This window comes from Perca flavescens, chromosome 2 (genome assembly GCF_004354835.1).
Source record: "Perca flavescens isolate YP-PL-M2 chromosome 2, PFLA_1.0, whole genome shotgun sequence".
Taxonomy (NCBI): Eukaryota; Metazoa; Chordata; class Actinopteri; order Perciformes; family Percidae; genus Perca; species Perca flavescens.
The window spans coordinates 26,222,349-26,334,792 of record NC_041332.1 but is presented as its reverse complement, the minus strand read 5'-3'; the positions used below and the strand labels follow the sequence as shown (position 1 = coordinate 26,334,792).

The 112,444-nt window shown below is 38.2% G+C and overlaps 8 protein-coding genes and 1 pseudogene across 16 annotated transcripts; 5 read left to right on the top strand and 4 right to left on the bottom strand.

The window, feature by feature from the left end:
* Nucleotides 1–1,855: 1,855 nt before the first annotated feature.
* Nucleotides 1,856–12,365, bottom strand: LOC114562772 (arachidonate 12-lipoxygenase, 12R-type-like; annotated as a pseudogene).
* A 5,630-nt stretch (nt 12,366–17,995) lies between these two features.
* glb1 (galactosidase, beta 1) lies at nt 17,996–26,322 on the top strand. Its single transcript, XM_028598932.1, has 16 exons — nt 17,996–18,228; nt 18,812–18,981; nt 20,502–20,652; nt 21,145–21,205; nt 21,543–21,637; nt 21,933–22,113; nt 22,347–22,405; nt 22,496–22,617; nt 22,879–22,919; nt 23,021–23,133; nt 23,301–23,375; nt 23,471–23,560; nt 23,699–23,812; nt 24,466–24,597; nt 24,862–25,095; nt 25,525–26,322. The coding sequence occupies exons 1-16, from the start codon at nt 18,175–18,177 to the stop codon at nt 25,792–25,794; spliced, it is 1,962 nt and encodes a 653-aa protein (XP_028454733.1). The 5' UTR covers nt 17,996–18,174; the 3' UTR covers nt 25,795–26,322.
* A 1,388-nt stretch (nt 26,323–27,710) lies between these two features.
* cldnd1b (claudin domain containing 1b) lies at nt 27,711–32,709 on the top strand. The gene is made up of 5 exons (XM_028598184.1): nt 27,711–27,880; nt 28,192–28,746; nt 29,690–29,794; nt 30,393–30,530; nt 32,030–32,709. The coding sequence occupies exons 2-5, from the start codon at nt 28,461–28,463 to the stop codon at nt 32,248–32,250; spliced, it is 750 nt and encodes a 249-aa protein (XP_028453985.1). The 5' UTR covers nt 27,711–27,880; nt 28,192–28,460; the 3' UTR covers nt 32,251–32,709.
* A 3,137-nt stretch (nt 32,710–35,846) lies between these two features.
* Nucleotides 35,847–48,296, bottom strand: LOC114568528 (N-acyl-aromatic-L-amino acid amidohydrolase (carboxylate-forming) B). 5 transcript variants are annotated; one of them, XM_028598163.1, is made up of 8 exons: nt 43,268–43,671; nt 43,078–43,188; nt 41,639–41,865; nt 41,283–41,475; nt 38,711–38,810; nt 38,521–38,628; nt 37,823–37,935; nt 35,847–37,115 (listed from the first exon to the last, which is right to left on the bottom strand). In XM_028598163.1, the coding sequence occupies exons 3-8, from the start codon at nt 41,863–41,865 to the stop codon at nt 36,918–36,920; spliced, it is 939 nt and encodes a 312-aa protein (XP_028453964.1). In that variant the 5' UTR covers nt 43,078–43,188; nt 43,268–43,671; the 3' UTR covers nt 35,847–36,917. The 5 variants fall into 5 exon arrangements, with proteins under 5 accessions (XP_028453964.1, XP_028453947.1, XP_028453978.1 ...); XM_028598146.1 differs by lacking the exons at nt 43,078–43,188; nt 43,268–43,671 and adding an exon at nt 48,268–48,296; XM_028598177.1 differs by lacking the exons at nt 43,078–43,188; nt 43,268–43,671 and adding an exon at nt 48,268–48,296 and having other exon boundaries at nt 38,717–38,810.
* Nucleotides 48,297–51,678: 3,382 nt separating this feature from the next.
* On the top strand, nt 51,679–57,584 carry tacr3l (tachykinin receptor 3-like). The gene is made up of 5 exons (XM_028603536.1): nt 51,679–52,091; nt 53,387–53,575; nt 53,799–53,949; nt 56,966–57,162; nt 57,266–57,584. The coding sequence occupies exons 1-5, from the start codon at nt 51,724–51,726 to the stop codon at nt 57,486–57,488; spliced, it is 1,128 nt and encodes a 375-aa protein (XP_028459337.1). The 5' UTR covers nt 51,679–51,723; the 3' UTR covers nt 57,489–57,584.
* Nucleotides 57,585–61,459: 3,875 nt separating this feature from the next.
* Nucleotides 61,460–64,076, bottom strand: si:ch211-145b13.6 (ecto-ADP-ribosyltransferase 5). 2 transcript variants are annotated; one of them, XM_028604910.1, is made up of 4 exons: nt 63,940–64,076; nt 63,626–63,722; nt 62,826–63,532; nt 61,460–61,838 (listed from the first exon to the last, which is right to left on the bottom strand). In XM_028604910.1, the coding sequence occupies exons 2-4, from the start codon at nt 63,683–63,685 to the stop codon at nt 61,760–61,762; spliced, it is 846 nt and encodes a 281-aa protein (XP_028460711.1). In that variant the 5' UTR covers nt 63,686–63,722; nt 63,940–64,076; the 3' UTR covers nt 61,460–61,759. The 2 variants fall into 2 exon arrangements, with proteins under 2 accessions (XP_028460711.1, XP_028460720.1); XM_028604919.1 differs by lacking the exon at nt 61,460–61,838 and having other exon boundaries at nt 62,842–62,994; nt 63,113–63,532.
* A 1,391-nt stretch (nt 64,077–65,467) lies between these two features.
* On the top strand, nt 65,468–74,892 carry primpol (primase and polymerase (DNA-directed)). Of its 2 annotated transcripts, none has more exons than XM_028592691.1 (15): nt 65,468–65,556; nt 67,407–67,785; nt 67,897–67,991; nt 68,090–68,228; nt 68,949–69,096; nt 69,566–69,662; nt 69,750–69,901; nt 70,013–70,175; nt 70,287–70,384; nt 70,524–70,610; nt 70,780–70,888; nt 70,969–71,045; nt 71,184–71,230; nt 71,357–71,596; nt 73,782–74,892. In XM_028592691.1, exons 2-14 carry the CDS (start codon nt 67,612–67,614, stop codon nt 71,591–71,593), a joined length of 1,623 nt encoding a protein of 540 aa, XP_028448492.1. In that variant the 5' UTR covers nt 65,468–65,556; nt 67,407–67,611; the 3' UTR covers nt 71,594–71,596; nt 73,782–74,892. The 2 variants fall into 2 exon arrangements, with proteins under 2 accessions (XP_028448492.1, XP_028448484.1); XM_028592683.1 differs by having other exon boundaries at nt 65,484–65,556; nt 67,395–67,785.
* On the bottom strand, nt 72,036–96,610 carry acsl1a (acyl-CoA synthetase long chain family member 1a). 3 transcript variants are annotated; one of them, XM_028592660.1, is made up of 21 exons: nt 96,539–96,610; nt 85,645–85,859; nt 84,424–84,538; nt 84,269–84,333; nt 84,057–84,158; nt 83,089–83,188; nt 82,781–82,956; nt 82,516–82,548; nt 82,244–82,295; nt 82,067–82,140; nt 80,973–81,050; nt 80,202–80,336; nt 76,271–76,405; nt 75,925–76,020; nt 75,752–75,824; nt 75,560–75,648; nt 74,468–74,584; nt 73,933–74,076; nt 73,723–73,824; nt 73,568–73,639; nt 72,036–73,244 (listed from the first exon to the last, which is right to left on the bottom strand). In XM_028592660.1, the coding sequence occupies exons 2-21, from the start codon at nt 85,837–85,839 to the stop codon at nt 73,104–73,106; spliced, it is 2,094 nt and encodes a 697-aa protein (XP_028448461.1). In that variant the 5' UTR covers nt 85,840–85,859; nt 96,539–96,610; the 3' UTR covers nt 72,036–73,103. The 3 variants fall into 3 exon arrangements, with proteins under 3 accessions (XP_028448461.1, XP_028448469.1, XP_028448451.1); XM_028592668.1 differs by lacking the exons at nt 80,973–81,050; nt 96,539–96,610 and adding exons at nt 81,103–81,180; nt 89,269–89,445; XM_028592650.1 differs by lacking the exon at nt 96,539–96,610 and adding an exon at nt 89,269–89,443.
* Nucleotides 96,611–106,781: 10,171 nt separating this feature from the next.
* On the top strand, nt 106,782–108,501 carry helt (helt bHLH transcription factor). Its single transcript, XM_028589362.1, has 4 exons — nt 106,782–106,808; nt 107,394–107,498; nt 107,667–107,763; nt 108,026–108,501. Exons 1-4 carry the CDS (start codon nt 106,782–106,784, stop codon nt 108,499–108,501), a joined length of 705 nt encoding a protein of 234 aa, XP_028445163.1.
* Nucleotides 108,502–112,444: the final 3,943 nt, after the last annotated feature.

Here is a 112,444-nt window from a genome sequence, read left to right as displayed (position 1 = left end):
AGAGGACACCTTAATGGTTTTTGACCTTATATTTTGCCTCGGGGGGAAATAACTGATGAATATACTCTGTTCCATTCATGTTTATAGTGTGCATGGAATTTATCACTTTATTATCTTTATAGTTTCTAGATTTTACAGTGCAATTTCTTCAGTGTTTTTATTTTCTATGTCCATATATACCAGGGAGCAAGGAATATAATATGTAGAGAAGGAAACTCGTCCTCTAGAAAAAATAAAAAAACGCGACAAAGCGTGACAGATAATAGCGGACAGACTAAATGATAGTCTAAAAATATACATTTATGAACTACTGCTCTTAAATGAAACAATTCAATGTGTCACTTGTCATTTGCAAAAACGAACACCTGTACACTTTGCATTAAAAGCGAGTAGTGGAAGTTAATATGACTTAGGAAATTAATATTTTAGCCAATGAGAGAGAGGGAGGAACAGAGTGAAAGAGATATACGCTTCATATTCTAGCGTTATAGAAAATGGATCTTCATGGTAAATTTCCTGAGATAACATTATCTTCTGCTTACTTTTAAGGCAAAGCGTACAATTGTTAATTTGTGCAAATGATTAGTAGCCTAATCATTGAATGGTAGGATTATGACGGTTTCCATTCAGAGCAGAGGTCAGTTAATGTTTATATTTAGGCTGCTTACACATTCAGTCGGTCCGTGGTCGTCTGCTGCTTTCTCTCGCTGTTTCAGTACAGCGGCCGTGTTATTTTCTTTTTATTCAAATAATGTGTTTCAAGTCATCATACTTCAACAAGAAGCTGCTGCTCACTCTGTATAAAGTAGCCTATCTACAATGCGTATTCTCCATTTTGGCATCAGTAAATCTGTGATCGACCTTGCGGTCTTTTGTGGAAATCCGTGGACGCGCATCTATCTGAATTAGTTCAGCCTGGCTCGACCTAGTCGCTCCTCCTCAGCCTGGCTTGGCCTTCGTGAAACGCACCAAGCCAGGATGCACAGATTAGACTAGGTCAAGCCTCACTTTATCAGTTATCCTGGATTTATATATTCTGCTTTTGTGAAACAGGCCCCTGGTCTCTGAACGCCAGACAACAACTTAAAGGACTCAAATCACTCATCATTATGTAGGCTTAGCGATACTTTATTTTGGTGAGGGAATTGGTCACAGTTTACAGTACACAGTATGTAAGTGACTGTTACACTATAGATAACAGTCACAGTCAGATAATAACCACACGGACAAGTATTAAATGCAGAAATCCACACACAAATTAACACAACAACATAAGATTCAAGTAAATTTCTATAATATGAAGAATGTGTAGAATATAGAGACAAATCGTTAAGATGTTTAATTTAAACATGCTAAATCAAATTTGTTTGGCAGTGTTTAATCAGGGCTTTGCTGTGATTATTAAATGACAAATCAGCCACATTACATTTATATTCACATGCACCATGTTTGTTGCAACTGCAAATTGACACATTTTGTTCACAAAAGATACATGTTTTTATATAGTAAGAAACTTTTCAATGCAGCAGCTTCACATTGTGGGGGGAATTCCTCTTTTATAGAGAGAGAAAAACACTCCTTTCCAATCATTTTTATTGCATGCAGCATGGGAGGAACAAACAATTCCTTCATGCAACACAAGACCATTGAAGCAATACCTCTTGCTCTGGTGACAGAAACCTCCTTTAATCTACAAAATTAAGCATATTACGTTCTGTGTGATAAGTAGGCTACTTGTTTTTTACATTACATTTAAATGTAAATCAAATACACTATTGTCAATGTTATGTAAAGTTGTAGGAAGTAAGCAGTTTTTTAGCAGGGTATTTTGTTCTAATGAATACATGATTGTGATTTATGTAATTTTCATGAGGTTTTTGGCACCTACAAAGTCAGAGGGCTCCTTGCTAAGTAGCCACAAGCTGGCCATTGCCTTAGCTGTTGTGCCCTTGTTAGGCAATGTCTGCAGCATCGTGGCCTCGCTTGTCATCCCCTTTGTCGTTGGTGGAGGAAGTTGCATGGTGGAGGGAGTGTTGGGCATCCAGCCACCATAGTCATACTGCAATGAATTAATGATTGACAGATGACTGCTTAATACTCTTTGAAGCCAAGCTGTATCATTCAGTGAACTGGGATCACTTTGGTGATGCTCTGACTTCTCATCCAGCGCCATCATCAGGTCACAATTTTATTTGTCCTTTACTTTGGAATAACTAAAAACCTTCCTATCAGCCTTAGCTGTTCTTTGTGTTTTGTGTTAATTACTAAATGTTGGCATGTTAACAAGTTAAACTAAGATTGTGATCTTGGTAACCATTATAAATACTAAAAGTCATGTAAGCGTTGCCACTAAAAAAGGCAAATAGCATTGTGAGTAATCAGAGACACCCCCTTGCCCCCTCATTTGAACTGCTGCCGTCAGGACAACGATACTGTGCTCCTCTGTTTACAAAAAACAGATCCAAGTTCTCCTTTGTTCCACAGGCCATCAAACTCCTTAATCACTCCAAAAGTTAATGAAGGTCCTGTACGGTAATAAGATTTTTATTAATTTATCTATATTATTTTTATTTATTTTTTTATCGTTTATCCAGCTGGTCTGGAACCATACTCAACCCACACACCCCCTTTCCCCTCCCCATATGCATCAGTGCCCTGGTCTATGCGTAATGTTTATATGTTACGGTCTTTTAGTGTTTGTTTTTGTCTTTTCTTTTTTCTTAATGTTGTTTAAGTGCCTTGTGATGTGATTTCTGCTTCAACTTAATTTCCCCACGGGGACAATAAACATAAACATAACATAAGCATTGTCATTGTGAGCATTTGTTGCATTTAGCTTAAAGCATTACTGTGCCTTCGTGCAGCCTCACAGACCTGTTAGCATGCCTGTAGAGTCTGTGGCCCTCATTTATCAACCTAACGTAGAAACCAGCGCAGATATGAGCGCAGAAATCATCTTACGACAGGCTTCACGTGGGATTCATGAAAAGTTCGTATCACACCAATCCGAGCGTAAGAATGGTCGTACATTGATAAATGCGGCGGCTGGAAACGATCGTCATTTAAATATCACGCCCCAATATATTCTGGGTTTTGAGGCCTCGCCCCTACAATTTACGACATGGCGAGACGTAATCCGGCTGACAAGCGGAATTTTTCAGAGGTGGAGATTGAAACCCTGATATCTCTGGTTCATTTGCACTAACGTGTGTACTATTTGGCAGCCTGAAAACTGGTATTAAAGGCTGTAGAAAGAATGCGGGATGAAAAGAGATCACTGATGCGGTCAACAGTGTTGCCGTAGTAAATCGGACTCCAGCTGAAGTTTAGCCTATTTAATTTATACATCCTTGACACATTTTCTATAGTCCTAATAGTAATATACAGGCTTCTATTGCAATCTATTAGGCCTACATGTAGGTGTACCTATAATTAAATAAACACACGATAGCGGAGTTTATAAATGCAGTGTCTTTTATTTTACTCGTGTTCGTCGGAACAAGGCAACAGCTGAGGGAGAGCGCTTGTCCTCCGCCCCCCCCCGTGCTGGACCCTGTCTCCTCACAGCAGAGGGGCTGGAAAAACAAGCCAAAATAACTTGGTCAATGGCAGAAATAAATCATTCACTTGAAAGAGAAACAAAAACCTGAAGAATAAATAAAAAAGGTTGTGCATCGTCATGTTTCCTGTATTGAATATCATTGCCAAACATAACACTATAGGCTACCTTTTAAAAGTGAGGAATAATATCCTGTCTCCTTCGTATAGCCCTCAGTTGATGGCTGTTCTGGACACTGCTCTCTGGGCATCGGGTCATCTGGCTCCATCGCTACATTTATGGCACAGTGTCTTCCTGTGCGATGTTGTGCAGAACCCCACAGGCTAAAACAATGTTGCAGACCGGCGCATAGAGGTCTTCTAAAAGAGCCAGATCTGCCATTGCTGATACGTAATCAACTGATGACTTCTCCTTCTCCTGTTAAACTGATTATATGCTGCACCGCAAGTCCACACTGACTCGAAAACTTGCGCACACGAGTTCACACCAGACGTGAGATTTGATTGCAGCTTACGCTCATGTCCAAATTGATAAATGCCGAGCTTTGCGTAGGAATCGGCGTACGCCCGTCGTACGCCTGTTTTAGGTCGTACACACGTTTCATAAATGAGGGCCTGTATGTTTATGTCTCTTTCTCAACACCTCATGAATCCATTCCACAAAAATAGCAACATTATAATTGATCATCCAGGTAAATTAAATGGCTTCATCTGTCCAGAATTCACAGCTGAGTGCTGTCCTGAGCAAGTGAAGATCACCATGGTGACAAACTTGATCAAATCAGCCACGGTGGTAAAGCTCTGTGGAATTCCTGAGAAGTTTGTAGAAGGTATAAACTGCATTACTCAAAGACTTCCAGATGACTAAAGTTTCATTTGTGTTTGCATTATGATAATATAATGGTACATTTATGTACACATTTATAATGATTAAGATTAAACGTTTCATTAAAGTTTACCTGTGCCTGCTTGGGAAAGGAATCCATGTTCAAAAATGTCCAAAATCCACTTCTGCTGTTCGGAGTCTGTCTGGACCTCAGTGTCATTCCTGTGGTAGTAGCTGAGCACTGCCTGCACAAACCTTTGACAACCATGGATATGTAAAATGTAAAACACATTCCTAGTTGAATTATACATTTGATATACACACTGCAGTTGTGAGACCATTGAAATAAAATGGATAGAATGGGCATTCCCAGTCGAATGGTCAGAGTGGCGGCCATTGAGTGAAGGACTAACTTCCATAAAAATTGACATGCGGAAAGTTGCAAAGGTGAGGTTTTGCCGTACAGCCAAATTAGTAGTGGAGTATTAAAGTAACATAGAGATAGAGGCATAGAGAGCCAGCTGCTAAATGAGTCAAATTTAACAACTTAATGTTTTTTCCACACTGTGTAGGAAAACACATTGCTATCGCCAGATGAGAGACAACTTTGTTTGGAATGTTTTCTTTGACCGGTGTGGTATTGGGGCATGGCAGAGTTAGCAAGCTGGCTAACTAGCCAGCCATCAGCTCGCTGGCTGGTTCCGCTGTGCTTTTGTGCTGCCTTGGTTACAGAAAAACAACGGGCTGGGTCTCAATATGGTCCGCTGACCCGCTGCTGCTGAGTCGAACTGTACCTCCTCTTCACATGTCTCCCGAGCTGCGCCGGCCTGACTCCTCCCATTACGCTGCAAAAGACTTTACAGCCTGACTGACGTGTCTTGGCACCATGAGAACTAACAACAATCTGCATTTTGTTTTGTACTAGTCCAATAACAAGTGCAAACTGTCCTTTCCAACCATTTTATTTCTATGATTGAGACCCTCTTTTGTAAGACGATTTAAATGAGGATTAAATTGTATTCTACCAGAAAGAGAGATGTTAACAAGACATATGTCAAAAATGTATGGATGGTGACCTTCAACCTTTGTTGACCTTTGTCCTGTCCTTACTCCCGTTGTCCTCTACCAGGACAACCGGGCTGTACCTTTGGATGATATCCCAAAGCTTGAGTCCATCATCCCTGTAGTAGAAGTTCGGCACAGCCTCCACACCACGCTCTGCAATGTCGTCTGGTATGCAGAGGGAGCTGTAGGTCATTGAGGACAGTGATCTCTTCAGGATTGTCATCATACCCTCTACACCAGCAGCTGCAATCTAGAAAGGAGTCAAATACTGTATATGATATTAAAAAATATATTATTTAGCGAATGGTCTTCTGAGCATGTTGGTGGCTTTGTACCTTTGGGTAAATTCCAGTCTTAGATATAAGAAAATAAGCAAAGAAGTTGATTTCAAGAGTGTCGCGGGTGTAAGGTATGAGGAGATGAGGAAAAGAGGGAACTCTGTTAGGAACATTATTACATGTAACAAAGTCAGAAATCTTGATGCTTCTATATTAAGCACAATGATATACCAAACATTACAATTAATAAACTAGTTTGGTAGTTGAAAAAACTACAACTACAGTAAGTTTAGTATTATCCCTTCAGTTACCTTTTACAGTGGATGCACCATGGGCATGTTGCGCAGAAGTGACACTGCAAACACTTCAGCCAGCAGATGAGTGCGCAGCAGGTGAGTTGAGTTGATGCTCACGGAAATCTGCACTTCTCACAAAATTCATCAACCAGTCATACTCAGAATCAGTAGGAAAGAAGATGCGGTTGTCATCTGCTGGAGTCTGCTTCAGCTGCAGGAGAAGGAAGGGGGATGGGATTCAAACCGTGTTCATGAGTCTTAACAGCTTGGGGGTTTTTCATCTTGTGCGTGACTGAATCGTCCTTTATTGTCTGCCAGAGGGGACTGCCTATTTACTATAGGTTTTATCTGCTTTTCAGTCAGAAAATAAACTGATTTCTGACGGGGAAGTTAATATTTTCATTGAATCCAAGGTCAACATATTACCCAACCAGAGATGGGGACTCGAGTCTGAGACTCAGACTTGAGTCGCACTTAAGTCGCACAAACAGCTGACTTCAGACTTGACTTGCGACTCGACCCAAAAGACTTCAGACTTGACTCGGACTCAAGACTCGTCAACAACCTGTTTTCATGCAATTATTGATTTTTAAATCTAAATTCATTCATGTATTTCTATTTTTTTTTATTGGCGCATATACGTTGGGGAAACGTATGACGAGCTGCATGTCCCCTGCCCTTTGTCATAATGTGCAACAAAATGCATGCGCTATGCCTATGTGCGCACATTCACATATCAAAAAATGCATTGACGATGACAACACCAAGTCCTGCTGGAGTTGTGCCTTTTGTCATTAGTTTTGCTTAATTACAACGTCGAACTTCATCAGGCATCTCAAAACGCTACCAGGTCAGTCACTTGCTAATGTGAAAGAGACGTTAAATTTAGCATATATCGTCACAGGTAATAAGCTAACCATCGCAAAGTGTTGTGCTAATGCTGGAAAAGGCAAATTGTATCTTTATAGATGTACCCATATGATGTGACAGACTTAGGTAAATATTTCACCAAGTTGTTGTTGAATAGCAATACGGAAAGTATCAGTTCTCACATGTTTGCACCATGGTTGGTGTATTAACTTTCAATACGGATGCTTCCCTCAAACTTTGAACACTGAAAAATGTAATGCATGATGAGGTTGGGCTTTACAGCCAGTTAGTAACACAGACAAACATGTATTATTTGGTGCACATACCAAAATGTTGAAAAATACAGTTATGAAATTGAAACAGTTCTTAATTTGTGTTTCTTCAGATTGCATTGCAGTAGACCTCATAAAGTTATCCTAAAACTGATTTAGATACTGTACTGTATGGATGGTAGCTACAGGACAGGAAACACTGAATTCATAAGATTTAATAATACAGTGTTAGGGACAGATCAGATGGCCAGAGACTTGAGACTTGACTTGGACTAGAGCTCAAAGACTTCAGACTCACTATGAGTGGGAACTTGACTCTGTTGATAACAAATGCAAAATAAATAAATTGTCTTTGATTTGAAAACATGGACATTTGATAATCTATTGCACGCGTCTAAAACAAATAGGCTATCAATAAGCAACCGTGGTGGCCGCTTTTGATAGGCAAAGGGGTCAATACAGTAGGTTTCATCTTTACTGCAAGCTATATTTGAGTAATAATCTCACCTGGATAGCAATTGGCATCAGTTTATCATCAGGTGTTTTGTGGAGCAGGACGAGTGGAGCCATCAAGTACTGCTGTTTTCCATCGATGAGGTTTGCTTTCACTCCATCCAAAATCTTGTAGTCACACAAGAATATGTTGCCCTTCTGTTTCAAATTTTAGTGAGGATGAGAAATTATTTGTTTCACATGCATATAGTGTGTGTATATCACATACACTAAATAAACATGAATCTTTTGAATAAAGGTCAAGATAATCACCTTCATTTCATTTCGCAAGCTACCCTGACCACGGAGGAAGACCATGTCGTCAGTGACAGGAAAGTTATCAGGCAGAGCTGAGCAACGTTGGATCAACATGGGGTTGGTACCATTTAGATACTGGTAGCCAAAAAACATGTCCTCCTTCCAATGTTCCTGGACATAGTCTTGAAAAAAAACCCGAGTTATACTTAATTAAATTTCAAACTCTGGTATAAAAAATCTTACTCTGCCACTGTTCTCAGCTTAACTGCACCCTGCATGTGAAACAGGAAAATGGCAATGTGTTACAAAGAATGCAGAGTCAAAGACATGATTGGACACTGAATTAAATTGTATGTGTTTTGATCTACAGACCCCCTATAAGGGATTTACTTGACCAAAAAACAACAACCTACAAGCCACTGAGGTGCTCCTATAGGCCTACCTGTACTTGCCTAATATACGACTCAAAGTACATGGCGTGACACAATGTGACAATCCAGTCCTGTGCAAAACTCAACTTGTATGCTAATAGTCCTAATGGTGGTGCTACAACAGCCATCTAAAATCCTAAACTTTAAAAATTCATAAGAAATCATCCATATCGTGTTAGTGTCCTCATCTATGCCATTGCAGCCAATGCTAAATAGATCTTTAAACATCAGTTTGTCATTTATTGATCTTTGTGAAAATTACAGGCATCTCTATGTAGTCTTAACAAAGTACACAAATTCTCATAATTTTCTAGTGAGAAATGAATTTTATTAGTAGATTTTTGTAGTTTAAAATTCTGCATTTTCAGCACCTGTCTAGGGTGTAAAAGGTTCTGAGTTCGAGACCCTCGTGTTGCAAGATGATCATACATATATCTAATCAGGCATTGTGCTGTAGACAACTGCCCTGCATATTTTAAATGTGTCTGCATTAACACACCTGTTTCAGGTGAACAATCAGTCAACCCAACCCAGGCTATTGAGTCAACCCAGGCTGACTCAATAAAATATAGCCCCAATAGCTAAAGATGCTGTTACCTGGACAATAGCTTACTGAGATCAGCACCTTCCTTCAAACCCAAAGATTGTGAGTTCAGTCCCCTATAGCATCAACACACCTGTCTGAAATGGGGTCCGTTCCAGGTAGAAGGTTTAACAAACTCTGAGTCTAACCCTGATGTCTGAGTTGATTTACCCTGAGATGGGAAACTCAGTTTTTGGTTCCAGAACAGCTGATATGAATTGGTTCAATCAACTCGGAGTATGTTCACTTAGGGTTACGCGCGTGCACAAAAGGCAGTATGAATGGAGCCATGATTCTACTATTCACCATGGTAACAACCACAAACAAACGGGTCGGCGGAAATACAGCAAGTTTGAACATGTATTTCGTTAAAAAAGCAAGACAGTGGCTATGTCAATGGGCTGATGCTGCAAAAGAGAGAGAATTTGTGTGGGAGAAAATTGCTGCTTGAGTCAATGCGTACGCATTAACAGTGTATTAATTTCATATTTAATCACAGTAAACTTATAATATTACTGGTGAAAACTGGAATTGTATTATAATTTCATTCAGGTGCAATCCTGTGGGCGAAAACGTAAACTACTAATCCCATTCTGAGGTTGCAGCACCATGATCATTAACAGAACTATAATGTATAATCATTTATTTCTTTTTAATGGCTCTCACTGGTTTGTCACACTTTTCTGATGGCTCTACAGTGGCTTTACTATTAGGCTACAGTATGATTGGCTACACTGTTATAAAGAAAACTGCCGTTTGCAAAAAACGTAATGGACACAAAGAATCTGCTGGGATGTTAAAGCCTGTCCACGATGGTGGATGTTAGTGGACGGATCTTCATATCTAATGGACTGTGATAAAAAATACCTCTCAAATCGGTTATTTGGAAATGAAAATACATCTAGGCCTATAGTCGACACTCAATACCCACGTAAACTCTCTGTGAATTATTAGCCTACAGCTTTTTCATCAACGGGATCGTCAACAAAAGGACATGACACGTTTTATAGTCTGCCTAACATAAACCAGTTCAATGAATGAATGAGGATATGAATTCCTCTGAGAGGGAGGAGAATGAGAGAAACTCAAGTTTTTTTTTTCCTCTCAGTCTCGGAGGAGACTGAGAGAAACTTGAGGTTTCTTGAAGAAAACCTGCTCCCGACCAGGTTAAGTTCACAGGCTCAGTTACCATAGTAACTGACTCTGAGGTTAAGTTACCTCTCTTTCTAAAAAACCCAGAGTTTTCCTCATCTCAGGGTTAACGAACTCAGAGTTTTCACTAAACCTGCTTTCTGGAACGGGCCTCAGCTCATTAGTTTGTGTCCTAGATTAACATGCATCTGTGTACTCTGGCATGTTGCTTTGCAGATTGGAGACATAGGTTTCTTGGAGGAGATTTAGCTCAACAGGTTGATACTAGTTTTCAGCGCGAGAGGAGTGAGTAGGAGTTCAAATTTCCTAAGCACCAATCACCAATCCATAGGCCTGTTCCTTGGACATACTCCTAAAGAGCAGCAGGAATGTCTCTGTTTTGGCACTTCTGCTGACAGAATCGTACTTAGTTTTAAAGGTGCTATAAATAAAAGTTACAATAATAAGTGTTATTATTATTATTATCATCATCATCATCATCATCATCGTGTATACAGTACAAGTATTCCAATAAATTACTATGATAGTACCTGATATGTGAGTTTGTTTGCAACAAAACACCCCCTTGATAGCATCAATATCAGGCCAGTTCTTTTTGGAATTAGACAGTCTCTTCAGTTGCAGCTCAACAAACCTAGAAAATAAGAGCAAATAGTACATTTATATGAGCCTATAAAGCAGATAGATAGATAGATTGATAGATAGATAGATAGATAGAACAGAATTTAGGACTGTACTCTTTCGCTAGAGTTGAGATGAGCTCTATGTCCTTGGTGAAGGAGAAACGGTCCTTAGAAGGCAGAGAAAAAAAGCACACCTTCATGCAGTGGGGTATTCCCTCTGCATACACTTCCCAGCTGGGAAAAAAAGAGAGACAAGCAGGTGATGAACTTTGGACAGTCTAGATTCCAGTGTGTGCAATTTTAATTTTAATTCAATGTTACAATTTTGCAACATATGTTGTACTATAATACATTTTAATAAACGTTGGCAGGTGTAACAATGTCATATGGTGGCTAATTTATCATTATATATGATTAATTTATTCAACCAAAGGCAGAGGAGGTTTAAATGCATGTTAGTGTTGAGGTGCATAAAATTGAAATGTGTTTAAACTCTGAGCTCTCACCGATAGTCTTTCTTTTGCTGAATCAGATCCTGCTCCCTACTGGCAATGCCAAGATGATGGTTCTCTTCAAAGACTGTCAGAGCTTGAAGAAAGAATGACAACAAGGTTTAAAATTATTGATGTATATAGTGTAGTATATAGTATGGTCAGTGAACAGCCTACAGGATGTCGGACACTTCGGTAAAGTTGGAAAGATATTCACAGATTATCCGATTATTATACTTTTTTTTTTTTAAAAGGTAAGTGTTGTAGTACAACCAGCAGGGGACAAGTTATGTCTGAAGTAAGTTTGGAGACAGATTTGTTGTATCTTTCTTTGTGTTGTAAGCTGCTTATAGAGACCAATGTTATTTGTCCAGGTCGGAAGACAGCTCGTTTTGATGGAAATGAGGTTGTAGCTCGTTGTCTACCTTACTACCATAAGAAAGCGGTGTCGTTTGTGATTAAATAACATTTCACAGATCCAAGTTTGGATCTGTGAATATCATTCCCAGTATGTCACACAAGCTAACTTCCGCAAACCTGTTCCCTCTCTGAAACGGTGCACCTTGCTGTCATTGATCCAACGATAGATGGGAAAATTGTAGGTGTCTTCCTCAGGAGATTTCACTTCAATTTTGGCAGGAAACCAAAGGTTTTCAAAAAGGAAACGCGGTTTGTCCAGCTCTATCAGGACCAGCTTTCCAATGGACACAGGGCAGGACACAGTAAAACTAGACACCTGGAGTTATGACAGAAATAGTTTAAAATGAAGATAAAGGGTATTTAGAACTGAGCTGTATCATCCCACATTAGCTTCTCTAAATTGATATAGAATGTGCCTCTCATATACGGAAGAGGATTAGGGCCACAGGTGAAAAAATTATTTGAATTCTGAGTTTAAAGTCAGCTAAGTTTAAAGTCAGAAGTCTGACTTTTTCTCAGATTCAAATGCAGTTTTCACATGTGGCCCTAATCCTCTTCTGTACATATAGGAAAAGTTGAGGCAGCGTGTTAGACATTTAGAGGCCTATTACTTACTGTTCCTCGTCTGCTATATGATGAAGCCTTGAGTCTGCTCTCCCCATCTGTTCCCACAAGCTTAATGCGGGCTCTGTTAAAAGTGCCGGCATTGGCAAGATTGCCAGTGGAAACGGTCACTTTATAATTCACCATTTTCACTCTGGAAAGCAAAACAATTCTGATGGGCAGAGAGTAATATTAACCATTCTCAGTACTGATAGGCCACTGTCACTAGATGAACTTTTAAAAAACTACTTTAAATACTGATATCACAATTACCATGGCATTATAACAACTGATATTAAACTTTTCTTTAATAAAGCATCTCTCTTACCTGTTTCTGAGACCAAGAGGTTCTTTTCATGAAGTGCCCTCTTGATAAAAATAATCACCACTGATTCCTCTTTTTATACATACAGTTTTGTGGGAGTGTATGGTCAGCTATCCAATCGCCAATGGATTAGACATGCATTAAGTTTCTACTACTGCAAAATCACAGCAAGCATGAGATAATCATTAAACATAAACCAGCTATTTCCTCCTGTGAGGGAAATTCCCAACTATTACGCTTACTCATTTTGATCTTGCTTTTAATTTATATAGCTTATTCACAAGATGTTTAATGGGTAAGTTGTTAGGTAACTGCAAATTTAACTCATAACAGAGTTGTTATGAGACCTTGGGGTCCTCCCCCAGGAAATGTTGAGGGTCAAACACTTCATTTCCTGCATTCTGATAGATTTTTATGCACCAATTTATGGTGGAAACATCTTTTTTTATGTGAGGTAAAATACAGATGACAATTCTAAATATAATGCAGTAAGGGGGCTTTTACATCAGGGACCTGGGCCCGGATCCGAGTGCACTTGACCCCAAGTCCAGTTTATTTGATTAGTGTGAACAGGATCCATGCCCAAGTCAACTTAGAAAGGTGTCTCGAGTAGAGTTCATGTGTACAGTACACCCATTCGGTTCGCATCAGAAATGAAGAGGTGGGGGTTTGTGCATTTATGTCAACAAAACGTGGTGCACAGACACCACCATCACGAGAGTCACTGCGCAGCTTACCGAGAGTATCTCATGGTTAAGTGTAGACCTTTCTATCTGCCCAGAGAGTTTACATCAACTGTAGTAACAGCAGCTAATGCTAAGATTGCCATTAAAGAACTGCATTCTGCTATCAGTAAACAACTAACTCTACATCCTGAGGCAGCCTACTCAGGCCACCCATGACTCCCACACGGACATTGATTCATATGACTCTCTTCTGTTCTGGACTGTATCAACTCAAACATCAACAGTGTCACCACCCTCAAACGGATTACCACTTCCCTAATCAGAAGCCATGGATGAACAGTGAGGTCAGACTCCTGCTGAAGGCACGAGACACCGCATTCAGATCAGGTGATGCCCAAACAATCAATAGATGGTGTACAAAATGGAGAGTCTGAAATAGACATGATGCGTCTACTGTTCTGAAAATAAAACATTACTGATATCATCATCATCATCATCAACCTAGGTTCTAAGCAAAAAAAGGGGGGAAAGGGCTCATCCAGGGCTAACCTGAAAAGGGGCATCAAAAAGGCCAAGCACAACCACAAGCTAAGGATTGAGGATGACTTCAAGAACAACTCTGACTCCTGACGCATGTGGCAAGGCATCCAGGCCATCACAGACTACAAAACTATTAACTCCACACCCCCCCTGTCACCGACACCTCCTTGCCTGATGAGCTGAACCACTTCTATGGCCACTTTGATAGGGACAACAAGGAGGTGTCCATCAAGGCTGTGTGTGTGTGGCACTGGGCAGGACTAATGCACGTAAGGCTGTTGGTCCTGATGGTATCCCCGGACGCATACTCAGGGCCTGTGCTGTGCAGTTGACTGAGGTTTGGAATGACATATTTAATCGGTCACTAGCACAGGCAGCTGCCCTGTGTGCTTTAAAACCACCTCCATTGTGCCGGTGCCAAAACACTCCACTGCAACAAGCCTTAATGACTTCCATCCAGTTGCACTCACCCCCATCATTATGGAGTGCTTCGAGAGGCTGGTCCTGCCCCATCTCAAGACCTGCTTACCACCCTCACTGGACCCCTTCTAATTCGCCTACCGTCAGAACAGGAGCACAGAGGATGCCAACTCTACAGGATTCACTCTGCCCTGTCCCACTGTGACAATAGCAACACCTATGTGAGAATGCTGTTCATTTTTCTTTAGTTCAGCATTCAACACCATCATCCCCTCCAAACTGATCACCAAACTCAGTGAACTGGACATCAATACCTCCCTCTGTAACTGGATTCTGGACTTCTTAACCAACAGACCTCAGTCTGATAGGTTACACACACACCCCCATTCTCATCAACAGGACTGAGGTGGAGCGTGTCACTAGCTTCAAGTTTCTGGGTGTCCACATCTCTGAGGACCTCTCTTGGACCATCAACACCTCTACCCTGATCAAGAAGGCTCACCAGCGTCTCTTCTTTCTGAGGAGACTTAAGAAGGTCCACCTGTCTCCTCAGATCCTGGTGAACTTCTACCGCTGCACCATCGAGAGCATCCTCACCAACTGTGTCACAGTTTGACCGAATGACCATGACCGAAAAGCACTGCAGAGGGTGGTGAAAACTCCCCAACATATCATTGGTTCCTCACTCCCCTCCATCGAGGCCATCCAGGGCAAGCGATGCTTGCGTAAGTCATAGTTGCGCAGCATAATCAAAGACTGTTCTAACCCCAACCACGAACTGTTCACCCCACTCCTCTCCGGGAGGCGTTGCAGGTCTCTCCACACCCAAACCAGCAGGTTCAGAGGAAGTTTTTTCCTGCGGCTGTCACCCTACTGAACCTGGGGACATCCACATAACTGATCCACATCACTAACTAGACCACAATTCAATTTGCACTAACTGTATTCTGACTCTTTACTACATCTCAGCAGTGTTATAGACTGTCTATTCATGTATATTGTGTTATCACCATACATACATATATCACATATCCATCGACTTACGTACACCTCACTTTGCGCCGACTTTGAAATTCCTACTTAATCTGTACTTATATAGCCTATTGTATTCTGTTTTCTTGCACTATACTGAATGTGAAACTGTATGTTGTCTTGTACGCTTATGCTTTTCTTGGCCAGGTCGCGGTTGCAAATGAGAACCTGTTCTCAACGGCCTACCTGGTTAAATAAATAAATAAATAGTGTTCTATTTATTTATAAATGTACATACTGTAACTACACTTATACATAACCATATTATACTGCTCTTCATACTATTCATCATGCACATACACTTATTCTTACTACTCTTATAATGTTACTGTTTCTGCACTACAATGGTACTGTTAACACACTGCACATAGCTGTACATAGTGTACATATCTGTCTATATGGCTCATACTGAATATCCATACTTATTCTGTTTTTCTTATAATATTCTGTTAATATACTGCATGTATCTATATTATTCATACTACTATTATAACATTACTGCTAATTGCACATATCTGTACATGTTGTTCATACATTGTTCATATTACATAGCCATATTTATTCTGCTCTTATAAGGTAACCGCTAATACACTGCACATATTTATGCAAAATTTATATTACTCTAAACCACCATCTGTAAACCAACTGTATACTACTGTCTACACTTGACTATATTTATTGTCCTGTCTATGCACCACCTGTCTATACTTTGTATATTGCATTGCACTTTTCTGCTCTTTTTGCACTTCTGGTTGGATGCAAACTGCATTTCATTGTATTTGTACTTGTTCTCTGCACGACAATCTGAATCTAATCTAATCTAATCATCTAATCTAAATTAGTGCAATGTCACCCAGGTGGGTGGGTGTGTGTGTGTTCTGCTTGTTTTTCTAAATCCACTCTTCCTAATAGTTCTGCCACTGTTATTCTATTGCAGGGCTTCCAGAACTGAAATAAACATGGAAACACATAGTGTGCTTATTTCTCTATCAGTGAAATTAAATGTGATGTAAGGACATATATTAACAAAGCACTGAGTTTTATTGAATTACTGTTTTGGAAGGCAAGACCCCATTCATTATGATTTATGAATAAATGAATAACTTGAATAGCTTCAACCTTTTTCCACTGGTTGAAGAACAACCTTTCTCATTTAATGTTATCTCTGCTGAGCCAACACATACAGTATATCAATCAATGATACATTTTTTATTGTTTTAATTCATTTATAAACCCCTGTAATAGCTCAGATGTTTTTCAGGAAGAGTTCTTCTCATGTTCAAAGCTTTCTGCAAATTTAAAATATAACTCATCCCATCTGTGTTCTCTGAGATTTGCAAAGTTGTAATTTAATGAGAATAAAGTGCAGTTAAAATGCAAATCTATTCATTAAGTTGTCATTTATATTTTGTGTCCTACATGTTTCCCTAAAAACATGTTAGTGTAGCCAATTAGGGCTGGGCGATATGGAGAAAATCAAATATCACAATATTTTTGACCAAATACCTCGATATCGATACTACAACGATATTGTAGTGTTGACTATTCGGGCTTTCACTAAATATTTACACAATGAGATTTTTGATAAATAATCATCAGTAATGTGGATATAATGACTAAGTGGGTAAAGGTAAATAATAGAACAGTTACAACAGTCTGGTAAGTTCAGAAAATGACGTCACTTTACTGTAATGCAGCCTTTAAAACCAGGAAAAGACAAGACTTAAGCCATATTATGATATCCAAAATCTAAGACGATATCTAGTCTCATATCACGATATCGATATAATATCGATATATTGCCCAGCTCTATAGCCATTGCGATATAAAAATCTTATCTGAACATTTCCACCTTTTCTCTCTCTGATCCATCTTCTGTTTATGTTTTTAGACCAAATCTTTATTTATTATTTTTAACGTTGGTTTTGCAGGTTCATCTGCTCCCTCATAGAATACGAGTTCTGCTAAAGATTTGTTTTTTTATTGATCATGTTTCACATATTACAAAAAACATGTGCATAGAGGTAGGCTAAAACTATCAATGACCATTATAACATCTTGTAATTTAACATGAAAAAAACAAATATGACACAAAAAAAAAACAAATAACAAAAATACGTACATTTAACAGCAAGATGTACAAAGGGATGTAACTTAAACATATTATACAACTTAAATATTTTTATTACAGCGTATTTTACCAATTATGTGAGAGGTATTAATAGCCTATTTAATAGTCTTTATTTGTTACTATCATAAAAACAGAGTCAAAGACATGTAGTTTAATACGGAATATACGGACATTAGGTGTGATCTGAAGCACTCTAGCCGTAGGCCTATGTGCCAGACATATCAGTAAAATGGGAGTCTGTAATACAATTCACAAATAAGTCCATATCTTCTTATATTGGTGTTAATCCATTACAACTTTTGTTAAAGCAACTGAGCAACATCAACCCAGAACTCTTTGAGTACACTGACAGAGAATGTGAGACGTGATTCAGTTTCAATTTGTTTTACAGAAACAACATACTGGAGAAATTATCTGCTTTAAATGTATGTACTACTTTATTACAAGGGTAGTATCTATGTATGTTATATTTTCATGTGGACTTTATTAGGGAATTGTGCTAATGCTGATGCCCTCTCACATTTGGATGTGTAGATCTCACATCATTTCGCCTCAAGCCTCATAAATAAAACGCGCGACACTGCTGCCACCTACCGATTAAAAAGCGTTTTTACACATAGACTTTTTACACCACAACAATACAGCATCACATGATTTTATTTCCGCAACTCATGATGTCTCACTCATTCAAAATAGCACAGCGTATACTCAGGGAAGTAAGATCTGGAGCTGGATGTGTCGAAGTACCCTACACACTGCATGAAAAGGTGCATTCATTTAATGTACTTAAACCAGACAACACGCCTCGTGTGAGGACTACTCATGTCTCTGCTCAGATTTGGCAGCATACTGCTGCTGCTGCTGTTTGGACAAACAGTAAGTTACTTCTGAGTTTTTAAAGGTTTTTATAGTCTCGATTCTCGATATTAAAGGAGCTATACCTGCAGCCTCATTCCAATAACATTAAAACTGATTGATTTTATCTGGTTTTATAATTCAAAACAGGGCTGGAACTTCCGGTCAATTTGATTGCATTTCTTGAAATACACAGACATACTGTACGCTACACAACAATCTTAATAGAAGTTATCAAAGGCATGTTAACATCAGTTTTGTGTGAAAAACAAATATGTTTGTTTTTTAATCCAGGAGTCGTGTTCGTGTTCGTGTGTGTGTGTGTCTGTCTGTCTGTCTGTACAGGCCTATATATTACTAAAACACTTTCCACACGAAAATATTTTTTAGATATGTGGACTGGAAGGTATGGTATCTTACACTCTTCCACATTATTCGCAACCTTTAGTTTACATTCAAGGACAGGTTACCATGTCTAAATGACACATTCCTAAAGTCAGCCCTGTACTATAAAAACATGAAACTTTAACCTCATCATGTAACACAACATAAACTGATTTATGATGAACATTTATGAGTCATATTATGATGTGTTGACCTGCAGCTTGGGGCACCTCGTTCATTCAGTGTGGATTACCAGAACAACTGCTTTCGGAGAGATGGCCAAGAGTTTCGTTACATATCAGGAAGCATCCATTACAGCCGGATCCCCAGAGTCTACTGGAAGGATCGACTGCTCAAGATGTACATGGCAGGCCTGAATGCCATCCAGACGTAGGTTTACCTTAATGCTCTCTTTATGCTTTACTCTGACTTTGGTTTATTGTTTTAATTGCAGAATGTTGTTGGGACTGTGTGGGACTTGTTTCAACTGGCTTCAATACAACAGAAACTAAGGGGGGAGGTTATTGCATGTCAAAAGACATTTGAAGATGTCACTTTGGGATTTCAGAAGTTATGATGGACACAGCAGGTTGATTGATGATCCTCCTGCAAAAAATCCGCTGGGATGTGCGAGTGTATTAGGTGTTGAAATTAATCAAATAATTGATGCATCGAATCGTGGACATGGACGATGCTGCATCGATAATCGGCAGGCTCATAATCGATTATTTCTGTTTATAATTTAATGTAGGCCTAACAACATTTCTGTTGTTATGTTTTGCACATTCAGGAAGTGCCATATGCTCAGTGCTGTAGTTTTATGTATCCAATTTATTTAGTATTAGAGCACTGCAGAATGTTTTGTTTTTGAAGCTTGAAAAGCTATGAATTAAATATCCTACATGGCTTTAATAGAAAAATGTATTTAACGCAACGTGATGCATCAAGATATCGAATTGAATTGAATCGCTGACATGATAATCATAATCGAATCAGGAGATCAGTGAAGATTCACACCTCTAGAGTGTATTGTCTTTATCGTGTTTAGAGTTTCATATCAAATTTGTTAGTTTAACTTGATCATCAGTAACTTACAGTATACACCAGATTCAACGAGTGATCAATAGAGCTGGACATCTGTTGACAGGCCATTAGACCACATACAGATTAACAAACTTCCTCAGAATTGCTGGTAGTGACAGCATAGTGTACAGAATAAGTAACTGCACTGACAGTGGTCTTTAAATCTGTACGTCACACTTCCTCTCTACACCTGACATACCTGTTTAGGTGACAAATGGCAAATCTTGTTTTGTCTCATTAGTAGTTTTTAACGTATGTAAAATATTATACACATACAGCGAGAGAGACTTTCTTGTCTACGGCTGCACAATTAAATCGCAATTTTATCAGAATCGCAATATGGACAAGTGCAATATCCAAATCACAGGGGAATGCAATATTTGTTAAAGGCAAAATATGTGTCAAACCATTCTGAATTTAATATTGTGGTGTTGCAGAGACGTCCCGGCCTAAAAATCCCATCATACAGACTAAAGAAAAAAATCCTCAGATCCTCACAAAAATCACACTATAATCATTTTAATTTTAGAAATGTAATATTTTTTAATGAAAATGAGAATAATACAAAAATGATCATTTCCTCCAATATCATGAATCATATCGCAATATCAGTCAAAATAATTGCAATCAGATATTTCCCTCCTATCGTGCAACCCTAATACAGTGTATATAAAGTAATGCAATTGTGTAAAATGTATGTACCCAGGACTTCCTGATAGAGAGGGGACTATCCTGATCTCATGTGTATATTAGCTAGCCACAACCTACATTAATAACTTGAGTGTGTGTGTTGGGATTATATTCACACTTTTTTTTTTATGTTGAAGGTACATTCCCTGGAACTACCACGAGGAGTCTCCAGGCCGGTACAATTTTGGTGGAGACAGAGATGTGGAATATTTTCTTAAGCTGGCCCAAGACATTGGTTTAGTGGTGATCCTTCGGCCTGGACCCTACATATGTGGAGAGTGGGACATGGTGAGTGCGGGTTGTCAGTAAATGTACACATTTTGAGTTTTTTATAGAGTTTCAGAGACAATATTAAATAGAAAGAAATGCAGAACATATTAAACTCTTGAGTATTTTCGTCTCGTGCTACTTTTATTTCAACACATTTCAGGAAATATTGTTCTTTTTACACCACATTTATCTGACAGCTATAGTTAGTTGTTACTTTGGAGATCAAGATTATACAAACAATCATCTGATCAAATTATAGAATACGATGCATTTAAAGACTGAACCACCCAACAGTACATAAACTAGTCATATTTATCCCCACCAGATATATCTATGGAAGTTTGGTGTTTGTTTCCCAGTATGAGAACTGGAATCTATTGTAACGGGATTTTAAGAGGACCACGATCATCCTTGTTCATTAAGGACACAACTAGAAACTTTAAACTTTAATTTGAACTTGAACTTCCATTTAAAAACCTGCATCCATTACATTGTTCTGTGTGTATTCAGGGTGGGCTACCTGCCTGGCTTCTCAACAAGAAAGACATTGTGCTGCGGTCCTCAGATTCAGGTAAGAAGAAAAACAAGATGAACTAGAAGGGCGGACCTCCTCCAAGGCATACCCTATCTCACAATGTTAACACAAATAAAGAAAATAATTTGTGTATTCGACCCATGATTCCAAAATTGAATGGGTTCTGCCTTGGCCCATGAAACACCCTTCCATCAAATTTCATGAAAATCGGGTAGTTGTTTTTCCGTGATCCTGCTGACTGACAGACAAACCAACAAAAAAAACTCAAAACAAACCAAGCCAAAACCATGACCTCCTTGGGCGCAGGTAATAATGAAATATAGTCGTGGTTGCATGCTGCAGTGCATACAACACTGTACTTTGTGTATTTCAGATTACATCGCAGCAGTAGATAAGTGGATGGGGAAGTTACTGCCGATGATGAAGCCTTACCTCTACCAGAACGGTGGTCCTATCATCACTGTACAGGTGAGTCCTGTACTGATTTCTGCAGGTCTGTGTCTGTTGTTGTGCATTACATATCAGAATCAGAAAAGATTTATTGCCAAGTACGTTTTTTACACATACAAGGAATTTGTTTTGGTGTTGTAGGTGCATGTCACACTTTCTCTAAAATAAGAGGTTAAACAAAACAATATAAGTATAATATAAGAGAATACAAATTTGAATAAAAAAGAACAGCAGATAAACTACAGTGGCATGTAGAGCCAGAGGTTCAATAAGTAAAATAACATCTCCCTTCTGCTGTGCCTGTGTTTGGTAGGTGGAGAATGAATATGGCAGTTATTTTGCATGTGACTACAATTACATGCGCCACCTGAGCAAACTGTTCCGGTCTCACCTGGGTGAGGAGGTGGTGCTCTTCACCACAGATGGAGCAGGGCTCAGCTACCTCAAGTGTGGCTCAATACAAGGTCTCTATGCCACTGTGGACTTTGGGCCAGGTAGGTGCCAGTTGTCTAGTCAATGCAATGTAATGTAAGCAAATAATGATCGCTGATTAAAGGTCTGGTTATGTATTGTAGAGGCAACTTGAGATCAGACAAATACATGACATTTTACAGTAGTTGTGACATAAGTGGTCAGCTTCTGTTTTTCTTCACATTGACTTAGTCAGTAGTCATGAGGAAGTTGCACAAAAACACGTGAGCTTATCTTTGTGTTTTGATGCTGTTAGGTGGAAATGTAACAGCTGCCTTTGCTGCACAGAGACACATTGAACCTCATGGACCTTTGGCAAGTATTTCCTTCAATACGGTTTGTGATTTTTCGAACCACGCTACATTTTCTCTCAGACGCTCATAGGGTTTTGTCCTGTGTTAACAGGTGAACTCTGAATTTTACACTGGCTGGCTGGACCACTGGGGGGAACGTCACTCTGTCGTGTCATCCGCCATAGTGGCCAAGTCCCTCAACGAGATGTTGGCGGTGGGAGCAAACGTCAACCTGTGAGTCTACAGATTTCTATGACAGCTTTAGACACAGTAATGCATTGGAAGCTGATCAGCTGATGCCAGAAATGTAAACAAGTTGCTATGATGGTAACTCTCCAGCCAACAAATTAGTTGGTTAGTATGTTACATAATGTACATTTTCAGAATACACTCTCTCTTTAAGAGAGGGAAGAGCTTTCTAACTAGTTTAAAGTTGTTAGAATCTACGTTTGCTTCATTTCTGTCTACATTTCAGTTTGATTTTGCTCCTCCCAGGTACATGTTCATAGGAGGAACAAACTTTGGATACTGGAATGGTGAGTGCACTTTAACAGACTTACAGCAGAACCACTTCTTGTGTGTTGCAAAATTGAGAAGAAACTCAAACTCCCCCTCTGATTGCCTCCTGATATCTCAGGTGCCAACACGCCATACAGCCCGCAGCCCACGAGCTACGACTACGACGCCCCGCTCACGGAAGCAGGAGACCTCACCGAGAAGTACTTTGCTATTCGAGAGGTCATCCAAATGGTAAGAACACTAGTGCGGGCCCTCTAGTTTGGCTTTTAAATATCACTTCAGCTGTTTGTGTCAAATATAGAGGCGTTATTAATGTGCAACAACCACAATTATTACTTTCATATTTTTTAACTTATGTACATGTCATCTGAAAGAACTTGTGTATCCTTTCACAACAGTACCATAAGATACCAGAGGGACCAATACCACCCACAACTCCAAAGTATGCATATGGGACTGTTGGGATGAAAAAGGTGGACCCTGTGTTTCTATGAACTCACCATTAAAAGACTTTTTGTCACATGATTTAAAACCTGAAGTACTAAAAAGCAAACCTCTGCCACCACAGCTCCAGACGATATCAGATGCCTTAGAAACACTGTCTTTCTCTGGTCCCGTCAAAAGCATGTATCCTCAGACTTTCATTGAACTGAACCAGGTATGCTTTAATGTTTTTTTTTTCTGTTTTATGTAGTAAAAAACAAATGTTTTTCAAGTTCATTAGCAATATTTTGTCAAACTGTATGATTGATTTTTAATGTGTTCAAGATGTGCCTCTTTCCTATGTGTCCTGTAGGCCTTTGGTTATGTGCTCTACAGAACTACACTGCCTGTTAACTGCAGCACACCAACTCCTCTGTCATCTCCACTGAACGGGGTCCGTGACAGAGCCTATGTGTCAGTGGACGGGGTGAGTCTGATTTTCTTATCAAATATTACATGCATGTCCACGCACATGCCTTTTGTTGCTTTTATCCCCAGATAGCTAAACATAACGCTGGCCGTCAAAAGTCAAAAAACTTTATTGGTATAAATATGTCCTCAGCACTGTACCAATTTTAGATTAGCAGCAGTTCTTTTACGGTAAGCTCCTTTTTGTAGATTTGTTCATATTTTTTATTTAAAGATATATAAAAAAGGGCGCCCGGATAGCTCAGTTGGTAGAGCGGGCGTCCATGTATAGAGGTTTGCTCTTCGACGCGGCGGGTCTGGGTTCGACTCTGACCTACGGCCCTTTGCTGCATGTCATTACCCCTCTCTCTCCCCTTTCATTTCTTCAGCTGTCCTGTCAATAAAAGGCCTAAAAAAATGACCAAAAAATAATCTAAAAAAAAAATATATATATATATATATATATATATATATATATATATATATATATATATATATACATATACATACATACATAAAAAGTACTGTTTTTAATGTGTCTACTCTGCAATGGAACTCGGTAATGTATCCACACTAGTATAACGTTTTTTTTTTTTTTTTTATACATATTTCTCGTAAAAAGATTTAGCAAACTGATTATTTCTGATATAACATTGCTGATTTCTTCTCTAGGTGGCTATGGGGATTCTTGAAAGGAACAAAGCCATAACTGTCAACGTGACTGGGACAGCTGGCAGTCAGGTGGAGATACTGGTGGAGAATATGGGCCGAATCAACTACGGAAAAGACATCAACGACTTTAAGGTTATTTTTTTCCAGCTACATTTTAAAGTTACTGTGTGCTTTGACATAGGCTACAAGCGTCACAAGGCTTTACTGGGTTTCAGATTTCAGATTGCACAAGCCTAAAAACAGTTTAGATTACAGATTAGATTTAACTGCAACCAAATGATATGTTCTATTTCAATTTGAGAAAAGAAATTGTGAAGTAAGACTTTACAGTTTCCAACAATCTGGGATGTCGGTGTGAATTCTCTGGTCTTTCTGTCTGGTTTCTTTGCTGCACAGGGCCTAGTGTCCAGCCTGACTCTGGGGAAAGATATGCTAACCGGCTGGACCATGTACAGCCTCAGTATCGATGAGGCGGTCAGTCAGGGCCTTCTCGGTGAAACGAAACCAACAGACCCACCTCAGCCTGCTGCTCTCTCCCTTCCAGCCTTCTACGAGGGAAGTTTCATCATTCCTGGCGGCATCCCAGCCCTCCCCCAGGACACCTACATCCAACTGCCCAAATGGAGGAAGGTTTGTTGCCCATTCAAGACATTTAATACGAAGTAAAGCCATTTTCAGTAGTTTAGACCACAAAATAATAAATTGCATGTATGTACACATGTTGATGAGTTTAACTAGATGGAAAACGCAATGGGTCATAATTGAAAATATCAGCCTGATTTACTCACATTTTTAGATAATAACAAATAAGTTTAATAATTAAAAATAATATTTAGCTGCAGCCCTATTCTAAATGGGGTGAAAACAAAAAAAGTGCTAATAAAATACATGCTGTTTGATCATTTCAAGATATTTAGCATGGGCACAATCAGAGTATCTCATCTGTGAAGGTTTTAAAGCGTTGGTTGTGGTTTTGTAATTTCTTGAATGTATGTATTTCAAAACACAATGCAAATACAGAATACTAATAATCAATCAGTCCTTTGTCTTTTTTTTCAGGGGCAAGTTTGGATTAATGGCTTCAACTTGGGACGTTACTGGCCAACCCGAGGCCCGCAGGTGACACTTTTTGTCCCTGCCAACATCCTCAGCACAGCTGCACCCAACAATGTGACTGTTCTGGAGCTGGAAGGGGCTCCCTGCAGCTCAGGGCCATGTAGTGTAGAATTTACTGCCACCCCCATCCTGAATGCAACAGTCCAGTCAAACTACATACAGCACCGGCATAGGCAGGCTATGAGACAGTGGGAAGTAAAAGCCAATGACTAAATATACCTGTACCTCAACAGGATTTACAGCGCACATACACACGATTACTCAGCCCCTATAAAGTCCCGTAGATGAAGTCCTATAGATAAACTGAGGGGATAAACATTCAATTCAATTTAATAAAATTTTATTTATAGTATCAAATCATAACAAATGTTATCTCAAGACACTTTACAGAGTAGGTCTAGACTACACTCTATAATTTACAAAGACCCAACAATTCACTTAAAATATATTATGATGGCTTCTTTCTTGTGACATATTTAACGTAAGTGTTTAGGCTATTCCTTCAGTTTTTCAGTGGGACTTTTGGGGCTCTGTTATTGACATGAATGACTGTGCCCTTTGACTATACGACAGGAAATGCAAAGTTCATAACAGCGACTTCATGCAGCAGCTCTGGCTTAGGGGCCCCTGGGCCTGGTGGCCCATTTGGTCATCCACCCATGAGCACTAGGGTTGGGCATCGAGAACCGATTCCTAATCGGAATCGTTTAAAAAAATTTCGTTCTTCGTTTTTTCGTTTCTTTATTGGAATCGTTTTGGAATCGTTTGGAGGATTTGGTTTCAAATCTGATCATCACATCCCAATTTAACATGCGCAAATTTTGGTTTCTGTAGCAGCTAGGTGCTTGTTGCGTTTGAGCCATGGAGCACAGTAAGCAGTGCTCTAGTCTGACTTTATTTTACATTGAAAAAAAAAAAGCAAACCACCATTGAATTAAAATAAAACTTTCCTCTTATTTGTGAAATAAGCATGTGACCCATTTCAACTCCACCACTCAAAGAATCGGAATAGAGAATCGATAAGAACCGTAATCGAAAGGAAGAATCGGAATTGGAATCAGAATCGTTAAAATCCAAACGATGCCCAACCCTAATGAGCACAGGAGGCTCTTCACTAAAGATGATTTGTTGTGATAATAAGGGAACTCACTGCTCATCAAATCAATCAATTTGCACTATATTTGCTGATGTAGAAACTCAAATCAGCACTTGTTGCGTGAGCTCGATGTATGCTAGATTTTAAAAAGCTGTATTATGTGAAAGAAGGTTAATTTGGGACACAACAACAGTGATTGAATGTCTTTTTATAAAAAAAATGAAGAAATGTGTTTTTAGCCAAATATTGTATGTAACCATCACATTGGTGGGCATTTCTACCTCCTTAATTCTGCATAACATTTTCATTCAACGCCTTTTTTTCTCTTCACAAAGGGAATACTGCTAATTAAAGCACTGACAAAACATCATAGCAACCTGTGTTTTGGAGAATGTTCTATTTGTGAAAAACACATCTGGGAAATACTATATGTATTATCATACAACTACAGATACATTGTGAGGTTGCTGATATGTAGCTTATATTAACTTTAAAATGATATACCCATTATAATCTGAACCTTGATAATACTCCAATGATCCCCTTTCTTGTGTGACCACACTTTTTCCCCTAGAAACAGAATATAAACAAACACTTAGATAAGGATGTTCGAGACAGGAGCTGAACAGGACAATTTACTGTTGAAAATGTTATTACAAAGACAATAATGATCCCCTTAAGTAGTATGGCAGATTGTCTTTCTTCTTAAAAAATTTCTTTACTGTGGTAAAGTTGGTTTTATATTGGACGTTGGATATTTGACGTTCGAAAAATCTATTATGCAGCTTGCCCTTTTGACCTATTCATGTCAAACCACTTTTGGTGAGCTCCGATAACTCCCCTACACATTGCACAAAGCATATTTTCTCAAAAAACACACCCTTTGATGTTATTGTTTACTTTTGTCCAATACATGTGTGGGAGTTAGCTGAGTTCACCAAAAGTGGTTTGACATGAATCGGTCAAAAGGGCCAACGTCCAATATAAGACTAACTTTACCATGGTCACTTCTTTTCAGCAAGTTTTGTTGGTACACACTCCGAAGCACAAGGTGGCGCTAGTGGGCCGAACCACCGTCAAAAATCTGAAGGAAGAAGAAAACCTATCAACGTAGAAGAAGAGGGCAGAGGCCTGCTTGAAATCTTGAAATCCATGGAGCAGAAAAGATAACGCTAATATTAAGAAGTTTTGTCCATCGATGAGGTAAACCACGACCTTGAATTAAATCTTTAACGTTAAGTTGGATGTCTCGATACGTATGCAGCCAGCTGTGACTAGATAAGTACGTTAGCTAGCTAACGTTAGTAAGATGCTAACTTAGTTAGATTACATTTGTTATTATTAGCTGTATGAAACAGTTAATTAGCTGCAACATCCCTAACAAGCTGACAACACCTTTACTGTTGTCATTTGTAGCTTACCTGTTCGGTTAAGCAACTAGGTAAACCGGATAATACAGCACTTGACACTTCAAACATTACATTAACCTCTGTGTATCTTTGCTTCTTCGGCAGGTTGTGAACGCCTCATCTGTGTTTGGGACATTGCTCAAGATGCAGCACAGTAATATGATTAAATAGAGTATCATGTTGAGATACTCTTGACACTGGCACACTACCTGACAATACTTAACAGATATGCCGTGGTGCCTAAACACCAAGCGGAAATAATATAATTTTTAACCATCACACAGTGAAACTGAATTTTCATTGTTTTTATTATCATCAGAGAGCAGTTCCTTCTTGTAAACACAGCCTCAAATCAAGCTGTCTTCATCTAGACCATGGTAGACAATCGCTATGCCACAGCTCTGGTCATCGGCTCGGTGCTGAGCCTGCTGGCGACAGTATATCTCTCCGTGGCTGTGGGGACGCAGCACTGGTACCAGTACAGCTGTCCACCAGTCAAACGTGAGGGGAGCAACGCCTCCGAGCTCAGAGAGGAGTTTCTCAATGGAGAGTTTGATGAGAAGACTTACAGTGAAACCATGTTCCGCCTGAACGGCACCCTGGGACTGTGGTGGAGGTGCATCCTGGTGCCCAGCCAGTCCCACTGGTTCAAAGAGCCAGGTATGCCCCCCCCCCCTTCAAAATATTACATCTCTAGAGCTTTCCCAACGCTTCCTTAATCACACACTAATAGGTCCCATTTATTAACTCGTGTTATGCAGGCAGGCATCTACGTATGCCTGCATTGATTTATTTTAAATTGTAGTTAAGAACTTTTAAGCCTAAAATGTTTGAGGAAACATCAAGAATGTTTCATTTAATAAAAGGTGAAAGCAATAAATAATTATGTCTAGAGCATCAGATCAAGCAGATAATGATTTTAAAACCGTACAGAAACAAGTTTTGTCTATCTTTAAAAGTTACTTGAGGGTAGGGCTGGGCAATATATCGATATTAGATCGATATCGTGATATGAGGCTAGATATCGTCTTAGATTTTGGATATCGTAATATATTAAGTGTTGTCTTTTCCTGGTTTTGAAGGCTGCATTAGAGTAAAGTGATGTCATTTTCTGAACTCAACAGACTGTTCTAGCTGTTCTATTATTTGCCTTTACACACTTTGCCATTAAATCAACATTTCTGATGATTATTTATCAAAAATCTCATTGTGTAAATATTTTCTTAAAGCACCAATTGTCAATCCTACAATATCGTCGCAATATCGACATCAAGGTATTTGGTCAAGAATATCTTGATATTTGATTTTCTCCATATCGCTCAGCCCTACTTGAGGGTGATAGTTAAAAGGAAAAGTTTAATCGGTGTATCCCTACTTGTTAGTCCAACATTGTCATAAAACACTTTCCTCATCGATTTTGCAGCCATACAACCACTGACAATAAAGGGGATATCTAACTCAGTATAAATTATGAGGAATGACACATTTTTATTGTCTCTTGGTGTACTGTTTATCCTCATGCTGTCCAACCCTACATCACAGCCTGTGTATGGGTAAATGATGAAAGCTCTGTTGAATTTTTCCTCTGTGATTCTGACGTTAGAGCCGAAGATGGAGACGCAGTGTGTGAGCTTCACTCTTCCTCAGCAGTTTAGTCCAAAGTACAAATACCCTGGAATCCATAACGAAGAGGATCTGCTGAGAACATGTGAGTGTACCCTGTTCTCCCTGTGGCTGTAGCTTAGACAAGGTTGTGTTTAAGTTTTTTTGTTTAATCTGCCATTCCTTCCATACTTATTTTTGTAACAATCAAGTACCAAAAACTGAGGGATGTGGTCCTCCTCTCCTACTTCAATGCCTAACGAATCTCTCTTTCTCTCCCTGACCCTGTCTTTCACTGGTTGAAGCCTGAAAATATTGTAAACAAATTAATAACATAACTAATTACACTGGTCGGACTGTTGAGCTCTGTTTCAGGCTGGTCCTTATCCTCAACACGTGCCTTTTTTTCCGTCGTGGAAAATACTATTCAATACTCCTCTGGATTTAAGCAGCAAACATTCAGTTTAAGAGTAAAAAAAAAAATGATATAACATTATTTATATTAAGAAGAAGAAGAAAAGAGGTCTCAGAGACCAGGTGAACAGAGGATCTGCAGCAGTGAGAGAGAGCTGTGCAGTACAACAAAACTATGGTGTTTTTTGAAAATTAAACCATGTAAACCTATTCTGGTACAACCTTAAAATACAATTATAAACCTGAAAATGAGCATAATATGGGCGCTTTAATGATCTCTCTGTTTTCAGACTTGTGGAGGTGCCAGTTTCTCCTACCCTTGGTGTCTCTGGCTTTGGTGTTCCTCGGTGGCCTTGTTGGGGTCTGTGCCTGCCTGTGCCGAAGTTTCACCCCCACCTTGGGTGTGGGAGTGCTCCATCTACTCGCAGGTGAGAGAAATGCATGCATATTCCCCAATTCTTGCCATGGACTATGGAACAAAATGGCATAACATCTGTGATTTTCTAAAGAGACGTTGGGATTTAAGTTTGGGGGTTGGCAGGGGTGGTATAGAGTACTTTAGCAAGAGACCCCTGTTAGTCAAGCAAACATTCCTAAATGTATAATATCCAATTTACATGGTGAACTCCCCACAGTATGTTTTAGAGGAGTGTAGGAAAAGATGTGACCGATTCTACTCTGGCTCAAAAGGCCAGAGTCTTTTTGACTCCACCGGTCACTTCTCAAAGTTTCCCCTTTAATATTGTGTTCGTTGAAAGGCAAACCAGGAAATGAATACTCAGGATTTGTTCAGTTAACCTATAACAATCTTTAGTAAAATGATATTGCAAACAGGTATTTCATATGCATATGGATCAGCCGCTCCTTCAAGACTTTCTCTCCCTATTCTTTTATTCATCTTCAGGTTCCTCCTCCCGCCATTTTGCATCTGGGCCGCCAATTGGTTGGCTATCACTCAGACTTTCTGTCTCCGAGAAGATAGCGAAGTTGCACGCTAGCCTTGGGATCGCTCTCATTCTCTTCTTCTCTCGTGGCCTAAAGATTCTGTTACTTTAAGATATGTCATTGGGTGCATTCTGTTCCAATTGTTTATCAAACAAATCAGGAGCACTTTTGCTCCACTAAATTTGAACACATCTTATCTTAGACATGCCAGACAGGAGGAGACAGCGAGGCCATCCCAGGCTACAGGACATTCTTATTCTAAACCCAATATATTTCTACAGGAGCAGACAGAGGCAGAGCTGCTGCTGTGCTCTTCTTTAAACTAACAGTAATGGGAAAAAAATCTACTGACATTAAAATACATGTCCTACTGGTAATTCTCACACATAATACAAAATTCAACTCAATGCAGACTATTTTTTTATCGTATAACACAAACCATTTTACTTTCTCAGATGCAAAAACCTCTGAAGGTTTTCTTTTGCTTTGATTAATTATAGTAAAGCAAACCTATAATGTCATCAATCATCAGCTTAATCAGACAGATCCTGAGTCCTGTGTTCTCATTTTAGTTATTAGACGAGGGTCTAAACAATTGCCTCACTCATTAAATACATGTGCATAGTATGTGCCATTTCATGTTAGATGTAATAATAATTTCTTCTGATGGTAGCAGGGGTGGCCTTTATTTATGGCTCTGCTATATTGCGCTGTATAAACAAAATCAAATATTAAATACATTTGTATTTTCCGTGATTGTGATTGTCTTAGTGAACTGAATATTAGTGGAGTTTCTTTGGAGCCAGGATCCAGCTGCTGCAGTTTAGATTTTATTGGCTTCAGTATTAATCTGCTGTGGTTGTTTATAAATTCACTTTTCGTTTTCTTTTCTTCCTACTGCCTTCACACCTCTATGAACACAATGAGGTGCTTCAATTTTGCTGTTTTGTGGTGTTCATCTTTTACGTCTTTTACTCATCAGGTCTTTGCACTCTGGGCACTGTCTGCTGTTTCCTGGCCGGTGTGGATTTGCTCCAACAGTATTCGCCACCACCAGAAGGGGTAGAGGGCTCGCTGGGCTGGTCCCTCTACCTCGCCCTTATCTCCTTTCCTCTGCAGATAATGGCAGCTGCTTTGTTCCTGTGGGCAGCCAGGAGTCACCGCAAAAACTACACCCGCATGACTGCTTACAGGGTAGCCTAAAGAGAGACTACTACGACAACTTCCCTTAAAACAGCCTACTGGTCTGAGGACTTTCTTTAGAGAAAAAAGAGAAAAGGAAAAAAAACGTTTCTGGTTAAGGACTGTATTTGTTACCACTTTTCACTTATTCTGTAACAATCTTTAAATAGAAAAAGCTATGACATGAAATCACAGACCTAGGCAGGACTACACCAAACCATTTTGCAGCTAATCATCATAAGTGCTCATAATCAGGGGTTTAATACCTTTGGCTTATGTTATTTCACCTTTTTGTTTTCTAGCATCTCTAACATGCATCTTACCCAAAGCATGTTCTTTAACGTATTTTAACACCCAGATATTGCGGATCATTTGTTATTTCTGGTGTTAACTGTGTGGGTGTGCCATACTTAAAGTGATGGTTCGGAGTAATTTCACCCTAGGGTCCTTTGCACCATGACCTTGAGCCAAACAACCCCTGTTGGCTTCTCGTCTCTGCTGCTGCTGCTACCTCATGGGCAGTAAGAGTGCTTAGGGCTGTCTACAAATTACATTACAATTATTATATAATTGACACCAAAAAGAGATACAACAAAAATATTTATTAATTTAATGATTAAATAAGGTAATGTCTCCAAACTTACCTCAATTATAACTCCTGCTAGTTATACTACAGCACTTACTTAAAAAAAAAAGTTACATTTAATAAATATTTTTGTTGTATCTCTTTTCGGTGTTGTAATTTGTAGACGGCCATAAGCACTCTTACTGGCCGTTAGGTAGCAGCAGAGACGAGAAGCCAACAGGCAAGTGTTATTTACATACACATCTGGTGTACTTACAAACTTTCCAATCCATCGTTTTATGAGTGCATAACCTATTTGCACTAGTGTAGAAGTTTGGTATCATTTCGGGATTTATTAGTGGGGTAACTTACAAGATACAAGCCTGGATCCATTAGCCCCTGCGCTAAGCTATTCAGCTGATAATGCTAACTCGTCCAATGTTCAACCCAGGTGAAAAAAAGCTTCTGGGGGGGTGTTTGGCTCGAGGTCATGGTGCAAAGGACCCTAGGGTGAAATTACTCCGAACCATCACTTTAAATGCCTTCTTTTCGGTTACCATTGATTCTAAAGCTGCTCACCACATTGCCCTCAAATCCGTTATAGATTATAAACTTGCACAAAAGTTTCAGACATGCAGTTATGTAAGTCAAGGTAGCTTTCTAAAGTAGCGCATGAAAAATATTTTTTTTGTATGGTTTTACTTTTGCATAATCTTAATCTTCTTATTGAGCCTTTCCTGTGCATGCCTTTTTAAGATGACATTTCTGTCATCTGTGGTAATTGTTGATTTCAGTCTGTGGTATGTGTTGACTAAATGTAACCACTAATCTCCCATTGTCCCTTGTGTTTATAGATCTAATATTTATTAATGCGGTTAATTTGAATGTTAAACAGAAATTTGATTTGACGACCACTCACGCAAACCTGTGATCTCTTTGTAACATTTAAATTCTAATGTTTCAGCCCCAGATTATACTACTGCCATTTTAAATTTGTTAAGCTCCTTTTATTGTTTTCTAATTGTGTCTGCAATCTCTGTTCCTTATAGCTCAGTTTCATCAGTTACTTAACTGACTGGTTTGACAGCCAAATACAATTGTTGAAAAAATTAAAGCATTTTAAATGTTTGTTGGTGATACTCCAGAGTCAAAGACATTGACAGTTGAATTAGAAAAATCTTTTATTTGCAAGTGAAAATCCTCATGAATCTACGTCTTTACACTTACTGTGACATTTGTCTGGAAAGTTAATTAATTTGTTACTTTTTGTGTGTCCAAAACAACTAATTTCACAGCACCAGAATAGAAATAGTGTTTTTTTTTTTTTCTGTCACAATGTTTTGTTAATCGTCTGATGTGTATACACTCTGTTTTATAAAGGTTTTTATGTATACATTTGAAGCACACTGTACCTGCTTCTGTATCTACAGTGGTGTGAAAAAGTGTTTGCCCCCTTCCTCATTTCCTGTTCCTTTGCATGTGTGTCACACTTAAGTGTTTCGGAACATCAAACCAATTTAAACAAAAGTCAAGGACAACACAAGTAAACACAAAATGCAATTTGTAAATGAAGGTGTTTATTATTAAAGGAGAAAAAAAATCCAAACCATCATGGCCCTGTGTGAAAAAGTGATTGCCCCCCTTGTTAAAACATACTATAACTGTGGTTGTCCACACCTGAGTTCAATTTCTCTAGCCACACCCAGGCCTGATTATTGCCACACCTGTTCACAATCAAGGCATCACTTAAATAGGAGCTGCTTGACACAGTAAGGTCCACCAGAAGATCCTTAAAAGCTACACATCATGCCGAGACCCAAAGAAATTCAGGAACAATTGAGAAAGAAAGTAATTGAGATCTATCAGTCTGGAAAGGGTTATAAAGCCATTTCCAAAGCTTTGGGAATCCAGCGAACCACAGTGAGAGCCATTATCCACAAATGGCGAAGACATGGAACAGTGGTGAACCTTCCCAGGAGTGGCCGGCCGCCCAAAATTACCCCAAGAGCGCAGCGACGACTCATCAAGAGGTCACAAAAGACCCCACAACAACGTCCAAAGAACTGCAGGCCTCACTTGCCTCAGTTAAGGTCAGCGTTCATGCCTCCACCATCAGGAAAAGACTGGGCAAAAATGGCCTGCATGGCAGAGTTCAAGGAGAAAACCACTGCTGAGCAAAAAAGAACATCAAAGCTCGTCTCAATTTCTCCAGAACACATCTTGATGATCCCCAAGACTTTTGGGACAACATTCTGTGGACCGATGAGACAAAAAGTGGAACTCTTTGGAAGGTGTGTGTCCAAGTATATCTGGCGTAGAAGGAACACTGCATTTCATAAAAAGAACATTATACCAACTGTAAAATATGGTGGTGGCAGTGTGATGGTCTGGGGCTGTTTTGCTGCTTCAGGACCTGGAAGACTTGCCGTGATAAAAGGAACTATGAATTCTGCTGTCTACCAAGAGATCCTGAAGGAGAATGTCCGACCATCTGTTCGTGTACTCAAGCTGAAACGAACTTGGGTTCTGCAGCAGGACAATGATCCTAAACACACCAGCAAGTCCACCACCGAATGGCTGAAGAAAAACAAAATGAAGACTTTGGAGTGGCCTAGCCAAAGTCCTGACCTGAATCCTATTGAGATGTTGTGGTATGACCTTAAAAAGGCCGTTCATGCTCGAAAACCCTCTAATGTAACTGAATTAGGACAATTCTGCAAAGATGAGTGGGCCAAAATTCCTCCAGGACGCTGTAAAAGCCTCATTGCACGTTATCGCAAACGCTTGGTTGCAGTTGTTGCTGCTAAGGGTGGCCCAACCAGTTATTAGGTTTAGGGGGCAATCACTTTTTCACACAGGGCCATGATGGTTTGGATTTTTTTTCTCCTTTAATGATAAACACCTTCATTTTACAAATTGCATTTTGTGTTTACTTGTGTTGTCCTTGACTATTGTTTAAATTGGTTTGATGTTCCGAAACACTTAAGTGTGACAAACATGCAAAGGAACAGGAAATGAGGAAGGGGGCAAACACTTTTTCACACCACTGTATAAATTTGACATTTGCTGACATATTGTTTTTGTGTGATCTGTTGTAATAGAATTATTAAAATATCATCATTAATCCTTGCAATTATATAAAAATTACAGATGCTTTTTGATAGCTATTGCTTTATTCAGTAAGGCTGCAGGATAAGAGGAAAATATACAATATGCGATATGTTGTTGAATATCGCGATGATATTGCTTGCGATAAACAAAGTGTACTTGGTGTTATATATTTATGTTAAAATACAGCAAATTGATTTTTGAGTTACATTTTTTTTTTTACAAATTTCCAACATGTTATTAAACAAATTGAACACTGAATTGGACATAAAAGGCACCGTTTAAAAAAATATATATATGTTGATCGTTACACGAGTTTTCTACTGATACTCTCAAGTAACTAAAAAAAGTTAGAAAAAGTGTCTTTCGCGATATGTTGTAGCCTTTCTCGATTCGTGAGTGTGTATTTCGCAAGTTCATATCGCGATAATGATTAAAAAAATGATATATATTGTGCAGCCCTAATTTTCAGCCACATTAGTGACATGCCTCTGGGCATAGCAATGCTGTACTTTAGTTTATGACCAAATACCTGCAAAGCTAATGCCCATCAGCCTCAGCTGTACTTTGTGTTTAGTGATAATTAGCAAATGTTAGCATGCTAAACTAAGTTGGTGAACATTGTAAATATTAAAGCTGCTAAACATAAGCATGTTAGAAGTGAGCCATGTCGCCATGTATTCAAACATGTTTTGCATAATTGTCAAAAAAAATCAATGTCCAAGTACTCTAGTTCCTGTGCAATATCATTCAGTCAATTACAATAACAACTCTGGTATTACACATGAGTCTCTTCTTTAGGCCCTTACAGAGGTAATACTGTTGCAGAGCTGCTGTAATGCATTGCTAAACAGGATAACGAGGTAATCAATAGTGTCAGGCACCTGTAGAATATTAAATCATCATTGCATTTGTTTGTGCATTTGTGATTATTAAAAACATAATTTTATATATATATTTTTTCTGTGATTACAATTTAAAGTCTACATCTTGGTCTCATTCTGTCTCTGTACTCTCAGTCCTCTTTCCTCACACTTATAGACGGGAAGGTCAAGGTGACCTTCTTAGCTAAATGGAAAGCAATCTTCTTCTCATAGTAGGCACATTCATTTACAAATAAAGGGTAGAGTTCCTCCCCCTCATGCTTCACCGTCTCCCCAGAAAATGACAGGAAGATGGGGTCGCCTGGTTTGAGAAGCTTGAAGTCATTATCCTGGAGAAAGACAGAGAATGCTCACAGGTTAGTCATAATGCTTTAGGGCAGCCTTTGAATGCAAATATGGTATTAACTGTTACTGTAATTCACCAAATCAAGGCTTTATTAAATCATGCATTGTGCAAATGGGACTACCTTATGTAGCATTGTTTAAAGAACTAGTTTGACATTTGGGGAACAAGATTTTTTACTTGCAATAACTGGTTTTCTGGCCACTTGGTGGCACCAGAAACTAGTTGTTAGTACAAAGAACATTGACAAATATAGGGAACAAACTTGTCAGAAAAGAGTTGAGTATTTACACATCCAGCTGATACAGAGAAACACCAGCATTCATTTGAGGGCTTTAGCTGCTAAATGCTCCACTGTGTTCACCAGGTAACTGTCTTTAGGTAGTGTACCGTGAGTTTAAGAGCTTTTTTTGCAGAACACAGCCACCTGCTACAAAACCACACTGACAAAACAAGGAGAGTGAACTAAAACAGTAAAGTTGTGGGTTGAAAAGCTAATTAATGAGCCCAAATTTGTTTTAAAATTCCATAAAGCCAAGGGGAGCTGCAGATTCTAGGTAATTCTGTGCAGATTCATCACTATGAGTGACCCCTTTCACATTGTCATTTGATGCATTGTTATTCTAAAAAATTAGATTATAGTTGCTTTAAGTGAAGGCTTATATGTGCATGCATCTTGTCCTTGTCCTGTACCTGCAGCTGGGGGTGAATGGCAGCAGTAATGTCATTGGTTGTAGGATCCCTTGGGTAGTCTACACTCTTCACCAAAGTGTATGCTTCCACCTCACCTCCTTCAAAAGTACTTCCTGTTGGCAAAGTACAGTAATAAGTAGAAATGCTGGTGTACTCTAGGAGGCTCACAGTTACAGAGGTAGCGAGGTCATTTGAAAACTTTTGCTGCCAACTTTTTTACATTGCATCAATTATCCCCAGTGGTAAAGTTTTTATCAATGACTGTTTCTAGATACTTATAATGTTCTACATGTTCTACTCAATGCCAGTTCCTTTGATGAAGGTTTAAGATGGTGGGAGAGATGATTTCCTAAAATCAATGACCATATCCTTGGTCTTTGTGGCATTTAGTTGGAGAGGCTCATCACACCATTGGATACATTTGCCATACCGTACCATGCTGTCTTCAAATTGTTGCTGCTTAAGTTTTCCTCTATCTTATTTTTGTATTGTAATATAGCCCTCTTAATTAGCAATCTTACCTCTCTCCTTGCCTCCTTTTTTTCTGTCTAGCCTGTCACCTTTAAGCGAGGCACTTTGTTTTCTATTTGACACATTTTTCAGGGATTTAGTGACTCATGGCTTGTTATTAGGGCACACCTTAACATGCTTTTTAGGAATGACTGTATCCTCACAAAATACCAGAACTTGTTTCTTACCAGAATTCAATTTCTGAAGCCATTCTAATGTGAGATCCACTGCCTCTTTCATCATGTTAAAGATATCAGCTCTGGTCACGCCGGTGGGTTGAGGACCGACCTCTATCGCTGCAGAGAACAAGAGATACATTTTCAGTATCCTACACTTTAATCTGTTCAATTATTCAGATGCAGACAGACAGATACCCACACTTACCGATGCCATGTTTTCCCACTGACTCCAGGGAATAAGCCTCAGAAATGGGTAAATCCATCTGGATTGCTCTCACAGGTGCAGAGGTCATCTTGCTCTGAAAACCAGACAGGTCGGCTACTTACAACTAAACTTAGCAAAAAAAGAAAGGAAATTTGTGTTTGGTAGATTATTTCTCTGTGGTAACAATGCTTTTTGGCAACAAAACTTATACTGTTGGAAAGCCTGTTTAGTTCCCTTTCAAATGGTGCCCCATTTGTGAGGAGCATGCATTTGTGGGATGAGCAGCAGCACTGAGAATGTGGGTTGCGCCCATGAAAAATTTGCACCAGCGCAAACGGGCCTGACGGTGAAGGGCAGTCATGGGAGGACTCCTGGCAGCCCTTTGAGAGATTGGCTGCATGCAGTCTGTTGCTCACAGGTGCCAGAAGCTCAAAACAAGTGTCAATAGCAACAGCAAAATTTGTTTGGCAATGGCAGAGAAGATTTGGCAAATTTTTCCTTACAAATGGGGCACCATTTGAAAGGGAACTAAACACGCTTTCCAATGGTATAAGATGTATTGCCAAAAAGCTTTGTTACCACAGAGAAATAATCTACCAAACACAAATGTCCTTACTTTTTGTGCTAAGTTATTTAGTGCTTCAATTCAGCCGTTTGAGATTTGACATACAATACATGTACAGCTTTATCCTGTAATTTGACCATAGATTCCAATTTGTATTGACTGGAGAAGAAAAAGCCCAAACGTTTGGTCCAAAATAAAATATCAACAACTGGGTGGATTGCCATGACATTTTGTGCAGACATCTGTGGTCCCCAGATGATGAATCTCAGTGATGGACTTTCCTCTAATTAGCTAATCTTTGCAAGCTGATTCGCTAAACTATGATGGTGAGCATGGTTACCATTATATCTGGTTAACATCAGCATGTTAGCATTGTAATTGTAAGCATGTTAGCATGCAGATGTTAGCATTTAGCTCAAAGCACAGCTGTGCAGTATCACAGAGCCACTTCCATGGCTGTAGTCTTGTTTAACTGTAAAATGTCTTGCTAAGAATATTGGTCACAAATCTTAAAAGGAAGGTAGGGGATCCTTATCAAAAATGTTTGTTTGTGTTATGTGTTTATGTAAAACAAATGACTATTTGCAGATATATCCATATCACATTTAATCTCTCAAATAATGAGTATTGATATAATGAATGATATAAATGTAATGCTGGATATACCAAATATTTGACTATTTGTAGTTATAAAGAATGTTTGACTTGACGTAGTGGAATGATTTTAGCCCAGAGAGCAGCGTGAATGCAAGGAGCACTCACTGTGACTGACAAAAACAACTGCTCGACTGCCAGGAAAACCGGTCTTACTTTACTTTTAACCTTTCTCCAACTGTAAATGTTGGTATAGGCAGTGGTAGAAGAAGAAGGCCTGCTCAAAAGGTTGTTTGTTTTCTGAAGTAATAGTATTAATACCGCACAGTACAAGTCTTGCATTGGCATTATCAGCACAATGTACTTTTATTGAACATCTATCATTCATTTATTTTATTTATTTAACATCTGTTCAAGGTGTAACTTGTAACTCTAATTTAATTCTTAATAGTTTAATGAATAATAATGCATTATGTTTTAATGTTGTATGTAATCAATAATTCTCTGTCAGGTAAATGTAGTAGTTCAATGTTTTCCTCTGAAGCAGAAGTACACAGTAAGTCAGTACTATACGGTTGAGTTGCATATTTAGTAAGTGCTTTGGGGGCCTTCTGTAAGTTGTTTTGGGGTACAATGAGTTAGAAGAGTAAAATCCAATCCACTATTTTTCATACCTAAACATCATAATACATCTAAAGCTGTTTGGGGCCCTTTTACCCCGGGCCGCTAGGCAGTTGCCTACCTTGCCTAATGGTAAAGTCTGCTCTTCGTTATTTTTTTCCTGTGAACAAGAGTGTATTTCACCGGTGTTGCTAACTGCTAGTAGCGGTAGGTATGTGATGCAACGATGTCATGGCAGGTTTACTACTCAGGACCCAAGGAAGCTCAGTGTGAGTATGAAGTTGGTAAGATGAGCGGTTCTCGAGAAGGCTGCAAGCAGCAATACCGCATGCCAAGCAATCGGTTTGTTCCAAACAAGCATGTTTTGAACGGGCACTGCAGTTAAAGGTGCTCTAAGCGATGTCACGCGTTTTAGGCTACAACATTTTTTGTCATCTACAGCAAACATCTCCTCAATATCTGCTAGCTGCCTGTCCCCTGAACACACTGTAAAAAAAACGCGGTCTCTGTAGACAGCCCAGGCTCCACAAACGGCAACAAAAACCAACTGCGCCAACTTGCCCCACGAAACATAATAAACAGTGTTCCAGCCAATAACCGACAAAAGGGGGTTTGTTGAGCCATCACCGCAGCAGCGTTAGCACATAGGCTACTTCCACAATGTGTGTTCATGACTCTTTCAGGAAGCACGGAAGGGAGGGGGAGGGGACGGGATAAGGAAGAGGGAGGGGCAAGCTATTGTAATCCCTTCAAATATCTGTCTGGATGACTTTATGAAGCTCTTACCTGTATGTAATTGTAAATGTGCAGGGTGATCCAGTCTAAGGAGTAAAAGATGAGGCACACGCCCATGTTTGCAGTGGTGTTGTGGAGGTCGCAGAGCAGATCCACAGCCTCCGGGCTTCCTTTGGGCCCAAGCTGAGCATTCAGCTCTCGGGCTCGCCTCAACTCGTAGGGTGTAGAATCTGTTATGGGAGCACTGGAAGCCAGATAATGTAATGTATTCTCATACATACATGCATATTCTTGTCTAGCTGTTTTCAGTTTTATTTTGCTATTACAAGGCAGCTTTCAATTGTACATATTCTCTTTTAAACCATCTACGTTAAAGTTTTGATACAACTTTTCTTTTTCAACCTTACCTCAGCAAGGCATCTGTAAAACAGCGATTGAGATCTGTTTCCATGTATCTTCTGCAAGCATCCACAGCCCGTGGATTTGATAAGACGGTAGTAATAGAAACAGATTCAGTCCGATGTACCTTCTGTTTCTGCATTTCTCTCACCATGTACACCCCTGACATCTCATTTCCATGGGTGCCACCACAAATGGCAACACGGGACAGTGGCGGGAGAGAGACGGGCTCCATCTGTTGGCAGGGGAAAAGAGGTTGTTAGACAAGTGTTGTCCTGTCTATCTTTATCTAACTCTGCCTGACGTCTCAGCAAACCAAGCTGTTTTAAAGTGAAGGTAAACATTCAAGGAGTCTGTTAAAACCACACTGACCAGAGTAACCTGTGACCGGATGGTGAAATCAGGTTCTGTCAGAAACTGGGGTGAAAGTGCAAAAGTATTGCTGGATGACAGTCAGTAAGTCATTTAAATTAATAAGTGACTGGCCCCAGTCTTAGTCAGGAGATACCAGGTCTGTTAACATGTAGATAAACATTATATTCAGATGTAAATACAACACTAGAAGTTAGGCTCAGTTAATACAGTGTTTTAGTGTGTTGTTTAAACATTCTGTGATAGACTGGCTGTTGACTTTGTAAATTTGTTTAAGATTTAGGTGGTGCAATTCAAAGGAGAGACCAGATAACAACTATTCAGGTTTTAGTTGTTTGTTTGCCAGTGGAAGTCATAAACCAGTCATGAAGGGTTTCTTATGGTTGTTTAATTCACAAGAGAGTCACTGACAGGGATGGCCTTTAACTTATTGTCCTTCAATCACTGTAGCCTAATTTGTGAGGCAAGCATCCTTTAAAAGCTGCTGCATATAATGACAAGACTAAGACATGATTCATCATGCACACAAATGTGTGTGTGTGTGTGTGTGTGTTACAAATCGATTATAAATTATTCAACGTTACCTTAAAAAAAATCTGTCATTGAATTTTTACATAGCCTACTGCTTGCAAATGCTAAATAGGTTAGGTTACCAAATATGTGACATGGGTGGCTGACGGTCTGCGATAATTTTACTGATTTGTGATACGTAGCGCTGACAATGTGTAATAATGACTTTCTATTGCATGATTTAATTTCTCTATGCTGCATCTCTCTGCTTCACTGAGTACAATATCAGCAGTAAAACAGACCTTCAAAAAGAGAAACGCCTCATGGCATCCTTATCAAAAGTCATGCCAAACGAGCACATTTGTGAAAGCAACAACAAAGAACAAAGTACAAATTTTTAATAACCAGCAGCCTGTTCATATTTTGCTCTGGAGCAAAGTGCTAATCTGCACTGTTCAAGTTACACGATCATCACACAAAGAAAACATAAACACGTAAATCAATTTCACCAACAAAATTTGCATTAAAATATGCAGGAAATTGCATTCACGGCTGCACGTCTTACCCTTCTTTCAAATATCAGCCCTGCTCGTCACACACTGAATTTAAACAACCTTTGAACTTTGAGGGAAGTGGCACCAGGACAGTAGACTGCCGTCAAAGCAATACAGCCACTCTGCAAGCAAATTTTCCAGTCAGAATCGTTCACACGCAAAGACACGAATGCAAAGTTGAGAACAAAATATTATAATTACTGTTCAAGCACACTGTCACTCCTCCTTCCAAGTGTTTCTTCTGCTCTTTCTTGCAGCCCTCCTCTTTATTTTCTTCAGCTCAAATTTCAAGCAGTTAAACATTTTGTCATGTAACAGGAACTGTCACGTTATGTTCTACTAAACCAGCAGAAGCCAGTCTGAGTACAGGGTGGGCCCTAGGCATATGTGGTATGCGAATGTTATGGGCGACATCCATCCATAAGTTCACGCACCAACCTATAGACATAGGCCTATTTTAGAGGGGCTGAAGCTACCCCAAAATGTTCCTAAGCCCCCCTAAATAATAATAAGAACAACAATAACAATTCGATTTATCAATAACCACATCCTCATTCATATTTAGACGCAACAAACGATATATATCCAGCAACAAAAAAACAGCCGAAAAGTCGGAAGTTAGACAGAAGTACAAAGAGTTGCTGTGCTATCAAGATGATGCACCGCACCGTCTCCAAAACATAGGACCCACGGAAGATAGAGAAAGAAGAGAAGAGTAGGAGAAATCGACAGGTAAATTTTGATCAGTGTTAGGAATAACGCCGTTTAAAAGGACGGCGTTAGGTAACGGCGTTATTTTTTTCAATAACGGGGTAATCTAACTAATTACTTTTCCCGTCGTTACAACGTCGTTAACGTTACTGGACGTTAAATGCGGTGCGTTACTATGCATTGATTGAATAAACTGTGTAATCCGAACGCATCTCTTGCTAACAGCTACTGAGGAGGTGGGTTAATAACGAGGTAAGCGTTTATGATTGGCTAAGGCAGAGTTGTGTTTCATGGTAGCCAATCAGAGCCAGTGTTTTTACACACATGCCAGCAAACGCGCAACACACTCAACAGCTAAACAGATTAGGCAGAGATGGCGAGTCAGGAGCAATCCGATGAAAAGTTGGCATTTTCAAGGTGGAGATATGCACTACTTCAAATGAATTGTGGTCAAAGGCAAGAACGTGCATGTGTACATTATGTTCAGAAGCGAAGACTTTGTCGACATCCGTTATAAGCAACTCTAATTTAATGAAGCATCTCACAACGACACAAGCATCTACAAAGCTAGTGGCCAAAACCAGCGATACCTCCACCACAGATGATAGCTCGCCATCTGCTAGCAAAGAAGGACTCGGAGCAAAGTCCTCCAAGCAGCAAAAGCTAGATCTTTCTGCCTCACAACAAAAACCTATGACAAAGGCTGAAGTCAACCGTATGACAGGCAGGTGTTAAAAGTGTATGTGTCATATAAGTTTATATGGTGTAACTGTTTACTTTTCTTAAAAAGATAATACTTGAAGTGCAGGATAAATCTCTTGCTGTCTGTCGACGTGCAATAAATATCGAAAGTTATGTACGTTAAACACCTGTCTGTTCTACTCATTTCAACAGACTTGTGAAAACTGCTAAAAAAAATCCAAATTCTTTGACATATAGCAGCTTTTTTTTTTTTTTTTTTTAATGCAAATAGTTACTTTCCCTGGTAACGAGTTACTTTTATTATAGAGTAATTCAGTTACTAACTCAGTTACTTTTTTGAACAAGTAGTGAGTAACTATAACTAATTACTTTTTTAAAGTAACGTTCCCAACACTGGTTGTGATGAATAAATAACGAAAAGATAGAGTTAACGTCAGTTACTCCCCCCCCCTTAACTTTTAAACACTGTTCGTTGCTACCCCTCTTAATATAGGCCTACTGTTTGCGGTCAAATTTGACCGGACATTATTTTAACATAAATGCCAATAAAAATGACAAAAAGTATTTTTAATAGAACATTTATTGTAAAAGAACCTTATTAGAACATTACCATCTACAACGTGTGTGTGTATGTGTGGGTGTCTGTGTGTGTGTGTGTGTGTGCATGTGTGTGCGAACATTGGTGGTTCACAGGCACAAGTGGCAACATGACAACATGAACTGTGTGTGTGTGTGTGTGTGTGTGTGTGTGTGTGTGTGTCTGTGTGTGCGTGCATGCATGTGTGTGCGAACATTGGTGGTTCACATGCACAAGTGGCAACATGACAACATGAACTGTGCGTGTGTGTTGGCAACATGACAACATGAACTGTGTGTGTGTGTGTGTGTGTGTCTGTGTGGGTGTGGGTGTGTGTTTCTGTGTGTGCATGCGTACATGTGTGTGTGAACACTAGTGGTTCACACGCACAAATGGCAAATTGCGGTCATGAAGTGTCCCTTGCAAATGAAAGCTTTGCACCTGTGAATGGGTACACAAGCACTGGAAAGTTATAAGAGTGTGTGTATGGAGATGTGTTTTATCTCCTGGATGAAAATTATACTCTTTCCCATTCATTTCCAATGGCGGTCATTTTTGACCGTAAACAAAAGAAGTGTCTCTAAGTTGAATAAATCATTCAAAATTCAAAGAAAGTAGTCACAATGAATGTTATGTGTTCAAATGCCTTTTGTGATCATAAGGTCATAAGGTCTTGAGGCAATCTGATGAAAAATGCCATATTTATGGTACAGGGAACGTGTAAATCAGTCATTTTTGACCGGAACAGTGTTAGAAGGTTAAAGTCATCATGGAAAGTAGGAAAGACTATTTAGGTGTTTGGGGTTTAATGATAACATCATTTTGAGAAATGAACTGTTTATTTTAAGTGTGCTGCTCGAAGAAACTAACGTTAAGCATACATTTTTATTTACATCTGAGTCTACCTATAGCCAACTTTTTGAAAATTAATAATTGCAAGCCTTTGCATTTTTATTATTGATTAGTCTTCTATGTAAGGTTAATCTTATAGCAAACAACAGCATGCATCATGTGAGAAAAGATGTTTTGTGCATGAATGCTATTTATGTAATGCCATTATTCAATATTAAATAAATAAAAATGCCTGAATGAAATACTTCCTGAAATAAATAAATGAGGCAATAAATATATATATATATGAACCAATATATTTCAATAAATAAATAAATAGTTTATTTATTTGGTTAAAAACTGACATTGGGAATTCAGCACAGCTACTTTGTGCATATTACACTGAGATTTCTAGTTTTTTTGTGCATTACTCTTATATGTATCAATATTTCTGTTTGCACTGGATTCTTTAATATGTTTTTGTACAATACCTTATTTATATTGAATTTGAATTGAATTTAGAATTTTTCTAAAATTAGTCTTGAGAAAAGAAGATACTGCACACTGCTCTTGTTCCGCGTCACAATTTATTGATGTTTAATTCCCGATGGACCTTCGTCAAGTGTGCTTTGTTATGTTTCTAGAAGTATAAACAACCTCAAAGACATAGAGCTATGAAGTTGTTCTGTGTGAGTCTATAAATGCAATGATTGGAGGTGGAATTGGCTGTGATGCAAGGGGCACCAGCTAAAATCTTTCCTGTAGCACCACATTAGTCAGGACTGGCCCTGGCAAGAGGGGCCAACTTTGTTTACAAACAGTAAGCAACAATTCCAGCATGTAGGCCTTTAACTTTAGCTACGTGCACAGCATTTTTTACAACCATAAACATGTTGTTACATAATCTGCTTTTATGGTCTAGTACTGTGGTTCCCAACCTTTTTTTACTTGTGACCCTTTAAAATAATGCAGTGTATATATATATATATATATATATATATATATATATATATATATATATATATATATATACTCTACATTTTAGACTTTGAATTGATCACATTGATTTTAATAAATGTTTAGGCTTTAAGAGGCAAAACTAAACAATAAATGCACAAAATAAATCCAATAAATTTACAAAAAAGTAAAGATTTAAGACAAATCCAAACTTAATTTACATTTGTATACATAACAACTTAGTCTTTTCTTCTTTTCTGTCCCAATCATCATTTGACCCCTCAAATGAATCATTGGAGGGGTGCTAAACCCTAGCTTTGGAATCACTAATCTAGTAAATGTTAAAATGATGATAGATTACCTCACATCTTTCATATCTTTACCCTCCATATAACCCGTCTGGTCTCTTCCATTTCTCTCACTCTCTCTAAAGGGAAGTCCTAAGCTCCATTTAGACATGTAATCCTGTCGGATCAGTCACTTGATCATAAGCTGCTTCCTCCTCTCTCTCTCTTTCTCTCTCTCTTTCTCTCGCTCTTTCTCTCTGTCTCTCATCCTCTCATTCTCTCTACCAGTTCAGTTAAATCCAGTGCATTTGCTTTCACTTCAATTCAGTTAAACGCTTTAACTGAATGAAAGTCATAAAAACTATATTGCCAAAGAGCAATTAATTCCTGTTGGATAGAGGATACTTCTGTCTTCCTCCAGCTCTTATGACCTTTAACCTTTAATTACATATCATAATTCGTAACAAAGTCGTACTGTTACAATGACCATTAATACAAAACAAAGTTTATACATTTTGTCAGTAGGCTATTTTATTTTGAAGGACCATTTAAAGTAGCAGTTCCCTTTGAGCTGCTGGTTTAAAGGTTAAATTATGTTTAAAGTTTTAATTTGTGCTTTTAGGCATGTTAATATACATGTTTTTATGATACAATACACACAAACACACTCATACATTTTGCCCACATGATTGCTGCCAAAAGATGGCCGAAGTTCTCTCAAACCAGCAATAAATGTACAACCTCCAATCCCCAGTGGAGGAATTACAACCACTGCCCCCCAGTGGTGGACACTAATTAAGTACACTTACCCAAGTGCAGTTTTGATGTACTTGTCCTTTACTTGAGTTTTCTACTTAATACTTCTGCTCCATTTCATAGGGAAATATTGCACTTTTTACTCCACTACATTTATCTTTAAATTACTAGTTACTTTTCAGATTAAGATATTACGTGCATAAACATATAATCAATTTATAAAATACAGTTGATTAAACCAGTGGTTTTTCTGCAGACATCTGCAGTTTTTTTTTAATTTTCATAATGGACTGGTACTTTTAAGTAAAAGGATCTTAGTACTTCTTCCACAAACTCTCTATGAGTTGGACATTTCAGGATTTGCCATCAACTTTACATACCATCCATCCATCTTCGTCTGCTTATCCGGGATCAGGTCAGCAGCAGCTCCAGCAGGGGACCCCAAACTTCCCTTTCTCGAGCCACATTAACCAGCTCTGACTGGGGGATCCCGAGGCGTTCACAGGCCAGGTTGGAGATATAATCCCTCCACCTAGTCCTGGGTCTTCTCTGAGGCCTCCTCCCAGCTGGACGTGCCTGGAACACGTACCAACACGTGCCAAAAGTGGTTGCATAAGTTTGCATCTCACAGAGATTTTTTTTTGACACGTAACAATAACACTGCACAACTGTGAAATGTTTGCAGTTAAACAGCATGGGAGCCCTGTAGAGACTTTTTTTCTGTTTTAGTCAAAACTACATTTCCCCTGAACAAATGTAATTCCAGATGGGGCTGAATCTAAAGAGTCCTATCTAGTGTCATTTCAGGAACAGTCTTGAAAGTGTAGCCTATCTGATGTGAAACCGTTCAGAAAAATCGGACATGTAAGTAGCAGACCTCGACAACTGCCTCATGTTGCTGGAGGTGTATGTTTTTCTAGAAGCATCAACAGGACAGATTGTATGCCATCCACATCTATACACAGGACATTATTAAGGGACATTAAATGATGCAAAACATCTTTACAAGTTTACTTTTCTCCACAGGATTGTATTGACTGTATCAAACCCCCTTTTGTCAGTTTGTTTCACTGTTATTTGCTTTACACAGATCAAACTTCATGCTGCTACACTGATTAGACACCAAGAGACACTTTCATCTCCCATGCTGTTGCCTTCCTTGTGATTAAAAGATGCCTGAATTATTTATATCAAACAGAGGTGAAATTATTTTTGATGCAGCTAATGATATTATCAGCTGTTACCTAATAGCTTACGACCTTTTTAGTATTGGGGAACAGGGCGTGTTTGACAGAGGTTTGAAGAGTGACATTTGAGACAGGGAGTGGCCCAAAAGAGGTGGCCTGTGGGTAATGAGGTCTTGCTGAGAGGAAACAGACTTTTTGACCTTCTTGTGGTCTTTTCCCAGCGTGCATGGCTTTGTATGTGTTTGTGTGCTCTGAAGAGACTGACCCATGAACTCATAATCTATCAGTACTTCCATGTGCTCAGAAAACTTTTTATTGTTGGGGGATGCCAAACTAAGGGAAACAACAAATTATACAAAGCAGCTCATAAAGACAAGCGCAGCAGGTACACTTTAAGCAAATTGGCAGCAGGATAAAGAAGTGCTAATTTTCTCTGTGAGGCAGATGCCTTCACTGGCTGCAGTGTGGATTACAACATTTTTGGCATCTGATTTATTATCTCTGGAAATGATGCCTTCAATGCAGTGTTCCTGTCATATTGGATAGGTGTTTTTTTTAAGATTATTTTTGGGGCATTTTTATGCCTTTATTTGTTTAGGACAGCTGAATATGTGAAAGGGGTGAGAGAGGGGGAATGACACGCAGAAAAGGGCCACAGTTTGGAGTTGAACCCACGGCCACTGTGTCGAGGAGGAAACCTCTATAAATGGTGTGCACTCTACCAGGTGAGCTACCCAGGTCCCTGAGATTGAAAGATTCCTGTGGAAGGATTTACGAAGGTTCATGGTTGTAAGATTAAGAGTGTCGTATGAGGACTAAATTGATCATTGATAATATATCCCCATATCGATTACATTTGGGTTTAATGACATTGACTGACCGTCAAATGTGAAGTGTCAGAAATACCAGAGATTTTACAAAAATCTCCTCGTCATATTTACGATATGTTGACATGAAACTCATAAATATGATAACTCTGACATCACATGACCTCATTATAATCCCTCAGAAACGTTTTGGCTGTGTCTTTACAAGGCGTGCACTTTTAGACATTTAGAGTTTTTACAAAAAAATGTCTACGTTTGAATTCACTTTCAAATGAATTCTTTTTTTTTTTTAATAAGTAATGTAATGTATTTGATGATTTTGAGCCTGGCAGTTTATTCCTGACAATGTGTATTTCGACAAATATATCTTATCTTACTATTTTTTGATTTGCAGTCAAACATAATTGAAAATGAATCGAGAAAACAGACTCTGGATATTCTGTGCTAATGTGTAGATAATGTTGGAGGTGAAACATGAAGAGATGTCTTTGAATTAAGGGTTCTTTACATGAACATTACAATGAGAAACATTCAGAGAAAGCCTGTACCTGATGTCTAACACTTAATGGACTTTACACTTGATCTGTTTTGAGCTTATATTGTTACATAAAGACCAACCTACATCAAATTCTGAAGCGTTGTTTTGATGGCACAGCTATAAAGGATTAACTGTGTCACACTCAGAGCCAAACAAGGCTTCAGACAGCTCTAATGTAAGACATGGACATTTAGCATGCAGAGTCTTACAGTCAAAGTCATGATTTGAAGGGTAACAGCGATAGTCTCATGGGCTGGAAAAAATGACCACAATACACACGTGCAGATTTGGATCAGCATCAGGTTGTAGGAGGAGGCTGAATGCACTTATTGTAACTATAGTTTTGGCAAATAAATGGATGTAATGTAATTTCAAATTTTCCATTGTTGAACGTAACAAATTTAATTTTGAAATACAAATTTGAGGTACTTTACTTTTACTTGAGTATGTTCTTCTCATGTCACTTTATACTTCTACCCCACTACATTTCAGAGGGAAATAAAGTACTTTTTTACTTACTAGAATTATTTGGCAGATTTAATTGCTTTACAAGTTAAGATTTTTGCACAAAAAACATATGAAGAGCTTATAAAATAGTATGCTTTGTTATAGATTAAACTACCCAACAGTACAGGTATACAGCTGGAATGATTATTCTATTAATCAATTAGTGGATTGACAGAAAATGAATTGGGAACTATTTTGATAATAATGAATTTTTCATGGTTCGGTGCACCTATAGTATAACAGTCACAGGAAAACATTTTCTGCATTGAGTAGTTTATACTTTATTACCTTAAGTAGGCTACATTTTTAGTATTTATACTTACACACTCTAACTTAAGTAACTTTTTCTTGTGTAACTTTTTTTCAATGCAGAATTACAGAGATTTTCTGTGGTAGTGTGGTAACCTATTGGTACTTTTACTTAAATCTGAAAAGTTCCCCCACCACTGCAAATTTGGTTATAAATCTTTATAAATAAATGCCTATTCATATTGTTTTAATATAGCCTACATGTAATATCAGCTTGGCAGCCTTTAATAGAGATATGTGATCAGGGATTGTGCCAGGTCGAAAAAAAAAAGAAAACCTGATACACTGAATTCTATTTTTTTATCCTCCACTACATCTGTGTGCGTAATAACAGAACTGCATCAGGACCACTCTCTCTGTCTCTCTAGTCACGCTCTTGCGCGTGTGTTGCGCATCAGAGTTGCTAAAGTGATTTATGTCGCCTGCCAGCTGCCAACTAAATCAGATCCGACTGAGAACAGTTGTGGAATGGCCTCTGAACGGGATGATTCCAACACAACCAGGAATCCGACCAACCAGTTTGTGCAGCCGGCGTGGCGCATCGTGCTGTGGTCGGCGGCTTACAGCACGGTGCTGGCTGTGGCAGTTTTCGGAAACTTGATTGTGATTTGGATTATTCTGGCGCACAAGCGAATGAGAACTGTCACCAACTATTTCCTGCTGAACCTGGCTTTCTCCGATGTTTCGATGGCTGCGTTCAACACGCTCATCAACTTCATCTACGCGGCTCACGGAGAGTGGTACTTCGGAGAGATCTACTGCAGATTTCACAACTTCTTCCCGGTCACCGCTGTGTTCGCCAGCATCTACTCAATGACCGCCATAGCCATCGACAGGTAAGAAGATTATGTCATGCTGCAGGCATGGAAGTGTTTTTAGGGATATTAATTCCACGATTATATGTCAATTGTTTCGTTCTTGTTTTCTGTTTTCATAAAAGTGTCTGTAGCCTATGCCTCTAGATTATTTAACAATTTGGGATATTTTACAATTCACATTCCACAGCAATTCGGTTAATAAGCAGAACTTTGGTTCAGTTTACTTTTACTTCTTTTTTAAGATAGCCGTAATTCAATTTAAGCCATGCGTCTTTCAATTTTTGCAGTGCTCTGAATGAAAAAAGGGGGTTACGATTACACAAAACCAGATTAACCTAACTTCAGTTGTAAAAACAGAAAACTTATAACAAATGCATCTTTTTTTAAATACTGGCAATCACTCAGTTGACTTTTTTAACTACAACTTTAATGAAAAGTGACATCTACTTCACATGCCTAAAATGCCTGGGCACCATTTACACAAAAAAAAAAATTAAATGGGTGGGAAATCAGTGATGACCAATAGAAGCAGTAATACCTAAATTGATTTTAAGTGCATGTACACTCTATTTATCAATGTACTTTGTGTGTCTTTGGAAGGGAAGCAAACAGGCATATTAGATATATTAGATTATGTAAACATGTAGGCTACATAAGGGTTTAACATAACATTTTCTCAAATGTTAAAGTTAAGATTGTTCTTTAACAGTTTTCGTGAAAGGACAACAGAGTGGCATATAACTGGCAGATATGATTATACATTTTCTACACACCTTGTAGTCTACCAAGACTTTGCTGATACGCTGCTGTGATTGAGTACAGGGCAGATAAAACCTGTAGGGAGATGAAGGACTTTATTAGAAAGCATCTGCACCTTGAGAGCCTTGAAAGAAAAAAATAAGCAAACATGTTACAGAAAAGACAAACTTCAGTAGGCTAAATGTTACAAATGCTTACTAAGAAAAGGGTTTTAAAGATGGTTCTCTTCTGCCGAAAATAAAGACAAGAAAGAAATAGACGATGAAAATCAACCCCTTAAAAACAATGATGACAAATAGAAGCATCATCACTAATTATTTCAGGTCATTTCAAAAGGTAGTGCTGCATTTTCCTGAAGCATTATTGAACAGCTTTGAACTTGTCTTTAGATAGATACTGTATCTGAGCAATATAGTGCGTGAGTCTGCAAAATGCCAGATGTGTTCAGGTTTGCATTAGGTGCAACATACTGGAACTGTTGTGTTTTGCGTAATGTTTGAATTCACTAACATAAAGTCATAGTTTAGGCCAATGTTGTGACCTTTGACCTCTAGGTACATGGCCATCATCCATCCCCTGAAGCCTCGTCTGTCGGCAAAAGCCACTATGGGAGTTATCGTCTGTATCTGGAGTCTGGCCGTGGTTCTGGCCTTCCCTCTCTGCTACTTCTCCACCACCCGAGCTCTGCCCCGCAGGACCCTCTGCTACGTGGCCTGGCCTCGCATGGCTGACGACCCCTTCATGTGAGAACACTGACAAACCCCCTTTCTTTCTGCTTCATCATCATTGTCATGGCAAAGCTGGGCTGTAGTCTAGTTTCTTGCATGTGTATTTCAATGTGCATCATCTGGTTGTATCTACTGTATCATTAACTCCAGATATGTCATTGTTTACAATCTCTTCATTCTGCTCGTCATTGTCACACCAATTAAAATATATACTGGTGATGTTTGTCTACTTTTGCAGGTATCATACCATAGTGACAGTTCTGGTCTATGTGCTGCCCTTAGTGGTGATGGGCATCACTTATACCATTGTGGGGGTGACTTTGTGGGGAGGGGAGATCCCAGGAGACTCATCTGATAACTATCATGGACAGCTCAGGGCTAAAAGGAAGGTAAACACCACGTTTATTGAATTTAATGGCCCCTTGCCTACTTCCTCCCCCCTTTCTTCTGGCTCGCTTGCTCGGACCACACCCATCTTTAAACTCTTCATTTTGATCTTAACTACACATTTTGTGACGGCATTTTGCATGGTTGTGACGCTGTCATGGTGACAAAATCTGGCCACAGACAGACAGAAATATAAACACCTGACGCGGCTGCTGAAAAAAAAGCTGGTTCCCTTTGTGTAGAAAAGCAAGAAATAATGAATATCTTAACCGTAGCCTTAAAAAAACAGATGACCACAAGCTCTATTGCTGTTAACCTGCACTCTTACCAACTTAAATTATTATTGTTTTACTTATTTAACCTTTATTTAATGAGGTGAGATTAAAATCCCTTTTTCAAGGGAGACCTCAATAGCACACAATTACAAGGTTACACCTTTTTTTTTTAAATAAAGCATGTCAAAAACAGAAAAGGGACAATTAAAAATAGAGGACTTTAAAAACTTAAAAAAGGGACAACAGATATATAATACAAAATCAATTTTTTTGGAATAGCAATTGCACTCTTCACCTACACAGTTTTTTTTATCAGAGATTTGACCTCTTCCAGGGAGACTAAATTATTAAGCTGTAGTGTGTTCTCAAGGTTATTCCATGACTAGGTCGCAAAACAGGAGAAAGCTGTTCTAACAAGTTCTGCACAAATCCTGGGAACAAGGCAGAGCCCCCATCTAGTGGAGCGAAAATCACAAAAGCTGTGGTGAGTCACAGGAGATTACACAGATATGGATAAGTTTACCCAATATGGCTTTGTAAAAAACAATTTGCTATACCAATGCTGCTGTCTCCTTGAGCTTAATAAAGGCCAGGAAAGTACACAGTGATGTGTATGGGACAATGAGTTGGATATAAAGCGTAGAGAACTGTGATACCCAGAGTCGAGGCATCAAACTATGGAGGAGGCAGCATGCATGTCAATAAAGCACTTTTCCCGCTTCGGTCTTCCTACAGGTTGGAAGCGGAATTATCCATTATATTAAATTATGCAAGTTTGCCAGATCGGGTAGCGGATCTGTAGTTCGAATGAAACGACAGCGGTAATGGACAATTCCGCGTCCAACCTGTAGGGGGACCGAAGCGGGAAAAGTGCTTTTGTGTTGCTTTAAATAAAAAAACAAAGACAAACTTTAAAGTATTCTCTTATTGTTGCATTATAACCTCCCAGGAGCAGAGACACCATTCTCCAACAGCATTAACAGTTCATAGTCCATGTTTGAAAGGCCTCTGCTGGTTACCTAAAACAAATGTGATCAGGTATACAGTGAGACAAAACCGTTTGAACCACACACAGCTTCACTCTGTAAAATGTGTCATGCAGAGCTGTTGTAAAGATAATTTCTATTGCAAGTGCAGCCTGGAAAAGGAGACTTCCAGAAGCACTTGTTCCACTGTAGTTCGACGTCATCAGCCAGACTGCGCAGTGAGCTCTGCAGCAGCTCCTGTAAGGGTTGGGTTAAACAGGGATTAAGGTCATCACAGCTGTCCTGATGAGCATCTATCAAGACAGCCTTTGGATTAACACTAAAGAGTACAATTGATTGATAAACAGCCAAAATACTGCAGGTGATAAAGATTTTTTTGGATGGAATAAAAAAAAAGCAAATTTAAATTTCGCTACTTTTTTTTGACAATGACCACATTACACTCCTCAATTTCATCTTAATTTACCTCATATTTCTTCTGTAAAATGAGTGTAATGAAGTGTGCATCAATGTAAACTACAAAACTAACAGTTACTTGAAAATAGATATAATACATTCCCTCGAGAGTCTACATTAGTAATATTGTTTTGGAACCTCAAACACACAGTAAACAGAAATAGACACAGCCGCAGGTGCAGGATTGCCATTTACAAACTTTTCAAGGGCTTTATAGAAAAAAAATCATCAGAGGCTCAGATTGCTGGCAAAATTGAGCCGTGAGAGATAAAAGACATTTATAAATGTCAGGAAACAAAGGTACAAGACAATGTCAGGCTTGATTTAAAGGCCCATGCTGACAAGATGCCATTTGGGGTGGAGATAAGAGGAAGTCGCTCTCATCTTCCCTGTCCAGCAGATGAGCATCTGCTGATGGTATAATAGCCTCCCGCTTCCTTTTGACTCCCCACAGCTCTGCATTGTGCTGCATCCCACTGATGAGTTTTTGTGCTGCTCTCTCATCCGTCCTACCTGTGGAACATGCTGGGTCTAGTGCGTCATCGCTGACCTTTCCCTTTCTTCATACGGCAGCCATTCTGCACTCCTGAAATGGAAACCATTGTGATCAGAATGAAGAAAATCAGACAATATACTCGTTACTTCAGAGACAATGTCCATATAAAGAGCTGCCAGGGCTTCAAGTAGTCAAAATCACAGGGAAATGGCATTTACAGAGTTTTGCTACCTTAATTTGAGTTTGTCTTGTTGAAGAGTTATGGAGGTGGTGCAGGGAATGAATTTTCAAAAGGTTTTAGTTGGTGACAAAAAAAAGCTGAGTTATTTAAAGCTGCACTAATCAACAGTTAACAATGTATCAAATGACTATATGTATGTATACTGGGAAAGATATCCCTTGTAGTGACAAACCCACAGAGAATTAGCAGTTCCTTCCAGCTCTGTGGAGTCTATGCTATCTTTTAACTCATTGTTTTGTTTAGTTCTGTTTTAGATCAGATTACGTCCACACAGAGCCAAGTAAATTTGTTAACACATCTTTCTCTCGTTGTTTCAACCCTCTGTCTCAAATACATCAGTGTTTGTCTTGCCCCAAAACTTTCCAAAACAGCCTATAGACTATATGAATCTTAAAATGCCAGCTTGGACCCCCTCTATTGGCTACAATTTTGCACTTCATTATGTCCAAAAGCATACCTGCTCTTGATTGCAATTTGCAGCACTGTTGCAGTTTGTATGCTGAGGAAAGGTGTCTAAATGCTGTCCTGCTCATAATATTCATATTTGTCTCCTTCCTCGTGCAGGTGGTGAAGATGATGATCATCGTAGTGGTGACCTTTGCCCTCTGCTGGCTCCCCTATCACGTCTACTTCATTGCGACAGGTCTCAACAAACGTCTGGTCAAGTGGAAGTACATCCAGCAGGTTTACCTGTCGGTGCTGTGGCTGGCAATGAGCTCCACCATGTACAACCCCATCATCTACTGCTGCCTCAACAGCAGGTGGGTACAAATAACTCTCCCCCACAACCCAAACAATACACATGTAGGTACTCCATTTGTACACAGCAACGTAATTACATGTTATGGGTTGATTTGGGTGCAGGTTCCGGGCCGGCTTCAAGTGGGTTTTCCGCTGCTGTCCCTTTGTCCGGGTCTCAAGCTATGATGAGCTGGAGCTCCGAAACACAAGACTTCGACCTGGTCACCAGAGCAGCATGTGCACCCTCTCTCGGGTCGACACCAGCATCCTCAGCAAGAACAAGAGCACTTGTTCCCGTGGACACAGGTCAAGACTCAACTCTGAGCCCATTAATAAAGACAGTTAGTTGTCTCCACTGGACACAGTCCAGCTCACTAGGTTTATTTGACACATTATTTTGAGCTGACAAATGCCTATTGTACTGTTTTTTTCTTTACTTATATAGCTGATAATGTAAATTAACGCTGATGGTTGTGGTTAACGTTTAGAAGTCTGGGTATAGGTTTTACAGCTGCTATCTGTCTATCTATCTATCTATCTATCTATCTATCTATCTATCTATCTATCTATCTATCTATCTATCTATCTATCTATCTATCTATCTAGCTATCTATCTATCTATCTATCTATCTACTTTGAGCTGATTTTGACATTTTATTACATTTGTTTAATGTTACACTGTGTGTGCTATAATATAACATGTTAGTATATGCATTTGATTAAATGCTCTGCTCATTGTAGACCTATATTTAATGCCATCAGACCATTACTCAGATGGATTTCATCAACAATAACTGCAGGATCATATTAATGCTGCTCTTCCACTGTTAAAGCTCTTAAATCTATTATAATGACACTGATATTACAGTTTTTCTCAGTCGCTTTGGTGCATTTCTCACATCACTATTTACATTTGCACAACAGTTAATGCAGTTCTCAAAACAATTAGTACAAACTGCAAAACCTAGTTGATAACCTGCAAAAGCGTGTCACTTGCTCAAAATGAATAGCTCATTCCTCAAAAGCAAGTATTCATGTCAATGAAAGTGTCAGTGTCATCAAGATGAAAAGTCCTGACACCATTGTTTATGAACAAGATAGTCAAATGGCTTTGTCATGTTTTCATTATGACAGTTTACTCTGTAAATGTTTTCCAATGCAAAAAAGTCAGATCTTGGTGACACTACCTGAAAATGCTCAAGACAGCACTATATACTATTTGCACAGCCATTTGAAAAATACAGTAAAGTTACACATTACTGTATTTAGTGAGGTAAATTAGTACAAGACACTGAATATGTATGTTTCACATTTTTACTGCATATGCTCTTTGCAATTCTAATTTGTTCACAGCATTGCGCAAAAGAAAAAATACACCCTTATTTATAACAAACATAAACTCCCTTTGGGTACAGCTGTGCACAACGGTAAACAATATTGCAGTACATATTTGAACTGAACATACAACATACATAGTACTGTAATCATTCATGAACATCCAGACGTTCCTCTCTGTCTGGCCACATATTTTCATCTACATCACAGCGAATATCCTCTCTTGCAATGCAGCGAGGAAAGTATCTCCTCGAGTGGCGAATCCACCCTCTGCAGGACTCTGCTGTGATGTCATCACATGCTGCATCCATGGCCACTAGAAGGGCCATTTGGGTATGTGGATGCCGGTCATATACCTTCCACCTCCAGGAAGAGAAAAACTCCTCTATTGGATTTAGGAATGGTGAGTAGGGAGGGAGATATTCCACCAGCATCCTATTATGTGCTGCAAACCACTGTCTGACGACATCTGAGTGGTGAAAACTCACATTATCCAAAACAACAACATGCTTGTTCAGATGGTCTCCAGTTAGACCTCTCTCATTCTCAGGGATTATGTCCCTGTAAAGAGTGTCTAAAAAATTCAGCAGATGTTGTGTGTTGTATGGACCAAAACAGGGGATATGGGTGAGGACGCCGTTTTCTGAGATGGCGGCACACATAGTAATATTCCCTCCTCGTTGGCCTGGGACATCAATGGTTGCTCTCTGTCCAATGCGATTCCTTCCACGTCTTCTACCTTTTGCCAGATTGAAACCCGCCTCATCAAGGTATATGAATGTGTGCAGCGGTTCCCTGGCCTCCAGCTCCAGTACATGCTTTATTACAGAAGAGGGAGTGAGAAAAACTATAACAACTTTTCCTGTGTAACATATTGCATTTTGGACAACATATTGTACAGTATGCGCTTTGAATACACATCCACAGAACTGTCATGTAAGTGTAGTGCATGACACTACACAAAGTAAACAGTTTACAGCACTGAACATTAGAATATGCATAGAACACATATATGTTTTACCTGTACATACTGGTGATGGATCTCCTTCACTCTGTCGCTGTTCCGTTCAAATGGCACATTGTACAATTGTTTCATGCACATTTCATTCCTCCTGACCACTCTGTCAATTGTAGCGACTGAAACAGATTCAATATTCCCAAAGACGTTGTCATCCTCTATAACAGCACTTTGTATCTCTCTCAACCTTATGGCATTGTTTGCAATCACCATTGCACAAATGGCTTCCTCTTGTTGCGGAGTAAAAATACGCCCTCTTCCACCTCTGCAAGGTTGTCTTGTCTTGTGGTGCAGAGTAAAATTACAGTAAATATGGCAAATCTTTACTGTAACACTACACTACAATACACTAAATGTGTGATGCAGTAAAGCTGTACGTCTAAATGTAAAATGTACAGTTACAAGTTATTGTCCCACTGCAAGCTTCATGTATGACACAATGACAGTAGTGCAGTGCAGATTGTTTAGTGCTGAATTACTGTCCATTTATACACACCTGTTCTCCCGACGAAATGTTTGAATAATTGAATTTACAATGGTTCTCCCAACATTTGGCTGCACCCTACGACCAGCCTCAGCCATTGTGAGGCCGTGATTGACAACATGATGTGAGAAATGCACCAAAGCGACTGAGAAAAACTGTAAGCAACCCTGGTTGGGTGTAATTTCACAAGTGCTTGCTGCTGTAATTTTTGTTAGTTGGAAAAAGCATGTGCCATTTTAAAACAATTTGTTTAGGACTGATCTTAGAGTTCCTCTTTACCGTAAGTATGATTCATTTTCTATATAATTTGTGTATGTACAGTATGTGCTATAATATTCTGATGTTTTGGTGCAGACTCAAACACACATGGACAAATTATATCCTTTACAGTGAATTAGTGTTTTATTGTTGCATTATGATGTAGATTAACTGTGTGAATGTAAAACCAGTTGAGTTCACTGAACTTGAGAAAACAAGTTTAAGAAACTTTAGATATTAAGTTAAATCAATACATGTATAGTTCCTCGCATGCATACCATTTACAGATTAAAGAGTCTGTTCTTCACTCATCACTAGGATATTAATTATAAAGCTGTGGCTGCTCCTATAGAATCCACTCACACCAGAATATGTACAAACATAACAACTGCTGCGACTCTCAGAAATGTTGTTCTAATATTGGTGTAGTAAGGACTGAATTCAATACCAACCATTGTCATAGTTCCCATTGTTTTTAATATCATGAGAAGAAACAACCATGACTTAATTTAACATGTATTACAAACTTACTTATATGTAGGACAAACTGCAAGTTTCCATCATATCTGTTTTCTTCCAACCACAAAAAAGAGGGGTCTCCAGAGTGTTATCATTCTGATACAATGCATGCTGGGAGGTCTACTAAAAAACATTACATATTTATATTGAGTTAATGATAAAAGATGAGTTGATTCCACTGAATTCCTATATTATGGTTTACAGTGTAATAGGTATATTAAAGTGTCATTAACCTCATGCAACTTAATTCAGCAACTCAACCAAATAGCATGTATAGTTTTAGCGCAGTGTTTAACGATATAAAAGCATGTGTTGTAAATTGTTCACCATATACTGTGATATAAAATCAAAACAAAATTCATAACCATTGTTAAAGATCTGCTGACTGGGGTTTATCTAAATATTTGGACTTGTGTCCTCCACAGGTATCACTGTAGGGTGGGATCCAGCCTGCATTTAATGAATTCACTGTTTGCAAATGGCTGTGAATATAGTTGTCCCATGAAAAGATTGCCAAAGGTCAGCTCTAGAATGTTCAACCAGTTTATTTGTTTATGTAAAGCTCATCTCATGCATCTTCAAGCTGACTAAAAAAGCTGAATCTGCCTTATTTTGGGGCACCCTGGTGGCTTAGAGGTTAATGTGCTGACTGCAACATACTTTGTTCCGGTCCAGCTGGGGGACCCCACCCACCCCCCCCCCCTTTCTCTCTGTCTCTCTCTCTCTCCACTCATTTCCTGTAAATACTCGGATACATAAAATGCCCCCAAAAATTAACTATAAAAGAAAGAAGTTGATATGCGTGAAGACAATGTGGATCTTGTAATTAAAATACACTGATATGACTATATATTTGCATTGGACTACAAAAGCTTGCCACACCTTAATTGGCAGCATCACACATGAATAGATTGTCTATTGTTCAACTGCACATACAATGCACTGTTTTGTGTCATAATAACTCCCAGTGCACTATGAGCTGCTAATTGTCTTACATTTGTTCTTAATAGTTAATAAAGAAAAAAAAAGATAAAGCCACAAGCATCATCACAAAGCACTGGGTGGGTACATCAGCCGGGGACCTACAGAGATGGAAACAAAGGAAGACAGATGAATATCCTGGGTAATATTTTAATATCAAAATATCTTTAAGCCCATGAAAAATCAACTCCTTACAATGAGCGAGTTGGGCCTACATGAATATTACACTTTCTGCCACAGTTTTTGTTGTTTCATATAAGAGATCTGTTAATTTTTGTTTTCTCTGTGCTCTTTTCACCGGTATGAAGTTGGCAGGGCTCAGCTAAAAATAATTATGCCACCGACTTCTGAGCACCAATAAAGAATAAGCAAAATTTGACTCAAAATCAAAGTTGTGGTTTTTTTTGCTAATTTTATTAGCACTGTCAATCAAATCTGATCAAACCACACCCACACAGATATTTACAGGTACAGTAATTGTCCTGAAAAGACACAGATCAACAATCAATGTTAATGCAGTAAAATACTCATACCACTTTAAGGTTTATTGTAGACACTGGAAATGGTAGTTTGAGGAGCACCTTGGTAAACTGCATACTGTATATCCCTTTCACATTTCTACACTTCTGTCATCTGTCAAAAAATAATCCCCTGTCCCCCCCTTCAGTAATCAAACCTTTGCCCTCACTCATACAGCCTGTAAGAAGATGATTAGCTTGATTATTATATTTTTTTCCAAACACTAAGTTGGATTGTTCCTCATTTAGTCAATACTATTTGAGGTTGTAGAGATATACTAAAGATCTGAGACCAGCTTTTCAGGGTCTTTAAAATATTTTATTATTCATTATGTAAGCTTGGAAATGTAAGGGCCTCAGTGCAGTTCAAATTGACATAGGTCAGATAAAATGATTTGGTCTTTGTATCTGTTTCAGATATTTGATGCCAAACCATTCGTCATTAATTAATCATAATTATGTAAACATTCAAGGATCACACACACAGTTTTAATAAAGAAATCACATATAAAATATATTTAATAGTCATGGAATTGACCCAAATATTTCATTTATAAGAAAATGTCTTACCGAGAAAAACTGTAACAGTTGTGCGAGCTGTCCTGTTGTGAGTGTTTCAAAACGACCTCAGTGTATTCCTCTTCATTTCTCTCATCTTTTATTTGATTTACTGCCTCCACAGTAAACATTTCAGCTGGAGATAATAGGGCCATGTCCTGTTCATCACTGCAAATATTGTCTCCCAGGTTGACAAAGATACAAGAAGTGATATTAAGGAAGACTTGCCCATCCCAATCGTACAATTTCTTAAGCCCTATATAGCTTGTGTGAACTTTGGTGAACCTTCCAAATCTCACCTTTGAGCCCTTTTGTGTTTTGTATTCGTCTTGGAGAACATACACAGTCTTGCAGTCTTTCTTTGGATTCAGCAGCAACATTGAATCCATGAGCAGGAAGTGAAGGGACTTGAAATGGAAGTGGTTTTCATAGGTGCTAACATTTCCGCCCATCGTCTCAACTGCATTGTCAAAGGTCTTTGCAAAATCTGTATCTTTAGCATATGCCAAAAGTGCAGCAGTGTGTTCTTTTGTTCCTCCAGGGATCAGCTTTGTACACTGGGTATTTGCACTCCATGCCTTCCGGAATCCCTCACTGCTGTTTAGCTCTTTTCTTAAGAGGCCTAGATTGATAAACTTCTTCATGGCTTCTTTACGGCATCCATCATACAGGTCATCTACAGCATCTGGGGCCATGTCCAGTGTTTTTGCGCTTGTCACCTTTAATTGAGTATGCAAAATATATGTTTAAGAAAAGAGATTATTGTCATATTATCATACGTTTTGAATGGCTATTTGTAATAATATACTTACTTTGTAATTGAGAGCTGTGAAAATGATTGCAGCAAGAAGCAGTTTTCTTCCGTTGCACATTTTGAATGGCTCCTCTGTCTTCTATCTGCCCAGAGTGCTGAAACAGAAATCCAAGAAAAACATTGCAGGACTAAACTTGTATAAAAAGTTGTACACCATCCAGAAATGGAATGAGCTGGCTTGTGGCTCAAACACTTTGTTTAGACAAGCCCTCTCATTATCAACATTCTTTCCTTACGGCACCCACCATGCCTACCCTGGATAAACATTAATGATTAAACACTAAAATTAAAAGTAAATGTTGAAAGACATACCTTAAGCAAGGAAAATTAATTTCTTAGAGCAAAAATCAAGTCGGTGTACAAACTGCAGGGCAGCGATAATTCTCTGCAGAACATTGTCTGTCTAACTTATCACACCAAGCAACGCCTTTTCCTTTCCTGTAAAAGGAAATAACATGCTATGCGAGCCCTGATGTCAAGTTATCTGTTCTGCTGGAGCTACTGTGGTAAGCTTTTGCTGATTCGTCGCAGATGTTTTTGTGAACCAGATAAACTTAAATGGCCAATAAATTGCCTTAATTTTCCTGTTTAAGCCAAATGCTTTTTTTCCTTTCTTTCTTTCTATCTATCTTTCTTTCTTCCTTTCTAGCCTTCCAAATTGTGTGATAAATTACTAAATTATTGTTTTTCTTGAAAAGAGGTTCAAATGTTTTCATTAAACAATACCTACGCCGATAAGGTAAATGATTAATAATCAGTTGCATAGGTTAAATTGAGCAGAGACTTCTAAGATACACATTAAGCTAACTGTGAATATTTTGCTTTGATTGTGAGAAACCTGACCATCCCCCCATATCAAAACTTTTAATTTATCTTTAGCTAGACTAGTGTTGCTGCTTGCCACTATAACACTTATAAAGCATTCAGTAGCGAAGGAATGCACAAATACTTTCCTTAATGTAAAAGTAGGCTACTGCAGAATCTTTTAACAAAATCTTTAAAAAGTATAATACAAGTAGTCTACTGAAAACAGTGAACAACAGCTATAGGCTACTTCCTAATTTGCAAGGTTATATCCCACTCTGGTTCCTGACCTCCTCACTTCCTTCCTTCCTTTCTTTAACATAGTCTGCTGAAGCTCAAATTTGCAGAAAATCTACTCTTTGACCTATGCCAACTTGTCATGGGAGGCTCTTTTTACTAACATGCATTGACACATGCCAAACATTGGCTGGTCATTATAGGCTAGTTAAAGTGAAATTGTGCAATATAATTTCATAAAAATACATTTAACTAATAAGCACCATTAGGCCTACATGGAGATACATTACAATTACAATCAGGAAGCAGAGTGCAAGTGTGTGTGTGTGTGTGTGTGTGTGTGTTTTATTTCTTAACAAGGAACTTGTAAACATCATTACGCACATCCAACAGCAATAGGCTAAAAAATCATATTTCATCACTTTCACATAAAGACGAAGAAAATAACAACTCTTAGAACGTTTTTTTTCTGACAGTAACGTTGGCACAAAGGGAAGGACTATGACGAGACATATGATTATGCAGTAGCCTAGGCTGTATGCCGTTTTATATATTTTAAAAAACACATCAATCTCCATTGTTAGTATGGCAAAGTCGCCGAAAGTCGATACTGACACAGTAGCCTATGCGTATGCATTTACTTTAAGAGTCCACTTTCTTTAATCATAAGGCTACAAATCTATGAACACATTTTTACAGTAAAAACCATATGGTAAAAACAAATATTGTTGTCTGGTCGTAGCCATAGACAGTATGGTCGTCGTAGCCATTGACATATGGGTCGTAGCCTACTGTTTTTTTTTTTTTTACCGGAAGGAAGTAGTGCTGTTTCCCGTTCCAGACGCGCCAAAATGTAAACACTTTGAGAAGTGACTGAGTTAACACCAGGTAAACACAAACGTTACTGTAATTTACTGGATTAGCTTAGGTTTTACCATAGAATCGTACCTAATGGTAAATTATATCCAATTTACTCCTAAATACACTACATAAAATAACGTTAACGTGAATGTTAGCTTAATTTTAGCTAAGTTACGGTTAATAACGTAAATTAAGGTTAACGTTAGCCGTTCCAGCCTTAGGATATATACTGTCTATGGTTCCAGCCAGCTATGTTCACTAACGTTAATGTTACTTCCGTAAATTAGTTTACAGAATAAAGTTACGGTGGTACTGGAACTATTCTTTACTTGAACAAGCAGGTGGTATAACGTTAAGATTATTACTCAGTAGATTTGAAGGTACTTGTAATCCAATAATTTACTACATTCCAATGGAAAATATTGTACTTACTCCACAGTTAGCTAGCTAGGTTAGTTAATTGGTACTTTACAGATTATATATTTTAAAACCCAAATGAAATATAAAACATGTTTATTCATCATGACTGCATTACTCCAATAATATGTGAGAACTCTGAAAGGGGCCTTTCTAATGTCTGCTTTTAATTTTGCATAAAAACATACATAGTGCTCATACTTGTGTAATTTTACTTGCAGGACTTAGTAGCTATGTATTACATTGTGATATTGATCATTTTACTTCAGTAGAGGATCTGAATATTTCCTATAGCATAAAGTAAAACAATCAGTACTGAAATACAAATATACTCCACTAACGTACAGGTTAAAGTCCTGCATTCAATATTTAACTTAAGTAAAGGTATTTAAGGCTATTAGCAGCAAAACGTATTAAAGTATCACAAGTAAATGTAATTATTCTGTTTGGCTTCTTTCATAGTCTTTTGTTCTAATATTACATTATTATTACTACTGACTTAAACAGCATTTTAATGTTATAGCTGGTCAAGGTGGAACCAGTATATTTTATGTACTGTTGGGATGTTTAATAACATATCTATAGGAATCTAGATAATTATATTTTACATGATATTTTATGTACTGAACATACACTGAGTTGCCAGTTTATTGTTGACACCAGCTAAAACTAATGGACTACATTTATATTGCGCTTTTCTAGTCTTAATGACTACCCAAAGCGTTTTTACATAGTACTGGCTAGGGCTGGCCGATATGGAGAAAATAAAATATCACAATATTTTTGACCAAATACCTCAATACCGATACCTCAACGATATTGTAGTGTTGACTATTGGTGCTTTCACAAAATATTTACACAATGAGATTTTTGATAAATAATCATCTGTAATGTGGCTATAATGACTAAGTGGGTAAAGGCAAATAATAGAACCGTTACAACAGTCTGGTAAGTTCAGAAAATGACATCACTTTACTGTAATGCAGCCTTTAAAACCAGAAAAAGACACCACTTATGCCATATTACGATACTACGATATCCAAAATCTAAGATGATATCTAGTCTCATATCACGATATCGATATAATATCAATATATTGCCCAGCTCTAGTACAGGCACTACTCACCAGTCATACACTAGTGGCCGAGGCTGCTGTACAAGGTGCACCTGCTCAACAGATTAACATTCACGCACTGATGGCGCCACATCAGGATACCGTTATGCAATATATCCTACATACATGGAGGTTATAATGTGAATTTGTTTTAGAAACTATTTATAGCAAGGTGTTTATTCAACTGTATGGTCATTTTGGAGGATGTAGCCTAATTTGCTGTTGAATTGTAGTGCTGGTATACTGACAGGTGTTTTAAAAATGTTTTGTCCTCCTACGGTAGTTACATTAGGGACTAGGCTAAATAACAGAAACACCTCTTTGTATAATGCAGGTTTTTTTTCAGATTGAAGGATGACAGGAGGAACAAGGTACAAGTATCCACTCTGCTGAAGTTTCCTTGCCCAAGTCACTGAATTTCTACTAGCTCCGTGGGCGCGCTGCACTGTAGCTGGCCTCTGACCTTGCTTTGGAGGTGGACATATGATGAACTAGTTGCCGTGTGGGTGCAAGAAAAGGGTCACACATAAGTGGTTGATGAGGAGTTGAAGATGAGGAAGTGGGGAGACCGACTGAATAAGGTTGAGCAGCTTGCTCAGTCGTTCCAGCTGAATCCTCTGGCCGCGCACTACAAACCTCGACTGTGGCCGTGCCAGCCTTCCTCAGTATGGAAGCTCTTCCCTCGTCAAAGTATGGCTATCAGCTTCGCTCAGAGCTGCAAAGAGGTAACACAAGACATTTCTGACGCTGTACTGTCTCATCAGTCTGCACCTCCTATTTTACATCCTGTGTGTAAAGGGGAGAAAAAGCTGTCATTTGTGCCTTGCATTCCCTAGGATGTACATGTTTTTGCACTTGAAAAAGAAAAGACGTCCCTGGGTCAAAGGATCTTCTTGGTTACAAGTTATACTGAGCTGTGGCATTACTACAGGTAAATATATATTGCAAACTGAGTTGCATCTTCTTTTGTGTGTTTGAAAAATGCGATGATGTGCGTTGATGGTAATTTATCTCTTGATTTTTTTTCAGGACTTACACACAGTCCTTGATGCACTGCTATGAGGTGATACCAGAGGGCGCTGTTTGTAAGCTTTATTTTGACTTGGAGTTCCACAAGCCGTCAAACAAAGGAACTGATGGGAAAGCTATGGTGTCTTTACTTATCCAGGTAGAGTACTTGTCATATCTTCATCTTGCTATATTCCACTATAACCACTTATCCACATTCAATCAGTATAAATATAAGAGCATTGATAACTAAATCAATTCCACCCATTTACTGTTTATTTAAACAGGAAATGGGTGGAATTGTGGAATTGTTTTATGTATATATATATATATATATATATATATATATATATATATATATATATATATATATATATATATATATATATATATATATATATATATATATATATATATATATAAAAAGTTTCTATATCAGAAAATTTGGTTTTTTGCAACCAAATTGTCAAAAAAAACAAAGTGGATGGTTCCACACAAGCTCTTCACAAATGAAATAAATGATCAGATCACTACTTTCATTGAATTTGGGTGTTTTATTCAATTTCATAGCATTTGAAAAAAAAAATGATTAAAAGAACGTTGGAAAAAAGTGACAAAAATGTCGAAAAAGACGACCAAAACGTTGAAAAATGTTATTTTAAATTTTGACTCCAAAGAACAAAGTGTTGCGTGGTCGACGGAAAGACAACACAAGGGTTAATAAGGGGATAGTAGTTAAAGTTACTTCTGGAGTCTGGAATCAGTAACATTGGGAGAAACAGCTGGATAGATTATTTTTAGTATTTATCTTGTTATTTTCTTACCTTAAAGCTGTATGATATACAGTATATTCACCTGTTTGTGTTTTGTGTGTTGACAGTATGTTTGTGACAAGCTAATGGAAGTTTATGGGATTGAATGCTCCACAAAAAATATCCTCAATCTTGACTCCAGCACGGAAGAGAAGTTCAGTCGACATCTCATCTTCAATCTCCAAAATGCAGCTTTCAAAGACAACATACATATGGGTATGTTCAGTGTTGCAATGGAGGCAGCAAGAATGTTTTTTGAATTTTCATACTTCAGATAATACAATAATTCTCAAAGTAGGGTCCAGGGATGTCCAGGGGTCTGTGTCACTCTACTAGGGGGTCCATGAAAAGTTTTTAGATTCATTCATTTAAATTATCATGATAACAAAACAAAAACATATTTTTTACAAAAGCTTTCTTAGTTCAACAAATAATATTTACATTTTTCAATCTACAATAGCTCATGGATTAATTGTGTAATCCAACAAACCTATAACTCTTAGAATCTGCCACATGTTTATTTTCTTTTTAATACATTTCCCCCGATGTGTTCTTTCGCATAACAAAGACTATATAAGTGTAAAAAATAGGCTATGTCAAATTGAGGGGGTCACTGGTATATTCTCTATATTGTAAGGGAAATAAGATTGAGAATCTCTGAGTTAATATATTCTGTTTTGTTCAGGCAGGTTTATCCATGAAATTCTTCACCCAGTCCTGAGCACACCCAACAGTGGCCTGAATATTGGGATAAATTCAGTGGCAGAAAACAGTGAAACACGGTTAGTTTTTCAGACTTATGAAAATAAATATTTAAATGTCTTTGCTGTTATAAATGTGTTTCATTTCTAGTATTGATGTATTGACAGCGCAACGCATGCTGTTTCTGAGGAGAAACCAGCAAAGGCAGATGAGATGGCTGAAAGTCCACAGGCCAAGAGGCGCAAGCAGGAAGAGAGAGACCTCAGGTTCCTCCAGGTGAAAAACAAGGATGGCCAAGTGTGTCTCTTTGTTGATCTTGGTAAGAGAAACCTTAAGCTAACATTCAGCACCCCTTTTACACAGATTATTTGTAAACATTGCCAGTATGTACGTATGAATAGATAATTATGGTTGTCATTTGCAAAAACAGGTGTTTACACCAAGAACAGAAATTTCCGCCTTTACAAGTCATCAAAAGTGGGAAAGAACGCTGCATTCACGTTGGCAGACGACAACAAGTTTATTGACAAACCTGAGAAGGGAATGTCTGCCGAGCAAAGTGTGTTCTTGGCTTCTTTAGTCTGTAATGTGAGGTACATTGAACACCTTTTTAAAAAAAAAAAAAAAAAAAAAAGTTTTCTGTGTGCTGAAAATATTACCTTCATCCAGCCACAACATTAGAGTTCATTAATGTGTTTTATTAGTTTCACAGGTCAAAGAATTCTTACGTCAGACTCCCCAGAAACAAAGGAATCCAAAACCTTGAGGCCTGATTGCCAGCAGGGGTCAGCCACAAATCCAGGTAACACTGAACTGACAACCGAGGCTTTTCTCTACATACTCGCATAATGTTTTATATAATTAGTAAGCTTATCAATATTTTTCAACATAAATACTTTTAAGTTTATGTTATGTTCATTTTCCCCATCTGTCACTTGCAGACTTACTTTCTGGCTGCCTGTCGTCCCCTCATAAAGAAGTGGACAACTTTGTATTAACTGTGGTTAAAAAGGATGGTGTACATGGAAGTAAGTGTTTGGGCCTATAAAATATATGCTTTTGCAAAAGATGTCACTTTCAAAACCCTTAAATGTCTCGTTCGGTACCTTAGGGCTGCAACTAATGACCATTTTCATCATAGATTAATCAGTTGATTATTTTCTCAATAAATCAACGAATCGGTGTTTACTTCAACAGGCATCAGACGGTGGAACTACTTTGCTGCTGAACAACTGCTCGTCTACGACATTGCAAAATACCGCTGGTGTGAAAACGTGGAAAGGTTCCATAAAAGCAACAACATCATGTACGTACGTTTCATGTTTTGTTAACAGTCTTTAGACATGCTCCACTTCCCTTCTGATTTGGTCTCATCCTCCTCTGCAGGATTGTTGTGGACCTCAAAGAGGAAGAGTGGTACCAGAAGTGTCATGACCCTGAATGCAGGAACTTCAGGTCCCCAAGTAAGTTATGACCCTGAAAGCAGCTATTGTGACTTTTTAAATAACAACTCAACGGCACATGATCTGTCTGTGGGGTGATAAAGTGCACAATGGTGGTAACACGACCAGTTTGAGATAAACATTTCTAATGTCTAACAGGTTACCCACTGCCACAGGAGATCTGCGTCAGCTACATCATGACTCTGGTTGGTTGGTTTGCATTACTTGAACTAGCATCCTGAAGGGCTAAATTAAATATGCCAGAAATCCTGTTGTCTTCTATTAAAGCTCAAAGACATGGGGTATGATAATGTATTCCGCTCACTTTACAGGATGAGGAAGACCAGGCTTACTTAATGGACGACGCTGGCAACATTGTACCCAGCCAGGCATCAAACCAGGCCCCACAGAGCGCAGTGTGTCCAGAGGAGGAATCAACTGATGTTTGGGGAGACGGACAGGATGATCAGGACTATTTAGAAAGCCTGGACGACTTTGAAAAAAAAAACAGCGGAGATATCTCTGATCAGCTTCTGCTCAAATGTATGGCAGATTTTGACTCCCAGTAGAGGGTGAGTTTTATGTTATTTTGCACTGGCCGGACAGCATCAAAGTCAACACTTTGTCATCCTATTAGCTGTTACAAGCAGTAAAACATGTAATAAATAGGTTATAACACTATAAGCACCCATAAGTGGTGGCTGGTGTAAACAGATCATGAATGACAATATAGTAAAATAATAGGTAGTCTTCATAATAGGTCCATAATTCATAAAAAAAAAAAAAAAAAAAAACTTAAAATATCCTTAACTGCACATCAGTGTGTAAACCAGTTATTAAATGTTTAAATAGTGCTTATAAATGATAAACCGAGAGACTTAAAGTCTCGCCAATGCATGCGTTATTGCACTTTATACACTAACAAAAATAGGTTTCCAGCTACCAAAACATTAAGAGATCATGGATCCATAAAAACATGTTTTCTAGTATAAGACAGAAATTTAACACCAGTTTTGGAAGAAAGTATTTATTTGGATCAGTTGAGAAATAAAGATACTGTACTTATAACTTGAGCACAAAACTGCACCTTTGCCCTTTTCATACAAGTCATTCAAGAAAAACAAAAAAACAATATGGCTTTAACTGTCAAGGAGGCCTCGACATGATGAGAAGATCATAATCTAGTTAAAACATCTGAATTCACAATAAAGTATTTAGTCGCAACTGAAATGTTGCTCCGTTTTACATAAGAAATGGACATGGAATTGATTTGGAAAAACTTGCTTCTTCTAATAGAAACCGTGCTACCAGTGTTCAAAATATTTACCGTGAAAACTGAAATGCATAGTACAATTGAGTGTGAAGCTTTATCCTGCAACCTGTGGCACTGAAATCTGAAACAAATAAACCATGCTATGTTAAAAGAAAACAAACAACCAAAAAAGGCACAAAAAGTCCATCAAGCAACATGATTCCCAAAAGGCCATGAATTAAATTGTGCACTAAAAACAGGTTTATCAGTCCTTCAGCATTGAGAAACATAGGAATGCAGGGAACTACAACTACAGAGTATCAGGTACAATACTCTGCATACAAATAGAATTTTGAGCAGGTATACTATTTACAGGTTTAAGGATTACATTAAATACCTACTTAGATGGCACAAAACATTAAATAGTCTGGTATATATATATATATAAATAGTCAATATTAGTCACTTTGAAATAATATTTATAGGATCCATTTCTGTCTCCCAAGAATTAAAACTGCAAGAAATGTTTTCCCCTTTCTGACCTGGAAATAGTCAGACTTAATGGCACTTTCAGGCATGAGCAGATCATATTTCACCTTTGTGTTTTTTAACATCATTATGGCATATTCTGAACTAATTAGCCACTGATAGTGGGAAACATGTATTGGTACAATTACTAGATGAAGCAGGGACAATACATGCCTCAAACTGAGATTCTGGCAGTCACTGGCAGACAAATCGAGCAAACCCCCTCAATTAACAATTTTATTCTGGTTGTGTGCTCTATAGGACTGTCACCTTCACTACAGTACTCCCTAATTCCAAGTTTACATCTTAATTGTGGCATAGAGTTCATCAATTTGCTCTCTGAAGTGACTCCGGAGCTCAGCTCTCTTGGCCTTCAGGGTGGGTGTCAGCAGGCCGTTCTGGACAGAGAACAGCTCAGGATGTAACGCAATCTCTCTCACCTACAGAGAAAAATAGCAAAAAAAGAATAAACAAGTGAAAATAAAACCCCCAAATATTCAGTTTACCATGAAATTATACAAAAAGCAGCACATTCTTACAACTGATATGTAAATATGGCCTTAATCAACTAATCAATTATCAAAATAGTTGCCAATCTCTTCTGTCAGTCAATGAAATATATTAATCAGCTAATCATTTCAGCTCTAATTTGAACATGTTGAATCAAACATTTTGCAGTTAGATTAGATTTGCTGCCTGACCAACTGCAGCAGAATTCTAGATTTAGAACTTGAAGGTTATTTTGATTAACTCAAACAATCACCTGCTCAAAAGTTTTTAATCCTGCTTCTTTGCCCAACCTCAGAAGGTCCTCCAGAATGGCATTCTTCACATCCTAAAACAGTCAGAAAAAAATGTTAGCATGCATAGCAACAACTGTGGCGGTGTGTTTGAGTCTGTTATAGTAATTACTCTCACCTTGTTCTTGCACAGTTCAGAGTAGGAGCCTTCAATCCCCTTTTTCTTGATCCAAATAGGTAAAAAGTCTGGATCAGGTACCACTATCCCCACCAAACATGCCTGGAAAATACAACATGGATAACATGAAGATCAGTGCCTCACAACTGTACCAAACTAGAAACTGTACTGTTCATTATGATAAGAACCAGTTTCACATGAATTACTAACCTGTAAGCTGTCGCCATGAACAAATATCTGGGCCACTGGATCACTGAGACTATACACGCATTCTATTTTCTCGGGGGCGATGTATTCCCCTTGTGCCAGTTTGAAAATGTGCTTCTTCCTGTCCGTGATCTTCAGAGTGCCGTTCTGCAACAAACACAACACACAACTTGAAATTAAGGTTGCAACTGATGCTATGCCACTCCACTTGATACATCTATCAATAGGGATGTCCCGACCGGAGTCGATACTGGCTTTTAAAAAAAAAAAATATTTTATTTATTTTTTACTGATCGGGGATTGTCAGACAAAAACAAACTAAGTTAAGTGTATTAAGCTGAAGACATCTTTTAGTTACTTTGTTTACTTAGCTATTTTTGTAAATGTAAAAAAAAAAAAAAAAAAAACGGTGTGCAGTTTTATTATCTAGGCAAATACAAGTATCTGCTCGGGATCTAGCCAAAAAAGCTGATCGGGACATCCCTATCTATCCACAACAATCAATGATGAATAGTGCCCTTCAGCCTGCCCCGCTTACAGGAAGCCATTTCCCAATGTCTCCTGTGTGCAGCCATCCATCCTGGTCGATTGCCTCTGCAGTTTTCTCAGGATCTTTCAGGTATCCCTTGAATACATTTGGTCCTTTGACACACACCTAGAGGGAGAGATGATAACATTGACAAAAACCCATTTCTAGAAATTGGCACATGTGCAGACAATATCATTTTTATCCATTGTAGGGGGGCGGCTTTAGGGATGGCAAAGTAGCTTAGTCAGTTGCTCCACCAATTTAGTCCAGACTGAACTCTCTCTACAGCTATTGCATGAATTTCCATGACATTTTCTACAGACATTCATGGTTCCAAGAGAACGAATCAGACTTTGGTTATCCTCTGACTTTTCTTCCAGCACCACCAGCAGGTCAAAGGTTTATATTTGTCCAATACTGCAGATATTTGGTCAAAAACTAATGCCATTTCCATCAGCCTCAGCTGTCCTTTGTGTGTAGTGCTAATTAGCAAAAGATATCATGCTAACATGCTAGGATGGCGAACATGGTAAACATTACGTTAGCATGCCGACTTCAGCATTTAGACTCTTTAACTTGCTGGAAAATTTACTTGTTTATTGTTTTTATCATGATTTACTTTGGTTTCTTTTTCCTCTACAGTCAAGTGTGTTTTCTGACCCTCACTACACTGTAATAAAAGGTTTATCATACAGTTTTTTTCAGTTCTTTTCATAAACTATGCCTGATATCAAACTTCTCTTCAGAGATACCAAATGTTAACATGGAGTGGTTTTAGAATAAGCTACACTGGCCATGTTAATTGTGATGAAGAAATACTGTATGTAACCACAAATGCAACATTATGGCTTGATGTGCTTTTAGTTCTTGGCATGGGTTTTATTGGGCTGTGTATATACAGATTGTGATGGTTGATGAGATTAATTCACTGTTGGTTTTGGTCTCGGTTTATAATCACAAAAAGTTAAATCAATTCTAGAATTAACCTTTAAATATAAGTTAAGTATCTCTACAAATTACGGTTAGTTAAATAAAAATCAAGTACATACATTTTACCAACCACTGAATGTATTTGATTGTTACTAAAAAAGCACTGCTCACCTCTCCCTCTCCATTGGCTGCCAGGTAGTTCATTTCTACCACATCCACTAATTTAACAGCGTTACAGGGCAGAGGAGGCCCAACGTGACCTGAAGACACAAAATAGTCACAGTTCAGTTTTATGGTTCAAATTTTAAAAAACAAAATTTCACTCATGAGACGTAATACATGAGAATGGACAAGAGATGTTACCTGCTGTCCAGTCCCCGGGCATTGTCATGGAGCACCCAGCTGTACATTCAGTCTGGCCGTAGCCTTCATAAAACTGGAGTGTAGAGCATGTTTTTAGTGAAATTCACGAAAACATAACAAACACAGTTATTGATAAAGACAATCAATGACGTGGGCGAGTGGATGTGGCTCACCTGACAGCCCAGTGCAGCTCGTAGGAACGTGAGGATTGTTGGAGACACCGGTGCTGCTCCTGTAATGATGAGTCTGACACGACCACCCAGGCTTGCCTGCAAAGTGTGAAACAAAGGAAGACCATTGTTTATTATACATAACATACATCGTTATACACATCATAAAACCCACTGGTGATTCAAATAATAAGATTACTGTAAGGAACTTAAACCATATAAAGAAATACTAAATAGAAATAGGTATTTATCATTCTGTTTAAGTACCTGCTAACAGAGGACCGAGCCTCATTCAAGTATGTGTGGCTAAGTGGAAAAAGTAAACAAAAACAAAAGATGCAATGTTTACCTGCACTTTTTTGAAGATGAGTTTGTCCCACATGCTGTCCTTTCTGACCACACCACTTTTAAGCTCTGCCTCCTTCCTCCTGAAAGCAAAATCGAGCAGCCATTTCTTCAGAGGCGTGTTGGCTTGACCAAAAACCTGTGAAGAATTGAGCTTAATTTTAAATCAAATGTTATATCAAACATTAAACAAGGCAGCAGACCAGAGAAATTGGAGAATTAGTAAGTAAACTAGAAAATGCATTTCCTGCAGAAAGTGTTTGTGAATGCTGAAAAGCAAAATTGCTAAAGATAGATTGCTCACATAATTGGGTAAGAAGGTGAAATAGTGAGTTGAAAAAGTGGAAATAGTTTTAATTAGTAAGAATTTCATTGAAATGTTGAATAATACCAATAATGTATTACAACAGTAGAATATTTAAAAAAAAGTGATAAAAAAGTCAATAGTATAGTATGTTGAAAAACGCTATTAAAAAAAACCAAAAGTCATAGTCTATAGTATGTCGAATAAAATGATAAAAAAGTCATTTTATTTAATTTATACTCAAGGGCACCTTGGCAGTGCCCAGCAGGTAAACTGGCAAACTACAAGTCCACACTCCCCGTCCTTATTTAGACTTGAACCAGCGACCCTTTGGTTCCCAACAGTTTAGTATGTGGGAAAAAAAGTGATTAAAAAGTTATAGTATAGTATATTGAAAAAAAGTCATAGTATAGTATGACCAAATGTCATAGTATAGCATGTCAAAAGAAAGTGACAAAAAGTCATAGTATGTCAAAAAAAGTCATAGTATAGTATGTCGAAAAAAGTGACAAAAAGTCATAGTGTTGTATGTGAAAAAAAGTCAGTTTAGTATTTGGAAAAAAGTGATAAAAAAAATATATATATATAAGTTATAGGATAGTGTGTTGAAAAAAAACTTAAAAAAGTCAGTGTAGTATGACCAAAAGTCATAGTATAGTACGTTGAAAAAACTGTTAAAAAATTAATAGCACAGCATGTCAAAAAAAGTGACAAAAAGGTCATAGTATAGTATGCTGAAAAAAAACGATAAAAAAGTCATAGTATAGTATGTCAAAAGAAAGTCAGTTTAGTATTTGGAAAAAAGTGATAAAAAAGTCATAGGATAGTGTGCTGAAAAAAGGCTATTACAAAAGTCATAGTGTAGTATGACCAAAAGTCATACTATAGTTTGTTGAAAAAATAAAATAAAAATAATAAAATAAATTTGTTGTTCAAAAAGTAATAGTATAGCATGTCAAAGAAAAAGTGACAAAAAGTGATAGTACACAACACACCTGCCTACCAAGGTTGTTTATATAACTGAGGCTTTTTTTACAGCGTCCTGGAGAATTTTGGCCCTCATCTTTGCAGAATTGTCCTAATTCAGTTACATTAGGGTTTTTCGAGCAGGTCCTTTTATATGCACAAATTGGTCAGAGCTATCAAAGTCTTCATTTTGTTTTTCTTCAGCCAGTGGGCTGCAACTGTTTAGGATCATTGCCACCCAAGTTCGCGGTCTGGTGCCTTGGATCTCAACAGCAGGCACCTTTTATCACGGCAAGTCTTCCAGGTCCTGAAGCAGCAAAACAGCCCCAATGAACTGGCATCTCTTTACAGCTGGTACCAGTGTTCCTTCTATACTACCCGTCTCATCGTCCATAAAAAGTCTTGGGGATCATCAAGTCATAGTTTGATGTTCTTTTTGCTCAGCATGGTTTTCCTGAACTCTGCCATGCAAAAAAAACGCTGACCTTAACTGTCACAGTTTAGTATGTTGAAAAATGTGATTTGTGGAAAGTCATATTCCCAAAGTGTAGACTATATATTGTTCCTGAAAAAAAGTGTAGCTTTTAAGGATCTTCTGGTGGACCTATGTCAAAAAAAGTCATTGTGAACAGGTGTGGCAATAGTATTGAACTTGTGACAAAAATAGTTTTTTAGAAACTTTTTCACACAGGGCCATGATGGTTTGGAAAATAATAATAGTATTTTGTGTTTACTTGTGTTGTCCTTGAAAAAGGTTTGTTTAGTATGTGGAAAAATGTGATACAAAAGTCATAGTATAGTACAGTATATATTGGAAAAAGTCATAGTATGTTAAAAAAAGCCAATTAAAAAGTCATAGTATATTGTGACGAAAAAAGTCATAGTATAGCATGTCGAAAAAAAAGTGATAAAAAGTCATAGTATAGTTGGTCGTAAAAAAAGTCAGTTTAGTATGTGGGAAAAAGTGATAATAATAATAATTGGAATTGGAAATTGATTTATTTGAAACAGGGACAATGCACAAATAAACATTAAACTTGTTGAACAAGAGAATATGTCTTGGGCCAGGTTATAGCAACAATTGCTAATTTCCACCTGTAGTCCCTGACTAGTATAGCATGTCAAAAAAAGTGACAAAGTATGTGGAAAAAAGTGATAAAAAGTCATAGTATAGTATATATTGAAGAAAGTCATATAGTATGTTGAAAAAAAGTCATAAAAAAGTAACAGAATAGTATTGGAAGTAGAAGAAGTCTGGAAGAAAGTGCAAACCCCACACAAAAAGGCCCCGCCCAGAGGTAATCGATCTAAGGGTCAGAGTCTACTGGGCCTACTTGCTGGTACTAGTTCACCATACCACTGAATAATGGAAAAGAAGATAAAACTCATAGTATAGTATGTCAAAAATAGTCATAAAGTGTCATAATATAGTTGGTCGAAACAGTCATGAAAAAAAAAAAACATAGTATGTCGAAAAGAATTATGCTATAGAATGCTGAAAAAAAAAAAAAAAAAAATTCATTGTGTAGTTTGTCAAAAAAAGTCATGAAAAAGTCATAGTATAGTATTTAAAAAAATAGTTAGTATAGTATGTCAAAAAAAAGTGATAAAGTCATAGTATACTATGTACAACAGTCATAGTATAGTATGTCAAAAAAAATAAGTAATAAAATTGTCATAGTATAGTATGTTGAAAAAAGTCAGTGTAGTATGATGAAGAAGTCATAAAAAAGTCATAGTATAGTATGTCAAAGAAAGTCTGGAAGAACATGCAAACTCTACACATAAAGCCCTGGTAAACTCCCCATTGAAGAAGCCTGAAAAAGCCTAAACAATACGTGGTATCAATATAATGACCTCAATGCGATCAACAGAATGCATTTGCGAGCATTTTGATGTATCATTTATGTGGATAAAAAGTGGGCATATCAGCGATCTGAAAAACTGATACTCTGCTTTCTTCCAGAAATGTCGAGGATGTTTACCAAGGGCTGTCAATGAAGGAATGCTTGTGGCTCTTGTCATTTGGAGGCTCAATTGTGTATGAGAAGTAAGAATTGTGGCCGTGAGAGCAAGTTAAAGAGAAAGTTTTAAGACAATGTTCTCTCTCCTCTGCACTGTTAGCTGCGATATCCCCCACACTGGGGAGCAGCCCTTAAAAATGCAGAAAAAGAGGCACTAAACTTAAACCTTGATAACACAAAAACTGTAAAAGATATTAAAAAGCTGAATTGTTTTCTAATAGCTGAAGGTTTTGTGAATAGTTTCCAGTTTGAATTATGTCTATAGGTGAAAGTATGTGAGAGAGTTGCATTTAGAAGTGAAAGAAGACTGAAGAGGATTAAAAGATTGCTCTGTTGACTTTCAATGTAAAAAAGAAAAAAGCTAAATATTTTAAAAACTATGAATGGTGGGAAAAAGTGCTGAACATTTTAATATTTGAATGGTTTTTGTAGCCGAAAGTATGCAGAAGTAGTAGGCGACCGAAAATCGTACGGAAGATGCTGCTGAATACGCATTCACACAATTAATAAAAACACATTTATAGTCAGAAGGAAGTTTCTGGAAAAAAATAAATAAATAAAAGAAAATCGTGAATCAGCTGGCTCTTTTCTTAACTGACTTTTGTAGACTTTAACATGAGTAACATTAGATAAACTCTGACCTTATCAAACATGCGGTTGAGTAGACGTGGAACCACGGGGAACACCGTAGGCTGCAGCATTTTCAAATCGTCCATCAAAAGTCGAATGTCGCCTTGGAAATAGCCGATTCGAGCCCCGTGGATGAGGATGACACACTGATGAAGAGAGAGCTGTTTATTCATACTTGTGGCAAGTTAAATGGTTTCACAATTTAACCACAGGGGGGAGGAAGTGTTGTTGTGGACATTTCACTCCATAGCCAAGGTTTGTTATTTAAACCCACTGTATTTTCCAAATTCAAAAGGTGTTACTCATCATGTTACTAAGTTACCTTAAAGGTCAAGGATGTGTGGACATTTATGGATCACAAATTCATCAAAACAGCTAAGGAGGACATTAAGTTGACCAACATTTGCATGGCATTTTTGGTTCCACTTGCATAACACCAAACAGTTTCTCATTTTCTTTAAAGCTGCAGGGAGCTGGGTATGTTTGAAATGTTTAGGTACCTGTGCCAATACAGTACACGAGTTTCAGCATCAATACCACAACAATACTATTTCTATAAACAAGGTATTTGATACCCAGCCCCAAAGCTCAAGAAGTTAAGTTTGAAGGAAATCATGACCATTTCATCATCATTTTGATAATTCACAAACAAAAAGAGGATGAATTTCTCAGTGTATCATTTAATAATTCACAATAATTCTGACAGTAGTCCTATGACTCTTTAACACCCCTTATAATTTCATTGTGCAATACATCTGAAGGTAAACATGTCCAGAACATACCTGTACAACCCTCTCAAACATGTGAGCAAGGGGGAGATAGGATACATGAATGTCATGGAGGTTCAGCATGCAGTGTACCTGTGGAGAACACAAAATAAAACACATGCAGTTCAAGCATGGCGTACTGTACCTCCACCACCCTCTCAAACATGTGGGCCAAAGGGAGGAAGGAGATGAGCACATCTTTATTGCTGGGCCTCAGCTTGCCCTGGATGACAACATACACGGGAGCAGGACAGAGGAACTATGACTTTCTATATTTTTACAACCCACTATAAATTTTGATATTTTTACAACCTACTATGAATTTTGATATTTTTATAACATACTATACTATTTTTATTACATACTATGACTTTTTATATATTTTATACTATGATTTCTTCTTTTTCATGACATTTTCATGATTTGTTTAGGATATACTATACATGACTTCTATGACATTTTTGTGACGTACTATGTCATGGCGAGATCGGCTGGAGAGTTTGAGATACAGCCGGAGGTTTGGGTCAGCTGTTTACTTCGACCCTGCTCACCCCAGCCTCATTTCGCTGTTCGGCTTTTAAATATTACAAAAATAAGGTCACAGATTATTTAACCTATGCTTTGCAGTCTCGTCATAACTATTATCCGGTCTAGACAGGATCCGAACAAGCGGCGATTCTCTCTCATATGAACCCAAATTCGTAACGTCAATGGTAGTACACCAAATGTGCTGTGTAAGTTGCTAACTAATACTACTCAAAAATCACATTTCCTTTAATTGATAGAGAAGATAGTATTTGCTTAACTAGAAAGACTACTATACTTTACTGCCTTATCTTTGATGTTCAGTTCTAGGGTATTTTAGGGGACATTAACTGTAAAACATTTTTTTAAATGAGTTGCATGCATGCAGAAGAGGTGGATGTACTTTTTCAGCTCTGAGTATCTGCAGTCACACTGTCAGGCTAAGACTGAAAACAATGATTTTAAATGTATAAATGAATAAAACAATGTAAGGAAATATTTCTGAATTAAGACAAGCATCCACCTACAATCAAACATACATTATTAGACAATTTCTTCCAAGTCTAGCTGGTGTGTTTGTTTACCTCTGTAATTCTAATGAAAGCTGCAGTGTTGGAGATTACATTTCCATGAGTAAGCATTGCACCTTTTGGGTTTCCTGAAAAGGAAAATAATGATCATGATTATACATGGGGTAAAAAATAACATTTCCAAAAGGTTAAAGTTGCCAACAAAGTTGCACAAACAAGTTGTGCAATTACCTGTGGTTCCAGATGTAAAGCAGATTAATGCAAGGTCGTCTGGTTTAGGGAGCTGTAATCAGACCACAGATCTACACTCATGCATATGAAGCCTGAATTGCTATTGCATTAGAAATGTGCAAGATGTTTTAGTACAGCGCAAGACCTAATCTTCCTTTCAGAAAAAATTCTGCTGCTTACAAGTGAATTATCTAATTGTGAATGTAGTAATTTAGTAAGAATTAGGAGCTTTTCTGTCACGTAATCAACGATGGTGTGCTTTTCCTACTCACCACTGGTTTCTGGAGATTGGCTTCACCCACAGCCTGGAACAATTACAAACCGTACAATGAGATATAGCGTGTTTGCGGGAAGTGCCAACCATTTAAACCGTTTAAAAACACAGTGCCTCACGGCCTAATTTCCATTTAGTTCTGACCAGAACATAACTGAAAACAGTGTGATTCAAAAAGTAACAGGATGAAGTTTCATGAACATCTGCTGATGGTTCATGCTCATTAGTGATGCCCAAAAAGAAGATAAGGTTGATATTCTCACCTCAAGCTCCTTTAAACTCAGAATCTCAATGCCACACTCCTGTCCACGGGTCACCAGCTCGCTGTCGAAGGGCTCCATGACCACAATTGTCTTCACCGTTCGTCCTTTCCCACTGACACAGTCCAGAATCAACCGAGCCTTTTGGGGTACATCACAAATCACTGTTGAGATGGTGGCTGGAAAACAGATGGCACCAAATTAACCACTTAGTTTGTGTCAGTATCACAACTCAGTGTCCTTGACCTAGAGCGCTGCGATGACAATGCAGGTGGTGTGTGGTTAGTGTTTGAAAGAAAACTTTTGTGTACCTTGGTCGATAATGTAGCCGATGGCCTCGGTGCCGAGTGTGTCATACAATGGAACTGCCACCATGGAGTATGTATAACAGGCCAGCTCTGAAATGGTCCACTAAGAGACAAAAACACAGAAAACAGATCAAAATTATAATAACCCATGAAAACCAAAAATGATCTGAAGGAAATGACTTCACAACACCCACCAAAATAAGAAAATGCTCATAATATGGCTACAGCAGGAGTACTACAGGTAGGACATCCAAACTTCCAAAACCAGGGTTTGTTTACATACACAAAACATAACCAGGATACTGCAAACCCAGATAATAGTGTGCATGTAAACAAGTATTCTGTATGGAGGGCTATATACTGTAGTAGAGAGGCACCTGATTATCAGACTAAATTAATTTGATAGTATGTTCGACTCACTGATATAATGTGAGCAGTGATTCAGAGGTGTGGAACCAGGCTATATGTAGTGCGTCAAATGGCGAAATCAATAAACAAATTTGGACACGACTCAGGTCATTACTTTTCATCTCATGCATTCATTCCGTGTTGTTGACGGTATAGTTGCTGTGACAGTTGCCAACAGTATGTTGGCTTTCAAGTTGTGTTGCTGTGCTGTCTGTTGTAGTGTAAAACATTCTAAAATTTGTCTAAAATGTTAATAACTATGAAATCTAAATAATCCTGGTCATCTAAATTAATTCAAAAACCATAAATGTCATGCTGCATTTACTGTAGTATGACGTCATTATATAGACTGACCTTCTCTTAGCACCCCCAACTCTGACTGAATACAGTGCCCCTGTCCAGCAGTCATCTAAAATGTACCTTTTTCAGTCTTTGCAATGCATGATGGCAATTAGTTCTCGGCTGGTGACAATTGAATGTACACATTTTTTTTTACATTGCATTGCGGGATTATCAGTCAGAACTGTACAACATTAGCGCACGGATGATGCCATGTGTTGTACCTCTGGCCTGTTCTGGGAAAAGATGCCAACGAACTTGTCTCCTGTATGAGAGTGTCCTCTGTGAAGGAGCGCAGAGCCGATGTGCTCTGCTCTGTCTGCCACCTGTGCAAAACAAAAGTCAATTTTTTTTAAATGTATTGGGACTCGGCTAGTTGTGTATTTATACATACAAATTGAATGTTAGATTTCCATGTCTGTGGTCCACATCTTACCTCTCTATAAGACAGCCACTCATACGGCTGGTTTGGTTTCCTCGATCCTAGACAAGGTCCATCATCTGTGAAAGAAAATAAAAGTTCACATTTATCTACTGTACGTTCATTGAAATAATTGTATCATACGTAATTGGTGCAAGAGATATACTGACTTGATACTTTGAGCCCGCGTTGGAACACCTCATACATCGTGCGTGCATCACTGTAGAAGTGTGTCATGGGCTCGTCGCTGTCGTTCAGTACCGACCTCCGTGCACGTTCTTCACCCTACGACAAAATAAATCACAAAGTTGGGACCAGCACTGACACCTCAACCTCAGGACACATTTCTCTGATCGTGAGCACAGGTAAAAAGATGGAGAACCCAGGAGGTTCCTCGGATATAAACATAGATCATGTACAGTAGATGATGCAGCAGCAGTTATAATTTAAGCTAAAATGTGTAATGACAGAAAATTGTGGGACAAAGGCAGCATTAGTTGGTGCAAGCCATATATATTCAATGGAAGCCAGGCTTTCCATTGACTGGTTCTTGTGTCTCCTGAAATATTTTCGATATGATCAGTCATTCATTCTGTAAGAATGACCACTTAGTTGCTAGGTTGTGAAAAATCTACTTGACTCCTCTTTAAATTAATAAATGTTCATAAACCATTAATCAATACCCACTAATTTCTAATAAGTTGATAACTGTGCAGTTAATGTTAATAGGTTATTAATAATGGGTTTTAAATCCATGCAGTTGTAAATGAGATGATCGGTGGTCGATTGTCCATTAATTAAAGAGCTTAAGCTCAAAAGACAAAGCAAGTGTCCTGCTGAAGGCGGATAAATATCAACCAAATGCATTTTTCACAACCTGGCAACCCAGAGGTTAACTGTATCAGTGTCTTAAATTAAGCTTTGATAGATAATTTATTAACCACATATCAAATTAATTATACCTAATAAACCCTTTAAAAGGGTGCCATTAAAAACATGATTCAGGAATGATAACTCTGACACTATTGATAAAGACCAATTTAATTTCAGCTAAGGTAAAGTTGACTGCACTGGTAACCTTTTAGCACTATAAGTGTGAAAAACTGTGAGGATGTCAAAGCTTGTAATTCAAAAGGACTTTTAACAACTTTAGCTGGTATTAAAGTTCCTGGGAAGGATCGCATCAACATTCCTGCTGAATGAGATCTACTGACTGGTTTCCTTCCAGTAGTTGGCTATAGCTTCAGTTATTCCTCTAACACGCAGGATTACAAGACAGCGGATGGGCCAATGTGTCATGGTTTTCTGTGCTGCTGGATCCACATTACATGAATTCATTCAGGATATTGGATTTTTCCAGAAAAAAAAAAAAAAAAAAAGAGATCACCTACTGGCATTTCCACTGACTGCAGGCCGAGGTCACAGGGGGGTGTGAGGGCTTTCGGCCGGGTGGCGAACCAGTAGGTGGTGATGGCGGCGAAGGCACCCATGCCCATGAGTGCATTGGTGGGCAAGCTGCGCATGTACTGCCGAAAATCTTCCAGCTCGGGAATCCGCAGCTGTCTCAGGACCTCCTGAGCCTGCATGACTGTTCTCTGCACTGACCCTGCAGAGAAACACAGACCGGAACATTATTATATTTGAAACATTTAGTCTACATTTCTTCTGTATGTGTGCAGGGGCGTGAGAATGGGCCCTTGCAAGTGATTCAGATTGCCACTTTGGAAATACTCCTGTGCCCAAAGAAGAACTCATGATAATTGAAAATCGGTTCCATTTGCTCTAGGCTGTATGCCCTCGAAAAGGCAAACCCATTTCCATCATGGTTTGTAAAATAGTGAAAAATAACAAAATTATATACTTATTTTACATGAACTATACATAAACTATGAAAAAACTACTAAATTAAATGAATAATTATTTTCTTTTCTTTGGTAAATGTTATATACAGATATGCAATGATGATTGCTGGATAATATGTATGTCAATGTCAAGTCTCGATTTGATCATGTGACGAGACGAGCTATGATAGCTAGTTTAGGTGCAAAATCTGTGAAGAGGGTGTGTGTGTGTGTGTGTGTGTGTGTGTGTGTGTGTGTGTGTGTGTGTGTGTGTGTGTGTGTGTGTGTGTGTGTAACCAGCATGCACTCAGGCCCGTCGTAACTACCTTACGCACTGTTCCAGTTAAGCTTATAGATATGTTTGGAAAACATTGGTTTTATTTTAACATAAAATTACCACTATGAGTGTAATCAGACACTTACTTACTGTAAATTTACTATGTGTCATTTTGCGCAATTTAATAAAAGGAAATTGTCTACAATGGGGATGTGTGGTGATACAGCAGGAGGTAGCATTTATCTTTATTAATGGGTCTCTTGTTTTAGACCATTACACAGCAACATGAGAGTCTGCTCACACTGAAGAACAGTGGTCCCATTCAGAGTTACAGGCAATTTTCTACCATCTGTGAATACACCCCATCCAATAAATGTTTTTTTTTTTTTTAAATTAACTCATTTTGTACTGTTCTTTATTACTTAAGGATTATTTTTGTCTATAATTGATAGTTTAAAAGCTTAAAAGGTACAGTACATTGATGGAAAATTAATCCGCAACTATATGGATAATTGATTAATTGTTTAAGTCGTTTTCTAACTAAAGAATCCAAACGGTTTCTGGTTTAAGGTTCTACAATATCTCAATTTCTGATTATTCTGCTGGTTTGACACACAAAAAAAATGCTTAACATAATACAGCAATGTACAGTATGAATACTTTCTGGCACAATGACATAATAATACCAGAGAAATGTACAGTATGAAACCAAAATAAAGCTTCAAGGATAGCTCTACAGTATACTATACGGGGCAGCAGCAGCAGTGTTAATCCCTGTAATTCAGTGATGATCAACCACTTTAGCATTACTGATTTGACATATTTCAGATATATCAAAAGATTTGAGACATTAAACATTGATATGACAATTTCATTCGACCCTACTAACCGCACAAACCTTGGCTTTAAAGATCTTAACAATATGCACTTTTATATAATATAAATAGGTCAGAAATCTCCTTAAAATTCATAAAGTTTTGAGTTAAGATTTTAATATTTTAATTTTGCACATTTTTAATTAGGGGTGCAATGATTGCAAATTTCTCAGCCGACAATGATGTGTAGAATTTTCATTTGGCCAAGCTGCAGGCTACCGGTAAGCCAACGTTACCCTGTGTCTTAAGGTGCATGCTACAAGTCAATAAGCTACGCTGTCCATGGAATTTCACCTTCTCGAATGCTGTGGTTAACATGGGCTGGGTCGTTCTGTCGGTCTGTGCTCTCTTGGCCTCCAGGTCATCTCTCTGGTTTTTATTAGCTTCAAGGTAATCGGCATACACTTGAAATGTCACAGGAACATTCTTTTTTGGGAGGGGCATTGGAAATTAGCAATAGCTATAAATGCTGTACATTGCAGATGTGTTGCACAAATGTCTATGTCTAAGCATCTGTCCCTATTCAAATAAACATGAAATGAAATCAATTGAATGAAGCATGGTATAGGCTACTCTTGTATGCGTCAGACCAACTAACAACATTATGGCAGCGCAAAATAGATAAACATCAGCTACGGCCATCTGTGCCCGTCACCTTATTTGCCAATGGGCCGATTCCGATGTCCAGCCGATACATCCGTGCATCCGTATTTTTAATCATTAATCGATTTCCTTTTTCAGGGGAATCTCATTTCATGTTTGGCTATTCTTGTTTTACGCCTTCCTACAAAAGTAGTATATATTTACTGAAGGGATATGCATAAAGATGATCATTCAGAGCACAAAATTAAATACTACAGTAGCAGAAATGTGTTGTTTAAAAGAACTAGACATTTAGGTCAAATATGCTGCTGAAAGTACTTTTACGTTCGCTATTGTTGTTCTGCACTACCACTAACAATGCATACAAAAGGAAGATTTGCTATCCCATTCAAAAGCTTTGGCAACAAAGACACTGGAAGGAAATATGACTGCATGCATACTTTTAAAGATCACGCGCCTCCATGGAAAATGGAAACGACCACAGATGCTGTACAATGAACGCTACTCTACTCTATGTCTGAAGGGAAGTGAGACTTTCTGGTCTGGTATGTTTTAGAAATGACTAACTGGGCTGAAACCTCAAACTTCAAAGTCCTGGACATATGGCTCTGTTACACTACAATTTTAATAGAACAGTCAAATGACTTCTAATTACACGTTAATGTAAAATGCAGATTAGAGGAGCCTGTGGCAAGAAAGACCAATTTTAAACTCACCAGCTAATATATCTAACCAGCAGTTATTTTTCAATTAGGCTATTACATCTGAATATGGAAATACATTCATTAGTAACTCACACTTTCAACATTTAATGTTTTGTTTATTTTTTGTTTATTATCAGACTCTGAGGCTTTATGTACATGTTCAACTCCTTTGACCTCTAGATAGGACAGCGATTGCCCTGTAGGTAAACAACTGCCACACATAGTACAGTAGGTAACAATTGACTTCTCACCTACTTCAATAATTACCACAGGGCCTATGGCAACTGGCACCAGTGCCAAAGTTTTGTAGAAAAGCTCCCAAACAAGTTACTTTACGTAAAGTAGTTACTTACTGTAAATGCAGTAAATTGTTGAATGTGCAGAAAGATGAACACAATCAAAAGAGATTAATGACATGATCTCCTTAATTTATATATTCAAATATAAAAAACAAAAAGCACTGGCAAGATTCATTAAAGCTGTTTGGTTCTATTTATGCTCTATAAAAAAATAAAATACAATAAATCAAAAACTCCACATTAAACCTTACAAATGCAGTCTTACAGGTGTTGCTATTAGTCATTATGAAAGACAAGATGATCACCCACTTCAGTATGTCAGCACTAGGACAAACGTAAATGAAGCTAAATGGATATTTCAAAAACTTCAGCAATGATTGTTGACAAATGAAGATATAATAAATCTCTATACTCACAGTCCCACAGTGTGTATATGAAGAAAAGTACAGACTGTGTCCAAGGGCGGAGAGCTACAGTTATCTGACAGGCCCTGACAGGCAGCAGTTGCTATTAGAAGGACTCACACTGACCTCTAATAGACCTCGGAGGTTCTCACAACTATGAATAGCTGAAACCTGCCCCTCTCAAAGAGAAACACAGACGTGTGTGGCAAAACTACCACTCACTGGAGCAATATAGACATTTAAGCTTTTTGTGCACGTGTCTGTCTGCATGTGTAAAACTAGTTTAAAGGTAATGGTGGCCACAACTCCAATCAGAATTCAGAATGATGTCATCGCCGATCTGAGTGATATTAATTTTTTCAGTAATGTTTATTCAAGACAAAATGACCAATATCTTATCATACATTATCTTGTCACAGTGTGCGCAATTCTTGTGTTGCCGAGCATCAGAACTAGTAAAACTATAGCCGAACAAAGAATTACACACGCACACAAAAGGTCTTTCTATTCTACATATATTGACAAATTGCCCTTGTATACTGATATTCCAGAGTATATGAGCACTAACATTGACTAAACTGAACCTGAGCATATGTACACATTCCTTGGAGTCTAAGATGAATATCTATAGTTAATTAACTACAGTTGAGAGACGATCTACACCTTATTTTCTTGCATTTTCAACTGAGACAAATGTAAACTGTGGGTAAAATGTGGACATGTGGATTATACACTTCCTGCTGAACGTGTCTGTAACAACAAAGACAAGGGAAAAGGTAATAATAAAGTATAATCAGCCGTGACTATCAAACAAAATACACATGGATGTTTGTGGAGTTTAACAGAAACATGTTACAATGCTGAAACAGTGGTAGGGTGGTATAGAAAAATCCTGTTTAAATGCTATCATGGTATATGTAATTTTATGTCATGATATCAATGTATTATTTTTAAGACAATTTTCTGGATATTCTCTGGATTTTACAGATACTATAAACAGAAAGTAATGTCAGTATTTGGTTAATTTAGCAAATTAAATTGACAAAGATATTTCATTAAATTGATGCTAAAACGTCATAACGCTCACCGGGACTAAAGTCTACAGAAATTCATCATAATGGATTTTTGAAATTACAACTTGGTTATTTGCAGCTTTATAAATATCAGAGTGTTTGTGTTTCTCTGTTTGATATGAACAAAATTTGAAAGCTGCAACTAACAATTATATGCATTATGAAGTTAGAGAGAGAGAGTTGTTAAAAGGCAAAAGGTAATGCAACAACTGCCCCCCCTCCAACACCACCTCTGCTCTCCATACTTGGACTGGGAAGATGACAAGCCAATGGCAGAGCCAGCTCGCCAGTCACCCCACACCCAAGCACATACAAGACATTGGAAAAAAGAGGGGGAGAGGGCAGCTGGTTCATTTGACACATAACAGAACATCAAGACTGCAGCTTGAGAGAGACTACAGCTGTGGTTTTGAAACCACAGCCAGGAAGTTACAAAAAAAATACCCACATGGTTGGTCAGTCACACTTGATTTCCTTAAAAAATGTTTAAGTTCCTCTTCGAGGAATGGCACACAGAAAAAAGCTAAAAAAAATAAATAAAAAAAAAAAAAACACCGGGCAGCAAGAGTTATAGGTTACATGATTTAAGATCATTGTTACAATCTAATCACAGGAGGATTAACACATGGAGGCCTTTAACAAACTTTACTTAATCCCATTTTGACAAGACGGTCACTTACGCAGCTTTCTCTCAACTGTTAGATGAATCTGCACAAACTGGTCTTTTTTTTGTTTTATGTGAACGGAAAAGGAGTATGTTTGTGTTTTGGACTATAACCTGTGAGGATCAGAAAGTATAAATACTGTAATGAAAGATACTTGTCTCAGCCAGATTATGAAATAAAATGTAATTAAACCATATTTATCAGTTAATGTCAGTTTGTCAAGCCGACGTAGGCCACAGTGTATTCAATTTAGTCACAGACCGGACATTTTCCTAATTTAAACATGTGGAAGTTTATGGTTATAACAACATACCAACTTATCATGTTAGAGCAAGAAATTACTCGTTTAACCAAGATGATATACAGAGAAAGTTTTGTGTTTAACAAGAATAAATATGTTATAGCAAGAAAGTTCAGAATAATTGAGTATGTAGTGAAAAGGATCTCATTAATGAGAAACTTTATTACGGTGGCAGTACGCTGCCGTAGCAGATTAATGGATTACAAAAATCAGTAGCGTGTTTTAGGCTTAGATTACTAATTGTCCATTACAGATTTTCTGCCCAATACGGAAGGCCAAACCTATATTTTTTTTTTTCACCTGAAACCAAATGTGTTGAGGCAACGACCACATACAGCAGTTCACTATTGATTCTGTTCTAAAAATGCAAAATGTTGACAACTGAAAAATCATGAGTTATTGATTTATTGGATCCTGTTGTTGGATCTGCTTCAGTCCAGCTTGCCACTACCTCATTGATAATTCAACGGTTTTACAAAATAGTACAGCCAGCCTGAGGGTAGTAATCTAAATCGAAGGATGATTCAATATTATTCTGTGTAGGTTTACAGAGATATAGCATGAGGATGCTCTCAGACAACCGATAGACCACTTTCTCTTGATAAGTATGGTGGATGAGCGACACTCTAGCTGGGGGAAGCTGTAAAAGCGTGAACAGGAAGAGACAACCAAAACCCGCTGAAAGCATACATTTGTCAATGCATGGCTATAACTGATGGTTGTTGAAGCTCATGCGGCTTCAGTGGGACAACTTTCATGTGCTTGACCCCTCTGCCTGCCTCGTGTCCATCCTCCTCCAGTAACATTCAACCCAAAGAACACAAAGGCTGACCTTGCACAAGAATACCATGCACAAGACTGCAGGTCCAGACCTCCCTAGTGAAATCGCACACTCCCAGTCACATGGTCTCACAGTGGAGAAATTTAGGGGAGAGGGAGGGTGGAGGATGGGATTTGTGAAGTGGAACAAAGGTCAACAGCTACCAACACAGCAGTCAGGCGGGCGCATGACCTCTAAACTGTAGGTGAAAGAAAACGTGCTGTTGTTTTGAAATTATTGTGCACAAGTCTCAGTAAAAATCTGGGCAGAAAATCTAAATTAAAGGTCGTACGTTTCTTGTTCGGAAACTTTTTGAAGAAACATTCGCACATCCAACAATTCTTCTGTGCAGGTGCGTTGGAAAATATCACAAACTTGGAAAAAAGGAAAATCCTGCAATCTGCTCTTGCTTATAGCATCAACATTTATTTAAAAAAAAAATACCATTTCAGTCCCTCTGGACCTGCATCAAGAGTATTTTCTTATTCAGAAACAATAGTGATCTTAGATAGATTTATTGATACTACATTATGAGTTTCCTTAACGTCTTAAAAATGTCTTTATCTGCATTACAGAGAAAACATTTGCAAAGCAGACTTTTCAAAACATTTTAAATAGTGCACCGTTTACTAGCTAGCGGTCTTCTTTTTTTACTGCCTTTGTGCGTTGCATTGCTAGACTTCTACACGTCACCACCCCCAACTGTCAATCAGCTAAATAGAATGACATCATCAGAAGGAATATGTCCTCGTGCGCATGAACAAACAGTGGGGACCAACTTGTAAAAGTTGCTCTGCTAGTGGTCACAAACTAAACAGGGTGACATTGAGGGCGTTTTCACACATACCTCGTTTGGTCCGGACTTTCGGACTTTTTAGTTTGATCCGAACCAAAATTACAGGTGTGAAACCTCCCCCGGACCGCGGTCCGGATCAAAAGACCAAATTTTGGTCCGATAAAAAGAGGTGGTCTCGGTCCGGACCAAACTGGTCCGGTTCGTTTATAGTGTGAAAGCCTTTTTTGGATGGTTCGGACTTTTGGACCAAATACAAGAAGCTCTGGCAGGCTCTCCTTGTGTTACAAGACCGGGGAAGCTCCTTTAAGGTGCTTAGTGAGAGAGAGAGTGACGGTGAATGCGTTCAGAGAAGACAGCTGTCGGCTATCAGAGCAGAGAATACATCAGCAGTTTATTTGTTAAGTGGTAAATGTACAGCGTAGGTTTCAGTTTGTCTCTGAATAAATGCTCCAGAAAGAAAGTTCCCGTGTCTTGCTTCTCAACATCACAACAAAACGAAAAGGGCCGCGGCAGTAGGGGGAGAGCAGCAGTCAGTTGGAAAAACTCCGACACAGAGAGAAAATATCTGAGGACGAGGAAGCCCTTCAACAAACCAATCAGTTAGAAGTATCTGGAGACGTAGCTCACGTATGTGATGACGGCAGGACGTAGGTTTGTCACATATAGATCTTTAGTGCGCTTGCAAAACTGCAGTGTGAAACCACAACTTACCGGATCAAATGTATACAATGTAACAAAAACATGAACCTTGGTCCGGACCTTGGTTCGGACTTTCATGTGTGAAAACGCCCTGAGCCATTCACTCTTCGTCTGAGGTCATTTTAGTGACATTGAATGCAAATCATAAGAACTGCCATAAAACTAAACTGCAGCAATTATTTTCATCACATACGATTACTTTCTCGATTATTTGTTTTGGCATTTAGTCCAAAAAATGTCAGAATGACATAGTCTAGTCTTCTGTACACTGTTTACATAGATCCGTTGACTCTACAGCTAATAGTCACGCCACTGTTATTTTTGTCTTCAAATGCTCTTACATAGTTTCTATTTTTTTATTCTATTCTTATTTAAGTTTATGTACCTGTTGCTATTTAGTTACTTATTTATACATATCTGTATTTATTTATGTCCTTGTACTGCTGCAAAAACCAAATTCCCTACTAGGGATCAATCAAGGTTAATCTTATCTTATGACATCCTATTGTGTGTTTTGTAAGACCAACTGTCCAAAACCCCCAAATATGCAGTTTACCATCACACATACTGTACAAATCCTCACAATGGAGGGAATGTTTGGCATTTTAGCTTGCACATGACTTGAACAATGAATCAATTATAATAGTTGTCTATTATTATTATTTTGTTGAGCTAATCTATTAGTTTTACAGTAGCCATGTTAAATGAAACAATAGGTACTTTTAGCAATACCAAATATTAGCACCTAAACAGACATAAATAAAAGCAAGCAGAACTACATTGTTGACTGGATGAGCTTGAATATACTGTACAAAATGGGGTGTATTTCTTATTAACTGCATTTTTTTCCCCCCAGAATGGGGGGATTTCTTTTAATTAGCTGATATATTCTAATAAGTTGCACTGGAAAAATCATTTCAGAGAAACAGCATTCACAGAGCAATTCATTCTTCTCTTAACACTCCAAGAAGAAGCATAATCATTTGAGGTTGGTTCATTAAGCCGGATCCCCAACTTGCTGCTCTCACATGATTCTTTTGAATACACTTTAGTCAGTAAATCACGTCACATCCGTGCAAGTTGGTTGGGATGACTTTTCCAAATTCTGCCCTGAGCTGAAATTTCTGCTTTAGAAAGGTCTCACTCAGAGCCGCTATTGATTGTTGTGTAAACAAACATCAAGTTGCTCGCTATCAACCCCAAAACAGGCATACAAGCTGGTGCTGGTATTCTCAACTGGCCAAACCAGAGTGACAACAGGGTGCCAGTCGGCTCCTAAAGCACAACACCACCCTCTCTGTTTACTGTAATGAAAGAGCCTGCTGTACTCAAGGGCAAACACATGATTGAGTCTCTGCATGGTCACTTCAATCATCCCGTGTATGTACTGTAAATACACATGTGACTGCACACAGCACATTGCCAGAAGAGCATTACCTAGGGTTTTAAAAATGCTGTTTATAAAAGGAGGGAAATGACAGCCACTCGAGATACATTCCACAGACTCCAGTAAGGGGAAGTTTACCAGAAAAATGCCTCAAGTCTTCAGTTATGATCGGCTGCAACATCCTCATTTTACAGCAGGTCGAGGCTCCTAAACCTTCACAATACAAGACGTGTCTGGCCAGTATCTGTTGTCTTACTTTACTTGGAGAGTAAATAGCAGAAAAAGTCAAACTTTTTTAATAACCTCTGTCTCTCTAATGTATGCGGCACTTTTTAAAATTCACTGCATAGATTACATATGTATATTACAAATGACATATAGGCTAGGTCTACTTTACATTTTTGTTGATCAAATGCATATAAATTACATTTATGAATGTACTTTCTAACACTTTGGGCTGCCATTTGTTTCCATACTTCCTTGTATGTGTGCACATACTTGGCCAATAAAGCGAATTCTGATATCCCCATATAATCCTAGTTACAAATCCTTTAAAAACTATTTTTTAGGAATCCTTAGCAAGCATGTTTGTTTTTATGTGTCCATGTAAAAAAAAAAAAAAAAAAAAAAAAAAAATGAACATCAGCTGATATGATCAAATTTTTCAAACTCCCAAATATTGATATAAGAACATCTTTAACAATCCAGTAATGCAGATTCATATGAAAAGCCTACACTATGATACTTTATACTTTTAATGTAACCTTTCCTAAATAAATAAATCATAACTTTATGTTCACTGTGATGGATTATACAACTCAAACAAGTTTGCCTATGACATTTTGAATGAGATAATAGGTGTGGCTATAACCTGAAAAACCATACCCCTCAGTGTGCTATGCATGTGTTCTAGGCCAGTGCTGACTGGTTTGAGGTTACAGTCATGCATATGAAGTAAGAATATATGGCGGGGGATGGCACTACATGCGCTTGATAATGGTGACATTGTTCCTGTTTTATCCTCGTCGTAATCTTATTTTATAACAATGGCGTCAGTGTGCAGGCCAGTTGCACACAAAGTGGGTGAGGCGGGGATAAACAAAACAAAAAAAGTTTCCAAACAAAGTATCGTTATCATTTCACACACGGTGTCTGATCAGATGCTACGTGTCCACCTCTTGTTATTTCAGACGATCATCAGCTTTGGACATTCACGGAGTTTCTCAGCTACACTGACAGATAAGAGAGACGAACACATTATTCTGATTAAAGGCATAATACTGACTGAACACGCTGTCCATGTAAACATAAGAGATTAAACGGAAATAAAGCTAAAATGTCGAGAAAATATAGAAAACGTGGCTTGACTGTGGTCTATGTTAACGCAACAATAAGCGAAGATCAGCATATTTTCCGATGGCTCGTTACAGCATCACGTTTTTAACAAACCTCTGAAAGCAAAAAAACATAGGCCTAAGCTAGCGGACGCTAATGTACGCGTGGACAATTAAGGAAGAAGGTGGGGAAACACTTGTACTGACCTGTAAGCAGCAGCAGATCCGGAGACTTTATCCTGAGTCTTGAGGAAGCAACAGAGGAAGCAGCGGGTCTACGTTTAACACTCAGCCAATCAGGAGCAACCACACGTGTTGCTTTGCCTAAAGTTTGAGAGGCGTGCTGTCATTGGTCAATATGTTGAGACTATCCCTGTACAGCTCATGTACAATAACAGCCTGCGTGTATCCTTTTTTGACTTGAATGAAATGATGTTATACTGTGTAAAACTAATCATAAAATTAAAATTGAGTGTAAAAATGTCATTATACATCTTGAACTTGATAAATATAACTTTTAATTAATTGTAAATGTTAATTCAAAATAACAAAAGTCACCCCTAATTTCACTGGAGTTTTATGAGAGTTTAATGTTGATGTCAATGTTTATTCCAATTATATTTATTTATTTATTTAAATATAAATTCTTGCTTCTCTGTACCATTATGTTGAGTACATGTCTGCAATGTTTGTAGCCTATATTTCAATGTTTTTTCAATAAAAATTGAAAAATATATAAATATATAAATGTATACTGTAGAGCTACTCTATACTTTTACTCCATTACATTTCCGGAGGGAATAACTACAGTACTACCGGTGCCACCACTTAAACAAAAAATCAGCCAGTGCAGTAAGAATATCCCAGGCTGTTTTCAATGCAAATAAATTAGTTTCATGGATTTTCAAAAATTAAGGTTACTTTTTTATAATTCTAGTGCAGTGACATGCCTTTTTGTTTCACGATACTGTCATTTCTTTAGATAGTTCTTTAAAAAAAAAAAAAAAAAACAGGTTGAACTAATTGCAAAAAATAAATGTTTCACTTGTTTTAAGAAGGTTTTAGGACCCAATTATAGCCAAAATTTCCTATAGATTGAACTGCCCAAAGTAAAATAGTTAAAATTAAGCTACAACTATTAGTAACAATTATCTAATAATATCTATATAAAATAATATTAAATGGGCCATTCAACAGTACTTTTACTTTTGAAGTGAGGTACATTTTGCTGAAAATACTTTACTTTTGTAAGATTTTTAATGCAGGAGCTTTACTTGTTGTGACATATATTATTACTTTTACTTACATAAAGGATCTGAATACTTCTTCCCCCACCCCCTGGGCCCTTGTCATGTGTTTCAGATGTCTCAAATAGTTTAATTGAAAGGGTTATTTGAGACCCAAAGTTTACATTACATTTATTGAGCTGATTCTTTTATCCAAAGTGACTTATAATAAGTGCATTCAACCATGTGGGCACAACCCCAAGAAGTGCAGGAATCATGCAAGCAGTCTGAACAGATGAGTTTTCAGTCTCCAATGGAAAATGTGTAGAGTTTCTGCTGTCCTGATATCAATGGGGAGTAGTTGTAGTAGTTAGTTCCACCAATGTGGAGCCAGGACAGCAAGCAGTTGTGACTTTGTAGAGCAACATTGTGTAGAGCGGTAGCCGGGACCCCTTTGTAGTGAAGGAGAACCAAGATGATCCATTATTTCACAACAACATCAAAGATTAATAAAAAAGTCCAAATCATGAATGCAAATTTGTGTAGCAGAACTTTTTATTTTCGTTTTCCATAGAACATTAATTATGTCATAGTCTCACATTGCCAGACCCTCCTCCACAGCGCTTCGGAGGAGGGTCTGGCTAGTCCACACAGCATTCCGGGATGGGAGAAAAACATGCTTTGTTGTGGTTTGTTGGCATTTCTTTAAACCAATCACAAACATCTTGGGCAGTGCTAGGCACTGGACGGAGCCACGGTACAGCTGCAAAATAGCCTCAGGAAGGAACTAGTTTTGGTGCAACAGAAAACTCAGATTGGACAGATAGTCTAGCTAGCTGTCTGGATTTACCCTGCAGAGATCTGAGGAGCAGTTAACCATGGTCCTCATAAATCAACCGGAGTTTAAAATTACAACACAAAGAAAGTAGAAGGTTTAGGGTAGGTTAGGTTACTTTATTGGTACCCGTAGGTAAACTAGTTTTACAGTCTAAGAGGCAGGACATCCTTAAAACTTTGTAGACCACAACATAACATACAACACACAAAACATTAAAACATATAAAACAGGTAATAAAACGTAAAAGAAGAAAAAAAAGAGGAATAGAAAACAGTACATGACATGACCAAAGTGCTTGTGCGTTTTGTAAAAATAATTTTACCGTTTGTTTAACAGAGTGATTGCTGCTGGTACAAAACTTGTTTAAATCTTGTAGTTCTGCAACCAAGAACTTTTAGCCTCCGTCCAGAGGGAAGATACTGGAATTCCCTATTCAGAGGATGTAGACTATCTTCTTTGATAGCCATAGCTAGCCGCTGTAGTTGTTTTGCATACAGGGATGTTTGGTGCAGCTGGGACTCCCCAATCGGCTTACTTGCCCATTTTACAATTTGGTTTAGGCGATTTTTGTGCTTGACTGAGACACAACCAAACCACGCCACTAGGGAGAAAGACATAATAGTTTCGATAAAAGCATGATAGAATAATGTCATCATGGTCTTGTTTTTATGAAAATGGTACAATTTTCTCAAACAGTATAGACGCTGTTGTCCTTTTTTACAGACAGCCTCACAATTCTCCTGGAAATTTAATTTGTAGTCAATAATTGTCCCTAGGTATCTATAGGATTGTACTTGATCCACTAGTGGACCATTTATAGTTATTGCCTCATATCCTGGATCCAAAATCAATGTACATATCCTTTGTTTTGGATATGTTCAATTGAAGGTGTGACTCCTCGCACCACTGGACAAAGTCTTCAATTATTGGACCATGGCCTCTATCATTTTTATGGAGCAGACTCACTATGACGGAGTCGTCTGCATATTTAAAAATTGTCCTATTTACATATTTTCTCTGACACATGTTTGTATATAAAATGAACAGAATGGGAGAAAGTACGCACCCCTGTGGTGAACCTGTAGAAGAGAAAAGCTGACCAGACAGAGCTCCGTTCACCTTTACTCTCTGTGTCCTGTTTGTTAAAAAATCCAGGATCCAACCAACAAGATTAGGACAAAAATCGAATTAACGGTAACGGATATCCGGCCGAAAATAGTCACATCCGGCGGAATTTCCGGTGGCACCTGAGCAATTCTGGAAGTGGAACGTCGTGGATATAGACTAATCATCTCACAATCCTTCTGATTTATCTTGTGCCACTTTTGAGGTCCCCGACCTTTAGGGAGGGAACCACTGGACTAAATTACCTAACAGTGGTGAAAACAGTACTCCGATTTTTTACTTAAGCAAAAGTCGCACAATACCACAATGCATTAAAATCCCTGCAGTCAAAATGTTACTGAAGTAAAAGTACAGAATTATTGACAATTACTTTAGCCTACTTAAATTTCTAAAAGTAAAGTACTCATTTTGCAGAATGTTCTATTTCAGAATAATGTACATTATATAATTGGATTATAATTATTGATGCATTATTGTATAGGCTACATCACTTTAATGTTGCAGCTATGGTGGGGCTAATTTAATTTACTATACTGCTGGGTAGCTTGTGAATTTACCCCCTGGATCAACAAGTCCTATTTAACTTAAAAATTACAATTTGTTAATTATATTTTGTAAAAGTAACTAGTGACTTAAGTTATCAAATAAATGTAGTGGAATATAAAGTAGCAGAAAATTAAATTACTCAAGTAACGTATAAAAATGTACTTAATTAAGTATATTATTAAATAAAGGTAGCTTACTATTTTCCACCACCTAACTATATATAAAATATTAAAAAACTGGCTAAATCTCGACCAGCTACATCATTAAAATGCTATTGACTTGCTGATGCATCAGTATTAATAATAGTCGTGTCATATGTAAAAATACATCAGTCACAGGAGCCATTTTTCTGCAGAATTACTTTTATTTCCAGCATATTAGCTAATAATACCTCTACAATCCAATAGGATTTTGAATTACATTTTTAATTGAGGTTTCTACATTTACTTAAAGTGACTATGTAGCATACCCTCCGAAAGATGGTCTGACACTTGAACTGATGATTTTAGATTTATTGGAAATCCCAAACCAACGTAAGAGCTGGTTAAAAAAAAGAAACAATAAAACAACAAATGCATTAGCTACCTTACCATATTGTTTCAGAGCATTAGCATAGTTTAGTATTAGCTCATTACACAGAAAGCTAGCAACAGCTACAATCGTTCAAAACAACTTCACCAACATCTTAATGTTACAGTATTATGATAAATACTAACCTTGTGCCTCTTCGAAAGGGTGCTAAAACATTAAATCTTTCACCGTATAGGCATGTTACTGTTTTCCTCTTTACCGTCGCATGTAGCAGAAAAACTAGTTAAGTTGTCAGCGAGTGACTTTCAAAATAAAAGCCCCTCTATTTAGAACAGGAAGTAAGGCACTTGAGCTTAAACCAGGTAAAATACATAATAAAAAATAACTGTTCAACAAGGTTATTGCTTCTGTAGAGCTAAACATACACTGGGTTATTTACAGACTATATGTAACTTATACACGTTTCTGAAACTGTGTAATGTTCCATCTGATGATCATAAATGACCTGTAACAGCAAACGGACTAATAGTGAAAAGATCGCTAGTTTTGTATAGTTTTTATTAGAGCCTCTACCCGGTCCGATTTTCCCCGCAGTCACAAAATGATTTACGGCAGGTAGACAGCGCTACAGAGCACACATTCTGTTGGATCATAGATTTCAGCTGAACACCGGAAGAGCTAAAAGCAGACAAACTGATGCTGTTTCTCAATGTCAAGGAAGGATCCTTGACATTGAGAAACACCTTGAGTTACTTGATACACATGTACTCTGACTGATAAACTATTAATAGCCTTCAGTCAAATTAATCATAATGAGTATTGATATTCTAAGCTGTGGAGACCTATGTAGGCAATCTGATAAGCAAAAGAAAAACAACAAAAAAGCAACATCAATAAATGAGAGTAATGTAGGCTTTTAACTCAAGTATTGTATTTCAAAATGCTCTGGGGAGATTTCCCCCAGAGTCCTTAGGTTTTTTCATCCCGCAGTTTCCTTGGATTAGGGTGGCACCTAAATTCGTGGTTGCAACTGTCCGTGGTCCTGCTCCTGACACACCCTGCTACGCCATGCTACACCCTGCTACGCCCTGCTATGCCCTGCCACACCCTATAACGCCCTGCAGTGCCCTGCTACACCCTGCTATGGCCTACAGTGCCCTGCTACACCCTATAACGCCCTGCAGTGCCAATAAAATGAATTGAATTGAATTGCAGTGCCCTGCCACACCCTGCTACACCCTGCTATGCCCTGCAGTGCCCTGCTACACCCTGCTATACCCTATAACGCCCTGCAGGGCCCTACTACATCCTGTAATGCCCTGCAGTGCCCTGCTACACTCTGCTACACCTTGTAACGCCAACGCAACTACTATTTCTAGTCATAGTTCCATTATCTTTATTGTGACTATAATTGCCACTGTTCATCACACCCCCAACCGGCACCGTCTACCAAGAGCCTGGACAGGAGCCTGTCTTGTTACGATTTGACATTAAAAATAGAATTAAATTGAATTGAAAAAATGTTTTGATACTTTTATTTTAGTATTTATGGTACATTATGCCACTACATTTGAGAGGGAGATGTTAAAAAATACACATGACACAGTATTCAGGCTGATTCCAATATTTTATGACTAATGAGCCTACGTTTAGACTTGACTATTTTAAATAGAACCAAATAAATAAAGGATTCAGTATTTCTCCATCAGACTTTTATTCCTGGCAACATGGAGAGGGCTTTCTAAATGTTCATATAAAATTTCCTGGAAAGAACTATATATGTGATTGGTTACAAATGATAGGGAAAATGGAGACATTTAAAAAAACTTGCAGAAAATATTATTGAACAGCTATTCTAATAACTACAATAAGTGACTTTTTTTTAGAGACTTTCTTTCTTTGAGCTTAGTATTTCTTCAATCCTAGCTAAATGCTGCTCCGATTATTATATAATACTCTATAAACACCCTGAAAGGTTCCACAATGAATAATGACTAACTTTGATACTTTAAATAGGCCTACTCTACCTGTGTACATTCACTTAAGTACTTTTTTTTATACAGGACCTTTATTAACAGTATTTTTATGTTGAAGTGTTGCTACTTTTACTAAGTAAGGGATCTGATCTTCCACCACTAAACCAAACTTACATGTTTGCAAAACTGAATTCAAAACAGTGGGTTTTTTCATTATGAAGAACAACTTTATTGTAAGACCAACATGTCAAAATAAAGTTGTATACTAGTGTTGCTGGAGTGTTTCTCCATACATCTTGGAGATCCCTACTCTGCTTTCTGTTTTCTTTTTCATGAAAATCATTGGTTACACATTGAAGAGCTAAAGTCTATCTTGTCTGCCAGTTTTATCTGGATTTAGACTAAGATTATTGTTAGCTATAACCCTCACTGCAGGCTACAACCCAAAAATCACATTTTCAAATCGTATCCTAAAATGCGTGTCACGACCAGTATTATTGTATCTCTCAAATATTTTATAGTATAGTTAAACTCCTGTGAGTTATATGATTTATTTAATCTATGATTTAAGATATCACTGAATGAATTCCCCTGTAGTGATAGCTTTGGTTGTCACATCAAATTCATGCTCTAATATCTGCATAAATATAATAGGTTTACTGAAGGCCTAGTTATATTTAATTTAAAGGGAGATAACAGTTTGCAGAAGTGTGTTTGTATAAAACTGTAACAAGTATCAGTGTAAATTCTCATCTCTAAAATATCTTTCAGTGAACAGGCCACTTAAGTTTCCAAAATGGACCACTGGAGGGAGCAGTTTTGCACATTACAAAGAGAGCATCATAGAGCTTTAATTTCTAAACGCATTTTTAAAGAATTAAAATCCTTTCAGACACATTTAAATATTGCAATAGCACCACTAAACATTAGTTTGTCGCAATTCAGTTATTTTTAAGAACTATTTTGTTATTGTAAATCATTATTCTAATGTCTGGAGGATAAAAAGTGATTTTATATAATTCATTTTTTCATCTCCTAAGGTAGAAAAATGATATTTAAGGAGTTTATAGTGATTTATAATACTTTTACCTTCTGGACGATCACTATAATAATACTACACATCTTGTGAGAGGAATGCAATATACTTTTGCTCCCATGTTTACACGCTTTAATGAGTAAATCTGTTGCTGCTGTATTTGTTTTTCAAAGTGGCCTGTAGCTGCTGAACCATGTAGTCTGAACCCAGCTGGCTCAACGGGGACCGTGTGAACTGCTCCGGTTCAGGCGGAGGGTGGCGCACCAAGCCAAAGGATTGTGTCTGGGACCCTCTGAGGTCACCACGGGTCAGAGCGCAGTGCCTGACAACAAACACACGCACGCACGCACGCACACGCGCGCGCGCGCGCGCACACACACACACACACACACACACACACACACACACACACACACACACACACACACACACACACACACACACACACACACACACACACATGTTCACTTCTCTGCTCTCACCTGCTTGTTTTCAGTTCATTTGAACTTTTAACGGGTCTGAATATTCCCTTGCTCTGGGCTGCATGGAAAATAGACAGTGATACATTAGACTGGCTGCAGTGTTTTGATTAGCATAGGCCTACAAGATATTTTCCAGAAAATAAAAACCGTTAGTTACATCACGCACTAACAGGACCAGTCTAACTGAATGTGCAGACAGAGAGAGAATAATGCGTCAGATGCCAAAACTAACTTTATAAAAATGAATGGGATTCATATCCCGGTTTTATTCAGCCAGTTGCAGCAGATCTATCTACAGAAAGGAAAACCATAATGCTTATGCCCACATTATTTCTATATGGTCTCATATCAGTGACGCCCAATCCTTAAAGCTCGTGTTGTATCATGTTGTTAACTGTGTTGTTTTTGTGTGTATCTATGCTGTGCATCATTTAATGACCTGAGAAATAGTTATACAGCAGTGACTCATTATGTTATTAAATATTCTACTATAACTTACTGCACATTAGTGCTTATGAGGGTTAATTAGACCAATGCAATCAAGACATAAATAAAATAAAATAAAAAAGATTGAATCCTAATTTGCCCTACACATTAAAGCAATTCTCAATAACTCAGTCAAATTCAAGCAGTAATGTAATATATTTTATGTAGGCCTATATATATGATGAATAATAATGCTCATAAAACAACTATTCCCAAACTACAAGCAGTTTTTAAAACAAAGCAATGATGGCACCTTTTCATAATGGTTGCCAAAAGATGAATATAACAATAGAATGTAAAAATGTGGATAGGTAGTGGCTTAAGAAATATAAATATATCAAAGTGAATTCATAAAATCAGATAGTAGTCAGACTATTTAATCAAACATTTGAACGAGGAAATACAATTTTCACATCGCAGTTGTACGGTAAATCCTGACGCATCGTTTGACCTACTGACGCAACACTTGGCGTTACAAAGTCGGTCAGCAACAACTTCCAGTATTTTATTCAGTTTAAAAAAAGCAACAGCACACAAGTCCCTCCATATTTCAAAGGACAAACACATAAAAAGTGTTAAAACTGCACAGTGAAGTAATTGGATTTAATGCCCCCGTCCCGCTCGCTTGCTCGCTTTTCTCTCCATGGTGCTCTGAAAACTCTCCAAACGCTTCAGATGTCTTGTGAGCCTTTCTTTCACAACCTCCGCTGCTTTTTATTCTTCGACATCGCTCACAGGATCAAATATATCCAAGCACGGTAAAAGTTTCGAGATTAAAACGTTCTCAGTGACAAATAAAAGAATCGGAGCAAACTGTTTTGGCGCATGAGAGCAGTTTGAATCTGTGAGGAGCGCACACAATAAACCTGTTGTTAACCTTGCTGTGAAAATATGTTTGAAGAAAACAGCCAATTGTTGTATGAAATGTATTCAAGTATAAAATAATGCCCTTTGTTTGGGGGGAAAAACTTCAGCAATGTGAGGGTACAAAAGTCCCCTGTGGCATTTACTAGCACCCTTTGTGCAGTTTGCGCTTTGGCGTCTCCACTTGGCGCATTACCCAGGCCCCTTTAAACGCGATTGTTTCTTTCTTTCTAATGACATTTACCGGATCAAAACATGCTGTTAATTCGATCAGAAAGCTTCACCCTTCATAACAATGGCAGTATAATTTCTCCCAAAGTTTGTTAAGTTGACCGAAATTAGGCAAATGAATAGGGGTCTCCAGGCTACCCATCTTGCAGGTGACGGGAATAATGCGCGTTCACACCAGCTGCATTCTTCTTTATTTCTCCCTTTCTTTCACAGCATTATTAAAATTTAGGCCAATGAAACTATTCATTCGACTGAATAGACATTTTCTTATAGGATAATAGGATACAAATTGAGCCTCTCCAAAGAGTCTCCAGTGGTGGGTAACCCTCGTGTGCCAGAGGCTGCTGGAGACGCTGGCCTTGACGCAGACGACGCTCGTGTGCCAGGGCTAATCACACACCTGCCGAGGAGTCCAACAAAATAAAGAATGTAAACAAAAAGCTTGCCATCTCTCATAAAAGATGGACGTGTCACCAAGTCGTGTGAGAAACGCCGAGAACAAACGGGGGGACTCCGTCTCCAAAAGATCTCCCCTGAACTTGGCGGAACAGCCTATTAAAGGCTTACTTAATTACTCTAATGACACTGGACAGGCCTTAAAACTCGGACCGGGCTTGGATGAGAGTTAAGATCGCTTGCTGGGATTTGTAAACAGGCAATCGTGTGAGAAACGCGAGTTGGAAGAAAGAAGGTTTCTTTTTTCGCCGGCTTTGTTTTCAGTGCGCACAGTGCGCCCCGCCGGATCAGGCGATACCAACGCTCACTTCTTATTTCCCGCCTGGGTTGTTGCTATGCAAATAATATTCCAAAAGTAATCACGTGTCTTTTGAACAGCCACGTGGATTAACAAAGCAGGTTTGCCCCCCTGCTAGCCCATGGCTTTAGATTTTTACTATTTCTTTAACTGATCCTAAATGCACACATTTACCCAATGCATGGCTCTAATCCCATGGAATAATTTACACCATGAATGCCAGAGTCTCTTGGATGATCCCTTTATAAGGACCAGCTCTTCCCTCAAACCTCAGTCTGCTTCATCTCCTGCCACAACACATCTCTCCTACTTCCAGCTGAACTGATTTTTTAAGAAGTTTGTCAGACACTCGTCGATGGCATCTAAAATGAAAGACAGGAAGGTACGCGCTCCATTGCGTTCTGCATTCTGAGGACTGAACTATTTTGGCAACGCTACACTTTTAATACTTTTGAGTCACTTTATGGGATTTTATATTTAAGTATTTACATCGAATATTATTCGACTACAACTTGGAGTAATTGTCATGATAGTGGAGGGGAAATCGATTGTCCACCACTTCTGTGGCACGCCTTACAGGATAACCATGGCGCGTTACAGATGTAAATAGCCTATCTTACACTTATGGAATATTTGGCAGTTATAATGTAATTAATTGGGTTACAAACACTTACAGTTTTCAAAATTTGCTAAAAAAGATTTCAAACATTTACAATAAGGCGTCAGTTATACAATGCTCGGAGCGCAGCTGTCCGCCGCGCGTTTTGGAGCAGCAGCGCGCGGCGCGCAAAACTCCGGGATTTATAGATCTCATCATCAAGTTTCCAAAATATTTCGTAGCTGCATTGGTTTTTATTTATACATTTATGTCTGTTTTATGTTCGTAATTCTGATTAACATAATAGCTGCGAATGAGGTCTTTTATATTATCTTTGTGTGTTCATGTTGTCTCTCGCTGTTTTCACAGAGAACTCCCATCTCCCACAAAGTCATTGAGAAGCGAAGACGGGACCGCATTAATCGCTGCCTTAACGAATTAGGAAAAACTGTACCAATGGCCCTGGCAAAACAGGTATTGTAAAGTGTAATGTAAAATTTGTGTTGGATATATCTTATTTATTCTACAGTATTGATAATTTAGCAAGAGCATGTTTATCCGGCAATGTTTAACAAATAATCTGGCTATGCCATTGGAGTTAAACATTTTCTAATATTTGATTTTTTTTTAATATTTTGGTAGAACTCTGGGAAACTGGAGAAAGCTGAAATCTTGGAAATGACAGTTCAGTACCTGCGAGCGCTCCACTCAGCAGATTTCCCCCGTGGGAGAGAAAAAGGTGAGTCAACTTTTTACAGAGCTCCGACTTTACGCATTTCAACCCCACATGTCTGTTAATAGACAGTGTGAGAATTTCAACAATGGTGATTCGGTAGAACTCTGAGTTATTTGTGTAGTCATTTTTAGTTTAACCGGACTTATATGTATACATTTTGTTGCGAGTCGAGCTTTACGCACAAAAACTACGTTGCGTCAGTCAGACTTGTTAATCATTTCTTATCTGCAGGGTTGTAATCGCTGCTTACTATGATTCATTCCAGGCGAGCTGCTGGCTGAGTTTGCAAACTACTTCCACTACGGATACCACGAGTGTATGAAGAACCTGGTGCATTACCTGACCACAGAGGACAGGGCTGAAACCAAAGACATCAAGTACGCACGGATCCTCGCCTTCTTACAGTCTAAATCCCGTGTGGTCACCGAGCCTGTCTTCGGCTCCGTCGCCTCGATGCCAGAACCGTCTGACTACCTCAGCCAGCTGCACTCCTCTCCGGAGCACCAAAGCCACAGTCCGTCTGACTCCGTGTACCAGCAGAGTCCACCGGGACACTTCTCCTGGCACAGCTCGACCCGCAGCCCGGGCATCTCGTACCCAACAGTGCCGCTCTCTGCGCACACACAGCAGCACGGTGGATACTTGTCACCGGTTCAGGGACTCGATCATCACTATTTCAACTTTATCGGTCACACGCACGCAAACACGTTTAGTTTACACAGTGCGCAACATGCCATGTAAAGAGTTTTGCTATGTTTTGTTTTAATTTATATATTTGTGAATGATGGAAATAGATCTTGTACATGTTGTGAATAAATATCTCTGACTAAAACTCAGTTTGTTTTGGGATCATTTACACTCAGTTTTAGGTGCGTAGGTGACGCTCTGTGCGTAAATCCATTGATCTCCAAAATTACAATCCTCTTACCTTCCTGTTGGAATAAAGTGCAAAGAAAAGCAACAGAAACGACTTGAAGAGAGAAATAAAAATATTTTCAAGTGCAACTTTGTGAAATGTTATTTCAAAATGTTATATTTTCAATCTTCAGTGAATTAGTAGTGATTTTGTGATTTTTCCTTACACATTATTGATGAGTAAAAATATAGGCTACAAAAAACGAACTAACATCTGAACAAGGGCTTACATGTCTTTTTATGAAGTCAAGTCTAAAGTAAATTTGATCTGTTTGGAGTCGTTTTTCATAGTAAAATGAATCATTAGGACAAGTTAGGGCTCAACCTTTAACAAAAGACTCACTATTTGTACTAGTTTTCTTCAGTCTGGTCCACAGACCTGTTGATGGGCTGATCTGTGGGTTTAATGGGTGTCACAGCAGGTAATCAGGGTGCAGACATAAGCCAGATTCCCACTGGGCCACCTGCTCCTGACTTAAACAAACAGAAGTTAACAAAACTATTGACTCACTCAAACTCCCCCTTCCTTAACATTCAAATCTGTGATTGAATGCAAAATACAAAATTGAACCCAATAAGACAAAGTAAGTCAATAAAGATTTTCATACAAGGCCCACAGTTTCATAATGACGGAAACCGAAGAAACTGTGATGTGTTGACAAAAGTTGTTTTCCTTCTGAACTAGCCAAGTTTGACTATTTCCATCTGTTTAGGGAAATTACGTTGATTATTCATCAGGAGTAAAGAGGGATGTTATGCAGGGAAATTGTCACTTAATTTTTTTATGTAAAATGTGTTCTTCATTCAAACATAGAACCTTGAGAGCAGCATTACATTGCCCTGAGCAATTTTATGTGAGATTTGCAACAAAACTGTTTTAACAGTGACTCCTAAGCCATTTAAATATGTCTCTCACTCTCTAAAGACAGCCATATTGGTAAAGTTACTGTAAGGGCCTTTTGCCTCCCACAGAATAAGGAATTACGCTGATAAAAAAAAGAGAATTGTTTTTGCCAAGCTTGTGTCTGCTATATGTGACCACAGATTCTCACTGAATGCATTAAACTGCTTCTAGGCTCCTTCTCTCTTTCTTTAAGTAAGTTGTGTTGGAGAAGTTAAAAAAAAGGAACAGGTGGGGGGGGGGGGGGGACTGCTTGTGTTTTATTTTAACCAAGGAGACCCATTGTGGTGCATCTGAAAGGGGAACAATCTCTGCGTCTCTTGTGCTTCATCCTTGAGTGATTGCGAAGAAAAATAATCAACACCATGAAATCAAAGTTTCTCTCTGAGAGGGTTCCAGAAAACCCCTTTTCTTCCAGTTTTCCTTTAAGAAGCAGAAGTCACATGGCATATTTACACAAATAACTCAGAATCATTACAAATACCTTTCTGCTGTGTCAACGTAGGCCATAATACCTTACCATCCTATAAGACAACAAGCAAGGTGTGCTGTAGGTGCATGTGTATGTTGACACCTATGGACAGATATGATGGACAGAAGTTTTGTTTCAGGGTGGATGGATACAGACGCATGGATAAACTCACATTAATCGCTTGGATGGTTGGATAAACCCACTTTAACCAGCCCCTGACCAAAAAGACAAGCAACAAGAGAGCAAATGAAAGCAATGAAAGACAAATGTCCAAGCAGATGGAAATGTGACAATACCATAAAAGAGAAAAGGCTTTGAGAAAATACATGGATCCTTACAGCTCCAATATTGGTTTAAATCCTGACTCTAAACAGGGAAAAAGACTCATGTTCAGCAAGATGAGAAAGATTTAACTGCAGCACATCACATGAATAATAATAAAATGAACACGGATAAAAAAAAGGACCATTTATTGTCATGTAAACTGAGCCGCAGTGGTAAAGCTTCACTTTGAGTATGTTTATCTTTCGCATTAATATCACATGCTGAACATTAACAATCCGCTCTTTAGAAAAATTATTCATCACTGAATGTCAAAGGAAAATGCGATTCACACTGAAAGTCTATACTTAATGTGATGAGCATCGTCAGGCCAGTTTATGAGGAAAAAAACAAGTGTCATCACTGTGTGGAAAGATGATGGGAATAAGTCTTATAATCTGTATCTTATAAATGTATATATAACTTTTTTAAACAATAAATAGTTGTTTTGCTGTGTTGTGTGTTTAAGCTTTGTATTTAATTTCATATTTTAGATTCACTAGATTTGAGAGGGGAAGTATTGTACTTTTTATTTCATTATATGTATCAGTTTATCAGACAGTTAAAGTTACTTTGCAGATTAGGATTTTACCAATAAAACATATAAACAGTTTATAAAATATGATACTTTTTTACAGATTAAGTGACCCAGCAGTATATAAAATCATTGACTTTGGCGCCACCTTGACCAAATAGAACATTAAAATGCTGCTTACACCTTAGTGCATAAGTAATAATAATAATAATAATAATAATAATAATAATAATAATAATCATCATCAAATACTACAATATTTAACAATATAACACTGAATTCTGCATTAAAGCACATTTTGCTCCTAACACTACAGTACTTTCACTTAAGAAACATTTTGAATGGAGAACTTTTACTTGTAGTGTAGTATTTTAAACTTGTGCTACTTAGGTACTTGGGTAAAAAATCTACATTCTTCCACCTCTCACAAGGAAACAGATAATCTACAGCTTCATTTCTGCAATGCTAACTTCACAGTTACAGTTTACAATTTATAATGGAGATACTAAAAGTATGTACACAATTTTTTCAAAATGATTTCATTGATAAAGGTAAACATTTTTATTGTGTTACATTTGTCTCAATTTTTAGGAATATTATGAATAAATTCTTCCCTCCTGGTTTAGTTTTTCTCTCACCCAAAAGGATCTCTATGAATAATCTAAGGGGTCACTGGAAAAATCTTCTTATGAAGTCCTTTTTGCTTGTGACTGGAGTCCCTACAGTCTTATATCTTTAAGTGACATTTGCAAGTGCAGTGAGAATATTTCTACTCCCACCCCCCTCTAGTTTTCAGATTCAAAGTGTAGACAGAAATGATTTAATAAGATGGAGATTTTAAACAGTAATGATAAATGGGTCAGGATGGAATGTGTTGTCTGTTGACTTTTTCTGACACTTTTTCAAAATATTCTTTGTTCTTTTTAAGCATGGATAATTTATGCCTCTAAAATCCTTCAAATTAAAACAATCTGAGAAGGAAAACTATTACTTATTCAAGGCCACGACCTGTGATAAAAGACATTGTTTCATTTGAAATGAAAAGTTTTGACAATTTGAGAAATACATTTGTTTTTCGTGCTGAGTCTTGAATGACTAGAAAATGGGCGAACGGCTACCCTGGTTCTATCCAAAGCTGACAAGATCTTCCTACCAGCAACTCTAAAGCTCACTAATCAGCATGATATATCTTATTTGTCCCCCCCTCCCCTGTTTCCACTGACTCCAGTCTTTGTGCTAAACTAAGCTAACCACATGCTAGCTGTGTGTGTGACAGACATGAGAGTGGTATCAGTCCTCTCATCTATCTTTTGTGAATTAAGAGTATTTCCCAAAATGTCAAACTATTGCTTTAAGGGGTCACACGCCCAATAGGTTAGCTGCTGTCCCACAAAGAGGGACCCATAAGTGCCTTATAAGTGTCTGACAGCTCCTGTTTTGATTTTTGCCCGTATGACCACCGAAGCCAGGCTTAGACGCTTAGCTAAGCTTCTGAGAGTGCAACAGCAAATCTCTTTTCCTTTACCATGGTGTAGTGTGT

Bases quoted from the DNA above. Each gene is read 5' to 3' on its own strand.
- glb1 (XM_028598932.1), top strand. From the start codon at position 18,175: ATGTCTCTGCTCAGATTTGGCAGCATACTGCTGCTGCTGCTGTTTGGA. The intron at 18,982-20,501 runs GTAGGTTTACCT...TTTATGTTGAAG, and splicing joins GGCCTGAATGCCATCCAGAC to GTACATTCCCTGGAACTACC. The intron at 20,653-21,144 runs GTGAGTGCGGGT...GTGTGTATTCAG, and splicing joins TATGTGGAGAGTGGGACATG to GGTGGGCTACCTGCCTGGCT.
- cldnd1b (XM_028598184.1), top strand. From the start codon at position 28,461: ATGGTAGACAATCGCTATGCCACAGCTCTGGTCATCGGCTCGGTGCTG. The intron at 28,747-29,689 runs GTATGCCCCCCC...TTCTGACGTTAG, and splicing joins CCACTGGTTCAAAGAGCCAG to AGCCGAAGATGGAGACGCAG. The intron at 30,531-32,029 runs GTGAGAGAAATG...TTTACTCATCAG, and splicing joins AGTGCTCCATCTACTCGCAG to GTCTTTGCACTCTGGGCACT.
- LOC114568528 (XM_028598146.1), bottom strand. The intron at 38,811-41,282 runs GTAAGAGCTTCA...TCTGGTTTTCAG, and splicing joins ACATTTACAATTACATACAG to AGCAAGATGACCTCTGCACC. The intron at 37,116-37,822 runs GTACAGGACAAG...GTCTTTCTCCAG, and splicing joins CCATTCACCCCCAGCTGCAG to GATAATGACTTCAAGCTTCT.
- tacr3l (XM_028603536.1), top strand. From the start codon at position 51,724: ATGGCCTCTGAACGGGATGATTCCAACACAACCAGGAATCCGACCAAC. The intron at 52,092-53,386 runs GTAAGAAGATTA...TTTGACCTCTAG, and splicing joins ACCGCCATAGCCATCGACAG to GTACATGGCCATCATCCATC. The intron at 53,950-56,965 runs GTAAACACCACG...TTCCTCGTGCAG, and splicing joins AGCTCAGGGCTAAAAGGAAG to GTGGTGAAGATGATGATCAT.
- si:ch211-145b13.6 (XM_028604910.1), bottom strand. From the start codon at position 63,685: ATGTGCAACGGAAGAAAACTGCTTCTTGCTGCAATCATTTTCACAGCT. The intron at 63,533-63,625 runs GTAAGTATATTA...ACTCAATTAAAG, and splicing joins TCACAGCTCTCAATTACAAA to GTGACAAGCGCAAAAACACT. The intron at 61,839-62,825 runs GTAAGACATTTT...CCATCTCTGTAG, and splicing joins AACTGTTACAGTTTTTCTCG to GTCCCCGGCTGATGTACCCA.
- primpol (XM_028592691.1), top strand. From the start codon at position 67,612: ATGAGGAAGTGGGGAGACCGACTGAATAAGGTTGAGCAGCTTGCTCAG. The intron at 67,992-68,089 runs GTAAATATATAT...ATTTTTTTTCAG, and splicing joins GAGCTGTGGCATTACTACAG to GACTTACACACAGTCCTTGA. The intron at 68,229-68,948 runs GTAGAGTACTTG...GTGTGTTGACAG, and splicing joins TGGTGTCTTTACTTATCCAG to TATGTTTGTGACAAGCTAAT.
- acsl1a (XM_028592660.1), bottom strand. From the start codon at position 85,839: ATGCAGGCTCAGGAGGTCCTGAGACAGCTGCGGATTCCCGAGCTGGAA. The intron at 84,539-85,644 runs GTAGGTGATCTC...ATTTTGTCGTAG, and splicing joins TGCAGTCAGTGGAAATGCCA to GGTGAAGAACGTGCACGGAG. The intron at 73,640-73,722 runs GTGAGAGTAATT...TGACTGTTTTAG, and splicing joins CTGAACTGTGCAAGAACAAG to GATGTGAAGAATGCCATTCT.
- helt (XM_028589362.1), top strand. From the start codon at position 106,782: ATGGCATCTAAAATGAAAGACAGGAAG. The intron at 107,499-107,666 runs GTATTGTAAAGT...ATATTTTGGTAG, and splicing joins CAATGGCCCTGGCAAAACAG to AACTCTGGGAAACTGGAGAA. The intron at 107,764-108,025 runs GTGAGTCAACTT...GATTCATTCCAG, and splicing joins CCCCCGTGGGAGAGAAAAAG to GCGAGCTGCTGGCTGAGTTT.